Source organism: Phaseolus vulgaris, chromosome 10 (assembly GCF_000499845.2).
Source record: "Phaseolus vulgaris cultivar G19833 chromosome 10, P. vulgaris v2.0, whole genome shotgun sequence".
Lineage (NCBI taxonomy): Eukaryota > Viridiplantae > Streptophyta > Magnoliopsida > Fabales > Fabaceae > Phaseolus > Phaseolus vulgaris.
In genome coordinates this window covers 8,940,711-9,084,889 of record NC_023750.2, presented here as the reverse complement: position 1 = coordinate 9,084,889, position 144,179 = coordinate 8,940,711, and the positions used below count along the sequence as shown (strand labels likewise).

The window sequence follows — 144,179 nt, the reverse complement described above, 5'->3', positions numbered from 1 at the left end:
ATTCTTGGATTTAGAAAATTCTTCCGCATTCTTATTCCCAAAATAAATATTTGAGTAATGACTTTGAAAAGAAGAGAAAACATAACATTTTGTAAAAAATATATTTCTTGGGATAACCATACACACTTTTATCTTACAAAATATATCGGTCACAAAATTTTCATACAAACATATACAATCCACCAATTGCATTAAGTGGGTGACTGAACATCTACCACTATTGTTCGAGAATACATAACAAAATTGTACACATGTCATTCATAAACTCCATCCTGAATACATTGTCGCATTTGTCAACATTTACTTAGAGCGTTGTTTTTTACTTGCAAAAAAATAACAAAGATGACTTAAAAACATCTTGATATATAACAAATTTAATAAAAAGATTGGAATAAGTTATAGTAGAAATAACAGAATGACCTGAAGTTATGTATAGAAATAAGTTATAGTACAAACAAACAAATTGTGCCCACTTCACACTTCTCTACACTCATGGTTTTTAAAAACCTCAATTAAACAACTTTCTCCCCACCTCATGCCCCAATGCAACCAACAAGAACACTCACTTCCCATTTCCAGAAAATTTTTCCCTGGGTATGTGCAGGAAGTGTAATGTGGGTCATCACATATTCCCTCTACAGTCACCACATAGTGTCACTTTCTAAATTGAGTGAATTTTGTGGTTACTTCATACTACTCTACACTCATGGCCTCTAAAGAATTCATTTAACCCACTTTCTCCCCACCCTTACGATCCTCCCTAACCAACACGAACACTCACTTGACATTTCCATAAAAACTCTCCCTGGGTCTGTGCAGGAAGTGTAATGTGGGTCACCACATATTCCTATGAGGGTCACCACATACTGTCACCCTCTAAGTTCAGTGAATTTTATGCTCACTTCACGTGGGTCTATCTCTCATGGCCTCTAAAGAACTCATTTAACCCACTTTCTCCCCACCCTCATGATCCTCCTCAACCAACACGAACACTCACTTGACATTTCCATAAAAACTTTTCCTGAGTCTGTGCAGGAAGTGTAATGTGGGTCACCACAAAGTCCTACTAGAGTTACCACATACTGTCACCCTCTAAGTTTAGTGAATTTTTGTGCTCACTTCACATTGCTCTACACTCATGGCCTTTAAAGACCTCATTTAACCTACTTTCTCCCCACCACATGACCACCCCAACCAACCAGAAAATTTTATTAGTCTATTTCACCCTTTTCACATCTAAATTCAATAATTTAACTTAATATAATCTTCATTCTGCATAGATAGTCACGATATCTTATTAAAATTTCAAAATTATTTGGCATTTTTCTACTAATGGAATACTTTTGTAATGTGATTCATGGATCAAGGGTTACATAGAATAGTGACGCAATTTACCACAAAACAGTTTGTTGAGGAAAACATGAATTGGGTAGTTTTTGTCTCTTGATTATTTCGCAGTAATAACAAACTCTTGGCTACCCTTGTGTTTGATTATAATATGTTCGAGTATTTTTAATCTGCATAGAGAACAAAAATAAGGTTTTCTTACCATAACTTTCAACTACTAGACTTGCTTATGTGCTTACTATAATGGAAGTGAGTTCTTCTCATATTAAAATATGCAGAGATAACTTCACATAATCATTTTCATTTCTAAAGTAATAGTTGTGAATAAATTAGGAACATACAATTTCAACCATCTAGATTAAACAATTGCCTTAAAAATTTTGGCTCCTCAACAACCTAACATTCCAAAGAAAGACTCTGCATTATTTACATACCAAAACACACATATGCAATAATCACTCACAGGATTAAAAAATTCCAAAGCATCATTCTGCATTTTTTATATATTAAGGCACATATATACAATAATCACTCACATGATTATCTATCCAAACCAAGACTCTGCATTATTTATACACCAAGACACATATATGTAATAAATACTCAAACAAGGATTAATTATATACAATATCAGTATGTAGTGACCTCTCTCTCATTGTCTATATACTCAATGGTGACTGAATTCACAATAGAGTCTCGATATTTGGAAAACTCATACCAACATCATTTTTCTTTACAATATCATAGCTTCAAAAGAGGCCTTTTTTGGAGAATTTTTTTTTTTTTGAAAAACCATGCATATTTACAGAAACTAAGTACACCAAAATATATACTGTTTAACAGTATATTCCATAAAAAATCATCATACTCCAAAAAAATTAGCAACAGACAAAATGTATTACCTTTGGTCACAAATACCACCACCCAACCACTGTCAAAACAGTCGCACCCACAACGACGACCAATCACTGTGGAAAGACGCGCATCCACCACCACGACCAACCACCGTCAAAACAGCCACACCCACGACGACAACCAACCATCGTGAAAAGAGGCGCACCCACCACGACCACCACCAACATTGAAGATAAAGCTTGAGGAGAAGGTGAAAGAGGATGTGGAGGAGAAGAGGGGAAACGGCAAGGAACTCAAAAGAAAAGTGAAAGAAGTGCAACCCCAATTTTTAACCTAATTTCACAATGTGACAAAGGGCACTCAAATATTATCTTTTCAGAAATTTTTACTGGACCCCACAATAGAAATAAAATATTATTATCCTTACCATGTAAGGGTTGTATGCTGGAACAAGCATTTACAACAGTTATTCAACCATCATTTTTCTATTGTATATTAGGAGATACTAGGATGATGGCGTATATCGGTTAAGGTCATTTGGCTGCCTTGGAAAGAATGTTACTTGCGAAAAGGAAAGAAGAAAAAACAAAGAAAATTGATAAAGACAGTTTTCATGAACATTGATATTGCAACAGATTGGTCTACAATTATGTGATTAATGAAAACCAACTTCGTTTAATAAGAACAAGTGTGTGGTTGGTTGGTGCTATTACTAAGGATTTTTTTATCTCTGTTTGAACCATATGACTTTAAACATCGACGCAGACTAATGCATGAATGAGTTGCTAAGTCTTCTTTGCAGGTTCCTCTCGTTTTCCCATTTTCAATTAAAGTAAGACAATTGTGCTGTTTAATCATTCATAATTCCATCATGTTCAGCCTAAACAACTATTCACCTACTCACCTCGTGTTGGAATGCTTCTTCCTTTTTCACTTTAAATACTCACAAATTACGTACACCCATAATAGACCATACCATAGCATGAGAAAATCCACTAATGGCATCTTCAACAACATTGTGTTTGGGTGTTCTGATTTCTCTGATATTGTTCCATAAGTTGCATGCTTCATCTTCCTTCTCTCTCTCCGTAGAGAAGTTGAATGAAGACGTGATAGTGTCATCACCCAAACCAACATTCACAGCAGGCTTTTACGCCGTCGGACACAACGCTTTCTGCTTCGCAATATGGTACACCAACTCACCCAACACCCTCGTTTGGATCGCCAACCGGGACCACCCCGTTAACGGAAAACGCTCCACCCTCTCCCTTCTCAAATCCGGCAACCTCGTTCTCACCGACGCCGCCCAGTTCCAAGTCTGGTCCACCGCCACCGCCACCACATCCAAACAAGTCCACTTACGTTTGCACGACTCCGGCAACCTCGTACTCCTCGAAGATTCCTCCAACAACACTGTTTTGTGGCAGAGCTTCGATTTCCCAACCGACACGCTTCTTCCAAATCAGCCTCTGAGAGGGAGCACCAACCTGGTTTCCTCCAGAAGCGGGAGCAACCACTCCTCCGGTTTCTACAAGCTCTTCTTCGACTTCGAGAATGTTCTACGCCTCATCTACCAGGGCCCTCGAGTTTCCAGCGTTTTCTGGCCTTACGCTTGGCTTCAGAGCAACAACTTCGGTAATGGCAACGGCAGATCTACTTTCAATGATAGCAGGGTTGCTTTGCTTGATGATTTGGGTGCCGTGCTTTCTTCCGACAACTTCACTTTCAGAACGATAGATTACGGGACGGTGCTTCAGCGGAGATTGACCCTGGATCATGACGGTAATGTGAGGGTGTACACCATGATAGATGGAGAAGAGAAGTGGGTGGTGTCAGGGCTGTTTCGCCCCCAACCTTGTTTCATTCATGGCATTTGTGGACCCAACAGCTATTGCACCAATGACCCCACCATTGGAAGAACGTGTTCCTGTGTTCCAGGTATTTAAAGCACAAATATTGTACCTGTTACTAGTTTTAGTACGATGTCAAGCATAAATATTAAAACATGTTTGGTACCGTATGCTGGAATATTGCATAGAGAAAGACTTACCAAGTGCTTGTATATATGGATTTTCATTGCAGCACTTGTCTGCTTCTGTTTTGGTGAGGTTCGCGTGTTCATTCATGATTTTTGTTTATGCGATCAGGTCACAGTTGGAATAATGCTCAAGACTGGTCTCAAGGTTGCGAACCAAATTTCCAGTCTTGGTGCGGCAACACACCGCAAGAGTCTAACTTCTTGACCTTGCCTCAAACGGACTTTTACGGATACGACTATGGTCTCTATTCGAATCACACGTACCAACAATGTGTGGATGAGTGTTTAAGGTTGTGTGAATGCAAAGGGTTTCAGTTCAACTTTCCGAAGCAAGATGGGCAAGGTAGTCAGTGCTACCTCAAGAGGCAGTTACTAAATGGGCATCGTTCAGCGGGTTTCGACGGAGCATTCTTCCTGCGACTGCCCCGTGACTTTGATGACATAGGAATTGTACATAATGGCAATGGCATGGTATGTGGGGGGAGTAGTGCAGTAGAGGAAGTTCTAGCGAGACCATATACCAAAGAAAAAGGAAATGAGTTGGTGAAGTTCATGTTGTGGTTTGCGGTTGCCTTAGGTGGAATTGAGGTTGTGTGCATCTTTGTGGTGTGGTGTTTCTTGTTCAGGAAAAATACTGATAACGAAGGCTATGTTGTTGCCGTGGAAACGGGGTTCAGGAAATTCAGTTACTCTGAACTGAAACAAGCCACCAAAGGTTTCAGCGAAGAGATTGGAAGGGGTGGTGGTGGAACAGTGTATAAGGGTGTCTTGACAGATAATCAAGTGGTGGCAATAAAGCGTCTGCATGAAGTAGCAAACCAAGGAGAAAGCGAGTTTCTGGCTGAGGTAAGTATCATTGGAAGGCTTAACCACATGAATTTGATTGGCATGTTGGGGTATTGTGCAGAGGGAAAGCATAGGTTGTTGGTTTATGAGTACATGAAGAATGGTTCTTTGGCTCACAACCTTTCATCAGCTTCAAATGCACTTGACTGGAGCAAAAGGTATAACATTGCTGTGGGAACAGCAAGGGGTCTGGCCTACTTGCATGAAGAATGCTTGGAGTGGGTTTTGCATTGTGACATCAAGCCTCAAAACATACTTCTTGACTCTGATTATAAACCAAAAGTAGGGGATTTTGGGTTGTCTAAGCTACTTAACCGGAACAATGTCAACAATTCAAGCTTCTCAAGGATAAGAGGAACAAGAGGTTACATGGCACCTGAATGGGTTTTCAACTTGCCAATCACTTCCAAGGTTGATGTGTACAGCTATGGCATTGTTCTCTTGGAGATAATCACTGGAAGGAGCCCAACAACAGGTGTCCAATTCACAGAGTCAGAATCAGAGTCAGGTCATAATGAGAGATTGGTGACATGGGTGAGGGAGAAAAAGAGGAAAGGATCAGAAGTGGGAGCATCTTGGGTGGATGAGATCGTTGACCCTGCTTTGGGATCGAACTATGACATGAATGAAATGGAGATATTGGCAACGGTGGCTCTGGAATGTGTAGAGGAAGAGAAAAACGCGAGACCCAACATGAGCCAAGTTGCTGAGAGGCTCCAAAATCATGACCATGATTCAAGATAGTTTGAACAAAGAGGGGTCTTACGGTTGTCACTTCCTTTGTTTTTGTTTTGTTTGTTTTGTCTGTCATAATTTGCATGTGCTTGTGGTTCTTCTTCAATCTGTTCTGCAGTTCAATGCAGTTGTTATATATTTCTGTTGGTTATATAAAATATATACAATTGGCTGAAAAAAATAGAGGATATATTTTTTAGAAGACATTTCTTTTATTCAATTGTGAAATGTAAATTTATACTTTAAACATTGATGAGGTGAAAAAAAGTACACAAAATCAAAAGCTAATTAAAATAACAAATTCTTAAAAATCAAATCAAATAATATGAATTCTTTATAGCCTAAAAAGTTTCTTAAAAAATATTATTTAACTCTTTAGCACCTAAAAATCAAGAGAAACATAATGGATATTTTTATACATGGATCAATTGTCTGATACAAACCAAGACAACAAGAATATGACCAAAGATGCAAACTATGAAAGGTCATCTCAACATTGAAGTGAAGACCTCACCAGAGGGAGAAATGGACAAAGACCAGAGCATCTCAAGTTCTTCCTGCTGGTCTTCTTAAGAATAAAATAAGTTGTAAATAATTTGGACTTACTTTTGGGGTCTAAATAGCAAATATAGGCTAGAATAAGGTACCTTTAGCATAATAAGCTAAAATGCTTGTTCCTAGCCCTTTTGGAAGACATTTTGACCTAGTTTCTAGAAGGACAAGCCTAGGATGCGGTCAAACCCTAAGGTTGTCCATTTTTTCCCTTTTCCCATCCTACCATTTTATCTTGTTCTCCAAGGCTCCTTCACCTATAAATAGGAGACCTACCTAATGTATTTGACTAGTTGAAATTAATAAAAGAAGAGTTACTCTGCACAAATTGTGTGATGTGTTAGTGAGGTTGGAATTCCTCTTAGCATTTAGGTCTTATCTTGTGAGTTTTGAGAGCTCTCAAGTGGCGGCTATCTTCACTTATCTTGGAGGCCAATCACACTCCAAGTGGCGTCTTCCACTTCTCAAATCCATCACATAAGCTTTCTCCTTCCTTCATCTATTCTTCCTTTGTCATTCTATTTTTACTCTTTGTATCATGTTCTTGTTTGGTTTTCCTTGTTTCCATTCGACAATTCTATTTTTGGTTTCTTTTCCTTGTTCTTTAATTCCGCACCTTCTAGCATCATTTTCACCTTATAATTGTCTTTTCCTTTTGCCTTTGTGAAATGAACCTTCACATCTACTTAACCACTTGGTTAAGTTAATGTCCAATGGGGATTTTCCTAAGGTCTTCACTCTTAAATTCCTAAAATCTCAATCTAAGTAAAGTGTCACACCAAAAATATGAACAATCCTAAAATCAACTCACATCACTAACACTCATTCTTAACATTTAAGCTGCATGTGCCATATCTTTTTCTAGGAAACTCCCTTCTAATTTTGGGTAGATTCATTGTTAGGATGTGTGTTTTTTATGTTATGTTTCATAATAGACAAGTTGTACTTCTCCATCTTTCTAAATTTCTTTTAAAATAGAACTTGATTTTGCTTTATTATGAATTTTTTTGGTTATTTGCTAAATATCAACATCATTGTCATCTAATGTATGTGTGCTCCTTGTTAGTTCCATGTTCATATTTGTAATAAGTTTTCTAAACCAAAAAGCTATTCGCATAAACAATAACACCAATGGCTTAATCTAGCATGTTAGAAGCTTGCATTGCTAAATGGTAAATCCTAAACAATGATTGAACCACTAAAGGATGATAAAAAAAGACAAAGATATGGAATACATATTCAAGTATGAGATTGTGATCGATGTCGTTTCATAATCAAATTAAAAACAAATTGAGTATAAATCGTCTCACGTTGTGATCAACTGTTTAACGCTAAAGAGATGATAGTATAGATAGGATCAATTAATATTAAGTTATTTTCCAACGACTCCAATATAAATCCAGTCAAACGGTGTTCACAATTCATTTACAAGTAATAAAAGTTAGTAATAACTATAAAGATTAAAGAAAGTTTAAGGATGTTTAGCCGAAAAAGTAAAGTAGATGATGAAAAACTATAAAAAAAAGTAGGTTGACTCTCAAGTGCTATTGTGGTTTAGATATTGTTCACAAATTCTCAGTTTTCAACAATCTAGAATTTTCGGATTTTGTACCCTGTTCTGTCACAATTCTCTTTATTATTTTTTTTCAGTCGATTTGCTTCCTAACTTGTTTTAGAGATATTATAGATTTTAGTCTCCAATTCTTTCACTCAGATTTCATTTTCAGTTTTTGAGTCAGAGAAGGAACTTGAACTTTGTTTGATCAAGTCCACTCGCATGAGTAGAGACTCCTATCAAACTCGTGCACCAGTGTAGTAGATGATTCTATTAGACAGTCTAGTCTAAAACATTCACATCAGAGTCTTTCTACACCATTGTCTTCATTAAGTTTGATGTTGCTAAAGTGCTTCTTTTAGTTAAGTCTTTGCAAAGGATTCGTTGGACCATCTACTCCATGTAACTATTAAACTATCTAGATAGACCATCTATTATGAGAAATATTAGACCGTCTACTGTGACTAAACTAAAATTACAAGATTATCAGTAAAAATAGTTAAGGCTCAAATAAACCCTATTAGATTATTACTATTTAAAACAATAGATTTATTCATAATTAAAATCACTAGTGCAAAAAGCTCAAAACAAGGGCGCCTTATAAAGTGCGACTTTACGAACAGACGCACTCGTAAAAAATACGATGACACTTTTGAAATTATGTTCATTTACAAATGCAACTCTTTGTAATAGCCGCACTTGTAAATCAAAGCGCTTGATTTACGAGTGCGGCTATTACAAATAGTCGAACTCGTAAATCATTTTTACCCTAACTTTTCACTTCAGAAGCGCGCCATTCACTACTCTTTCTTTCTTTCTTCAGAAGCGTTTCGTGTTTGCACTATGCTCTCATTTGCGCTTCGTGTTCCTCTCTTCTTGTAGCGTTCGTGCCTTCGTGGTAAGTTTGTGAGCTCTCTTTCTTCTTCACCAATGTATTTTTCGTTCATACAGCGTTATTAATACTTTTCATATGTTGCATTGCCTTCATTGATACGGTTGCATTGCCTTCGTAGGTTCCTCTGTGGTTTCTTGTGTGCTCCGTTGCTGCTTCCGCGTCCACCGCCTCATCCGTTGCCGCCGCCGTGCCACTCTTAGTAACGTTGCCTTCACACACAAGGTTAGTGATGTTTTGTATTTTTTGATTTTTTTTAATGTTATGATTTTTTTTATGTATTAAATTTGTATTTTTTAAAATTTATATTATTTAGTGTTTATTTTAATTTTAATTTATATTATGTTATTTTAGAATAAAATTATCGTGTTTGTATTGAGTCCGAGGGTGTGTTCCACCCTCGGCAATTGATACGTGCTGGTATTGAGTCCGGAGGTGTTCGACCCTCGATAGACGTGTTGGATAGAACACTGATTAAAAATCACCTGAATGACTATTTCAAAATAGAATGGATCGAAATTGGATTAATTCTCTTTGCATAAGTGATAAGTACGAAAGAGGAGTAGAAGAATTTATACAATTTGCATAACGTAACGCGATTAATAGTGGTCATGATGGAGCAAAGATCAGGTGTCCATGCGTTAACTGTTTAAATGGAAGGATATTGGATGTTAAGATAATGAGGGAGCACCTTCTATGTGATGGGTTTCTTCGATCTTATAAAACTTGGACATGGCATGGTGAATTGTTAAATTTACCACATGTTTTCGTAACTAAAGAATATGTGGGCTCCACCATGGATGATGCAGTACATGATGATGTAGATGATGATTGATTGGAAGACATGATTCGTGATGTGGGAGTTGAGTCTTTTGCAGAAGTGCATGGATAAGGAAGTATGTCAAGCGGTGCAGAGATTCCATTGTATCCTGAATAAACTAACTTCACATGGTGGTCGGCGATGTTAAGATTGATGAATTTGAAGACAATAAATGGATGGACTGATAAAAGCTTCACGGAATTGCTTCAGTTGTTGAAGGATATGCTTCTAGAGGGAAATACTCTACCTAATCGTAATTATGAGGCCAAAAAGATTCTTTGTCCAATGGGTATGGAGTATAAAAAGAGACATGCATGTCTTAATGATTGTATATTATACCAAAAAGATTTTGAATTGTTGAAAAGTTGTCCGAGGTGTGGGTTATCACGTTATAAGTTGAAACAAAAAGATGATGATACTATTGAAGATATAGAAAAGCATGGACCCCCAATGAAGGTTATGTGGTATATTTCCATCATTCCAAGGATGAAGCGTTTGTTTGCAAACCCAAATAATGCTAAGAATCTTATATGGCATGCAAATGAGAGGAAATGTGATGACATGTACCGACATCCAACTGATTCTATTCAGTGGAAGAAATTTGATGATGAGTTTCCAGAGTTTGGTAAAGAATAAAAAAATATTCGACTTGGTTTAGCTATAAATAGAATGAATCTGTTTGGTAATATGAGTACAAATCTCTATTCATGGCCTGTTTTACTAGTTATTTACAACTTACCTCCTGGATTGTGCATGAAGCGAAAATACTTGATGTTGTCTATGATGATATCCGGTCCGAAACAACTAGGGAATGACATAAATGTTTATCTTATTAGAATGGATGACTTTAAACTAGAGGGGGGGTGAATTGTTTAAAGAGGGTTTTCGCAAACTTTTAAGCCAAGAATGAAATTACTTCGAGAAACAAATGATAAGAAATTCAGTTTTCCAAAACACAAAGCAAAAACAACAGCACCAGAAAAACAATCAGTTGTTTCGCAGAAACAATCGGTTGTTTATACTAGTTTGCAAATATTAAAACTGAATTTAAAGAGATTAAGGATAGAGAGAATGCACACAGATGTTTATACTAGTTCACTCTAAACCCAGAGCTACATCCAGTCTTCTCAGAAACCACTGAGGAATTCCACTAAGCAATCAAACCTAGATCACTTACACCACAACCAAATAAGTGACCTTGATCCCCTCAAGACACACACTCCTCTTAGTCAACACACCAACACTAAGAATCTTGATCCCCTCAAGACACAACACTTCTCAGCAAACACACAAGGTTTCTTTCAACAGATACAAGGATTACACTTGTTACAGAACGAATCTGAAATCAATACAAGAGAAAATCCTAGCTCACACACTTTGATCAATCTCAATCTCTAAGCAATCTTAACTTTTCAAAAACTCAAAATCTAATCAAATCTGTTTTTCTGTATATATCAAAGTTGTTGTTTGTTATCAAATCTTAACAAACTATTAATTGCATTTAACGATTGGTCAAAGCATATAAAACTGGAGCGTAAAGAGTTAGAAAATCATTTAATGCTCAGTCAAAGCACAAAACAGTTTTCTGTTATGGCACCAAAAAAAACAATCGGTTGTTTCCACGAATCAATCGGTTGTTTTGGTTTTGACAGCAAGTCAACCATAAAAATAGTTTTCAACCTTTTCTAAAAACACCTAAGTACAAAACAATCTGTTGTTTCTACAAAACAACAAGTTGTTTTTCACTTAGCTTGAAAAACACTTTTCTTTTAAAAAGGATTGAGAGTGAAGTACTCAATGGCTACCACCAGGTACTTCATCTGGCAAACTGCTAAGGGAAACGGACCCAAGATGTCAATCCCCCATGTGTGGAAAGGCCACGGGCTATGGATCAATTGCAACTCCTTCGGGGGCGTATGATGCGAGTCGGCATGCTATTGGCATTGTTTACACCACTGTACGTACCTTGAATAGTCCTCCCTCATGGTCGGCCAGTAGTACCCTGCTCGAACAACCTTTGATGAGAGAGCTCATCCACCGATGTGACTCCCACTAATACCTTCATGGAGCTCAGCCATGACACGTGTGCACTGCTCACCACTCACACAGGACAGGATAGGGTGAATGTAGCCATGCCTGAACAACTTTCCATCTACCAGGGTATACCTTCCTGCTTTCTACTTAATGATTTTGGCCTCCGTTGGCTCCAGTGGGAGTAAACCATCAGCCAGGTATCGCCTATAGGGTGTCATCCAGGTTTCACCCATGTCGACTAGTCAAACGTCCAACGATTCTCCCACTGAAAAGTTGTATGAACTTATCTTGGGTACCCTCAACGTTTCCTGGGTCAAATACCGGTGACCTCTCCTTCCGTCGTCGAACTTGTTGGACCTCTTGTGGGCAGCCTGTGGTGGTCATGGGTGCTTTTAAGGTTTCCTGGATAACTGTCCTTTGTTGGCCCCCCTACTTAAGCTGGCGAGCTTCGCCAGCAAATCAGCTCGGACATTCTGTTCCCTGGGGACGTGCACCAACTCAAACGCAGCGAAAGCCTCTTTCAAGAGCATAACATACTTTAAATACGCGACCATCTAGGGGTCCTTGGCTTGGTACTCGCTCGTAACTTGCCCAATTACTAGTAGCGAGTCACTCTTTACTAATAAGCTCGAGCACCCATCTCTTTTGCTAGCAGCATCCCTGCCACCAAGGCCTCATATTAAGCTTGGTAGTTGCTAGCTTTGAAAGTGAAACGTAGAGCCTGCTCGATCAGTAACCCGTCTGGTCCTTCGAAGATGATACCAAGCCCACTGCCTTGATGGTTAGAGGACCCGTCCACAGAGAGGACACACTAGAAATCTCCACTGTCTTGGTGTGTGGCTGTCGAGAAGAGTTCTACCACGAATTCAGAATAAACGTGACCCTTGATAAGTCCTCTCGACTCATACTACACATCAAACTCGGAAAGCTCAACCTCCCAATGCACCATCCGACCCGCCACATCAAGTTTCTGCAATACCTTGCGGATGGGAAGCTCAGTTATCACAATCACCGTGAAACTCTGGAAATAGTAGTGGAGCCTTTGTGCTACAAATACTACTGCTAGAGCCGCCTTCTCAATGGCCTGGTAGCGCACCTCGGGCTCCTGCAACACTTTGCTAACAAAATATATAGGCCTCTGAACGCGATCTTGCTCCTGGACTATGACTGAGTTGATCGCCTGATGGCATTGAGGTCTTCTCTTTTGTGTTTTTAGGGTGGTTTGCGGAAGCTTAGTGGTTTATTGAAGGATCAAGGCCCTCCTAGGAGGTTTGGTTGCCTTGGAGGTGCATGAAGAGTAGGGAATTTAGGGAGGTTCGGCCAGCCCCTTTGGAAGGTGAAAGTATTGAAGATTAAGACCTAAATTCTAGGCAAGGTAGTAAAGTATGGCTCAAGTTTGGCAGCATAACAATACTCAATTTAATCTTGCAAAAATGAGAGCCAAGCACCTCCTTATATAGGATTGGAGGGCTGGAATTTGAAGAGCCAAATACAAATGAAATGTAATCTAAATGACATGCAAATGAAGGAGCACATGGAGACACATGGAGCACATGGCACATAGGAGCACATGGCCTCCTAACCTTCACATGGTTACACTAGATTAGTGGTAGGTTCTAGAAAACCGTAACGAATCCTAATTTGCAGAATTTAAACAAAGGTTCACAAGGCTATGCTATTTGCACCACAATTAAAACTAAGCTACACTTATTTGGCCTTCTTGAACATCAACTCTCTTGGTCCTAGACGCTTCTTGTGGGTCCTAGACGCTTCTTGTGGGTGCCCTCCATGCAAGGTTGGTCCTAGACGCTCTCTTGGTTGCCTTTCATGCAAGGTTGGTCCTAGACGCTCTTTTGGGTGCAGGGGCCTCTTCCATCATCCCCTCCCTCTTGAAAAGGATTTTTCCTCAAATCCATTGCTTTTTCTTCAACTAGGGGGATGAATGTGGCTGGATGGTGTCCATCATCTCCTTTTTCTTGAGAAGATCTATCCTCAGACCTACAGATTTGATCTCGAATAACAGCCTCTTTCTTCGTCAAGGTTTGTCCTCCCGGATCAAATGTCCATCTATGGGAATCTTGAAACAAAGCAAAGGATTAATGTGAGCAATTGGAGAAAACGCAATTGTATGAAGTTGCCATTTTTGTTTTTCTTTTGTCTTTGGCAACTTTTCACAATATTTCTCTTTTGATGGTTGTATGTGTTCTCTAATCCTCTTATGCTTTGTAAAATTTTCAATAGTGGTTACTTTTTCCTTAGGCATAATTCCTTTAGGAAGTTGTAACAACTCAAAAAGAGAAAGAGGACTATGTTCACATACAACTTCAAATGTAGAAATATTAGTAGTCTTGTGTACTACTCTATTGTATGTATGCTCAATAGAAAAAGGATACTCATCCCAAGAGTTGTGGTTGTCTCTTATGATTACTCTAGGCATAGTAGAAAGAGCTAGGTTTTCAATTGTATTTTGACCATTCTTTTGAGGATGATAAGAATTTAAAGTGTACAACTTAGTTGCATGTTTTCACAAGAGAATCCTCAAATCATGGTTTGCGAAATTTGGAGCTCTATCCAACACTATGCTTGAGGATAAACCATGAAGATGTATGACTTCTCTAGAGAAGAGTTTATCCATATCCATGAAAATGGAATCAAAACCTTTTGTTGTCCTAGGAAGCTCTAATATGAAATTTAGGCTTATGTCTTCCCATGGATCATTTGCAAAAGGTGAAGGAGTATAGAGTTCATGAGACATTGCCTTAGGTGTAGTTTTAAAACAAGAGATGTATCTAGGGTAATGTCTTTGAATATTTTTTCTCATGGGTGACAAAAGTTTTCCTTTTAAAAGCCCTAGAGTTTTATCAACTCTAATTTGGCCCGTGAGTTCTCCTTCATGAAGAATTTTTCTCTTATGTGTAAAGGTAGTCTCGTTGTTACAACCATTGTTTATGAGAATTTGTGCACTTTGCAATGGTTATCTCAACAAGACATGACAAGTTTCTTTAGGTACTACCTCGCATAAAAAAATTTCTTTGTAGATGCCTATAGATAACTTGACCTTCACTTGGTGATATCTTAGCACATATGAGAAATAATCTACTACATTTCTATCTATGCAAGCCTCTTTTAAGAATTCTTCATTTTTTACTAGGCTTGCAAGTGTTCCTTTACAAAAGGTAAGGCTAGGTTGTTCAACAAGAAGCATATTTTCAAAGGTATTTTCAACTTTTCCTTCTTGTTGAATGACCTTGTGGGAAGGAACACTATTCTCTCACGCCTTTTGCTTTCCAAGGGTTTTCTCTTGCTTTTCTATTTTTACATTTTCATCACTCTCACTAGCTTCTTTTTCTTGGCTACTATTCTCATCTTTGTCCCTTAAGATCATAGATCTTTCATTGGAACATTGAGATGCTAAATGGCCCTTACCAAGACATTCTAAACATTGAATTTCTCTAGCTTGAGTGTGTGAAATATGCTCGGCTAGGTTTTGGGAAAGTTCTAGAGATGTTTCTTTTATATGTTCTTCCCCTCTATGGAACTCATCCTTGTCATAAGATACATAGTATGAACTTTGTTTTCGACTTGATTGTTTTCTCAAAATTTGTTTTTCAACTTTAATGCTAAGTTGAATCAAGTCATTTAAATCTCTATAAGGTAAAAGTTCAACTTTGTTTCTTATCTCAAGTTTGAGACCACTTAAAAACCTAGCTATGGTGGTATGGTTGTCTTCGTTAATCCTTGCCCTCTTAATATATGACATCATCTTTTGCCAATATTCTTCTACACTCATATCTCTTTGATGAAGTCTTTGGAGCTTGTCCATCAACCTCTTATTGTAAAGTGAGGGAATATGGCGACATCTCAAGGCTCCCCTAAGGTCATTCCAATATGTAATGGGAGGGTCCTTGTGGAGATGTCTCTCTCTTTTTAGGGCATTCCACCAATACATAGCATCACCTTGAAAACTTAAGGTAGCTAAGGGTACTTTCTTTTCTTCACTCACATGGTTGTAAGCAAACAATTGCTCTACACTCATCTCCCAATATAGATATGTTTCTACATCTTCTTTTCCATAGAAATGAGGTAGATCTACCTTAACTTCCTTTAGGTTTTCTTGTCTCTCTTTTCTAGCTCTCCTAGGGGATGGTTGATGATATTCTTTTATCCTAAGACTTTCTTCCCCAAAAGAATCATAAACTTGAGAGCTATATGCATGAGAATGTAATTTTTTTGAAATTTGAGACTTCTCATCCTTTGCTTTATTCAATTCATTAGTTTTGTCCTCATTCTCCAATTGTTTAGATGAAATTGATTGAATATCCTTGGAAAGTTGTTTTAAAAGAGATTTCAAGGATTTCACATCACTTTTAAGAGATTTAGAGGAGTGAGAAGACATGACTAAAACTTTGTGTTTAAAAGTGCTTTACTTTAAGAAGGAAGAGGAAAGTTAATGAAGTTAGTTTTCCAGGTAAGAGAGGTGAGTCACTAAGGACTACTTAAATACCAAGTCTTGCCTTAGCCAAAAACTATCCCTCAAAATCTTCACACAATTCTTTCTTTAGGTAAATCACTTAGAACACAATGAGGATGGAGAAATCAAATTTTATGCAAGAAAACAATGCAAGCTATCTAACAACTAAAGCAATTTATCAAAGCTTTAAACAAAGATAAGTATAAGCAAATTAAGAAAAACTAAGCAAAAGCAATTAACAAAGGCTAAACTAGAAAGCTTAAACTAGTCGTTCCTAGGTGAGGTTTCTTAGACACTTTGAGCCTTTGAAGACACACTCACCGTCTAATTGCGTGATTAAGCTACTAATTAACAAGAGTGAAATGTAATTACAATTCAAGAAATGCAAAGAAATTAAATTGCACAAATTAAATTTCAGCAAGGCACTCTTTTGACTTGTTGTTACTCTTCTTGGTTGTGCCCTTCACGGTGTATGGTGTATTTTGGTTTTGTGTTTGTTGCTGCCCCTTGCCTTGATCCTCTTTGATTTAAGGAATTAAATTCTTCAATACAGTACCTATTAAGTAAAGCTAGACTCTCCTCAAGTCAAATCCCACTCAACAAGCACCAATTGATATTTATCCACCAACAAATTTAGAGGTCAAGAAAAGAAAGCAAGAAACAATTAAAATTTTAAAACAGCACCACTGCAATTGGATTTAATAATGTGACACAACTAGAAGGAGTTCAGAATGAATTGGACAAGCAAATAAAAAATAGGCACTCAAATAATGGATGGCACACAAAAGGAACCTAAAGATTGACACTAGAATTGATTTGAAAAACCAAAACAGCACCACTGAAAATATTGTGGTCCAGAAAGCGTGACTTAAATGATTTATGTTGAGTTGGCTATTTTTCTGAAAATTTAAACACAATTAATTCAGTTTCTTAACAAACTATTGGCGTTGGTTTCACTCCAATCACATGCCCCAATTAATTATGATATTTTATCCAAAAACAGTGTCCAATTACCGTCAGGTATAGTGCCAGAATGCACACTTCTTTTGTATATTTTATCTTTTTTTTCTATTTTTTTTTTCAACTGATTCTTTTTTTATTTTTGTGCTAACACCTCAAACTATTGAAATCCAGAGGCTCATAATTTTCTTATGACGTATTTAATTTTCATAAAGCAAAACAGTCAAAACAGATTTGTGAAAACAGAGGATTCTGAAATCTAGAATCAAAACAGAAAGATATACTTCAAAAACATAATGGAATTAATGTGATGGAATTTGTGTGGATCTAGCACACAAATATGAACTCAAACTAAAATGAAAAATGCACCAAAGGATCAAATCAAAACAGAATTCAGATTAAGCACTCAAATCAAAACAAGAAACAAATAATTCAAGAAAAGTACTACTAAGATTTGTTGACAAATTTTGGAAACACATGACTTGACAAAACTTATAGATTCAGAAAATAAAATGACTCAAACACATTAATATGAACCGAATAGAATTTCAATCAAGACTCAAGCAACCTAAAAATCAAAAACAACAACACAGTGTACCAAGAATCCTACACAAAAATTGCAAATAAGATGCTCAAGCACAATTTGAACAATTCTACCGATTGAAATGCTAAGAAGAGCATCCAACTCAAATTAAAATATAAAAAACAGCAAGACAAGATGAACAAAGATGAACAATATGAATATAAGAAGAACTCAAGCAGAAAAATACAAAGAGATACTTATCTCTTGAAGACCATAGCTCTGATACCAAATGATGGCATTGAGGTCTTCTCTTTTGTGTTTTTAGGGTGGTTTGCGGAAGCTTAGTGGTTTGTTGATGGATCAAGGCCCTCCTAAGAGGTGTGGATGCCTTGGAGGTGCATGAAGAGTAGGGAATTTAGGGAGGTTCGGCCAGCCCCTTTGGAAGGTGAAAGTATTGAAGATTTAGACTTAAATTCTAGGAAAGGGAGTAAAGTATGGCTCAATTTTGGCAGCATAACAATACTCAATTTAATCTTACAAAAATGAGAGCCAAGCACCTCCTTATATAGGATTGGAGGGCTGGAATTTGAAGAGCCAAATACAAATGAAATGTAATCTAAATGACATGCAAATGAAGGAGCACATGGAGACACATGGAGCACATGGCACATGGGAGCACATGGCCTCCTAACCTTCACATGGTTACACTAGATTAGTGGTAGGTTCTAGAAAACCGTAACGAATCCTAATTTGCAGAATTTAAACAAAGGTTCACAGGGCTATGCTATTTGCACCACAATTAAAACTAAGCTACACTTATTTGGCCTTCTTGAACATCAACTCTCTTGGTCCTAGACGCTTCTTGTGGGTGCCCTCCATGCAAGGTTGGTCCTAGACGCTCTTTTGGGTGCTGGGGCCTCTTCCATCATCGCCTGCTCTGTAATAGCGAAGTATAGGCGAAGGGGAGTACCTGGTAGCGGCTTGCACAAAACCGGCATGCTGGCCAAGTACTACTTTAGGTTGAGGAACGCTTCCTCACACTCGCCTGTCCATACAAACCGGTTATTCCTCTTTAAGCATTGGAAATAGGGATGTCCCCGATCCCCTCCAGCTGATACAAATCGCGACAGGGCGGCCATGCATCCTGTTACCTGTTGTACCTCCTTCACCGAGGTCGGGCTTCTCATGGCTATAATCATCGCACACTTCTCGGGGTTCACCTCTATTTCCCGCTCGGTGAGGAAAAACCCTAAAAACTTTCCTGCTTCCATCCTAAATACGCATTTTTCGAGATTTAACATCAATTTATACCTGGCTCTTGTGGTGAATAGCTCCTCTAGATTGGTGATGTGTTGGTCCTTCTCCTTGGAGGTGATGACCATATCATCCACATATGCCTGCACGTTTCACTCTATCATAGGGATGAGAATGGTGTCCATTAGCCTCTGGTAGGTTGCGCCCGCGTTTTTAAGCTCAAAGGGCATCACCTTATAGCAATAGCTAGAGATCTCCGTCATGAATGTTGTCTTGCACTCGTCTCGGGGATGCATCCGAATTTGGTTATATCCTGAGAAGTCATCCAGAAAATTGAGAAGTCTGCAACCTGACGCGCTATCTACCAGGGCGTCGATACTGGGTAGCGGATATGAATCCTTCGAACATGCCTTGTTCAAATCCGTAAAATCCACGCACATCCTTCACTTTCCGTTGGCCTTCTTGACCAACACCACATTTGCCAACCACTTAGGGTATTGGATCTCCCTTATGTGGCCAACACTCAACAACTTTTGAGTTTCTTTCTGGATGACCAGGTGTCTCTCCTCGTTAAATTTCCTCCGCCTCTGTAGGACAGGCCTGACCTTTGGATCCATCGTGAAACGATGGCATAGGAAATCAGGGTTGATGTTGGGCATGTCCGAGGCAGAGCACACAAAGGCTTCCAAATGTCGTGTTATCACCTCGGCAATCTGGTCCTGTACTTCTTGGCTCAAAGATTTGCCAAGCTTAAACTTATTTCCCCCGATCTCCCTTTCCAGCACCTCTCTTGCAGGCTCAAGTCGCCTCTCCCAGGCCATCTCTATACGGGCGACCCCTTCTCCCTCTTGAGGCTGGCTGGTGATTGAGCATATTTCTCATACCACTTCTTTGTCGCCTTCTGGTCGAACTTGATAGTAATTATCACTCTCTCGAGGGAAGGCAATTTCATCTTCATATGCTTCGTCGAGGCCACTGCTCTTATCCTATTCAGGGAAGGCCTGCCCAAAAGGATGTTATAAGCTGAGGGAGCGTTGACGACGAGGTACCTTGTTATTAACGGTGCGGGATGTGGTGTCGTCCTTAGCTCCACGTGCCCCCTTACTTCTACCTGGTCTCCAGCAAAACCGTACATACAACCGTCGTAAGGTCTCAGTTGGTCGGGCGACAACTGCAATCTGTTGAAGGTCGACCAAAACATTACATCTGTCGAGCTCCCTTGGTCGATGAGGACTCAGTGTACCCTTCTCCCTACTGTCACCACTGGATCATTATCATGTGGGACCACATCTTGTAAATCAACCTTCGTGACATAGAGGTCAGGCTCAGGTGATTGGTCAGGTATCCGTGCTTCTACTGCCATCACCTCTCTAACATATTTCTTTCGCTGGGAGGTGGTGCATCCTCCCCTGAGAAACCCCCAGAGATCGTGTTGACCTCGCCATGGACTGGTACTTTATGTCCCTGATCCCCTGCTGGGGTCACCACCGTTGAGGCTTCATGACCTTCCTCTAGGTATTCCTTCAGGATGCCATCCTTCACCAAATAAGCTAATTGGTGTCCAAGTGCCAAACAAATGTGCAAGTCGTGCCCAAAGGCCTTGTGGAACTCCTACCAGGTGCCCCTGCTTGGCCCCAACCTCTTGTCACTCTTTGGGGGTGGCTTTAACTTGTCGGCCACTTTTGGGATAGCGATCAGCTCCTTGAGGTTTACTCTGAACTTGTGTCGACAGGACATGTCTCCCTTCGCCCGCGCCCTAGTCTGATGTTTTTTCAGCTTGTAGGACACATGTCTGGCTGGTGATCTCTTCTCCGTCGCATTTTCATGTTCCCTCATGCGTTGGGCTCAACTGCTTTCTCGGGGTCTTGTCGGTTCAACGCTTCCACGTTTTTCCGTTACCTCTTCCTCTGCACTGATGTGGGCAACAGCTCGGCGGCAGACCTCGTTAAACGTTTTTGGCGACACCTTATTACAGAATTGTTGAAGGGCCTTGACAGAATTCCCCGCCTGAAGGCATATACCATCATAGCTTCATCCTTGGTTTGCAACTTTACCACCAGCGCCCCAAACCGATTCTGGAAGTCCTTCAGCGGCTCCCCCTGGTACTGCTTCACGTCGAAGAGGTCGAAAGAGACAGGGGGTGGAACACGGTTGACTATGAACTGTTCCATGAACAATGTGGAGAATTGATCCAACGAAGTGATGTGTTCATCGGGGAGACCGATGAAGCAACCAATGTTGTGCATGTGAACGTCCCCATGAATAACGTGCAATGCATGGCATCTGTTCCCCCCGAGATCATCATCTGAGTGTGAAAAGATATGATGTGGGCCTTCGAGTCTTCAGTACCTGCGAAAGTGATTTTTGGAGTCATGAAATTGGTGGGTATCACGACATTCATGATCGCTTGGGAGAATGGCATGGGGCGAGCCCTAACTGGAATGGGCGAGATTTGCTCCCCTGCAGCACGTTCCCCCATGCGCTGTAGATCTTTGCGCAATTCCTCATTGGCCTACCATAGCTCTTCGTTGCTTGTGCATGACGCATCCAAATCTACCTGGAACTGGTCTTGTCTAAGTGCCTGCTCGGCTCAAACCTCAGCCAAAACCTTCTCCTGATCAGCCTTGGATGCCGCCACCGTCTGCTAAAGAGTGCAGATGGTCTCCATGAGTTGTTGCATGGTGATGTTGTCGCCTTCTTTCTGTACAGATGTACCTTGTCTTGTATTTCTCATGTCGTCTAATAGCTCTAATCACAATTGTGGATGGGACCTAGTTTTATCGTGCCCCACGGTGGGTGCCAAAATGTTCTTGCCGATTGACCTAGTCGTCGGTTGAGTCTAGGAACAGGTTGTGACTCTGTTTGCCTCTGCTGGATTTTCTCTTTGCCTGGGATGTTGGAACGCGACTCCGTTTTGAAACTAAGGGGGTCCTACCTGTTGATTGCACTCCGAAGATCAAGTCAATACTGGGCTAAGAAACAATGAGTAAGTAAATAGTTTCAGTCTTAGAAACGATGTATCTTTACCAAGGATCTTGAATCCATTTTACAGACTACTGATGAAAATCAAATAAATGAGGCTTTTATTAATGGAGGAAGAGGACATCCACCTTCACATTTGAAGTTCTTCCTTCTAGTCTTCTCAAAATTAAAAGAAGACATAAAATAAAGATGAGGCCCAAGCCAAAAGCCCAAGCCCAAGAAGGCCAAAGCCCAAAGAGCCCAAGTCCATCCCATGAGGGGCAAGGCCAAGCTTTGAAATACTCTTGTATAGTTTTAGGAGGTGTGGTTATTAAATAAAGGAGTGTGAAAATGTAAAATAAAGTCACATTACCCATGTGACTTAGGAGGGTGGTGTAGGTGTAGTTTTTTGGGAGGTGTCATAGTAGAAAAAGGTCACACCTCCCATGTGACTTGTTTTTGGTGGGAATTTCAAATGAGTTTATTTGAAATTTCCCACCTATTTTTCAGCACCTTAGGCTATAAATAGAGGTGCTTCCTTTGTAAAATTCAGATTGGAATTAATCTAAGAAAACTCTACTCAAATTTTGAGTGACCTTTGGAGAGCTTTTGGAGCCTTCTTCTCTAGTCTTATCTTGATGGATCAATGGAGTCCTCAAGTGGCGGCATCACTCTCATCTAGGAGCATTCCACACTTCTAGTGGCGAGATCATCCATCCTCCTTCCATCTTCATGAGCATTCTCTTCTCCTTCCTTTCTTCTTCTTCAATTGTTCATGTTGCTTTGTGTTCTTGAGTTTTTCAGTTTCGGTTTTTCTATTTTCCAGCACTATGCTCTGTTTTGATTCTTAATTCTGTTCGGTTCATATGAATTGTTGTTTAATTCTGTTCGGTCATTCCAGCTTTCATTCCCTTTGTTGATTCAATTTGACAATATTTGGTTCATCCAAATGAGTTTGGGATTTGGTACTAGTTTTTTGGTGAGTTCTTGTCTTAGAACAATGATCCAACTCTAAGAAAAGTGCCTCTATATTTTCCAGCTCAAAGTGATTCCTAAGAATGTCAAGAATCTTGTTCTATATGTGGCTATTGGAATCACATCAACTATTAGGTTACTTCATTGTAACAACCTTATCTCGAGTGAAAGTAGGTTTGATGGGAGGGCAGTCTGTTACGTTGTCATATAATCTTAGTGTAACAACCGCACAAAATCTTCCTCCTTAGAGTGCATAATCTTAAGCATGGCCGCCAGGGTACCAACTCATGTACCAGCATTATGGGGCCCATCTTTCATCACTGTAGGCACTCTAGCCTTTACGTATCATGCATGCAGCTTACCCCTGAAAACCCTAGCGCTCTTGGGCCTAGGCGTCTTTAGGGGATATTTACTTGTGTTAGATCCAAATGTATTATACACACCACATGCACTTTTTCGCTGATTAGGCCTGGCATATATATGGGTTTCAACACACGCATTCTTGGGGTCCACTTACGTGGCCTATTAGCTCTACCAGACCACCGAGCTGACCTGCTCCATACAGGTGCCGATGTCCGATCACCTGAGCACCGAGCCCAACACTCTGGTTCAGTACAGTATTCAACTTGTTTGATGATCCTTTTAATGATGATTTGTAAAGAAGATTGGATTTTAATTGTGAGTTCTGCAGATTAGCAAATTATTTTATAGTACCTAAAATGCATTTCTTAGCCTTAGTTAAAGGCCCCTCCCTGAATACTTAAGCATACTTTTGTTCAAAATACTTGAATCAGTGATCCCTGAACATGGTAGTTTTAGCTTTTCACCAGGCATATTTAACACCATTTATTCATTAACTGTTCTTCTTGAATCTGATCTTTAAGTTTAACAACAAATTGGAAAGATTCTTGTAATTGTAATTGGTCTAAAAATCTCAAAGAGCTTGGACTTGTAAAAATTTCAACCCTGAACCAGAAGTTGGATGACTTATTTGCAAGGTTGATGAAAATAAATACTTAAAATATTATATCTAAATTTGAGGCTTCAACTATCAATAGAAAACTTGACCCTAGCAAAATTGGAAAATAGAAGAGTTGGTGCAGCATTATCTTGTGAAAATCCATACTCAATCTCCTCAGTCTTTTGGTTTTCTTAATAAGGAAATAAGTTTCTGCAGGTGAGTATATCCTCGAGGAAACCATATTCACTACAAAAAAACTGATTTATCTACGAACCAAATCCGTATGTAACAGCTTGCCTTTGTCTTTGTCTTTGCCGCATGATGAGATGTATGCTCTTCTACCTTTGCCTTTGTCACTCTTCTTGCTTGCTGATTTTTCTTTATGTTGATTGTTTGGACAATCAGCTTTTATATGACCTGGTTTACCACATCCAAAGCACGTGTAATTGGAAGAATTTGAATCATTAGGTTGTTTAGAGTACCTCTTTCTTTGTTGAGTTCTGTCACGGTTTTTCTTTCTAAGAAACCTGCTGAATTTTCTGGTGAGCAGACTCACGGTCTCATCATGTTCAGGATCAACTTCTTCCTCACTTGTATCATGTTCCATGGTAGTTTTCAGAGCAATTCCTTTGGCCTTCTTCTCCACAGTTTCTTGTTCTTTCAATCTTTTCAGCTCTATTTCATGCTCTATCAGCTTTCCAAAAAGTGCAGCAGTGGACATCTTGGATAAATCTCTGGATTCTGAGATTGTTGTTACCTTAGGCTGCCAGCTCCTATCAAGGCATTTTAGTACCTTTATGTTAAGCTCTTCCTTGTCAAAGACTTTACCAAGGCTAGTGAGGTGATTTACAATGTGTGTAAATCGTTTCTGCACATCTGCAATACTTTCTTCTGATTGCATTCTGAACAGCTCGTACTTCTGAATTAGTGAATGCTTCCTTGCCCGTTTCACATCATCAGTTCCTTCATGAGTCACCTCTAGTACATCCCACATCTCCTTTGCTGAGTTACATTGAGAGACTCTAAAGAACTCATCCATATTCAGTGCAGAGGTGATGATATTCTTGGCTAAGGAGTCATATTGGGCCTTCTTCTTCTCGGTTTCACTCCATTCAGACCAAGGCTTCTTTATTGTTTCATCTTTGACAACCTGCATAGGTATAAAAGGTCCACTGACCACTGCATCCCAGATTCCCATGTCAATAGACTCCATAAAGATCTTCATCCTGATTTTCCAGAAAGCATAGTTAACACCACCAAACATAGGAGGTCTATTAATAGACGCACCTTCAGCAAAAGGCATTTTAAACTCAGACATCATGCACACACTTGAGCAAAATACAAGCCCTAGCTCTTGATACCAATTGTTGGGTCTATTAGTGTCTAAGTTCAAGAGGGGAGGGGTGAATTGAGCTTATAAAATTTTTGCAAGAACACACAATTTTCAGTATACCAGAGGCAAAAAGAACAGATTGTTTTTACATGAAACAGATTGATTCTTCAGAGCAATCTAGCACAATTTGAATTTGTTCAATATAAAATTGTGATCAACAGAGAATTATACCAGAATCAGATTAGCTAAATATTATGAGGATGAAGGATACAGCTATGCTTAGGAATCAAACAAATTTACTCAACACAAGGTTTTAAGGAGAATGATTCTTTCTCATATTTTAATGATTAGACTGTTTGTTCACAGATCACTTAAACCATCATATGCAACTGTCTTGTTTGTGATTAGAGAACTTTAACAAATCAGGAAGAACAGTTTTTACTTAAACCCAGAATTAACAGATTCAATTTCAAAAGAACAGATTTAGTTCTTGACAGAATCAAGCAAAACCAGAAATGAGTGCAGGGATGAAAAGAAAAGGCACACAAGCTTTTATACTGGTTCACTCATACAGAGCTACGTCCAGTCTCACCTTACCCCAAGGTGGAATCCACTAAAAAACAGTACCAATTACTTACAAACACAGCAGTTCTTGAACACTACAAGAACAACACAATCAATGCTGAAAAAAACCTATTTCAGCACACCTTGCACTCCAAGAAACCCTATCAAGGAGTGACTAACACTTACACCTTCACAAACCAGAATAAAGGAAAGATTACACCTGAAAAGAAGATGCAAGAACTCAAAAGCAGTAGTTCAATTTGCTGCAGAACTGCACCAGCACCTTCACCAAGATCAAAGGTTTCCTAGAACAAGCACACTTGAAAATCTCTTTGGAAAACCTTTCAAAAATCTTTTGATCCTTCTTCTCACATGGAAATTGTTTGATCTCTGTCAAAAACGTAATTGCTCAGCACTCTTCATGTGAGAGAGACTTTTCTTTATATAGAAAACAGTTTCTAACTTCTTTTCAAAAAACAGTTGAAAAGCAGTTATGAAAACAACAGATTCATTTTTTAACTTAACAGATTTATTTTGTGAAAACCGCCAACTCAGCTAACTGAAATAACTGTCTGAGTTGTACCTTTGGTGCCCTAACTAACTTGTGAAAAACCTTTCAGCTGACCAAAGAATAAAGATGTTCTTTCACAGTGAAACAGATTAAAATATAGCAAACAGGCCAGCTCAGCTTTAACTGAAATAACTAACTAAGCTTTACCGGTGGTGCCCTAACAGAATTTTAGAAAAGCCTTTTAACAGAGAAGAAATAAACCGATTCTTTCTCCATAAAACAGATTTATTTTTTGTACTGATTTAAAACTTTTAAGAGCACTTTTAAAAGCTTTTCAAAAACCCTTTAACCACATCATGTGCTTGATCTAAACTTGGTTAGGCATCTAGGATGGGTCATACGGCAAAAGGCAACCTTACACAATTACAAGCCTACATACAAGCTCATCTAAACCTATTACAAACTTCATAAGCAAACTAGCTATTTTTCTACATCAAACACACACAACACTAGGTAGAGAAGAGACTTCATCCATCTTCAACAGATATAACTAGTCTAATATGTTTAATAAAGGGAGTGAAGCAATACATCACCACATTTAGATGAAAGGGGAAGGTTAGGGGGTGGGCATGGGTTGGAGAGAATAAAAATGCCTCAAAGCAATTATACAAAGGGTCCCTAAACGTAAGGAATGTCTAGGTCCAACAAATGAAAATGATGGCCTTTAAAAAGCTTTTAACATGACAAAACAGAAACTTGGATGAGGTTTACCACTTTCTGCTCATACTTGCGATAACTTTGGATGAGGATTATCCTTCACCATTTTTTGCTCATACTTAAGCTACCTGTAAACATCATTCAAAATATTATCTTCAACTTTTTGTTTGCACCATAATCAATATGACAACTTTGTGAGGCAAAGGGACTTTAGAAACCCCAATATCAGTATTCTTAGAACACAATCTTATGTTATAAAAAACAATGACAACTATAATAAGAAGTACTAGTATAAGAAGACAATCAATTTAATATTTATAGCAAAACATTATTGCATTGAAACTGTACTGGTATGGGCGAGACCAAAGATCCGGTCACCCTGACCGAGACTCGGGCTTGCTGACCGAGACCGAGGAAACTTGGCCGAGACCACGAAAACATGGCCGAGACCACAGAAGCTTGGCTGAGACGAGGGAAATCGCCACGGTCGGCCTAGCCGGCCGACCCATACATCAATTAAAGTTCAAACTAAGGTCAGTGAAGTTAATCCATCATTAAGGATTAGGTAATACACCCATAAGTGAAATCCATTCCACTAATCATGCCCAATAAGGTAAGTTCATTAAAATAATATAAATAGCACACATCCCAAGGAGAAAGTTATGTCATTTATTACCGTGCACCTACTCGAATACTGATCACCCGCTTTACTAACTTGAGCATCGGAGTGCCTTTCGCAGGTACCCCCAATTCGGTGTTCACTCGAGACGAAGAGCCGAAGGAGAAGCACGAAGACGAGAAGGACCCCAGTCAAGCACCCAGCAACTTGCCCGAACGAAGGGGGAAGACAAAGACTTCAATAGTTCTCATGTCCCTAACAGGAACAATTGGCGCCCACCGTGGGGCCGAGAGAAACTAGCTGAAAAAAGAAAGTAGATGGTCTCAACTAGAAGTATGGAGAGAATGACTGAAGCCGACCAGACGGTGTTGTTGTTGTCTCTCCAAAGAGAGATGGCCGAGATGAAGAGAAAGACCGAGGAGACTGCTCAGAAGAACAAGCAGGAGCTGCAAGTTCTCTGCAGGGAGAACGAAGACATGAAAAAGAAGCTGGGGGAGGGAGGACCCTCTGTTGTACCAACCAATGTTGTCAGTAGGTCCTACACCTCTCCCCCCAACCCAAGGTGGACCGAAGGGACGAGGGACAGACTCCCTCCCCAGGAGATCGAGATGGACAACGAGTCATGCCTGGTCAGGTTCGCCCAGACGACCGTGACGGTCGACTCGACCCGACGACATCCTTTTACCAACACCATTATTGAAGTTCCACTACCTGACAAGTGGAAGGGTTTCAACCGAGACTGATATGACGGATCGACCGATCCCGATGAGCATATGGACGCTTACACCACCCATATGAGTCTCTACACCTCGGACGATGCAGTTTTGTGTCGAGTGTTTCCCACATCGTTGAAGGGAGCAACCCTCAGCTGGTTTACCAAGCTCTCACCCAACTCCATTGATAGCTTTGCCACCCACGTGACGAAGTTTGAGACCCAGTTCGCTACCAGCCGACCGCACCACCTGACTTCCATCGCCCTGGTGGGAATCCGCCAGGAGAAGGGAGAGTCCCTGAGAACCTTTGTTGATAGGTTCAGTAAGGTGGCAATGAGCATCCGGAATCTGAGCCCGGACATTGCCATGCATTACATGCTGACAACCCTATGTGCAGGGCCCTTTGCTGACAAGTTGTGCATGCAGCCGGCCGACAGCCTAGACGAGCTGAGGAAGAGAGTTGCTAAGTACATGCAGCAGGAAGAACTTAGAGAGTTCCGTAACCAGGCCCGTGCCGAGGCTAGTGGAGAAAAGAACAAGGAGGAGAAAGAACGCCAGTGTCGGCCGAGTCAAAGGAACGACCGACGCAGAGACAACTGGGACTGACCAATCCGGTTCTCGAGATACACACCTTGACGGTTGAGAGGGGAAGGATTCTGGACGAGGCTCTCAATGCCGAGTTGATCCCTCCTCCAAGGAAAGTGGCCAACCCAAACAATGCCGACCCAAGGAAGCAGTGTAGGTACCATCAAAACAGCGGGCACTCGACCGAGGAGTGTCAGGCTCTGAAGGATAAGATCGAGGAACTTATCCAGGCAGTGCACCTCTGTCGATTCGTCAGGAACGGCCGAGACCCATCCTGCCGGGCGGAACCCCCTAGGCGAACGAGGTCACCCCAACGTGGTCGAAATGACCGAGATCACAGAGACGACCGACAGCCTAGGAGGGACGATCCTCCCAAGGAGGTCGAAAGAAGAGGTAACCGAGAGGTTATCAAGACCATAGCCGACGGCTTCGCCGGGGGAGGGAGCACCTACAGCGCTCGGAAGAAACACCTGCAAGCGGTGCACCAGGTGAATGCGGTGGCATTCCGACCAAGGATGCCACCCATCACCTTCACGGGCGAGGACTTCAAGGGCGTGGATTATCGCCAACAGGACGACCCGATGGCAATATCGGTCGATATAGACCAATTCACCATCCAGAAGACCCTCGTGGACCAAGGAAGTTCAATAGACATCCTCTATTAGAAAACGTTCAAGGCCATGAGGATGGCCGAGACCGAGATGATGCCTTACGACGACCATGTAGTCGGGTTCTCGGGTGAGAGGGTGGGTAACAAGGGCTACATTGAGCTCTACACCACCTTTGGCGAGGGGAAGAACACCAAGACTATAAAGATTCGGTATATGGTTATCAATGCCAATACCTTCTACAACATCCTCCTCGACCGACCGTTCATCAACCGGATGATGGCCATCGTACCGACCCCTCACCTGGCAATGAAGTTCCCTTCAAAAACGGGAGACATCCTTACGGTCCACGTAGACCAGAAGGAGGCACGAGAGTGCTATGTCGAGAGCCTCCGTGGGGAGCCCTTAAGGAACGACACTCTCCTAAGAGAAAGTCCTCCCGAAAGGACCGCTCACCCAGGGAGGCATGTTAGTCGAGCCAACCCTTGTGTTGGTAGACCTCGATCCCCGGGCGACCGAGGATAGACTGGAGGCAAGAGAAGAGCTGAGGAGGGTACCCCTCCTAGACGAAGAACACAGCACAACTATAGGGACGATCATGGCTACGGCCGAGGCCGAGATCATGCATGTCGCGTTAAAGAAAAATATGGACATGTTCTTATGGACACCAGCCAACATGCTGGGGGTGAGCCCGGACGTCATCACCTATCGACTGTCGATATTTAAAGAAGCCTGACCGATCTCCTAGAAGAAGAGGGACCTGGGCGATGAAAAACGCCTAGCAGCAAAGGCAGAGGCCGAGAAGCTTCTGTCGGTCGGATTCATACGAGAGCCCGATACACGACTTGGCTGGCCAATGTCATCATGGTCACCAAGCCGAACGACAATTGGAGGATGTAAGTCGATTACAAAAACCTCAACATCGCATGTCCGAAGGATACCTATCCACTCCCAAAAATCGACCGCCTGGTGGATGGGGCGGCCGACCATAAAATTCTGAGCTTCCTGGACGCTTACTCTAGCTATAACCAGATAAGCATGCACCCCAGGGACAAGGAGAAGACGGTCGATGCCAACTACTACTAGGAGGTCATGCCGTTCAGCCTCAAGAACGCGGGGGCGACCTACCAGCGCCTCATGGACAAAATCTTCAAATGCCTAATTGGCCGAGCGGTAGAGGTATATGTGGACGACATAGTCGTAAAGTCCGACTCTTTCGAACAACATGAAGCTCAACCCCGAGAAGTGTACATTCGGGGTTGAGAGAGGGAAGTTTCTAGGCTTCATGCTCACCTACCAGGGGATAGAGGCCAACCCGGACAAATGTCAAGCCATACCTGGCATGAGAAGTTTGAAGAACATCAAGGAGGTATAACAACTCCTAGGGCGCTTGATCACCCTCTCCAGGTTCGTCCCCCGTCTGGCCGAGAAGACGATGGTCCAGCTGCTTCGGAAGGCCACCAAATTCAGCTATGACGACCGATGTGAAGAAATCTTCAAACAATTCAAGGAGTTCCTGACATCCCCAGCTGTCATTCTGAAGTCGAGACCCGACCACCCAATCCTGGTGTATCTGGCGGTCTCGGAAGAAGCAGTCAGTGCTGCTTTGGGTGCAGGAGGCCGAGGGCGAGGAACGACCGGTATATTTCGTTAGCCGAACCCTCCACACGGCCGAGATGAGATACCAGATGATCGAGAAGGTGGCTCTCGCCCTAGTCCTCACAGCAAGACGAATGCGCCCCTACTTCCAAAACCACTCAATAATTGTAAGGATCGATTATCCCATTTTCAAAATTTTATCTAAACCTGACCTTGCAGGGAGAACGATAGGTTGGTCGGTTGAATTGTCCGAGTTCGACATACGCTATGAACCGAGGGGCGCCATCAAATCTCAGTGCCTGACCGACTTCTCGGCCAAACTGACACCACTGCCAACCCTCTTGGGCGGATGGACGCTCTACGTGGACGGCTCATCAAACAAAACGGCCTGTGGTGCAGGAGTAGTCCTGGAAGGGTCGGGCGACCTCCTCCTAGAGCAAGCACTCTAGTTCAGGTTTCGAGCGACCAACAACCAGGCCGAGTACGAGGCCTTGCTCACTGGGCTGAACCTAGCCTACGACATGGAAGCACGCGAGGTTACCTGCAAAATCGACTCCCAGGTAATGGTCGGCCAGGTCAATGGAGAATTCGAGGTGAAGGAGCCTCTACTGCAACGGTACTACCACGCGGCCAAAAACAGTCTCGCCTGTTTCAACAAAGCACCCTTGGAACACATACTGAGGGAGAACAACAAAAGGGCTGACATCTTGTCTAAGCTATCAGTCACCGAGAAGAAGAGCCACCAGAGATAGGTCATACAAATATGGTTAAGGTACCCCAGTGTGTCCAAAACCGAATGTCTTGCAATAGACGAGGCCGAGGCCGAGACAAAAAACTGGATGACATCCATCATCCAGTACCTGAAGAACGACACATGCAAGCCAAAGCAAGAAAAAGCGATGAAACAACAGTGTGTCCGGTACACCATGATCAACGAACACTTGTACCAAAGAGGATACTCGACCCCCCTGCTGAAGTGCATCACCAGAAAACAGGTCGAGTACATTCTGGCCGAGATCCACGAGGGAGTCTGTGAAAATCATTCTGGGGCGAGGACGATGGCCGCTAAGGTCCTGAGGGCCGGCTACTACTGGCCGACCGTCCAAGGTGATTGTGCCGAGTTCGTGAAGAAATGTGCCAAGTGCCAGGAGTTCGGCCCTCTCCATCACACAAGGCCGGAAGAGCTGTATAGTATTATCTCCCTATGACCGTTCGCCATTTAGGGGATGGACATTATCGGCCCCTTTACACCAGGAAAAGGGCAGACCAAGTTCCTCCTCGTGGGAGTCCACTACTTCACCAAATGGATTGAGGTCGAACCCCTTGTATCTATCTCGGCCAAAAACGTGCAAAACTTCGTATGGAGGAGCATTGTTTGCCGATTCGGCGTCCCACACACAATAATAACTGATAATGGCCGATAGTTTATTGACCGAGGCCTGCAGTCCTTTTATGACAACCTGAGCATCAAGTCTGTTACAGCCTCAGTAGAACACCAGCAAACCAACGGGCAGGTCGAGGCCGCCAACAAGGTCATACTCAATGAACTGAAAAAGCGTCTGGGCAAGGCAAAAGGCCGATGGACAGAGGAGCTGATAGAAGTACTCTGGGCGTACAGATGCACCCCCCAGACTACCACGCAGGAGACACCCTACAGCATGACATATGGGGTCGAAGCCATGATCCCGGTCGAGGTGGTTGAGCCCACCATACGAAGGCAGATGTTCGACCGCACCCTAAACGAGGAAAGCCTAGCGGTCAACCTCGATTTGGTAAGTGAATTTCGTGACAAGAGCAGGATTCGGGAGGCCGCCTGCAAGATTCGGGTGTCAAGGCGATACAACACAAAAGTCCGGTCGAGGAGCTTCCAGAAGGGCGACCTTGTCTGGAGGATGCACAACAATGCGAGAAAAAATGAAGGGAAGTTTTCGTCCAACTAGGAGGGACCTTTCCGAGTCCGAGAAGTCGCAAAGGGGGGAGTTTATCACTTAGAGTGGCTTTCGGGCAAAATTGTACCGAGGACGTGGAATGCCACGCACCTCAAGTTTTATTACAGCTGAATTTAATAAAGTCACGCACTCTTTCCCCACCTTACCAGGGAGGTTTTGACGAGGCATTTTCATCAAAGTACTAGCACTGCTCTCCTGCAACCCATCGGCTCGGTCTAGATGAAGCCTTAACCGGCATACCCTGCCGAGACTGATGAACTAGGTTTGGTCCGGACGAATCCTTAAACGGCATACCCTGCCAACACCTCTCACTCGGCTCGGTCTGGATGAAGCCTTAATCGGCATACCCTGCCGAGACCGACCGACACACCCAAGTCAAACTTATAACTTGGCACAAGTAAACTCACATAGTAATTGGCCGACCGACCATTCAACTTATTCGATCAACGCAATCACAATTAATGACCAACCGACCATTCAATTTGTTCGATTAAAAGCAATCACAGTAAATGGTCGACCGACCATTCAACTTGTTCGATTGAAAGCAATCACAATTAATGGCCGATCGCCCATTTAACTTGTTCGATTAAGCTTTCACAATGAATGGTCGACTGACCATTCAACTTGTTCGATCAACGCAATCACAATTAATGGCTGATCGACCATTCAATTTGTTTGATTAAAAGCAATCACTGTAAATGGTCGACCGACCATCCAACTTGTTCGATTTAAAGCAATCACAGTAAATGGCCGACTGACCATTCAACCTGTTTGATTGAAAGCAATCACAATTAATGGCCGACCGCCCATTTAACTTGTTCGATTAATCATTCACAATTCATGGCCGACTGCTCATTTAACTTGTTCAATTAAGCATTCACAACTAATGGTCGACCGCCCATTTAATTTGTTCGATTAAGCATTCACAGTTAACGGTCGACCGCCCATTTTAACTTGTTCGATTAACGCAATCACAATTAATGGCCGACCGCCCATTCAATTTATTCGATTAAGAAATGGCCAACAACCACTTGTAAATAAAGACCGATACTTTTAACTTGTGAAAATTCTTCTTAAATACAAAAGGGAAGGGCGATACATTGATAACTGCAAAAGGAGGAGGCCACACTCCGGCCTTGGAGGAAACAGAATGATAAGAAAGAAAAGAAGAGGGAGTGGGATGAAGGCGCATAACATCGCACAATAGGCGAAAGGCCTGGAGGGATGCCCAGGTATTTGGATGGATATGGGTGAGAGCCATGTTGAGCGCCCGAAGGACGCCCATGGTGAATTTATCAAAAGGAAAGGAGACATGTAGGTCCGAGAAGAGACAAGTGTACATGTCGGGGGTCCATCCATCTAAGGTCCACGAGAGAAATGGTCATCGGGGGAGAGTCCAACCAATCAACAACATTGGTCGGATCGTCACCCTTAACTACCTCTACCAGGGGTGGCACCTCGGCCACCCCGACCGACAAGGAGTCGGTGGTAGATGAAGAAGAAGAAGAAGAAGTTGAAGAAGAGGAAGAAGAAGAAGGTCCAAGGGGAAGAGAGGGGCGACCGAGAGGAGAGGAAGGGTGACCAGAGGAAGAGGACGTAGGCTGAGACAAGGTCGACATAACTAACCTTGTGAAAATTGGACGAGACTAAGTCTAATAAAGGAGGGCGAGAAGTCACTCGGATCGCAAAGCTATGGACGAGAGAACGCTCGACTATCAGACAAACTCACAATTGAAAAGCACAGCGGCTCGGCACTGTTGAGATCACTATTTATAGGAGCTAGCGACCTCGAAATTCGAAACGTCAGATCCATCTCAACCGTTAGATCTTCTTGATCCAACAGTCCACAACGCTTCCCGCCTGAAAACCCCCTCATTAATGTCAGTCACATCACGCCACCTGAGGTCACGTCACACCTCGGGGAACGAGACAACCACACGAGTGAGAGGTGTTGGCAGGGTATGCCGTTTAAGCCTTCGTCCAGACTAAACCTAGTTGATCGGTCTCGGCAGGGTATTCCGGTTAAGGCTTCATCCAGACCAAACCTGGTTGATCAGTATCGGCAAGGTATACCGGTTAAGGCTTCATCCAGACCGAGCCAATGGGTTGCAGGAGAGCAGTGCTAGTACTTTGATGAAAACACCTCGTCTCCCTGGTAGGGTGGGGAAAGAGTGTGTGACTTTATTAAATTCAGTTGTAATAAAACTTGAGGTGCGTGGCATTCCATGTCCTCGGTACAATTTTGCCCGAAAGCCACTCTAAGTGATAAACTCCCCCCTTTGCGACTTCTCGAACTCGAAAAGGTCCCTCCCAATTGGACGAAAACTTCCCTTCATTTTTTCTCGCATCACTACACATCCTCCAGACAAGGTCGCCCTTTTGGAAGCTCCTCTGCCGGACTTTTGTGTTGTATCGCCTTGACGCCCGGATCTTGCAGGTGGCCTCCCGAATCCTGCTCTTGTCACTTAGCCATCAAGGTAGAATCACACCTTTTGAAAACAACTTTCAAAAATACTCATGATGATAGTTTCTACAACTCTTCTAGGAAGGATGCAACCAAAGTTTCTACTCAAAATTCTCCTTCAAATTTTTGCAAAGAAACCACTTCTTCCCAAAAAGTTTCTACCCAAAATCCTTCTACCCCTAAGTCATCCACCAAAACTTTAAAAACCAAATGTTTTAAATGTTTAAGTTTTGAGCATATAGCTGTCAATTGTCCAAATAAACAACCAACAAAGTTAAATGAGGTAAAACAAGACCAACTTACCATAAACAACAAAAGCGAAAATGAAAGAGAAAGAGAAGGACAAGATAAATTAGGCCTCATCCCTTTACCTCCAAGGTGTTTTCCTTCCTTATCTTTTTCATTACCCAAGGTTCCTACTTATACACCATATTGGATAAAGAATGTTAAGGATGATTTTTTCATACATTCTAGTTTTCCAAATAAAATCATTTTTAAACAATCTTTTCCAACATGGTCTGTGTATAGAACATCTTTTTTTTGAACTCCCAACATTTCAAAGTGATAAGTCATATTTGCCTATTTCTTCTTGTATTCTCTTATCTAATAGCAAACTGACTTTGTTTTATGCAGGAGTACTGAATTCGTGGACGAATTCTCTCCAACTTAGGGAGTATGATGAGAATCAAAAAGATGTTATCAATAGAAGAAATGGACAAGGGCCAAAGCATTTAAAGTTCTTCTTATTAGTCTTTGCAAAATATGAGGCCCAAGCCCAAAGCCCAAGCCCAAGAAGGCCCAAGCCCAAGAAGCCCAAGTCCAAACCATGAGGGGCAAGGCCAAGCATTAAATAAAAGAGCATCATTTGAATTACTCTTGTATAGTTGTAGGAGGTGTGGATATTAAATAAAGGAGTGTGAATATGTAAAATAAAGTCACATTGTCCATGTGACTTAGGAGAGTAGGTGTACGTGTAGTTTTTAGTAGGTGTCATAGTAGAAAAAGGTCACACATCCCATGTGACTTGTTTTTGGTGGGAATTTCAAATGAGTTTTATTTGAATTTTCCCACCTATTTTTCAGCACCCTCACACTATAAATAGAGGTGTGGGCTCTTGTAAAATTCAGAATTGGAAATTGGATATAGAGAAACTCTACTCAAATTGAGAGAGAATTGTGAGTTTTGGTTTCTCCTTCTTCCATAGCCTTATCTTGTGTGCCATTGGAGAGCTTCAAGTGGCGGCTTCCTTTCACTTATCTTGGAACAAGGACTCCAAGTGGCGTGATGCAGTTCCAAATTCTCATTCCAGCCGAGCTTCATTCCATAAGTGTCATTCCTTTCATCTTCTTTTGCAATTTCATTCGGTAGTTTATCTTCTCTTTGGTGTTCTTCTCCTTTCCACCGATTGTTCTTGTGTTCCTTGTGCTGTTCTTCATTTTTCTGTTCGGTACCTTCTGTTTTTAATTCATTTGTGTTTAATATTCTTGTTCCATGGATGTTTACAAGGAGATAGCTCTCTTATTGAGTTTGGATCATCATTTTGGAAGGCTATGTCTCCATTGTTGACTCCTTAAGCTTCCTTGATTCCATTTCTGTTTTCAGCTTGTGTTTTGTTGATGTAATTTCGTTTTCATTGTTTAAGCACTCTTTGATCCTTGAATTGTTGTTTTCATTCTCATATAATGTTGTGTTCAAGAGTTTAAAAGTGTCTATGCTCAATCCAACTCATATCACTCATTTAGGGTGAGGTCGAACATCTGCCTTCGTATGGTGGGCTCGACCACCTCGACCGGGATCATGGCCTTGCCTTTTGCCTTGCCCAGACGCTTTTTCAGTTCATTGAGTAAGACCTTGTTGGCGGCCTCGGCCTGCCCGTTGGTTTGCGGGTGTTCTACCGAGGCTGTAACAAACTTGATGCCCAAGTCGTCATAAAAGGACTGTAGGCCTTGGTCAATAAACTGTCAGCCATTATCAGTTATTATTGTGTGCGGGACGCCAAATCGGCAAATAATGCTCCTCCATACGAAGTTTTGCACGTTTTTGGCTGAGATGGATGCAAGGGGTTCGACCTCGATCCATTTGGTGAAGTAGTCGACTCCCACGAGGAGGAACTTGGTCTGCCCTTTTCCTGGTGCGAAGGGGTCGATAATGTCCATCCCCCAAATGGCGAACGACCATGGGGAGATAATACTATACAGTTCTTTCGGCCTTGTGTGATGGAGAGGGTCGAACTCCTGGCACTTGGCACATTTCTTCACGTACTCGGCACAGTCACCCTGGACGGTCGGCCAGTAGTAGCCGACCCACAGGACCTTAGCGTCCATCGTCCTCGCCCCATAATGATTTCCACAAACTCCCTCATGGATCTTGGCCAGAATGTACTCGGCCCGTTTGCTGGTGATGCACTTCAGTAGGGGGTTGAGTATCCTCTTCGATACAAGTCTTCATTGATCATGGTGTACCAGGCACACTATTGTTTCATTGCTTTTTCTTGCTCTGGCTTGCATGTGTTGTCCTTCAAATACTGGATGATGGGTGTCATCCAGTTATTTGTCTCGGCCTCGACCTCGTCTATTGCAAGACATTCGATCTCGGACACACTGGGGTGCGTCAGCCATATCTGTATGACTGATCTCTGGTGGCTCTTCTTCTTGGTGACCGACAACTTAGACAAGATGTCGGCCCTTTTATTGTTCTCCCTCGGTGCGTGTTCCAAGGGTGCTTTGTTGAAACGGGCAATATTCTTTTTGGCCGCATGGTAGTATTGTTGCAGTATAGGCTCCTTCACCTCGAATTCTCCATTGACCTGGTCGACCATTACCTGGGAGTCGCTTTTGCACGTAACCTCACGTGCTCCCATGTCGTAGGCTAGGTTCAGCCCAGCGAGCAAGACCTCGTACTCGGCCTGGTTGTTGGTCGCCCGGAACCCGAACTGGAGTGCTTGTTCCAGGAGGAGGTCGCCCGACCCTTCCAGGACGACTCCTGCTCCATAGGTCGTTTTGTTTGATGAGTCGTCCACGTAGAGCGTCCATCCGCCTGAGAGGGTGGGCATTGGTGTCAGTTCGGCCGAGAAGTCGGCCAGACACTAAGATTTGATGTTGCCACTCGGTTCATAGTGTATGTCGAACTCAGACAGTTCGATAGACCAACCTATCATTCTCCCTGCAAGGTTCGATTTAGATAAAATTTTGAAAATGGGATAGTCGGTCCTTACAATTATTGAGTGGTTTTGGAAGTAAGGGCACATTCGTCTTGCTGTGAGGACTAAGGCGAGAGCCACCTTCTCAATCATCTGGTATCTCGTCTCGGCCGCGTGGAGGGTTCAGCTAACGAAGTATACTGGTCGTTCCTCGCCCTCGGCCTCCTGCATCAAAGCAGCACTGACTGCTTCCTCCGAGACCGCCAGATACACCAAGATTGGGTGGTCGGGTCTTGGCTTTTGGATGACAGCTGGGGATGTCAGGAACTCCTTGAACTGTTTGAAGTTTTCTTCACATCGGTCGTCGCAGCTGAATTTGGTGGCCTTCCGAAGCAGCTGGACCATCGGTCTCGTCTTCTCGGCCAAACGGGGGACAAACCTGGAGAGAGCGGTCAGGCGCCTTAGGAGTTGTTTTACCTCCTTGATGTTCTTCAAACTTCTCATGCCAAGTATGGCTTGACATTTGTCCGGGTTGGCCTCTATCCCCCGGTGGGTGAGCATGAAGCCCATAAACTTCCCTCCCTCAACCCCGAATGTACACTTCTCAGGGTTGAGCTTCATTTTAACCCCCCTGGGGGCCTTGTACACCTCGTCGAGGTCCTTCAGATGCTTTTCGAAAGAGTCGGATTTTACGACTATGTCGTCCACATATACCTCTACCGCCCGGCCGACTAGGCCTTTGAAGATTTTGTCCATGAGGCACTGGTAGGTCGCCCCCACATTCTTGAGGCTGAACGACATGACCTCGTAGTAGTAGTTGGCATCAGCCTTCATGAAGGTCGTCTTCTCCTTGTCCCTGGGGTGCATGCTTATCTGGTTATAGCCAAAGTAAGCGTCCAGGAAGCTCAAAATTTTATGGTCGGTCGCCCCATCCACCAGGCGGTCGATATTTGGGAGGTGATAGGTATCCTTCGGACATGCGTTGTTGAGGTTTCTGTAGTCGACGCACATCCTCCAGTTGTCGTTCGGCTTGGTGACCATGACGACATTAGCAAGCCAAGTCGTGTATCAGGCCTTTTGTATGAATTCGGCCGACAAAAGCTTCTTGGCCTCTGCTTTTGCTGCTAGGCATTTTTCATTGCCCAGGTCCCTTTTCTTTTAGGAGATCGGTCGGACTTCTTTAAATATCGACAGTCGATGGGTGATGACGTCTGGGCTCACCCCCGACATGTCGGCCGGTGTCCATGCGAACATGTCCATATTTTTCTTTAGCGTGGCGTGCATGATCTCAGCCTCGGCCGCAGCCATGGTTGTCCCTATGGCGGTGTTGTGTTCTTCGTCTAGGAGGGGTACCCTCCTCATCTCTTCTCTTGCCTTCAGTCTATCCTCGGTCGCCCGGGGGTCGAGGTCTACCAACGCAACGGTTGGCTCGACTGACATCGGTCGGGCCTCCCTGGGTGAGCGGTCCTTTCGGGAGGACTTTCTCTTGGCATAGCACTCTCGTGCCTCCTTCTGGTTTACGTGGACCATAAGGATGTCTTTCGTTTTCGAAGGGAACTACATTGCCAGGTGAGGGATCGATACGATGACCATCAGCCGGTTGATGGACGGTCGACCGAGGAGGATGTTATAGGAGGTATTAGCATCAATGACCAGATGGATCTTTATAGTCTTGGTGTTCTTCCCCTCGCCGAAGGTGGTGTAGAGCTCAATGTAACCCTTGGTACCCACCCTCTCACCCGAGAACGCTACTACATGGTCGTCGTAAGGCATCATCTCGGTCTCGGCCATCCTCATGGCCTTGAATGTTTTCCAGTAGAGGATGACTACTGAACTTCCTTGGTCCACCAGGGTCTTCCGAATGGTGAATTGGTCTATATCGACCGATATTACCATCGGGTCGTCCTGTTGGCGATAATCCATGCCCTTGAAGTCCTCGTCCATGAAGGTGATGGGTGGCATCCTTGGTCGGAATGTCACCATGTTCACCTAGTGCACCGCCCGCAAGTGTTTCTTCTGGGCGTTGTTGGTGCTCCCTCCCTCAGCGAAGCCGCCGGCTATGGTGTTGATAACCTATTGATTACCTCTTTTGTCGGCCTCCCTGAGAGGGTCATCCCTGCGGGGAGGATCGTCCCTCCTAGGTTGTCGATCGTCTTGTGATCTCGTTCGCCTAGGGGGTTCTGCCCGATGGGGTGGGTCTCAGCCGTTCCTGACGAATCGACGGAGGTGCCCAGCCTGGATAAGTTCCTCGATCTTATCCTTCAGAGCCTGACACTCCTCGGTCGAGTGCCCGCTGTTTTGATGGTACCGACACTGCTTCCTTGGGTCGGCATTGTTTAGGCTGGCCACTTTCCTTGGAAGAGGGATCAACTCAGCGTTGAGAGCCTCGTCCAGAATCCTTCCCCTCTCGGCCATCAGGGGTGTGTATCTCGAGAACCGGATTGGTCGGTCCCGGTTGTCTCTGCGTCTGTCATTCCTTTGACTTGGTCGGCCCTGACGGTCTTTCTCCTCCTTGTTCTTCTCTCCACTTGCCTCGGCACAGGCCTGGTTACGAAACTCTCTGAGTTCTTCCAACTGCATTTACTTAGCAGCTCTCTTCCTCAGCTCGTCCAGGTTGTCGACCGACTGCATGCACAGGTTGTCAGCAAAGGGCCCTGGACGTAGGGTTGTCAACATGTGATGCATGGCAACGTCCGGACTCAGATTCTGGATGCTCAATGCCACCTTGCTGAACCTATCAAAAAAGGTTCTCAGGGACTCTCCATTCTCCTGGCGGATGCCCACCAGGGCAATGGAAGTTGGATGGTGCGATCGGCTAGTGGCAAACTGGGTCTCAAACTTCGTCACGAGGGTGGCAAAGCTGTCAATGGAGTTGGGTGAGAGCTTGGTAAACCAGCTGAGGGCTGCTCCCTTCAGTGATGTGGGAAACACTCGGTACAAAACTGCATCGTCTGATGTGTAGAGACTCATATGGGTGGTGTAAGCGTCCATATGCTCATCGGGATCGATCGATCCGTCATATCGGTCTCAGTTGAAACCCTTCCACTTGTCAGGCAGTGGAACTTCAATAATGGTGTTGGTAAAAGGATGTCGGCAGGTCGAGTCGGCCGTCAAGGTCGTCCGGGCGAACCTGACCAGGCATGACTAGTCGTCCATCTTGGTCTCCTGGGGAGGGAGTCTGTCCCTCGTCCCTTCGGCCGGTCTTGGGTTGGGGGGAGAGGTGTAGGACCTGCCGACAACATTGGTCGGTACAGTAGAGGGTCCTCCCTCCCCCAGCTTCTTTTTCATGTTTTCCTTCTCCCTACGGAGAACTTGCAACTCATGCTCTTTCTTCTGAGCAGTCTCCTCGGTCTTTCTCTTCATCTCGGCCATCCCTCTCTGGAGAGACAACAACAACATATTTTGGTCGGCTTCAGTCATTCTCTCCATACTTTTGGTTGAGACCATCTACTTTCTTTTTTCAGCTAGTTTCTCTCGACCCTATGGTGGGTGCCAATTGTTCCTGCTAGGGAGATGAGACCTAGAAAACTATTGAAGTCTTCGTCTTCCTCCTTCGGTCGGGCAGGTTGCTGGGTGCTTGACTGGGGTCCTTCTCGTCTTCGTGCTTCTCCTTCGGCTCTCGGTCTCGGGTGAACACCGAATGGGAGGTACCTGCAGAAGGCACTCCGACGCTCAAGTCAGTAAAGCGGATGATCAGTATTCGGGTAGGTGCACAGTAATAAATGACGTACCTTTCTCCTTGGGATGTGTGCTATTTATATTATTTTAATAGGCTTACCTTATTAGGCCTGATTAGTGGAATGGATCTCATTTATGGGTGTATTACCTAATCCTTAATGACAGATTAGCTTCACTGACCTTGGTTTGAGCGTTAATGGATGTATGGATCGGTCGACCAGACCGACCGTGACGATTTCCCTCATCTCGGCCAAGCTTCCATGATCTCGGCCAAGTTTCCTCGGTCTCAGTCAACAAGCTCGAGACACCAATACAATTTTTGTTTCAAAACTTCAATCACAAAAGAAGCCTACTTGCTCATGATTCTCAATCATCCTTAACTTTCACCTAAACAAACCCAATTTCAAAACGCATGCAACACCATTGGCCATTTTCATCACATCAAATCTTCATACAATATTTCAGACACAACCAACCATGAAATACTGCGATATCCCATCTCAGCCACCCAAAACACAACCTGAGATTTGAGCACTCAGAATTCCCCTTCATTTAAAGTATGTCGTAAAAAAACCCTAAATTTATTGAGCATTATCCAAACACAAATGAAAGAGAAAGAATGTTAATACCTTTCTCAATACTTGATCAATGAAGCCTCCAAATGTCTCCTCTGACTCGCCACTGGTTCAGGCCGCTACCAAGCTCTTGGGATCGACGTTGCACGACCAGCTCCTCATCAAGACCTTTGACTCCTTCTTTGGCTTTCTCCTTGTCGTCATTGGCTTCCTCCTCTACATGGTCTTCTTCTTCAGCGATCAGAACCAAGGGTTGCGCGCTTCTCCACCTCTTCATGACCATGTAGAAGAACTACTTTGAACGTAAGATTGAGGATCTAACTTAGGATTGGCTCTGCAAGACTGTCGACAACGTTCTCTTGGCCCTTTCTTAGATTTCCATTTTTGAAGAAAACCTAGGTTAGAGAATGCTTCGAAGGAGGAAGCAAGAACATGTTTTCTTACAAACAAATAAAAAGTGTTTCACAGAGAAAATTTTCTTTTAACTATTTTTAAATTTTTTGCTTTATCCATGGGTTAAGAATATTAGCCACTGTATATCTTTTTCACCACCTAACATTCGTAGGTAATGTACCACTTCTCTGCTTTCTTGCTTTTTAACAGTAGTAACATTACCTACCAACTGTAGATAAATCCAATTTACATAAAAAAAAAAATCCATAGGTAATAATCCATGGGTAAAACAGTTGTTTCCATGGGTAAGACACTATTGCAGAATATCTTGCTTAATATGTTTTTCCCTTTAATATGTTTCTACCAATATAATATTTTTTCACATTTATCTCAGAAAGCATGATTATATAGTTGTAGTCGACACGAAACCATTGATCAATTATGATGAGGAAATTAATCATTTGATGTTGCTGCATACAGCCTAATTTAGAACTTTTAATGAGGAAATGTGAATTCTTGTTTGTTAGATTAAAATAAAAATTTTAAAATGGATGGCCCAAGTGATGTTGTGGACATGCACTTAGAATAATCGCATACTTTGGGTGTGAGGATTATGGAGTCGAAACCTTAAAATCAAAGTAATTTATTTTCACAAAGCAAGCAAAAATTATTTTTAAATGATTTTTCGCATAAACTTCATAAGTCTATTTTACTTAGTATATTGAACTGATTTGAGTGTTTTTACAGAAGACTTGGGATGGGTGTCTTTACAGACTTAGTAGTCAAAGCAATAGAAAAGTATACAAAATTATATGTCCCACAACAAAGTAACACTATATTGTATATTAGGATGATGTCCCTTAAAACGTGATGACGTATATCGGTTAAGGTTATTTGGCTGCTATAGAAAGAATGTTGTTAAAGACAGTTTTCATGAATATTGATATTTCAAAAAGATAATGTATAATAAATAAGAAGTGTGTGGTTAGTTGGTGCTATTACTAAGGATTTTTTTTCTATAATATCTTCAACACTACTATCATGTACTGTTTAATCATGCAGAATTGGACCTTGATACGTTGACACAATTACATGTTGGAATGCTTCTTCCTTTTTCACTTTAAATACTGATCACAATTACATAATAGACCATACCATAGCATGAGCAGTCCATTAATGGCATGTTCAAGAGTGTGTTTGGGTGTTCTGATTCCTCTCATATTGTTCCATAACTTGCATGCTTTATCTCTCTCCGTATAGAAGTTGAAAGAAAACGTGATAGTGTCATCACCCAAACCAACATTCACAGCAGGCTTTTACGCCGTCGGACACAACGCTTTCTGCTTCGCAATATGGTACACCAACTCACCCAACACTCTCGTTTGGATCGCCAACCCGGACCACCCCGTTAACGGAAAACGCTCCACCCTCTCCCTTCTCAAATCCGGCAACCTCGTTCTCACCGACGCCTCCCAGTTCCAAGTCTGGTCCACCAACACCACCGGTACATCCAAACAAATGCGCTTACATTTGTACGACAACGGCAACCTCGTACTACTCAAAGATTCCTCCGACAACGCTGTTTTGTGGGAGAGCTTCGATTTCCCAACCGACACGCTTCTTCCAAATCAGCCTCTGAGAGGGAGCACCAACCTGGTTTCCTCCAGAAGCGGGAGCAACTACTCCTCCGGTTTCTACAAGCTCTTCTTCGACTTCGAGAATGTTCTACGCCTCATGTACCAGGGCCCTCGAGTTTCCAACGTTTTCTGGCCTACCCGCTTGGCTTCAGAACAACAACTTCGGTAATGTCAACGGCAGATCCACTTTCAACGATAGCAGGGTTGTTGTGCTTGATGATTTGGGCGCCGTGCTTTCTTCCGACAACTTCACTTTCAGAACGAGCGATTACGGTACGGTGCTTCAGCGGAGATTGACCCTGGATCATGACGGCAATGTGAGAGTGTACAGCATGATAGATGGAGAAGAGAAGTGGGTGGTGTCAGGGATGTTTCGGCAACAACCTTGTTTAATTCATGGCATTTGCGGACCCAACAGTTATTGCACCAATGACCCCACAATGGGAAGAACGTGTTCCTGCCTTCCAGGTATTTCAATTACCTGTTGTTACTAGTTTTAGTACGATGTCAAGCATAAATATTAAAACATGTTTGGTACCATATGCTGGTGATCCCGCCTGTTGACCAGAACGTTGGATCTTGCCTCGTCAAACTTGGATCGACGTGTGCACCGCTTCAACCTCCGTCCTTCGTCGCGATCTACCTCAAGAACCTGCAAAAGAACAGAGCGGCGCCGCTGCGGCCGATCGCACTCCAACGCCCAAGTCAGTGACTGAACCACCAAATACTTCAAGAGCAAAACTCTAGAACTCTCAAGGAACCGTGCAATGTTCTCTCTCACAGTATGCTCAAGAACTCGCAAGCGTAAAGAATACAATCTGAACGTGCGTACCTCAGAAGTTCGTTGGGAAACCCTTTTATACCTGGTCACTTTCTCTCTCCTGGCAGTTACACACCTGGACACGTGGCTCGCATCCAGTCGTACACGTGCCATCATCTGGAGCCTCCTTGACTTGGGCGCTGCTTCTGACTCTCCTTTGGCTAAGTTACTTATGCATGGTGCTGCCCAGTGCATAGCTAACTTGGGAGCGCGATCTCTACTGGAATTGGCGAGTTAGGGTGCCTTCGTACACCTTCCCTGTGGTCTCGCCGGCCGCCTTCATAATTTGCACCACCTTCACCTTCGGCGATGTGCTTGCTCCGGCGATCTCTAATCACTTGGTCGCCTGAGTTTACATCTGGCGACTTCATCTTTAACCCGGTGACCGCCGGTTCTGGTGTGCTGGAGATCGGAGCACGCCAACATAATAACTGGCGACTTCACGAGCCCCCCGACCTCCTTCCCTTCTGCCAACCTGGCGTCTCGTCAACACGCCTATACTGTAGCTTGGTGCCACGTCATCACTTCCGACTACCAGGGCGGTACACAAGCCCCACAGTCTTAAGCGAAGACTTGTCCAGCGAAAAGACTAAAGGAGTCACGTCAGTACCGATCCACGTGGCACTGGCGCAGAATTCCAAGCGGTTGTACTTTCTGCTTCTCTGACGCTCCACCAAACATTCCTCCCATCGTTCGACACGTGGCTTCATCAACGGTTACCTTCAGTTAACGTTTGCGCTTCCCAAACCCATTTCGAAAAACCCTTAAACTCATTTCGCTTCACTGTTCCATCACTTTCTTCGTTTTCTCAGACGCTCCAACTCTCTTCTGCAAAAAAGCTCTCAGCGTTCTTCAACCTTCTGAATCACCAACATCCTTCATCGCCTTCCCGATCATAAAAAGGTACTTCCTTTCCTTCTTCTGTTGGTTTCTCCTGCATTTTAACCGATTCGCATCATCCTTTAACTGTCTGGTGCATACGTTGTGGGTTGTTTTTTCCATTTTTCCTTCTTCGTAACTTAGGGCTCCGTCAACGTCACAACGAACCTACGTTCGTTCGTTTTTCACCCTTCTTTCATGATCGAGTCAGCCTCTGCGAACCCTGATCATTTTTCCTTTTCTTTTCCCTCTGCAGCTTCCGCAATGACTCGCTCAAAGATCACCCCAAATCCTCCTCCTTCATCACGAAACCCCTCCTCACAAGCACACGGCCCACCGCGAGCACACGGTGCTTCGTCTTCTCAGGCTGAGAGGCCTGCACCTTCCCGCCCCAACCTGGCCCAGGCTACTCCGCCTGTCACCGGAGGAGCCTCCGTCCCCTCGCCAGATTTCAAAAAACTATACCCCTGGGCCAACTCGACCTTGTTGAGGGAAACATCTTCTGTAAATTCTGCTGGGGCAGTTCTGCGGTTGACGAAGGGGGATGAGCCTCACCAATCATTCCATAAGGAGCACGACGAAAAGATGACGGTGCTACCTTGCCCCCCCGACCTGCCAGTTTGCGCCGACGACAAGGTGAACAACGGTGGACCCTTCTGCTTCGTTTACACAACCTTGTTCAAGAAGGTGAAACTCAGGTTTCCCTTCACTCGCTTTGAGAGGGAGCTTCTTACCGAGCTCAACATCGCCGCCGCCCAGCTCCATCCCAACAGCTGGGCGTTCGTGCGGGCGTTCCAGGTCATGTGCGACCATCTGGGGTTGCCAGCATCAGTGGATGTCTTCTTATTTCTTTTTGAAACCAAGCACCCAGGAGATCGCCTGTGGGTAAGCTTGAACGGGATTGCTGGGAGGTCGATCCTCTCTATCTTCCAGCAATCCTACAAAGACTGGAAGGGCAAGTTTGTCCAGGTGCGCCCCAACGACAAGGACGCTTCCTTGCTCGACGGTTTCCCCTTGTATTGGGTAAACAAGGGGAACAAAGAGTCCAAAAGCAGCTTCAGGAGGCCAAGGAGTCCTGATAGCATGGGTGCCTTGGACAGGGACCTCTGCTTCTTCTGAAAGAGTGTGGCAGACGCCAACATCACCTTCCTCACCACCACACTCATCTGCTTCGAGTTCTTCGAGGACCAACTCGAAATTCGCATAGGTTAGAACGTCTAAGTCTTTGTTCTAACATTACCTCTGTTAACTGTTTCTGGGCGTCTTGTGCGTTGTGCGCAAGACTTTGGTTTTATTTTTCTGCACTATTTATCTGCTTTGCTGCATACTGCCTTATGCATTTATTTTCTTTCTGAGCTAACCCATGCATTTTTGCTCTATGCAGATAATATGTTGGGCCGGGGCAAGCTCGCTGAACTGAGGGCGCTCGCCCGAACCCACGGGTTGGCATCGGGTTCCCAAACCGTGACAAACTCTGTGGTGGAGATCGCCGCTGCTCAAGGCAGATCGCCACCCAGGGACCCAACTTCCTCTGAGGCCCAACCCGCCAACCAACGCAAAAAGCTTGTCCTCAGGAAACCCAAGAGGAAAGCCCCCCAAGTAGTCCATGAGGAGGAAGAGGAAGACGACGAGGTAACTGAAGATGGCCTCGTCACGAAGAGGAAGAGGGTGGCACCTTCTTCACCATCTGCTCCACCCCCTCTTCCAACATCAACACCACCATCTACACCTGCTCCGCCTCCAACATTGCCACCCCCACCAGCTCCTGCCTCACCAGTCCAAGCAATCCCATTGGCGTCTGCGCCACCTGCGGTTGAGGCCCCCGAGCCAAACTTCATGGAGGACCCCCCAAGCGCCTCCACGCCTTTTGTATCAGCTGGAGGGGGTCCTCCTTCAAATGCCTCAACCGCAAACGTTGCTCCAATCGGGGATGAGGTTGCCCACAACTCTCCGATTCTGATTACTGAATCCCCGACGTCGCCACCACGCCACGAAGCACCTGCTGAGCAACCCACTCAAGAGGGTGGCGGCGAAAACCAACAGCAAACCCACCCGGTGCCTCCAACAGCAAACCTCTCTCTTGAGGTCACGAGGATGTGGGAGCCTTTCTCTGCCAAACTGAAGATGATGGCAGAGGACTTCCCCACCATTATCTCTAGAGCTGTGGAGAGCTCCACCAGGAAGCTCCAGGATGACCTCTACGCCCTCCGAACTGAGAATAGCACTATAAGGATTGAGGCGGAGAGGTTATCTTGCAATCTGACACTCGCCGAGATTGAGCACTCCCGAGTAGAAGATGCAATGAGCACCGAGCTCCGGGTGGCGCGCAAGGAGGCCACCGATCTACGCCATAAGGTGCAGCTTCTGGCTCAAGAGAAGATTGAGCTGGAGAGCAAGATTGTACCTTATCGCGTCAAAGTGGCTGACCTGGAGGCCTTAGTAAAGACTGACGCCGCCAAGGTGAAGAAACTGGAACAAAGGTCAGCCGATCGGGAGGTCTTCCTGGGGACGGTGGAAAAAGAAAGGGACGACACCATGGCGAAGCTTGCTGAAGCCAACAAAGAAAAGGGGAAGATCGCTGCTGAATTGGGGCAGGTGCAGGCAGAATCCAAGAAGGTTGCTGAAGACCTTCTCCAAGCTCAGGAAACCATCGAAAAACTCAAGAAGCAAGCTGAAGAGCTGGAGCAGCAGAACAAGGGGCTGAAGGAACAAACTGAAGAACTCAAGAAACAGATTGAAGAACTTAATCTGAGTTCTGCTCAAATTCTGGCTGCTGGATTCGAGGCCGCACGGGAACAGTTCGCCTGCTTGTTCCCCGATCTAAATCTCAGCATGGTGTCCCTCAACAATGAGGTGGTGGATGGGAAGGTTGTTCCCGCTGAAGACTGATCGATTCCCTCCATCCACTACCTTTATGCTTTTCCTTTGCATATAATTGTAATAAAACTTTCTATTTTTCTGTACATGTGCCCTGAACTGATATTTACTTTAATGACAAAGTCTTTGTATTTCCTCTTATAACTTCTTTGGCTGCTTTAACTTTCCTTGCACAAATTGCTTCAAAGAAATAACTTAGTAATTTCGTAAGCGCACTCGTGTACTTAACTGTTTCGAACCACCGATCTTCGGACAATAGCGCTTTAACAACTCGTAATCTTAAGGCAATGAACCTTAGCGTAAAATCACTCTTCAAACAACGAACTTTAACTCAACTAATGGCTTAAGACACTGCTAACCCGACCTGCTTCATCAAAATCGGGTCTTTAACTTTCTTGCCACTGCATGAACCTTTCCTGGTCGCCAAAGACTTTTGGCGATATCAGCTTCTTTCTGCCTTCACAACTTGGCCATTGTTCCTTCATCTGGGGGTAGAGGCGCCTTTCGGATCCTTCTCTACCTTCCTGAACTTCAGAACAAAAGACCGGGTGACTAGGCGTTCTCTTCGAACCTACCTTAGCCACCCTCCAAACTTCTTCCACCCTTTACACCATACCTGAACTCGTTCGAGACGAGAAGGATTTTATCTTGCCTGACTCGCTCATCGGCGAGAAGGTCTTTAACTCGCCTGAACTCGCTCTTAGGCGAGAAGGTCTTTTAACTCGCCTGAACTCGCTCATAGGCGAGAAGGTCTTTAAACTCGCCTGAACTCGCTCATAGGCGAGAAGGTCTTTAAATCGTGCCTCTACATTGCCCCAGGGGTTACATCTTCTCTCCCCCGGAAACACTGAGGACTTTTGCTGGTGCCTCTACATTGCCCCAGGGGTTACATCTTCTCGCCCCCAGAAGCACTGAGGACTTTTCACTTTTCCTTGCCTGCAGTCGCTCGACGGCGAGGAGGTCTTTATCTCGCCTCAGGACGCGCGAGGGCGTTGAGGTCTTTTAACTGGTGCCCCCGATCGCCGAAAGACGATGAGGACTTTAACTTCAACTGATGCCTCCGATAGCCGAAAGACGATGAGGACTTAAAACCTTAACTGATGCCTCCGATCGCCGAAAGACGATGAGGACTTAAAACTTTAACTGATGCCTCCGATCGCCGAAAGACGATGAGGACTTAAAACTTTAACTGATGCCTCCGATCGCCGAAAGACGATGAGGACTTAAAACTTTAACTGATGCCTCCGATCGCCGAAAGACGATGAGGACTTAAAACTTTTTAGAAAGCATGCAATATATCTTTACTTGCCTTAAATCACATATAAGTGACAAGGTCTTTCTTCAAAACTTTCTGAAAACAACAAGCATGCAATCTAAAACAACTTTGAACTTCGAAAACTCTTCTTTTATTGGGTGGCCTCATTAAAAACCCTCCTTAGGAAAAAAAGAGTGCCCCCTTCAAACTGTTTTAACAGAGACATTGTAATATAACTTCGTGTTTGTCTTTACTTACAAAGCTCTTAACTGTAATATAACTTGAGGTGCGTGGCGTTCCAAGTGCGAGGAATCACCCCTCCTTCCAATGTCTCTAAACGGTAGGCGCCGTTCCCGAGCGCCTCGGTTATTCTGAACGGTCCCGTCCACTTAGGCGACAGCTTATTCTCCATCTCGTACTGGTGGGCCTTCCTCATCACCAGGTCGCCTTCTCTGAACTGTCTCGGCGTCACCTTCGAGTTATATCTTCGTTCAATCCTTCTCTTCACCGCCTCAGCTTTCAATCTCGCCTCTTCTCTGACCTCATCCAGTAGATCCAGGTTCAGCCTTCTCTCTTCATTCGAGTCTTTCTCTACGAAGTTCTGGAATCTCGGCGAGCTCTCCTGGATCTCCACTGGAATCATTGCATCACACCCATAGACCAAGCTGAACGGGGTCTCATGGGTTCCCGACTGTTCGGTGGTGTGGTACGCCCAGACTATACGGGGTACCTCCTCAGCCCAGCTTCCTTTAGCTTTCTCTAGCCTTCTCTTCAAACCTCTCAGCAACACCCGATTAGCTGACTCTACTTGACCATTTGTCTGAGGGTGCTCGACGGATGCAAACACTTGTTGAATTCCCACCCCTTCGCACAGCTTCTTCAACAGGTGACTTGCAAACTGAGTCCCGTTGTCCGACACCAGGCGCTTTGGCACACCAAACCGGCACACAATGTTCTTCCACACGAAACTTTCGATCTTGTGTGCGGTGATCTGGGCCACTGGTTCTGCTTCGATCCACTTGGTGAAATACTAAATCGCCACCACCAAGTACTTCATCTGCCTGATCGCCAGCGGGAATGGTCCCAGGATGTCGATTCCCCAAGTATGAAACAGCCAAGGACTGTAAATCGACTTCAACTCCTCGGGAGGCGCCTTGTGCCAATCGGCGTGCTGTTGGCATTGTTTGCAACATTGTGCATACTTCTTGCAGTCTTTTCTCATCGTTGGCCAGTAGTAACCTGCACGGAGGGTCCTTGCGGCCAGAGCTCGACCCCCGACGTGACTTCCGCATATACCTTCATGGAGCTCTGCCATAATCCTCGTGCATTTCTCACCATACACACATTCCAGGAGTGGGTGAGTGAACCCAAACCTGTACAACTCGCCATCGATCATTGTGTACTTGCTAGAATTTTTCTTTATCTTCCTAGCCTCTGTCGAATCCAGCAGGAGAAGGCCATCTGCCAGGCACCGCTTGTACTGTGTTATCCAGGTGTCTGGCTCATGGGTAGCGCAAACCTGCGTCATGTTCACCTTCTCTCCTCGACATGCTCTAATTCTCGGCGATCTCAAGGTCTCTTGAGTCAAGGATTTGTGACTCCTCGCCGCTTTCTCCGTCGACTTGCTTATCTGAAGAACCAGGTGATCTGCTACAAATGCTCTCGGCGTCTTCAGAGTTTCTTGAATCACCGTCCTCTGCCTACCCCCCTTGCCTGAACTGGCGAGCTTAGCTAGCAAGTCAGCTCGGGCATTCTGCTCTCTGGGCACATGCACTACTTCAAAGGAGGCAAAAGAACTCTTCAATTCCTGCACATACTCCAGGTAAGCCGCCATTTGTGGATCTTTAGCCTGGAACTCGCCTGTTACTTGCCATGTGACTAGCAGCGAGTCACTCTTAGCCATCAACACCCTCGCTCCCATCTCTTTTGCCAGCAAGATCCCGGCGATCAGCGCCTCGTATTCTGCTTGATTGTTGCTGGCTTTGAAGGCAAACCTCAAAGATTGTTCGATCAGCACGCCGTTGGGTCCTTCCAAAATGACTCCAGCACCGCTACCCTGCTGGTTCGACGATCCATCCACCGAGAGTACCCAACGAAAGTCGTCCCCTTCCACTCGTGTCGCCTCAGATGAGAGCTCGACCACGAAATCTGCGAAGATTTGCCCCTTAATCGGGCCTCGGGGCTCATACTTAATGTCAAACTCTGACAGCTCCACTGCCCACTTCACCATCCTTCCCGCAACGTCAGGCTTCTTCAAGACCTTCTGGATGGGCAGGTCAGTCATCACCAGTATGGTGAAGCTATGGAAATAGTGGCGCAACCTCCTCGCTGAAAATACCACAGCCAGCGCAGCCTTCTCCAGGGCCTGATATCTCGTTTCGGGGCCCTGCAGCACCTTACTGACAAAATAAATAGGCTTTTGAACCTGATCTTGGTCCTGGGCGAGCACCGCACTTACCGCCCTCTCAGTTACAGGAAAATACAACCGGAGAGGGGTCCCCACCAGCGGTTTACACAAAACCGGCGGGCTTGCCAGATACTCCTTCAGCTTGACGAAGGCTTCCTCACACTCCTTCGTCCAAGCAAACTTGTTATTGCGCCTTAAGCACTGGAAGTAGGGATGGCCCTTCTCTCCGCTAGCTGACACGAAGCGAGACAGGGCGGCCATCCGACCTGTTAGTTGTTGTACTTCCTTCACGGTGGCTGGGCTCCTCATCGCCAAGATGGCGGCACACTTATCCGGGTTGGCCTCTATTCCTCTTTCGGTTAAGAGGAAACCCAAAAAATTTCCAGCCTCCACGCCAAAGATGCATTTCTCTGGATTCAGCTTCAACTTGAACTTGGCGATCGTCATGAACAATTCCTCAAAGTCTGCAACGTGCTTGCTTTTTTCTGGCGAGGTCACGACCATGTCATCGACGTACGCTTGCACATTCCTTCCCAGCATCGGTGCAAGTACTCGATCCATCAACCTCTGGTACGTGGCTCCCGCGTTCTTCAGCCCAAACGGCATCACCTTGTAGCAGTAGCACGATCTCTCGGTCATGAAGGCAGTCTTCTCTTCATCCATGGGATGCATCTTGATCTGATTATACCCCGAGAAGGCATCCAGGAAGCTCAACAACTTACACCCTGCAGCACTGTCCACCAGGGCGTCTATGCTTGGTAAAGGATATGAATCCTTTGGGCAGGCCTTATTCAGATCAGTGAAGTCGACGCACATGCGCCATTTCCCATTACTCTTCTTCACCAGCACGACATTTGCCAGCCATTCAGGGTACTGAACTTCCCTAATGTGGCCTGCAGCGAGGAGTTTCTGTGTTTCGTCCCTGATCGCCTGCCTCCTCTCCTCGTTGAACTTTCTTCTTCTTTGTCGCACTGGTCTCACCAAGTTGTCCATCGCCAGATGATGGCACAAGAAGTCGGGATCGATCCCGGGCATGTCCGAAGCGGAACATGCAAAGGCATCCAGATGCCGTTCTATCACCTTAGCAATCTGGTCCTGGAGCCCGACCTCCAGGGATCTTCCCAGCTTGAAGATCTTTCCCCCGATCTCTCTCTCGAGCCACTGCTCGACGGGTTTTGGCCTGGTCTCTCTGGCGATCACCGCCCTGGCGATTCCCAGTTCCCTCGCTTCCTCAGGGCGATTCCTTGCCTCTTCCTCCTCCAGACCGGCGTTCCCCTCCCCCAGCTCAGCATCCACCATCTCCACGTCTCTTCCGGCGGTCTCTTTTATTACCGTCGATCTGGGCTTCACACCCGGAGGCGGGGTGGTTGTCACGTAACTCACCGATCTCTTGTTTTTCAGGCTATTCTCATAGCACTTCTTCGCTTCTTTCTGATCGGATTTGATGGTGATCACTACCCCCTCCATAGACGGCAACTTCACCTTCATGTGCCGGGTTGACGGTATAGCGCCTATCCTGTTGAGCGTGGGTCTTCCCAACAGAATGTTGTATGCTGAAGGAGCGTTTACGACAAGGTATTTGATTTTCTCTGTTCTTGAACCCGCCTCATCTGTAAACGTAGTCCTCAATTCTATGTACCCCCTGACCTCCACCTGGTCGCCAGCGAAACCATACAAACACCCTCCATAGGGCCTCAGCTGGTCAAGGGGTAGCTCCAATTGCGTGAAAGTCGGCCAGAACATCATGTCTTCCGAGCTTCCTTGGTCCACCAGAACCCTATGGACCTTTCTCCCTGCTGTGATCAACGAGATGACTATGAGATCGTTGTCATGAGGCACAACGTCCCGAAGATCTTGCTTGGTGAACGTAATGTCCACATCCGGCGAGTGGTCTTCAAACATATCCACCATCATCACAGACCTCGCGTACCTCTTCCTCTGTGATGCGGTGCATCCACCCCCTGAGAAACCCCCTGCAATGGTATGGATTTCCCCGTGCGTAGGCATCTCGTGCTGCTGAGCCTCTCCACCTGCTGGTTGGGAGCTCGACGCGCCCCCCGTCCTTCTATCCAGCAAATAGTCATTTAGGAACCCGCTCTTAACCAGATCGTCGAGCTGGTATCCTAAAGCCAAGCACAAATCCACGGTATGGCCAAAGCCCTGGTGAAACTCACACCAGGCGTCTGGCTTTGGTCCCAGCACCTTGTCGCCCACCTTCTCTGGCGCTTTCAACCTAGCAGATATATTGGGAATGGCGATCAGGTCCGCCAATCCCATGACAAACTTGTGCTTAGGCGGGCGATTGTATTCCCGGCGTGCTGGTTGCGGGCGACCTTGGCCCCTACCCTTGTTCTTCCTTGGATCATAGGGATGGCGAGTCCTCTGATCCCTTCTGGCCGCCGCTGTCTCCAGCACCCTTTGTGGTTGGATCCTCGTCTGGGCGCGTGGCCTAGCGGGAGCCACGCTTCCTCTTTTCTCGGCGACTTCACTCTCGTCGGCGATGTGGGCCACCGCAAGTCACCTAACCTCAGCAAACGTGGCGGGGTGAGCCCTAATCAATGCCTCGCAGAATGGTCCCGGCAGCACGCCCTTCTTAAATGCGTAAACCAGCATTTCTTCATCTTTGGCCGGCGATCTGACCATCTGCGCCCCAAAACGATTCAGGTAGTCCCTGAGGGACTCTCCCTGATACTGCCTTATATCAAACAAATCATAAGACACCCTCGGCGGTGCCTTATTCACGATGTACTGCTCGACGAAAATCTTTGAAAACTGTTGGAAGTTGGTAATGTGATTGGTAGGCAGGCTCACAAACCATTCCAGCGCCGTTCCCTGGAGTGTGCTCACGAACATCTTGCAGTAGACGGCGTCTGATCCTCCTGACAGCATCATCTGCGTATGGAACGTGGTGAGATGAGCCTCAGGATCCTCCACGCCGGTAAAAACAGCCTTAACAGGTACCACACTCGTAGGAATAGGCGTGTCGGTAATCGCCTGAGCGAAAGGCATGGGGAAAACACGAGGCGGCGTTGACGGCGCGACCTCTTCAGCAATAGGACGCCCTTGCTGCTCCTGAAGAGTTTGACGCAGCTCTTCAGTCACTTTGCTAAGCTCATCATTCCTGGCCCGAGAGGCGGCCAGGTCCTCATGCATTCTCGCCTGCTCTATGTGCGAGGCTTCCACAGTTGCCTGCAATGAGCGCATGATCTCTACCATCTGCACCATGGTCATGGCGGCGGCGCCTTCAGCAGCAACGGGCGCAACTGGACTTGAACGGTTGCTTCTCATTTTTCTCATGAAAACTCAGCAAATCACAGAGAATAATGAACAACACTTCCTTCAGCGACGATCGATTCAGCGATCAATCGGTCAGAACTGCGCGAAACTCCGCAAGAAACTCAAGAACACATAAAACCTCCACAGAAACCTGCAACTCCACCAGAAACCACTGCTTCCTCCACGAAAAACCAAACGGGACAAAGCACTCAAATCTTCACCGAACAAATTTCGCGCAAGGAGCATAAAACTTCACCTCACCGAACAAAAATCCAAACGAACGGTGGAAAACGCGAAATCACCGAACAAATCTCAAACGAACAGCGAACAACGGTTGCACCAGCACACAACCACGCAGAAAACCACAAAACCTCCAAGAACTCACGCTGCGGATGGGAACAAGTTTTACACGGCCCCACGGTGGGCGCCTGATGATCCCGCCTGTTGACCAGAACGTTGGATCTTGCCTCGTCAAACTTGGATCGACGTGTGCACCGCTTCAACCTCCGTCCTTCGTCGCGATCCACCTCAAGAACCTGCAAAAGAACAGAGCGGCACCGCTGCGGCCGATCGCACTCCAACGCCCAAGTCAGTGACTGAACCACCAAATACTTCAAGAGCAAAACTCTAGAACTCTCAAGGAACCGTGCAATGTTCTCTCTCACAGTATGCTCAAGAACTCGCAAGCGTAAAGAATACAATCTGAACGTGCGTACCTCAGAAGTTCGTTGGGAAACCCTTTTATACCTGGTCACTTTCTCTCTCCTGGCAGTTACACACCTGGACACGTGGCTCGCATCCAGTCGTACACGTGCCATCATCTGGAGCCTCCTTGACTTGGGCGCTGCTTCTGACTCTCCTTTGGCTAAGTTACTTATGCATGGTGCTGCCCAGTGCATAGCTAACTTGGGAGCGCGATCTCTACTGGAATTGGCGAGTTAGGGTGCCTTCGTACACCTTCCCTGTGGTCTCGCCGGCCGCCTTCATAATTTGCACCACCTTCACCTTCGGCGATGTGCTTGCTCCGGCGATCTCTAATCACTTGGTCGCCTGAGTTTACATCTGGCGACTTCATCTTTAACCCGGTGACCGCCGGTTCTGGTGTGCTGGAGATCGGAGCACGCCAACATAATAACTGGCGACTTCACGAGCCCCCCGACCTCCTTCCCTTCTGCCAACCTGGCGTCTCGTCAACACGCCTATACTGTAGCTTGGTGCCACGTCATCACTTCCGACTACCAGGGCGGTACAGCTGGAATATTGCATAGAGAAAGACTTACCAAGTGCTTGTATATATGGATTTCCAATGCAGCACTTGTCTGCTTCTGTTTTGGTCAGGTTCGCGTGTTCATTGATGATTTTCGTTTATGCGATCAGGTCACAGATGGAAAAATACTCAAGACTGGTCTCAAGGTTGCGAACCAAATTTCCAGTCTTGGTGCGGCAACACTCCGCCAGAGTCTAACTTCTTGACCTTGCCTCAAATGGAGTTTTACGGATACGACTATGGTCTCTATTCGAATCACACGTACCAACAATGTGTGGATCAGTGTTTAAGGTTGTGCGGATGCAAAGGGTTTCAATTCAACTTTCCGGAGAAAGATGCGGTTAGTAGTAACTGCTACCTCAAGACGCAGTTACGAAATGGGCATCGTTCAGCGGGTTTCGACGCAGCATTCATCCTGCGACTGCCCCGTAACTTTGATGACATACTAATTGTACATAATGGCAATGCCATGGTATGTGGGGGGAGTAGTGCAGTAGAGGAAGTTCTAGCGAGACCATATACCAAAGAAAAAGGAAATGAGTTGGTGAAGTTCATGTTGTGGTTTGCGGTTGCCTTAGGTGGAATTGAGGTTGTATGCATCTTTATGGTGGTGTTTCTTGTTCAGGAAAAATACTGATAAAGAAGGCTTTGTTGTTGCAGCTGCAACGGGGTTTAGGAAATTCACTTACTCTGAACTGAAACACGCAACTAAAGGTTTCAGTAAAGAGATTGGAAGGGGGGGTGGAGGTACCGTGTATAAAGGTTTCTTGTCTGATGATCGAGTTGTGGCAATAAAAAGACTACATGAAGTAGCAAACCAAGGAGAGAGTGAGTTTCTGGCTGAAGTAAGCACCATTGGAAGGCTTAACCACATGAATTTAATTGCCATGTTGGGGTATTGTGCAGAGGGAAAACATAGGTTGTTGGTTTATGAGTACATGGAGAATGGTTCTTTAGCTCAAAACCTTTCGTCAGATTCAAATGCACTTGATTGGAGCAGAAGGTACAACATTGCTGTGGGGACAGCAAGGGGTCTGGCCTACTTGCATGAAGAATGCTTGGAGTGGAATTTGCATTGTGACATCAAGCCTCAAAACATACTTCTTGACTCCGATTATAAACCAAAAGTAGGGGATTTTGGGTTCTCTAAGCTACTCAACCGGAACAATCTTAACAATTCAAGCTTCTCAAGGATAAGAGGAACAAGAGGTTACATGGCACCTGAATGGGTTTTCAACTTGCCAATCACTTCCAAGGTTGATGTGTACAGCTATGGCATTGTTCTCTTGGAGATGATCTCTGGAAGGAGCCCAACAACAGGTGTCCAATTCACAGAGTCAGAATCAGAGTCAGGTCATCATGAGAGAGTGGTGACATGGGTGAGGGAGAAAAAGAGGAAAGGATCAGAAGTGGGAGCATCTTGGGTGGATGAGATCTTGACCCTGCTTTGGGATCAAACTATGACATAAATGAAATGGAGATATTGGCAACGGTGGCTCTGGAATGTGTAAAGGAAGAGAAAAACGTGAGACCCAACATGAGCCAAGTTACTCAGAGGCTCCAAAATCATGAACATGATTCTTAATGGCTTGAACAAAGATTAGCCATCTCTTCCACGGTTGTCACTTCTTGATGATTTCTTCTATCATAATAAATTGTCTGTCTGTGTTAAATCTTCAATTTATTGTGCAGTTTAATCTGCTGTTGTATATCAGATTGTAGTGCTTGGCCACGGCATCATGTTAGAGTGAATTGATACATTTTATTTTACAAAGTACGAAAAAAATAATAATAATAATAAACAATATGGAAAATGAATTTGTATGGTAGAAAATGTGGATCAATGATTTTTACATGGTTGACTTTAAAAGGAAAAGTAGAATTGGTGTGATTTCTTTTGTTATTTTATATAACAATTATATAATTATGTATATTACTAAAAAATGTTAAGATCAGTAACTTACACTTAAAAAAATACTTGTATAGTCACATCAATTGCTCTAATGGTAAATTTGCAAGAGAATAATTCTTAATTATAAAAAAAAGCATTTAGGCTGTCAAAAAAGCACTTAAAGAAGCATTTATATACAAAGTTATCATTTTTAACCTTTCCACAATCTTCTAGAAAGCAAAGGAGTACGGTTCTATTTCAACATATTTTTCATGATAATTCTCACATTTCAAGAGAAAAATAATTAAACACTAAAAATATTTAAAAGGACATGAGTGATGTAATAAAAAAGTTAAGAAAAAACTTAAAATATATTATGAAATTTTGCTTCAGGTGTGACTTTGTTAAAGAAACAAAAGAAATCAATCATGCAAATTTGGATACAAGTTTAATATGTTAACTTGTTTGTGTTCTTGCCGGTGACTTGGCCGCCGGTTGACTCTGGCGACTGGTTCAAGCTCCGCCTGTCCCTTCTGGAATCTGCACTTCTCTTGGTTGTTGAATGCTTTTACCTGTAGAGACAGAGGGCGCCCTTACAATCGTTTGCACTCCGATGCTCAAGTCAGTAAGGGCTCACAAAGCAACAATAATTCTCAGTGTAGTGTGTAAAAACAACGTCTAAAAACGGCAAACCTTCACCTAGGGTTTTAGTCCCTTTTTATAACCGCACATGCAACAATTGCCCTTGAGATAAGCAAATATTAACTGAAAATAAGCCCATTATCTTATATCTCTAACAGAAAACCACCTGCCACATGCACCAATGACCTTTAGGTGCTAAACTGTAAGCCACATTCTGTTATACATACACCTCCCTATCTTTTTAGGGTTAGCAACATCTATCAACAGGTATTTTACGTGCAGCAAACATGTACGCGCAACAGATAAAATATCTCTTTATATTTTATCTTATATCTTTATAAAATATTTATTTATATTTAATCTTTAAGCACATGCAACTTGAATTTAAATCATAGCACATCGTTAGAAATTAGACCCATTAACCAAACAGACCCAACACCGCTACCTTGACTCCAGGTCCATGGCCGAGCTGACTTCTACCCTACCCGAGAATCGAGTAGTAGCTGGTCCAAGACCGAGGACCGAGCTCCTGCCCAATACAGTTTGTTTACTTAAAATGTTATAATTTGTTTTTTCAAATTAAACTCTTGAATAATAGTTTAAATATATTACTTTTAATACATTTAAAATATGATTAAAATGTATTTTAATTATTCCATTTTTTTAGTTTTACTTGTAAATTTTAATACTTATATATATATATATATATATATATACCCATGTCACATTGTCAATAAATTATGATATAAAGAATTCTTTTCTATAAGAATTAAACAAAATATAGAAAGGTTGAAAAGAAATAAAGAGGAGTAAAAACTTTACATTCGCAAAGACTACAATGCTCAAATGATCATCTCAGGAGGAACAAATGCCATTCGATGCAAGATTTTCATGAGCACTTTTATAGGTACAACCCTCCAACGGTTCAATGGGATCCCCGACGACCTCATTACCTCTTTCTCCCAGTTCGCCAGGTTGTTTAGAGAATAGTTCTTTGCCAACAAGGTCAAACCTCCAAGGTCATATGTCTTCTTTGGCGTGAGGCAAAGGGAGGGAGATATGTTGAACGAGTATCTGAAGAGGTTCATCGTGCTAACAATAAGATTTCAGACACACAATGAAGAGATGATGATCACCACTTTCGAGCAGGGAATGGCAGCAGGGCCATTCAGTGATTCGTTGATCAGGAATCTAGCAAAGACGTTTTTTGAGGTGCGTGAGCGGGTTGTCACACATATTGAGGTGGAAAAAGCCATGCTCCAAAAGAACGACACCTCGTGCTCTAGGTAGCCTAACCCTAAGGAGAGCAGCTGAGACCGACCTCCGCGGGTCTATGAAACCTCAGTTGAGAAGAAAACGAACTCGAGGTATGTGCCTTATGTGGCCAAGAAAGACAAGTCGAGGAAGGCAAGGGAAGAGTATAAGCTCTTCCTAAGTTCTGGGTATCCTACAAAAAGCTCATGAGCATTCTGAGAGTAAGAGATAAGTTGAAGTTTCCCCAGAAGATGAATCGGAACTTAGGATCACTAAAAGATGTTTGGTGTGAGTTCCACAAAGCATTTGGGCATAACGTGGAGCGATGCATAGCCTTGGGTCACCAACTAGCCGACCTAGTCAAGGAGGGGTTCTTGAAGGAGTATCTCGAGGACAAACAGGAAAGACCACAGGGGGAGATTGCCCTCCAGGACCCGATACATGAGATACCGGTCCACAGGGAGTTAAACACCATCTTTGGAGGATTTTCTAGAGGAGGAAGCTCGGCTACCAAACGTAACAATATGCCCGGGAAGTGATGTCTTTAGAGAAGAGGAGACTTGATCGTGCTTAGGAGCCTGCCCTATGCTTCACAGGGGCTGATCTAGAGGACGTGGTTTCTCATGAGAATGATTCGGCTGACGTGATGTTTTGGGAGACCTTCGTCAATTTACAGTTATCTCATGACCAATTGAGGCCATACGATGGGGTGTTTGGTCGGCTTCGCGGGAGATCAGGTAGAGGTACGAGGGTATGTTGAGTTGAGGACAACCTTCGCTGAAGAAAACGCGATCAGGACCATCACCATCAGGTATATTGTTGTTAACGTGCCTTCTACTTATAACTTGCTTCTAGATCGGCCCTCCCTGAACAGGTTGGGAGTAGTAGCCTCGAAGGCTCACATGAGGATGAGGCTGCCTTCAGAGGAGGGAGGAGTAATCACCATAAAGGACGATCAAAAGGCGGTTAGGAAGTGCTACGAGAGTAGTGTGAAGAACAAAGACTTACAGAATCGCGTAGTCGAGGTGCTCGGGAATGGAGCATATAGACTAGAGACCCTGAAGGGGGAAGCCATTCCTCGAGCATGGAACATGGCAAACCTCAAGTTGTATTTCAATTAAGATATTCATGCTTAATGCTTTCTTTTTTAACAATGTGATGGTTAAGGTGATGCTCTTTTTCTCTTTAAGGGAATTTTTAATGGGGTCACCTAATGATAAATTTGTTCTTGGAAGATGTTGCATTTAATTTTATTGATCTACTTGAATTAGCACACAATAAGTCGACCTAGCTCGACATAATTATGTATGCTCGAGCGTAGGCGCCCTATGGGATTAATTTGTTGTTGAGTTGTTTGTTTTAGCACATGGTAAGACGACCTAGATCGGAATGAATAGAGTCATCCGAGTATAGGTTCCCTGTGAAGATGAATTTGTTGTTGAATTGTTTGTTTTTTTAGCACATGGTAAGACGACCTAGATCGGAATGAATAGAGTCATCCGAGTATAGGTGCCCTGTGAAGATGAATTTGTTGTTGAATTATTTGTTTTAGCACATGGTAAGACGGCCTAGATCGAAATGAATAGAGCCATCCGAATATAAACGCCCAGTGAAGATGAGTTATTCAATTTGGTACGGGCTAAGACGATCTAGCTCGGTGTAAGTCTGTGCAAGTGTGTTTGTCTGTAATTCAATTGTTTGTTTGTTGATTTACTTAAGCCTGTGTAAGTCAACCTAGCTCGGAATAAGTGTGTATACCCGAGTATAGGTGCCATGGGGAATTGATTTGTTTTTCTTAAGCACAAATAAGTCAACCTACCTTGGTATAAGTACGTATACCCGAGTATAGGCGCTTTGTGGGAGTAATTTGCTTGTTGAGTTAATCAAGTATGGGCAGGTAAGACGACCTAATTCGATGTCAATATGACCACCTAAGTATGGGGCCTTGTGTATAAAATGATTACCTAGTGGCAGGTAAGACGACCTAGCTCGATGTCAGTACGACCACTCGAGTATAGGTGCCCTGTGGGTAAAGCTGTTGTAGATAAGGTACTTGGCATGGTAAAACGACCTAACTCGATGTCATTACGACTACCTCAGTATGGGCCTCTGTAGTTTAATTTGTTATGGTTAAGTTGTTTGATTTGAGGCAAGGTAAGACGACTTAACTCAGCGTAAGGACAAGTTATAGGTGCTTTGCACGCAGATGTCATGGTTAAGTTGTTTCAGTGCATGGTAGGTCAGGCTATCTCGGTGAGTGAATGATCAGATGATCAGCCGAGTAGGCGCTTTGCGAAAAAAAGCTTGGTGAGATCAAGATATATGGCCTCGAGCCAAGTTTGCAGGATACACCTATGCAAGTCTATAGTGAGCATAGGATTGTTGTAGCTATGGGTGTATAGTTCATTAAAAGGTTAGTTCTTTGTTAGTTAAGGACTCCACGATTTTCATGCTTAGGTTTTGCCTAAGTTGCATTCTTATTATCTTTATTACTTTATGCTTAAGAGGTAGAGATGGGTTAGTGTAAGTAATAGAGTGTTCACATGTGTGTGATAATAGTTGTTATACTTGAGCTAGTTTGTTGTATGTTAAGTAGCGAGCACCCATGAATAAAGGTACACAAGATTCTCTTCTATTGTTAGCATCGTGAGTAAAGGTGCCCGTAGGCAGAATAATTTTCTGTTATATATTTTTTAGTTGAGATTATATTCTCGTAAGCCTCTTCGCCTAGTCAAGCTCAGCTCAAGCCCGGGGGACTTGTGTACTTGACAGGAATGCTCGGGACCTCGGTCCAAGTATTTGGGGGAGGTCCGCTTGGCGTTTGGACTCTAGAGGTGGGTCAAGAGCTCAACCCAGGTAGGGGTCGGTCCAAGAAAGGTAATTAAGATAAAAGATAAAGAGATATTTTATCTGTTGTGATATTATTCTGAAGATGAAAGATATAATTGTTATTGTTTAAATCTGTTATCATATTATTCTGAAGATAAAGAGATATTTTATCTATTGTGATAATATGCAAGTTAGTTATATATTAATTAATACATGTTAATTACATATTAATTAATAATTGTTGAGAATAAAATAGGAACACCCGAGAATAAAGGTGCACATGTTAAACAAAATGTGTTCCTGCTGTCAGCATCTAAAGATAAAAGTGGTGCCCATGAGCATGTGGTTTTCTGTTATTATTTTATGCTTTCAGTAGAGATTATATAAGGGAGACTGTTTCTGATTACTAGAGACTGAAACTGATTATTATTTAGTATGTTCTCACTAACTTGATCGTCGAAGTGTGATCAACAAGTAGAGTCCCCTTTGTCTTAACAGAGCGTTGTTCCAGTGCGTCAAGAGGAGACAAACTAGAAGTGAAGCTTGCCCATCCGGTCAACCTGAGGTCAACCAACAAGAACAAATTTGTTTCTTATTTTTATAATTATAATTAAAATTTATACAATAAGTTTCAGTTTTTTAGAAAATTAATTTATTTCTCCTTTTTAAAATTGTATTAGAATCGTGCTAGAATTTTCATAAATCCTACAAACATTTTTTGAATTGGACACTTTATCGATATGTGTCTTATGAGTGTCAGTATCTGATACGTGTGTCAAATACGGACACACCATTTAAAAAAAGTGTTTGAACTATAGATGGTTGGATCAATAAAAGAAACAGACTCATGAAGCTGGTAGGATAAATTAGCCCTAAAATGATAAACATTCATTCCCATATTATACAGGTCTAACACTGAAATTTACCAATAGAAGGCGTGCACTTCTTTTTAGAAAACTGGCACATAATGAAATGAAAGTCCTTCCAGAATGGCATTAACACATTCTTCACGATGCACAAAACGCCAGCATTAGCAAGTTCATTGACAAAGCTTTTAATTTTATGAAGATAGTCCTCCATTGATTGTTGAACCTTCTCCTAGACTTTATAAGACTGATCCAATCCAAGAAAACAAGACAAAGCAAACTTTGTCAAACAATTCTATTAACTATTTGGGACTCAAATTTCACACTAATCAACACAAATTATATTACATCTCTGAAGGAGAATTTTACACTAGTGTACATCAATTCTTCTGAATTCTCCATCATCACTTGTCTCTGAAAGAATTGCTAATAATTGATTAATATTGTTGATTACCGATTAATTGAGTAATTGAACGGAGCTAATGAGTTTATTTTTATTGTATTGTACTGTACCAAGCTCTAATTTTAATTAAATCAAACACCTATTCATGGTTGTTATCCTCACTTTTTAATATACATAAACACCTTTTCTGTTACCACAGTCACCAAAACCAGAAAAACAACCTTTACATAGATTTCTTAATTTTCATGAAGGCCCAAAACTATGTTGAATAAAATGGCATTTGGAGATGTTGAAAAAAATGGCATTTGGAGTTCAAAGGCACCAAGTTTGATCCCATTTTCTTATAGCATAGACTTCATACCATGTAGTTATGAAAGACGATAACTTGCATGAAAACATTAGATTCATCCTCCAAACAGAATAGCAGGCAAAGTAGTCTTGGTCAAGAACAACAATGTTTGTCCTCGGGCCATTAACTGTGTTTTGTGTCAAGTCAAACACCGCCGTCCACGCAAAAGCACAGTTCAAGAATATTCAATCAAAAAAAAATCTTACCTATTTTCCATGAAATATTTTGTCATTATGCATATATTCAAACCTAGGAAATGACTAATGAGTATGTAATGAACGAAGGTAACAGTCACTGTCATGAGCAAGGATCATCTATATATATATATAGACGCACACACACATAAAACAAGACCATGAGGTAGAGCATATTACAACATAGCATGAGAAAATCCACTAATGGCATGTTCAAGAGTGTGTTTGGGTGTTCTGATTTCTCTGATATTGTTCCATAAGTTGCATGCTTCATCTTCCTTGTCTCTCTCCGTAGAGAAGTTGAAAGAAGACGTGATAGTGTCATCACCCAAACCAACATTCACAGCAGGCTTTTACGCCGTCGGACACAACGCTTTCTGCTTCGCAATATGGTACACCAACTCACCCAACACCCTCGTTTGGATCGCCAACCGGGACCACCCCGTTAACGGAAAACGCTCCACCCTCTCTCTTCTCAAATCCGGCAACCTCGTTCTCACCGACGCCGCCCAGTTCCAAGTCTGGTCCACCGCCACTGCCACCACATCCAAACAAGCCCACTTACGTTTGCACGACAACGGCAACCTCGTACTCCTCGAAGATTCCTCCGACAACGCTGTTTTGTGGCAGAGCTTTGATTTCCCAACCGACACGCTTCTTCCAAATCAGCCTTTGAGAGGGAGCACCTACCTGGTTTCCTCCAGAAGCGGGAGCAACTACTCTTCCGGTTTCTACAAGCTCTTCTTCGACTTTGAGAATGTTCTACGCCTCATGTACCAGGGCCCTCGAGTTTCCAGCGTTTTCTGGCCTTACGCTTGGCTTCAGAGCAATAACTTCGGGAATGGAAACGGCAATGGTAGATCCATTTTCAACGATAGCAGGGTTGTTGTGGTGGATGATTTGGGCTATTTGGTTTCTTCTGATAACTTCACTTTCAAAACAAGTGATTACGGAATGATACTCCTACGCAGATTGACCCTGGATCACGACGGCAATGTTCGTTTGTATAGCATGAAAGACGGAGAAAACAAGTGGTCTGTGTCAGGACTATTTCGGCGACAACCTTGTTTTATTCATGGAATTTGTGGACCCAACAGTATTTGCAGCTATGAGCCAAGAATAGGAAGAAAGTGTTCCTGTAGTCCAGGTATTTGAAAAAACAATAGAAAATAATTATAACATTAAATAATTAGTGTTTCGTTTTCATTATTAAAATTAACGTATTCACTTCAATTTTGAAGCTTTTTCGAAATAGCATAGTTGAAACATTATTACTAGCAGTAGTGTTGGTCCTTAGTTTGAGATTTCTTGAGGTTAAAAAAGAAAAAAGTTGCACGAGAGAATCAAGGCATGTATTATTATCCTTAGCTTCTTCTTTTTGGTATAAATGCTTATTATTTCTTCATTCATGGAAACAGGATATAGATGGTTTGATAGTGAAGACTGGTCTCAAGGTTGCATACCCAGTTTCCAACTTTGGTGCAACAATAACACTGAGCAAAAGTCTCGCTTTCTAAGCTTACCTGGAGTTGATTTTTACGGATATGACTATGGTCTCTTTGAGAATCACACGTACCAACAATGCGTGAGTCTGTGCTCGCGGTTGTGCGAATGCAAAGGGTTTCAGCACAGCACTTCGAGGAGTGTTAATGGTCAGTGCTATGTCAAGACACAGTTGTTAAATGGTCATCGTTCACCGAGTTTCACCAACTCATTTTTCCTGAGACTGCCTTATCACCTCCATGACTATGATGACAGCCCTAACAATAATGGTTTGGTTTGTGGAAGAAATGGTGTAGTAGTTAAAGTACTTGAGAGACCTTACGTAGAAGAAAAAGAAAACGAGTTGGTGAAGTTCATCTTATGGTTTGCGATTGCCTTCGGAGGTATTGAGGTCGTGTGCATCTTTATGGTGTGGTGTTTATTGTTTAGGAAAAACGGGATGTTACCTAGAGAAGGTTATGTTCTTGCAGCTGCAACGGGGTTTAGGAAATTCAATTACTCTGAACTGAAACATGCAAGTAAAGGTTTCAGTGAAGAGATTGGAAGGGGGGGTGGAGGTACCGTGTATAAAGGTTTCTTGTCTGATGCTCGAGTTGTGGCAATAAAAAGACTACATGAAGTAGCAAACCAAGGAGAGAGTGAGTTTCTGGCTGAAGTAAGCATCATTGGAAGGCTTAACCACATGAATTTGATTGGCATGTTGGGGTATTGTGCAGAGGGAAAGCATAGGTTGTTGGTTTATGAGTACATGGAAACTGGTTCTTTGGCTCAGAATCTCTCGTCAAATTCAAATGAGCTTGACTGGAGTAAAAGGTATAACATTGCTGCGGGAACAGCAAGGGGTCTAGCCTACTTACATGAAGAATGCTTGGAGTGGATTTTGCATTGTGACATCAAGCCTCAAAACATACTTCTTGACTCTGATTATAAACCAAAAGTAGGGGATTTTGGGTTGTCTAAGCTACTTAACCGGAACAATCTTAACAATTCAAGCTTCTCAAGGATAAGAGGAACAAGAGGTTACATGGCACCTGAATGGGTTTTCAACTTGCCAATCACTTCCAAGGTTGATGTGTACAGCTATGGCATTGTTCTCTTGGAGATGATCACTGGAAGGAGCCCAACAACAGGTGTCCAATTCACAGAGTTAGAAGCAGAGTCAGGTCATCATGAGAGATTGGTGACATGGGTGAGGGAGAAAAAGAAGAAAGGATCAGAAGTGGAACCATCTTGGGTGGATGAGATCGTTGACCCTGCTTTAGGATCAAACTATGTCATGGATGAGATGGAGATATTGGCAACGTTGGCTTTGGAATGTGTAAAGGAAGACAGAGAGGGGAGACCTAACATGAGTCATGTTGCTGAGAGGCTCCAAATTCATGAACATGATCTTAATGGCCTGAACAAAGATTAGCCATCTCATCCACGGTTGTCACTTCTTGATGATTTCTTCTATCATAATAAATTGTCTGTCTGTGTTAAATCTTCAATTTATTGTGCAGTTTAATCTGCTATTGTATATCAGATTGTAGTGCTTGGCAACGGCATCATGTTACAGTTGCAGAATAGTATATCAGTAGTAGTACACCTGTGTTTTACAATAGTTCCATCAATTGCAGCCAACTTTTTTGCTTCTTTAACCTCTTTTCTCATTTTCTGCTGTATGATTATAGCACCTTGTGATTGAATGTTTCTTGGTAAGCAAACCTTATATTATTAACAATCCAATATGACCACAATTTATGCAAGGAGTAGAAAAAGTAAACCCCCATTGAAGCACCAATGAAGTAGCCTGCATATCACATTACATTTGCCATTTACGTCTCTGACACTGGTTGTCTTGATCAATCAAGAAGTTTTAGTCTGAATTATTACAATAATGTCACTCTCAATATCTAATAAACATTACACAGAAATACAATATTAAATTGAAAGTCTTTAAAAAGTATTGTCATATAGATGCAATTTTATGATTATTGCAACCTTGGATCATGCTCTCAGTTATTAGTCTACTGTCCACCTTGCACAACAGGTGCTGTATTTTGTATCAGTTCTCTTCCCTCATCAAAGTTATGTCTTTGACAAAATGTGCAAAGTTTAGGAATTAAAAGAAATGTGTAACATGACACAGAAAAACAACAGAAATGAGTGTGTAAAACAATTGACAGCTTGACTCAGATTGATATTTCCAAAGTAGAACATGGCTGTGATTTCACATGCTTCCTCCAAAGAGATTTTAGAATAAATAAATAAGATCAAATAATTTTGTTATAAATTAAAATTAAAATTAACTTATATCTTATTAAAAAAATTGTATATTTTTAATTTTATATTTTCTCATTTATAAGTTCTCACTAAGAAATTTATTTAAATATATTCTCTGATGAGATTGAATTAACTTTTTAACTTTTCTTTTAATGGATACATTTTATTTTTACAATGTACGAGAATACAAAGAAAACAATAATAAACAATGTGGAAAATAAATTTGTATGGTAGAAAATGTGGATTAATGATTTTAACATGGTTGACTTTAAAAAGAAAAGTAGAATTGGTTTGATTTCTTTGTTATTTTATATAACAATTGTATAATTATAAATATTATTAGAAAATGTTAAGATCAGTAACTTATACATAACTAAATACTTTTATAGTCACATCAATTGCTCTATGGTAAATTTGCAAGAGAATAATTCTTAACTATAAAAAAACCATTTAGGCTGCAAAAGAGCACTTAAATAAGCATTTATATACAAAACTATCATTTTTAACCCATGCATAATCTAGAAAGCAAAGGAATATTATTCTATTTCAACATTATACTTTCATGATAAACCTTACAATTCAAGAGAGTAATAAGAAAAAAAAAACTAAAAGTATTTAAAAGGACACGAGTGATGTAATAAAAAAGTTAAGAAAACACTTAAAAAATCATATTATGAAATTTTGCTTCAGATGTTACTTTGTTAAAGAAACAAAAGAAATCAGTCATGAAAACTTGGATACAAGTTTAATATTTTAACTTCTTGTTTGTTTACTTAAAATGTTATAAACTTTTTTCAAATTAAACTCTAGAATAATAGTTCAAATATATTACTTTTAATACATTTAAAATATGATTAAAATTTATTTTAATTATTTCATTTTGTTAGTTTTACTTGTAAATTTTAAAAATTATATATATATATATATATATATATATATGTGTGTGTGGGGGGGGGGGGTGTGTGTCTATATATATATAGACCCATGTCACATTGTCGATAAATTTTGATATAAAGCATTCTTTTTTATAAGAATTAAACAAAATATAGAAAGGTTGAAAAGAAATAAAGAGGAGTAAAAATTTTACATTCACAAAGAACATAGAAGAATTATATTAAAAAACATGTTGAACGACATTTGGTCCATTTGTAATCGTATGATGTTATATTGCAATGAGTGCAATTACCGTTGAATGTAACTAACCCGTCCACCCCATTGTCCATTTCTTTCGCATATTGGTTCTAGATTTGGATGATTTTCTACACTCCCACGTAACAACCACTAAGCCATTGTTTGTGGTCTTCAATTCCTTTTCCTCATCTGGGTTTCCTTCTCAGCATAGCATGCATTGCACTTAGCTAAGCTTTCCATTTGATCCAGACACTGCTTCAAACATGTTATTTCAATTTCAGTGGTGTTGTTAACTTAAACAAGATTTCTTTTTTCTTTTTCTCTTTGTTGATAGAGATCTTTCTCTATTGAAGGGGAAGAGTTCAACATATGATGACAATGAGGACAAAGCAAAGTTTTTTGTGGTGTGTATGGATTTTGCTTTGTGGGTCTTGTGTTGGAACGTTTGTGGTGGAGAAGAACAATTTGAAAATCACTTCTCCAAATTCATTGAAAGGTATATATGAATGTGCAATTGGGAATTTTGGGGTCCCTAAGTATGGAGGAACCATGATTGGCTCAGTGGTGTACCCCAAGACCGATCAGAATGGATGTAAACCCTTTGATTCCTCGTTGAGTTCCAAGCCCGGAACCTTCCCCAGCTTTGTTCTTATTGATCGAGGAGGTTAGCTACCATTTACTCCTTTCAATGCTCTTCAGTTTTCAAATATAACAAAGGAAAGAAGTATAAGACTTGGATGGGTTCATTAAGTACTTTAAGATGGAGTTCATAATTAAGTGCTTTTAGCATGCTTGTTCAATTAGAATTACAGTTTCTCACAGTGATCTTTGCTGAAAATCCTTATTATTCATATTAATGTGAAACGAAACTTTAATTCTAATTGGAAAATTTTATCAGAAGAACACGTGGATTTGCATCTAAGTTTTGTTGTATTGTAAAATGTCTGTGTTTATTTAGAGTTGTTTTGTTTTTTATACATGGACTTTTATCGAGTGAGTAACTGTCAGGATCATTGGTGTGAGTGTGTTTTACACTTTCATAAAAAGTTCCATGGTGTGTTTTTGGTGTGGAAAATTTGAATCTTCTGTGCATTGCAATGCATTTTTCTTTCTTTTATGCAATTAATTTATGGCATCACTCGGACAGTTGGGGGTAACTTTCTCAATCGAATATGTATCTTGACATTAGTTTTCAGTTGCTATTACAGACTTACAAGGTGTTCTCAATGATAAAATCTGTATAACTTCTTTTTGAAATTTTTGTTAGAGTGCTTCTTCACTTTGAAGGCGTGGAATGCACAGAAAGGTGGAGCAGCGGCCATTCTTGTCGCAGATGATAGGACAGAACCATTGATCACCATGGACACACCTGAAGAAGGAAATGGTGCCAGCAATGACGATTATATTGAGAAGATCAGCATTCCTTCTGCCCTTATCAGCAAATCACTAGGTGATAAAATCAAGAGTGCTCTCTCTAGTGGGGAAATGGTTAATGTAAATCTTGATTGGAGAGAGGCTCTTCCTCACCCTGATGAGAGAGTTGAGTATGAGTTTTGGACAAGTAGCAATGATGAGTGTGGACCAAAGTGTGAAAGTGAAATCAACTTTGTCAGGGGTTTTAAAGGGGCAGCTCAATTACTAGAGCAGAAAGGGTTTGCAAAGTTTACCCCTCACTATATAACTTGGTATTGTCCAGAAGCATTTATACTGAGCCAACAGTGCAAGTCCCAGTGCATAAATAATGGGAGATACTGTGCACCAGATCCTGAGCTAGATTACAAGAGAGGGTACAGTGGTAGAGATGTTGTTATCCAAAACTTACGTCAAGTATGCTTCTTTAAAGTGGCAAATGAAAGTGGAAAGCCTTGGCAATGGTGGGACTACGTCACTGACTTTTCAATCCGCTGCCCAATGAGAGAGAATAAGTATACTGAAGAATGCTCAGATCAAGTTATCAAATCTCTTGGTATGTTGGATACACTTTGCAGTGGACTTGTGCTTCTCTTTGCTGTTTGATTTTTAGTGTACGCCACAACTTTTCCAATCTTGTAAAAATCATATATGGCTTTTTCTTTTCTTCGCATAAAATTTAACAGTCAACTCATCAACAACTACCTTTGAGATGATTTCTAAAGTAGCTATTGTGAAAGAAAACAAACTTATCATGCATGCATGATCTGTGATTAGATTACGGCATAAAATTATTTTGCATTACTAGTATATAGCATAATTTCTTACATAATAATGCAATTGTCATCTTTTGCCAAATTTTCCTGTCATTGTTTTTAGAAGTTTCACTGTTATGTAAAATGCTAGCTTAAGCATAAAAAAAAGGGTCCGGCTTTTATGTATATGTGGAACAAAACCAAATTTGTATCTTCGTTATACAAATATCACAGTCATTATGCTCAAAATCAACATAAAAATAAAGTCATGGCTTGATTGATTCTCTTTATCTATTGGAAAAAATTTAAGTAAACTTCTCATTCGTCATCTCAAATTTTCTGGGGGAATGTTTTGTTACATTATTCTAATTTCGGATATGTTGCATGCTTGTTCACTCTTCCCTCACATACTTTACAGGAGTTGATTTGAAGAAAGTTAAAGATTGTGTTGGAGATCCTACTTCGAATCTGGATAACCCTGTTCTCAATAATGAACAGGACTCACAGGTTTGTCTTGTAGCAGAATATGGCCTTCTTCTAGGATTGTTTCTGTTCTCTAATTAGACCCTTCTGTTGGTTAATGTTTTTTTGTTTCAGATTGGTAACGGCGATCGTGGAGATGTTACTATACTACCTACTCTTATTATAAACAACAGACAATATAGAGGTCTGACAACCTTTCTGAATATCTTCGTGGCTGTTTAACCTTGTTCTGCTGTATAATTTTTATTCTTAACCATTTCTAGGTAAGCTGTCAAAAGCAGCAGTACTGAAGGCAATCTGTTCAGGTTTCCAAGAGACTACCGAGCCATCAATTTGTTTAACTCCAGGTCCTTTTTTGCATTTCTTCTTTTCTCCCCGTTCCAATCATCCTTGGAGAAGAACCAATAAATTAAATCTTATCAACTCATCTTTCAACTGGCAATTTGGATAGAAGAACTGATATCAGGTACCTTTGATTATCCTTTGCAGACATGGAAACTAATGAGTGTTTGCAAAACAATGGTGGTTGTTGGCAGGACAATGCTGCTAACATTACTGCGTGCAGGGTATTTGGTTAACTCAATCTTGTCTGCCATGTTTTTGTGAATGTTTATATTACTGCACTTCAATACATGTGGAGTAAGGCTTGGTTCTATCACTTTCAAAATTATAGGACACTTTCAGAGGAAGAATATGTGAATGCCCAGTTGTACAAAATGTCCAGTTTGTTGGTGATGGATATACCCATTGTGAAGGTAAATTAGTTTCTTTAAAATAGATAAATTGCTTCATGTCATCATCTCCAAGCTATAAAAATCAAAATATAAATATCACCTTCACACATTTTTATTTCGAAGCAGCTACAGGCGCCTTGAGGTGTGCAATCAACAATGGAGGTTGTTGGAAAGAAACCCAAGGTCGCACAACTTTCTCTGCTTGTATTGTAAGTAATCCTCTCCATCCTCTTTTACATTATCATGCATGCATGCTTTTTTTCTTTGAATGTTGATATATGCCTTCTTTCTTAAATGATTATGCAGGACGACCACACCAAAGGTTGCAAGTGTCCACCTGGATTCAGGGGAGATGGAGTCAACTCCTGTAAAGGTACTTTGACATTCAAAATTTGTTTGAACTGTTCTAATATAAATAGTTATAAATCTTCTTACAACATCTTCCAATAAAATTTAAAACTTACTGAATGAAAAGAGTATTGAATGTTTTTATGTTTTCATGATAAAAGTATATTTACTTTTTTTCTTAATTCATTATTAGATTTTAGGAGAATTAGCAGGAGGTTAGAGTAGGAAGATATAGCATTACTCTTCTAGTACCTAACCTTTGAATGGCAAATACATCAATCATGAACTAATCTTGGTGAGAATGTTTGAATATGATTCTACAGTTGTAAATAGTCATGCCATTCATTATTAGCTTGCAAATCTGACATTTGTTTCTTAATATTTCTTGTGTTGATTTTGTAGATGTGGACGAATGCTCGGAGAAATTGGCCTGCCAGTGCCCAGAGTGTCATTGCAGAAATACTTGGGGAAGTTATGAATGCTCATGTAGTGATGGTTTGTTCTACACGCGAGAAAATGATATGTGCATTGGTGAGTTTTTATTTTTAACATTTTCTGACTTAGTTTGTATGACATTTTTTATGCCTGTCTTACTGGATCAGCAGATTTTGTTCACTCGTTAAAATTTGATAGATGAGATTCTTCATGGAAAACATGACTTTGCACTGGTTGCCACTTTGGCATTTTATTTCTATTTATACTGTATGTAGTTTAGTTTCTGAAGGTTCTAAATTTTATTCTGGGCTTTCTAATTATCTATGTTGATAACCTTTCCATGGTAGTGGAGACTTAAAAAATAATAATTTATTCATTTTCACACTAGCGGTATCTTACAAATATGCAGGAAAATATGCTGCTTCAGTGGCCGGTGGGGGCATTGTTTGGATGGTTCTTCTGATCTTGGTTGTTGCTGGTGCTGGAGGGTATGCATTTTACAAATACAGAATCCGGGTATAATTCTAACTCATTTGATTGTCCTTTAAACAGTGTGACTTTGACAAATATTCCTCAAGGCAGATGTAGATTAAAGCTGGTATATTAATTTCAATTGTTTCAATATTTATAGTCTTCAAAATATAAAAAATCCATTTTCCCAGTGTTGAGGTAACATGCTGCATTGGTGAAAGACTCTTATGATTAAAGTCAGGAAGGATGAGAGTTTCCTTCGTACACCTAGTTTCAGACAATACAGTTACACTACAATGCTCGATGTGTATGAGGTGAACATTGGTTAAAACCAAAACATTCAACATAATAGTTAAAATAGAGACTGAACAGTCCCAAGATGATGCAGCACTCAGTAAGTGGTACATGAGAATGTTTCCGACAAGGATGTACAATGTTGGAGGAACAAGATGCAGGTCACCTTAGACAAGGCTGTAAGTCAGGCGGCACCAAGATTAAGTGTCTGTCTGAACGAATACTAAAAAGAAGATAAAGTGAAGCACATACGAAATACTGTCTCAAAATAACTATCTGAAGTTTAATAAAAGAATTAATGAAGTCATACAATACCTTTAGCTCTTTTCTATTATTTTCTCTTGTATACATGATTTTGAGGGATGTTGCAAATGATAGATACTAATTGAGGTACTAATCTAGTTAGGATTGCAGTCAATGTGGTAATGAAATAATATTATTGTTTTTTATTAAAAAATAATACAATACCTGTAGCTCTAAGAAAATATAACTACATTTCGTTAAATCATCTTTTCATTTCATTAATACTTTCTCATTCATTCCAGTTAGTGAGCATGTTATGTTGTCCTGATTTGCTGGTTCAAATGACAATCAGTTTTTATAATTTAAGCATTGACATCCTAAACTCGTTTAACTTACAAGAGGAAACATTTTTCTGCAGAGATACATGGACTCTGAGATAAGGGCAATTATGGCCCAATATATGCCCTTGGATAATCAACCGGAGACTTCTACTCAAACTCATGAAGATGTCTAGAAAGTCTGGGAAAACCATTTCTATGCAAAGATGAATTTGATATGTGGGACATTCTCTACAGTTGGTTAGTTATTAACAAGAGACAAACTGTTTCACCCGAGGCTCCTAGCATCAGGCTTAGTTAGTATCATCCTTACCCCTCAAATATCTTTCTTTCCATTTCTTTTCCTTATTTTTTCTCTTTTTCTTCCATCAAAGTGGATGGTTTGATTTCTGAGGAAGTACTGATATGGAGTGGAGTCATGTCCTTTTACTAATTTAGGCCACTAGAATTTGGCACCATATTTCTATTCAACTGGGGATGTTAGATATGGCATGGAAAGAGACATTATTTGGTAGAAAATATCAATTTTGCAATCATTTATCAATTTAGCAATCTTCTATCATTTGTTTTATAGCAGTCTGTAAATTTTATGAATAATATCTGTAGTTTGTCGCTGCCAATGGACCTACTAAATTAACTGCAAAGCTCTCAAGAGTCAGAGGACCGAACATAAACTTTTTGCCTGTTAATTGGAATGTCCTGATCGCTCAAATATCCAGGGAAATCATTCATTTTGCATCTTATAACCCTAGCTTAAGGTTACTACCGCATTGGCACAGCCAATGGGGTTATAAGAAAGAATGTGTAATCCAGAAAGAATATGTAATTCAGAGCTTAATACAAAAATGGGTATCATAGTAAAACTATATCTTCAAAATTGTTGCCATAATTTTAAGGTTGAATATGTACGAAGTAACTAATTTTATGATAGAGTTGGAATCATACAACAGATAATGTTAAAGGAACAAAAGTGCATGTTGCAATTAATGGAAATATTCTGCAACTGTAACAACATACGGTTTACAAGCACTAGAATCTGATATACAACAGCAACACTAAACTTCACAACAAAAGAAGATTTACCACAAGGCACGAACAGACAACTTTTGATAGACTGAATCTACCAAAAAACGAGAGGAACTGGAACTGTGGATGACAAACAAGGTAGGTGAAACCATGGGATGTCTGGCTATTCTTTGTTCAAAACCATCATCAAGAATTGTGCTCGTGACTTTGGATTCTCTCAACAACATGACTCATGCTGGGTCTCACATCTTTCTCTTCCTCTACACATTCCAAAGCCACCGTTGCTAATATCTCCATTTCATTCCTGTCATAGTTTGAACCCAAAGCAGGGTCAACAATTTGATCCACCCAAGATGATCCTTTCCTCCTTTGCTCCCTCACCCATGTCACTAACCTCCCATGATTATGTGATTCTGCATCTAATGCAGTGATTTGGATACCTGCTGTTGGGCTCCTTCCCGTTATCATCTCCAAGACGACAATGCCATAGCTGTAGACATCCACCTTGGAAGTGATTGGCAAGTTGAAAAGCCACTCTGGTGCCATGTAGCCTCTTGTTCCTCTTATCCTCGAGAATGTTGAATTGTCGAGGTTGTTCCGGTTAAGTAGCTTAGACAAGCCAAAATCTGCTACCTTAGGTTGGTAATCAGAGTCGAGAAGTATATTTTGGGGCTTAATATCACAATGCAAAATCCACTCCAAGCATTCTTCATGCAAGTAAGCAAGACCCCTTGCAGTTCCGAGAGCAATGTTATACCTCTTAGTCCAATCAAGAACAGTTGAACTCGATGAAAGGTTCTGAGCTAAAGAACCATTCTCCATGTACTCATAAACCAACAACCTATACTTTCCCTCCGCACAAAACCCCAACATGCCAATTAAGTTCATGTGGTTAAGCCTTCCAATGATGCTTACTTCAGCCAGGAAATCACTTTCTCCTTGGTTTGCTACTTCATGTAGTCTTTTTATCGCCACAACCCGATCATCAGACAAGACACCTTTATACACTGTACCTCCACCACCCCTTCCAATCTCTTCACTGAAACCTTTGGAGGCTTGTTTCAATTCAGAATAACTGAATTTCCTAAACCCCGTCTCCGCAGCAAGAACATAGGCTTGTTTGTCTGCATTATTCCTAAACAAAAAACACCACACCATCAAGAAGCACAAAACCTCAATTCCTCCCAAGGCACTCGCAAACCACAGCATGAACCTCACCGATTCATTTTCTTTTTCTTCCACATACGGTCTTTCTAGTTCTTTCACTCCTCCGCTATTTCCCCCACAAACCAAACCATTATTGATGGGGTTCTCATAATCAAGAGACAAAGGTAGTCTCAGGAAGAATGATCCCGTGAAACCTGCTGAACGATGCCCATTCAGCAACTGTGTCTTCAGGTAGCACTGACTACCCAAACCACCTTGGTCTGAAAGACTATGCTGAAACCCTTTGCATTGGCACAATCGCAAGCACTGATTCACACATTCTTCGTAAGTGTGATTCGGATAGAAGCCATAGTCATATCCATAAAAATCAAATTCAGGTAAACCCACGAAACGAGACTCTTGCATAGTGTTGTTGCACCAAGGTTCAAAATTCGGTATGCAACCTAGAGTCCAGTCTTGACCATCAACCCATCTGTGACCTGATAGCATAAATTTCTCAATGAACACTACAGGAGAAGACAACCATATGTATAAACAATTATAAAGGGGGAAAATACGAAGTAAAATGAAGTAAATAAACTTATCTTGTAACTTCAAATCAACATATTCACTCCAACTTCTAAAGCAAAATTTGGTTTTAGAATATCCATGGGAAAAACTTACTTTATTTTAACATTAGTTGACGAAGAAGCTCAATGCGTTTTAACTTCTTATTTACCACTTTTAGTAAGAACTTTATTCAAAAAGACCCCAATTCACTGTTTCCTCTGCTACTTTCCTGAAATACCTGGAAGGCAGGAACACTTTCTTCCAATTGTGGGGACATTGGTGCAATAGCTGTTGGGTCCACAAATGCCATGAATAAAACAAGGTTGGGGGCGAAACAGCCCTGACACCACCCACTTCTCTTCTCCATCTATCATGGTGTACACCCTCACATTACCGTCATGATCCAGGGTCAATCTCCGCTGAAGCACCGTCCCGTAATCGATCGTTCTGAAAGTGAAGTTGTCGGAAGAAAGCACGGCACCCAAATCATCAAGCAAAGCAACCCTGCTATCATTGAAAGTAGATCTGCCGTTGCCATTACCGAAGTTGTTGCTCTGAAGCCAAGCGTAAGGCCAGAAAACGCTGGAAACTCGAGGGCCCTGGTACATAAGGCGTAGAACATTCTCGAAGTCGAAGAAGAGCTTGTAGAAACCGGAGGAGTGGTTGCTCCCGCTTCTCGAGGAAACCAGGTTGGTGCTCCCTCTCAGAGGCTGATTTGGAAGAAGCGTGTCGGTTGGGAAATCGAAGCTCTGCCACAAAACAGCGTTGTCGGAGGAATCTTCGAGGAGTACAAGGTTGCCGTTGTCGTGCAAACGTAAGTGGACTTGTTTGGATGTGGTGGCGGTGGCGGTGGACCAGACTTGGAACTGGGCGGCGTCGGTGAGTACGAGGTTGCCGGATTTGTGAAGGGAGAGGGTGGAGCGTCTTCCGTTAACGGGGTGGTCCCGGTTGGCGATCCAAACGAGGGTGTTGGGTGAGTTGGTGTACCATATTGCGAAGCAGAAAGCGTTGTGTCCGACGGCGTAAAAGCCTGCTGTGAATGTTGGTTTGGGTGATGACACTATCACGTCTTCTTTCAACTTCTCTACGGAGAGAGACAAGGAAGATGAAGCATGCAAGTTATGGAACAATATCAGAGGAATTAGAACACCCAAACACAATGTTGTTGAAGATGCCATTACTGGATTTTCTCATGCTATGCTTTGCTGTTTTATGATGGTGGGGTTAAAGTGGTTGAAACGAATCAATAAATAAATAAACAGAAAGAAAGAGCAATGAAGTTGAAAAGGAGGAGATATGCAACTTGGGCTATGAATTGATGGGTTTGAAGATGAGCCTTGGCTGGACTGAGTATAATGAATATAATATCTTAATTTAAATATCAAAGACTACGTATAATTAATTAAGCACATATAATATTATTTTACAAAAAGTTTTATAATATATAATATATGAAATAATTCTATAAAAATTTATAATAATCATTCATTGATGTACCGACCAGTCCTCGATCATCGACTTTAGCGACGAACCTCAAACATCGCATGCCGGATAGTAGAAGTGAGCCACGTCAGGTAGACTCCAGACGCACATATCAGGGTATTGGTCAGTCTTCGGACATCGGTGCCATAGACATCGACATCAAAGAGAGACATCAGACATCGGACATCGGTGTCTGATAGTAATAGTGGGTCATGCAAGGTGGGCCCTAGAATTATACTAAGTTACCAGTTAAAACATCATATATGAGGAAAGCCTAAGTCACGAGAGATCCATGTAGGTGGTGTGTATAGCGCATTCAAGCACGACACGGGTAAATAGTCCTTGGAGGCTGATATGAATCCAAATAGAAATGACAATAAAATTGAGAATTTAGGGTTACGGAACGGAATAAATTCAAAACAGTAACAATAGAAACCTGGATAAAGGAAGGCGCCACAAACAAAGTTTGATAAGCCTAAGGATGATCGCCACAAGAATTGGTGGATTCTTGATAAGATCGCAAGATACAGGGAAAAACCCTAGCAAAGAAACACTCTCTAAAATTGTCAAAATATCCGTCCCTATTCTGAGTTTCAACAGTGTATAAATTACAAAGGTCTTTTCTTGTTTGTAAGAAAATAAGACGATACTACAATCCTTATATTTCAAGAATGATCATTTGTCCCAGTGGTTAGGTTGATACTCTGTACTTGGCCCTGAGTTCAAATCCTAACTCCTAACTCCAAACAAAATAATAATTGTTATTTTATTTTAATATTTCAATCTTGTTGTGCGTGGCCCTTGGGCTTGGATGTTCGCATCAAAGCATTTCTTTCCTCATGTGTTTAAGGAATATATTGGAGTTAAAGGATTTAAGCAAACTCAACATGATGTAAACATAATTAGTTCAGCACACAAATGTTCCTCATGTAATTCCAAACTAGTGCTTTAGATCAAGATGTCATCAAAATACACCACAAAAAATTTGCCCAAAAATTCTCTCAAAACATAGTTCATTAATCTCATAAAAGTGTTTGAGGCATTTGTTAGCCCAAATAGCAACACACGCCAGTCATACAATCCATATTTTGTTGTAAAGACAGTTTTCCATTCATTCTCATTCCTAATCCTAATTTGATGGCAACCACTTCTTAAGTCAATTTTTGAAAATATACAACCACCATACAATTCATCCATTAAATCATCTAACCTGGGAATATGGTGTTTATACTTAATGGTAATGTTATTGAGTGCTCTGCAATCTGTGCACATCCTCCAATAACCATCATTTTTAGGCACCAAAATTACTGGAACAACACATGGGCTCATGGTCTCTTGTACCCATCCTTTGTTCATCAATTCTTCAACTTGAGTTTGGATTTCCTGCAAAACACAATCAACACTAGGAAGAAAATCAATTTGGTTAAAATGGTCAGCAACCAAAGTGTTGTTTTTGCAATAAGGTAAATAAAGAGGTTTTCTAGAAAGTAGCAACTTCTTCACTTCATTCACTTTCAGTAATCCACTCATTTTTCTCTCATGTGTTTCTATCTTTTTAAGTGTTTCACTCTTGCTCTGTTTAGGTGTTTCACTCATCTATCTTTTCTCTCAATTTGATTTGATCCTCACACACCTCTCTAGGAGATAATGGTTTGAGAATGATCTTCTTATTATTCCGCATGAAAGAAATTTTATTGGTGAAACCATCATGAATAGCCTTGGTGTCAAACTGCCACGACCTCCCTAACAAAATGTGAGTTGCCTCCATTGGAACCACATCACACAAGACATTATCATTATATTGTCCTATGGATAGGTGCACCTCCACTTGCTTACTCACTTTCATCTCTCCATCTTCACTAAGCCATTGAAGCTTGTATGGCCTTGGGTGCGATTTTGTCTCCAAATTCAATTTGGTAACTAGTCTTGAGCTAGCTACATTGGTGCAACTTCCTCCATCAACTATGAGTGAACATATTTTCCCTTGAATGGAACATATAGTATGGAAAATATTTTCCCTTTGGGTTTGGTCCAAAGCTTGCATTTTGCTTCCCATAAGCTTCCGAATCATCAACAAATCACCCTCCAATGTATCAAACTCCACCTCTACCTCTTCTTTCTCTTCTTCACTTGAAGGTTCCCTGACTATTTGTGTCTTTGATAAACTGATCATATTCTTTTTTGTTGGACATTCTGAAGCATAATGTCCTCTTCCCAAGCATTTGAAACATTTTACCTCACTTGTTTTCCTTTTAGGTGGTGATTTATTATATCTATGAGGTGACTTCCCACTTGAAGATGTGACTGAACTTGAGGGAACTCCTTTATCCTTCATCGCCTTATCCTTCCAATTGAAATTTTTATTATTGTTAGAACTCCTCATGATTCCCTTCCTCTTGAGTTGTTGTTCTACTTGGTTAGCCTTGTGCAACAACTCTTTCATGTCAACATACTCTTGCAGCTCCACAAGATCCTTAATATCATGATTCAATCCATTCAAAAATCTTGCCATGATTGCTTCATTTTCTTCATTCTTTCCAGATCTAATCATGGTCACCTCCATCTCTTTAAAATACTCTTCCACACTTTTATTTCCTTGAGTCATTCTTTGAAGTTTGAGTTGCAAATCCCTATTGTAGCTTGTTGGAATATATCTCTTCCTCATAATCCTTTTCATTTCTGTCCAAGTTTCTACCATGGGTTCTTCATATCTAGTTCTGTCCCTTTGGTATTTATTCCACCAAGTTAAAGCATAAGCTGGAAATTCAGCTGCTGCCAACTTCATCTTCTGCTCCTCATTGTACTCATTGCAAGCAAACACATGCTCTACTTTAATTTCCCACTCCAAGTAAGCATCAGGATCACTTTTCCCATTGAATGTGGGAATATTTAATTTTATTCCATCAATTCTCAGAGTTCTTTGTTCTCCATCATTTTCTCTTCTCCTCCTCCTATATCCCCCTCTATTTTCTGGATTTACTTGTTGTGCTTGCTCCATTTGATCCAACCTCTCATGGAGTCCATCACTTTGTTATTTCATTATCCTTTCCAAGTGTTGTGTTAAGGCTTGCATCTGTAGTTGAGACAGTCCTCTATCTGACGGTTCCCCTGCCATGCTCAAGTAAACAGATTACAAATAACAATAAGTTTGGGCCTCACACCACTTTCTCACGTGTTTACACTCAACACTCGTGTTTCACACAATAAGTTTTTTTTCTAATGATCACACTTCCTTTTACCACTCTTTCTCTACTTAAGGTTCTTACAAGAATCAAGCAATCAATAATCCAGAATCACTTTCAAAAGTAGCAATTAGAATCAATTAAAAATAATAGTAAAGAACAAAATAGTGAAGAACAATTTCACTATCAACAAACAAGCAAAACAATTAAAAAAACAGCAAGTAAAAACAATATATAGAGAAAATAAAATATGTAGACAAGACACTTTTAGAACTTTTAACAAACACCAAGTATGCACTGAATAAGAACTATTTTTTTTTCTGTTTTTCTCTTGTTCTTTTTTTTTTCTGTTTATGCTTTTTTTTTAAAAAATAAAAAAAATTAACAGTACCGTGAACAGTGTCGTGAACAGTACCCCCCGTGAACAGTACGTGAACAAACAGTGTCGTGAACAGTACCGTGAACAGTAATGAGGGAAAAAAAATACAGGATGCATAATTATATTATGACTCAAACCTTTGTCCTGAATACCAACTGATATGAATCCAAATAGAAATGACAATAAAATTGGGAATTTAGGGTTACGGAACGGAATAAATTCAAAACAGTAACAATAGAAACCTGGATAAAGGAAGGCGCCACAAACAAAGTTTGATAAGCCTAAGGATGATCGCCACAAGAATTGGTGGATTCTTGATAAGATCGCAAGATACAGGGAAAAACCTAGCAGAGAAACACTCTCTAAAATTGTCAAAATATTCGTCCCTATTCTGAGTTTCAACAGTGTATAAATTACAAAGGTCTTTTCTTGTTTGTAAGAAAATAAGACGATACTACAATCCTTATATTTCAAGAATGATCATTTGTCCTAGTGGTTAGGTTGATACTCTGTACTTGGTCATGAGTTCAAATCCTAACTCCAAATAAAATAATAATATTATTTTATTTTAATATTCCAATCTTGTTGTGCGTGGCCCTTGGGCTTGGATGTCCGCATCAGAGGCGCTAAGGCCCGCTAGGGTTAGGGTTTCCAAGGGAAGTTGCATGCATGACATGTGAATACTTAGGGCACCCGCATAACAGATGGCGCCAGATTACGCTAAGATTGTGTAATAGCGGCGCAAGGACATTCTCCAAGGAACCCTAGACATGGGTAACAGAACAGACATTCTCCAAGGAACCCTAGACATGGGTAACAGAACAGAGGTAAACCCTAGTTTCAACCTATATAAAGGGCAGGGCGCTAAAAACCTTAGCAAGGTACACGATTTCTAAGACTGAAACTACTTTATACACTTAGTGTTTCTTTGCCCTAATATTGACTTGAGCGTCGGAGTGTAAACGGCCGTCAAGGCGCCCTTTGTCTTTGCAGGTGAGAGATTCTTCAACCAAGGAAGTTCGATTCTCAGGCGGAGATAGGAGGGACAGAGACTGTCGTTTGAGTCAACCAGTGAGAACAATTGACCATGTTGTCTTGACATATCCCAATATTTTTGAATCTAGCAGTTGTGGATCATTGAAAAATTGTGATATTTGAATTTTTTTTTAAATTAGTGTATAAATAGTAAACCCCAAATTTTAAAGTGTTTGTGTATTGAGATATAACATGATCCCAACTTCTATCAATTCCAGCTCACATAATAGTATCCACTACATCACATAATAACCACACTCATAATTTTCAGATTGTTTATTGCACTGCAAGTCAAAATAAAAAAATATAATTTAAATACCTTAAGGTGCATCCAAGTAAGTTTTTTCGCGTTTGCACTTCCCCTCCCACTCAACATGTTATATCCAGAATAAGCACTAAAATAATAAGATTTTATGTTATAACACATTATGTAATGTATAAGTAATAATAGATGTTAAATGAAATTGTTGTACCTATCTATAATGTGTTTAAAATAGTTAGGAGGTTTCTTATACAAGGAGCAAAACCATGCAACGATATGATCTTGAACATATATGATCAGTAGTTGCTAATGATGCATAATATATAACAAATTAGTTAGTTTCTCTTATTTCAATAATTTAGTATAACTTATTTAATGAATATGAACTTACTCATGGATATATGGAGAAATATAAATTTATTTTCCTCCATTCTTTAAGGCAGTGGTGATGTATGTTTGTGTTTTTAACTTTTTGTTACCCATTGATTGAATGTGTTGATGGTCTAAAAACCCATATGTATCTTGTTTCCACTCATGAAAACATAATCCACAAATATACCTAAACTTCAATAAGTTATTAGTAATATATATAATAAATAAAGAGTATAAATATTTTAATAATTGAACTTACATGATCCATAATTGCATAACTATTATGTTAACTCCCGATTTTTGAATACAAGGTCCAACAAATCAAACATGTGAAAGTACAATAATACATCACTATGCCTTCCAAAAATATTGGCATCCCATGGAACCTCTACGACGGTTGTATCTAAAGCTGTAGCAACTTCCACCAACATCAATGGAGAATGTTTTCTACTTTTACAAAGACAGTTTTTTCTTATGTTCCTACTACTCATCAACAAAAAACAAATAATATTGTAAAAGGGTTGGAACACCCCTCTGTGTTCCCTTTTTGTTCAATTTATTGATTGCCGATTAAAAAAAAGTTAGTATATTGTAGATCAAGGATGATCTTGAAGCTTTGATGTCTCCAAATCCATGGTGTTTGATGCAAGGCTGAAGTTGTTGCTTGTGTGGATAGGATCTAGGTAGATTAATGTGTAATCCACTCTTTGTTTCAATCTAAAACTGTTTGGAATCAAATCCTTTTTTAAAAAAGATTGTTTTATAAAGAAGTGGAAAAACAACCTGTTGTTTTATCGACTCAATCGGTTGTTTGACACTTAGTGGTTTTTGAAAAGGGTTTGAAGCTGTTTGACTTGGTTAACTTTGCTGTCAAACCAATTCAATCGGTTGTTTCGAAAATTCAACCGATTGTTTTTTGAAAATCCATTACAGAATTTCTGTTAAGTTTTCAAATCAGCTTTAAATGTTTTCTAATTGAAATAGGTTCCTGCTTTAAATGTTTTTAACAAACTTTTGGAGTATTTAAAAAGGTTGTTATGCGTTCCTCAAAAGTAAAACAGTTTTTAGAGATTTGTGAAAGTGTGAAAACAAATTTGAGTTTTCAAAATTTGCATTCAAGCTTTTGGATTTTCTCAAAGAAGTGGAATAGGATTGCTGTAATCTTTTGATTTGATCTTTCATCAGTTATAATCCTTTCTGTATCTCTTATATTTCTAAATATTGTTGTGTAAGTTCAGAATCAGAGGGTGTTCTGATTTTTGTGGTGATTATGTGCCAAAGGAAGTGTGTGACTTGAGGTGTTCAAAGTCACTTTTTTGGTGGTGTGTTTGTAATTTGGATTTTGATTGCATAGTAGATACCCAGTGATTTTTGGGGACTGAATGTAGCTCTTGGGATAAGAGTGAACCGGTATAAATTGCTTGTGTGCTTTTCTCTTGCCCTAAACTCATTTAAATTATGCTTTTAAGTTGTTTTTAACTCTGTTGATAAAAACAACCAGTTCAATCGCAAAAACTACCGGTTGATTTTATAATAATTAACTTAAACAGTTTTGTTTGATTGCTTTCTAAATTTCTGTATCTGTGATTCTGCATTGAATTTCATTATATCTTCAAAGTTTGCGAAAATCTTTCATAAACAATTCACTTTCTCTCTTGTTTAAGGCCATATATTTTAACAATTGGCATCAAGAGCTTGGTTCTTAAAAAATATTCAAGTTTGATCCTAAAAATCTTTTTCTTATGGCTGAAAAATTATCCTTTGGGGAGGGTGCATCAATAAACAGACAACATTTGTATTGTGGTTTGAATTACCAATTTTGGAAGATACGTATGAAGATCTTTGTTGAATCTCTTTATAAAGAGAGGAATATGGGATGCAATTGAAAATGACCCTTTTATTTCTAAGCTTGAAAATGATGGAGTTTTTATTGAAAAGCCTTGGTCCCAATGGATTGATGTAGAAAACAAAAGAGCAAAGTTTAATTGCATTGCAAAAAATATTATCACCTCTGCCTTAAATTCTGATGAGTTTTTCAAGGTCTTTCAATGCAGATCTGCTAAGGAGATGTGGGATACCCTAGAAGTAACTCATGAAGGAACTAACGATGTAAAGAGGGCAAGGAAACATACTATAATCCAAGAGTATGAGATGTTCAAAATGGTTAAAGTAGAATCGATTGCGGATGTGCAAAAGCGATTCACTCATATTGTCAATCAGCTCATGAGTCTTGGAAAGGTCTTTGACAAAGAAGAGTTGAATATCAAGATTCTCAAATGTCTTGATAGATCTAGGCAACCTAAAGTCACGGTTATCTCAGAATCAAAGGATTTGACATCTTTGACTACAACTTCCTTGTTTGGAAAGCTTAAGGAGCATGAGTGGAGATGAATAGACTAAACATTCAAGAGAGTGAAGATAAGCATGTGAGAAACATTGCTTTAAAAGCTGTCAAGCACAAGAATAATCAAGTTTCAAGTGATGAGAGTGAGGGAGAAACTCTTAGTTTGCTATCCAAAAAGTTCAACAAATTCTTGAAAAAGAACCGCAACAAATACTCCAACCAAGAGAGGTATGGCAACAAAAAATCTAGTGATTTTAATGCTAACAAATATACTTGTTATGGTTGTGGAGAACAGGGGCACATAAAGGCAGAATGCCCAAATAAAGAGAACAAAGAGAATAAGTCAAACAAGAAGGAAAAGAAGGAAAAAAAAAAAGCCTACATTGCTTGGGACGAAAATGATGTCTCTTCATCAAGCTCCTCATCAAGTGAAGATGAAGAAGCTAATTTGTGTTTGATGGCCAAGGAAGAGGATGATGCAAGTAGTGTAAGTTATTGTACTTCTTTAAATGCTGAAAATTATAGTCAACTTCTTCAAGCTTTTAAAGAAACACATGAGGAAGCTAACTGATTGACTCTCTTGAACAACTGATTGAAAGGTATGAATAACTGGCTTGAAAACAGAGTCAAGGCACTGGAAGAATAGTTGGAGAATTCAAAAACTGATTTTGAAAATCTAGAAATGCTTTACAAGAACTCTTCTTGCAAGTGTGACTCACTTGTTTGTGAAAATTGTGAATCTCTTGAAAAGAAGGTTCACTACCTTGAGAAAATTGTGGATAGGCTTTCAAAGGGTAAATCCAACTTTGAGATTGTCTTGGCATCTCAAAATTGTGTTTTTGGAAAAGCAGTTTTAGGTTTTAATCCACAGAGCAAGAAAAATGAGTTTTCAAAGCCTTTTTCAAAACTGTCATAAAAACAACCGATTGAAAAATCGAAACAACTGGTTTTTACATGTTTGTATTGCATGAAGAGAGGTCACTCAGTTAGATTCTGCAATATTAGGAAGTTTTATGTTCCTAAAGGAGTAATGAGATGGATTCCCAAGAATTCTTAGGTTCCTCATGATAAAGTTAATGCCAAAGGACCCACATTTGTAAGGGAACCAAATCTTGTTTCTTGAATTTCTCTTTTGTAGGTAAACTTGATGGAAAACATGGAGATGTGGTTGTTCCAAACACATGACTGTAGATAAATCTAAGTTTGTGAACATCAATTTCAAGCAAGAAGAACATGTGACTTATGGAGACAACAATAAAGGAAAGATTCTTGGAAGAGGCACCATTGGAGACAAGAACAACTTCTTGGTTCATGATGTCTTATATGTGGAAGGTCTCAAGCACAGTCTTCTTAGCATTAGCCAACTATGTGATAAGGGTTATCAAGTAACCTTCAAGTCCAACTCTTGTGAGATATGCCTACCCAATTCAAAGGAAGTAGTGTTGATTGGTAAAAGGATCAACAATGTTTATCTTTTAGATATCTCTTCTCCTACATCTATTGGTAGTCTTCTTTCAAAACATGATGAATCTTGGTTATGGCATAGAAGAATAGCTCATATTCACATGCATCATTTGAATAAATTGATATCTAAAGATCTTGTAATAGGGTTACCCAAACTCAAGTTTGAGAAAGACCATTTTTGTGAAGCATGCCAAAAAGGGAAACAAATTAAGCATTCTTTCAAATTGAAAAATATTGTTTCTACTTCAAAACCCCTTGAGCTGCTGCACATGGATTTATTTGGTCCTTCAAGAACCATGAGTCTTGGTGGAAACTACTATGCACTTGTTGTTGATTATGACTTTTCTATGTATACATGGACGTTGTTCTTGGAGTCAAAGAGTGAGGCATTCTCTGCATTCAAGAAGCTTGCCAAAAGATTGGCAAAATCTTGTTGCAGCAACATCATTACAATTAGGTGATCATGGAGGGGAGTTCCAAAATGAAAAATTCAGCACTTTTTGGGAAAAGCTGGGAATTTTTCATAATTTTTTTGCACCAAGAACTCCTCAACAGAATGGAGTAGTGGAGAGGAAGAACATGTCTCTTAGAGAACTAGAAAGAACCATGCTAAGTGAATATTCCTTACCCAAGTATTTTTAGGCTGATGCAATGAGCACTTCTTGTTATGTGATGAATAGAGTGCTTATAAGGCCAATCTTGAAGAAAACTTCATATGAGCTTTTCAATGGAAGGAAGCCAAATATTAGTCACCTAAAGGTGTTTGGATGCAGATGTTTCATTCTGAATAATAGGAAAGAAAATCTGGGCAAGTTTGATGAAAAAGCCGAAAATGGCATCTTCATTGGCTATTCTTCAACTAGCCATGCATATAGAGTCTACAATAAGAGACTTATGACTTTGGAGGAGTCTGTTCATGTGGTGTTCGATGAAATCAATCATACAAATCAGGGTTCTACAAAGAATTATGCAGAAGAAGATGAGAAGAACATCATTATGCAGAAATTGGAATCCTGTCCAGAAAAACAATCGATTGATTCTGCGAAACAACCGGTTGAAATTTTGCAACAGGAAGAGCTGCCAAAGGAATGGAGAATTCCAAGGGATCTTTCAGTAGAGAACATCATTGGCCAAATCCAGAAGGATGTTTCTACATGTAGTGTTGTCTTTAACTACTGCAAGCATATGACCTTTGTCTCCCAAAATGAACCAAAATCAATTGGAGAAGCTCTCAAGGATGATAAATGGGTAGCTGCCATACATGAAGAACTGCATCAATTCACAAGAAATGATGTTTGGTTTCTTGTTCCAAAGGATGACTAGATGAACATCATTGGAAGCAAATGGGTTTTCAGAAACAAGCTGGATGAATCTGGAGTGATAACAAGAAAAAAGGAAAGACTTGTGGCTAAAGGTTATAATCAAGAAAAAGGCATAGATTATGGTGAAACCTTTGCTCCAGTTGCAAGATTAGAAGTTGTAAGGTTGTTGTTGTCCTTTGCTTGTATGAGTGGATTCAAATTGTTTCAAATGGATGTTAAGAGTGCTTTCGTTAATGGAATCATCAATGAGGAAGTCTATGTTGAACAACCACCGGACTTTGAAGATCATCAACATCCTAACCATGTATACAAGCTGAAAAAAGGTCATGTATGGGCTTAAACAAGCTCCAAGGCAGTGGTATGAAAGGCTTAGTAACTTTCTTTTATCCAATGGCTATGAGAAAGGGATGATAGACAAAACTCTCTTTATCAAGAAGTCAAATTCTGAAATTATCTTGGTCCAAATCTATGTTGATGACATCATTTTTGGTGCTACCAAAGATAGTTTATGTGAAGAGTTTGTGGCTGCCATGCAAGGAGAATTTGAAATGTCAATGATGGGGGAGCTTTCATTCTTTCTTGGACTGCAGGTAAGCAATCCAAAGATGGAATTTTCCTAAGTCAATCAAAGTACTGCAAAGAAATTCTCAAGAAGTTTGAAATGGAAAGTTGCAAAGAAGCCAGCACACCTATGCCATCAAGTTGCTATATGGATGCTGATGTGGCTAGAAAAGAGGTAGATCAAACCAAATATAGAGGGTTGATTAGTTCCTTACTTTATCTCACAACAAGTAGGCCGGATATCATGTTTTTCGTGTGTCTATGTGCAAGATTCCAAGCAAATCCAAAGGAATCTCATCTCAAGGCTGCAAAACGAATTCTCAAATATCTCAAGGGGACAACCAATGTTAGATTATGGTATCCTTCTCACTCTCCTATACACTTAATTGGATATTCTGATTCTGCTTTTGCAGGGTGTAAGCTAGACCGGAAATGCACAAGTGGGACTTGTCACCTTCTTGGATCAAGTCTTATTTCTTGGCATAGCAAGAAACAAGCTTGTGTGGCTCTTTCCACTGCAGAGGCAAAACACATAGTTGTTGGAAATTGTTGTTCACAAATTCTTTGGCTCAAACAACAACTAGAAGATTTTGGTTTAAAGATTAGCAAGGTGCCTTTGCTTTGTGACAACACAAGTGTTATAAACCTCACTAAGAATCAGATTCATCACTCAAGAACAAAGAACATTGAAATCCGTCATCACTTCATAAGGGATCATGTGAACAATGGAGATTGTGAGATGAAATTCTTTGAGACAAGGTTGCAACTTGTTGATATATTCACAAAGCCTCTGCCAAAGGACAAATCTTTCTTTTTAAGAAATGAGTTAGGTATTTTTGATTCAAAAACTTTTTCTTAATTCTGTTTTTATCCCTTTCTTCATTCTATTTGTGAAGACAAATAGGGGAAGAATGTGTTGGTTTCTGTGTGGTGTATGCTGCTACTGCAAACTCTTATTTAAAGTTTTAATTTTTCTTAAAATTGTTTATGTTGCTGCTACACTCACTGGTTTGGCACTGTTTTTGGCTGGTTTTTCTACTCTTTTGGAAATGCAGAAAACTGGTTTGTGTGCCTTGGTAACCTGCTGTTTTATCTGCTTTATGTTTGCATAGTTTCTGTTTTGCAGGTGCTAATTCAGACTCAAACAGATCAACACAAGCAACCAAGGATTTGTCTTCATCAAATAGGAGGAGATTGTTTATCAAAGATGATCTTGAAGCTTTGATGTCTCCAAATCCATGGTGTTTGATGGAAGGTTGAAGTTGTTGCTTGTGTGGGTGGGATCTGGGTAGATTAATGTGTAATCCACTCTTTGTTTGAATTTAAAATTGTTTTAAATCCTTTTTTTGAAAAACATTGCTTTATAAAGAAGTGGAAAAATCAACCTGTTGTTTTATCGATTCAATCGGTTGTTCGACACTTAGTGGTTTTTTAAAAGGGTTCGAAGCTGTTTGACTTTGTTGACTTTGCTATCAAACCAATTCAATCGGTTGTTTCGAATATTCAACCGATTGTTTTTTAAAATCCATAACAGAATTTCTATTAAGTTTTCAAATCAGCTTTAACTATTTTCTAAACGAATATGCTCCTGTTTTAAATGTTTTTAACAAACTTTTGGGGTATTTAAAAAGGTTGTTATGCGCTCCTCAAAAGTGATAACTATTTTTAGACATTTGTGAAAGTGTGAAAACAGATTTGAGTTTTCAAGATTTGCATTCAAGCTTTTGGGTTTTCTCAAAGAAGTGGAATAGGATTGCTGTAATCTTTTGATTTGATCTTTCATCAGTTATAATCCTTTCTGTATCTCTTGTATTTCTGAATACTGTTGTGTAAGTGCAGAATCAAAGGGTGTTCTGATTTCTGTGGTGATTGTGTGCCAAAGGAAGTGTGTGACTTGAGGTGTTCAATGTCACTTCTTTGGTGGTGTGTTTGTAATCTGAATTTTGATTGCATAGTAGATACCCAATGATTTTTGGGGATAGGATGTAGCTTTTGGGATAAGGGTGAACCGGTATAAATTGCTTGTGTGCATTTCTTTTGCCCTGAACTCATTTAAATTTTGCTTTTAAGTTGTTTTTAACTCTGTTTATAAAAACATTCGGTTGAATCGCAAAAACAACTGGTTGATTTTCTGATAATCAACTTAAACTGTTTTGTTTGATTGCTTTCTAGATTTCTGTATCTGTGATTCTACATTGAACTTCATTATATCTTCAAAGTTTGCGAAGATCTTTCATAAAAAATTCACCCCCCCTCTTGTTTAAGGTCATATATTCTAACATATATAACATATTTTATATATAATCCTATTAGTGCAAAGATATACCATAGATTCTGATATAGGTCTGACGAGATGCCTAGATCAGGCAATGAAAGTATGTAATGCCTCTGCTACAATTGTCACCTCTGATGTTGGCACAGGAATTGCAACATCGTCATAAAGGACCTTCTCCATCGTGACCTTTATCAAATTAGAAGAAAGAGTCACATTGTGACCCCTTCGTAACACTTGCCCAGGGTCACAAATCAGGTGGAAGACTCATAATCAACATACAACTCACATTGGCTAGTTGAATCAAAGTCATCCCCTGGTGGATCAACCGTCGAACAACTCCCTTTTGTGATGACTCTCTTAATAGGAGGCGGGTCATTTTGTATCATAGCAGGTGGTTGTTGGGAGAGTCTTAAACCTTCCAACTGCTTTACAAACTCCCTATCCATCCACTTATTAAACCCTTCCATTAAGCTTTCTTTAATCTCTTGAGTAACCTTAACCTTTATCTGTTTCTATATTGTAGCAAATACTCCTGGCTAGATTCATTGAACGAATGTTCCTTGCATTGTGATGAGGGCCCAAAGTATGAGCGATCCCCACCCCATATCTAGCAACACGAACACGTCTAGGGTGCTCAGGTCGTCCGATAGCAATAATAAGAATATCCTCGCAACCATAAAGATTAAAATCCGCTTTGTTGTTTGCTCAACAAGAGAATCCTACAACAAATGAAAACAAATTGTCAAACTTCAACACACGTATTAAATTTAAAATAACACATACAAAACATCTTTCTTATAATTCATTCAGTTGTTCGTTGTGATTCCTTAGAAGTCCATGTCCCTGATTGCTTTAGACGGGCATTCTTCCATTTCTCATGTTGGGATGGTGGGGATGGAGGGTTCAAAGAATCTAAATTCCCTTCCTTAGTAGAAGCAGAACGTGCTTTAATCTTTTGTTGAATTAACTTCTGCTCTAACTTCTTAAAACTACCATGGGACAATAAGTGTGGGGTCTCATTACGCGCTTGATAGGATTGTGCTTTCTTCTGAACATCCTATCATCAACATTCAAAATTTAATAAAACGTTAATATAAAAACTACATCTAAATAAAACAGGTGATATTAACCTACCATTTCTCAGTTTGTTTAATCTGTACAAATTGCTACCAAGTTTCTTCATCAAGGAATATGTATTTTGTACAAGGATTTTATCCTTTCCTTGCACCATATATATAAGTTGTTCTCAATTTTGATTTAAACTGACAAAACTTAACACCCACTGAAGATAGAACCTTCGTTCTCAACTTTTACACATGGGATATCATAATGCGTCTACATTCCATACTTGGGATGATTAGTTCATAAAAAACATAAACAAACTTCAGATTGAACAAAGTGAAACAAACTTCAGATTGAAAAAAGTAAAAATAGTTACATACCAGAATATCCTACCAAATCATGTTTCTCTCGTGCTCGGTGACGTTATCCCAAGAAGGAATTAAGATAGAGATCCTTTCGCTAGCAACCACTCCGAGATAACTGCTAAAATTATGTGAATTTGGCCCACTGGCGACACCAATGTTGACATCAATAGTCAATGGTACTTTTTTACCTTTATTTATCTTAATACACATAGTTTTTAATCTAGTACGTCCTCTACAAGTTCTTGAACGAGGAACTTCATCATCAGTCATGTTCTTATTGTCAAACAAATATGATAAGCATTAAGAATTTGAAACATAATAAAAATTATATAATTTAAAACTAAACTTGAAACACGTGTACATACAAATATATATTTCTTCGTCATGATCATTTTGAGTTGCATGTACAACATCAGCAACATCCTTGTACTCTCTATTAATCGTCGTTCCTTTAAGTGATTCAATCTCATAAAATGTCATTATTTAGTTCTTCATCTTTTAGGTCAGTATGTTATTTTTTCCATGTAGCACAACAAACTAGTTTTCAGACATAAGGTCTTGGATATAAAAAACTTGGGAAGCTTGATATGTCATTATGAATGGTTTGTCATGATAACCTATCTTTCGAAAGTCAACCAAAGTCATTTCTGATTCATCAACTTTGACATCAGTCTTATTTTCAACCCACTTGCATTTGAAAACAGGTATCACAAACTTGGTATGATTAACTTCCCAAATTTCTACTATGACACCATAATAAAGGATTGATCCCACAACGGAATTTTGATCTTTTGAAGTTGAAAATTGCATGGACTCTACCTCCAAAGTGATTCCACTATTTTGCATTGTACTCTTATCATCTCGAGACTTTGTGTAAGAAAAACAACCATTTACTTCATAGCCAGAACAACATAAAACATCAAACTTTAGACCATTTGCAAGCCATATCAATGTTTCAGATGTTGATGGATCATTCATGATTTGTTGCTTAACTCATGACATGAAATTTTTGTTATGCTCGACTAACACCCATTTTTATAATTACCTTGGATTCTTATATTTCACAATGTCTTTGTGTGTATCTAAGTATGGTAATACCTCATCAGTATTATTCAGGATATACAAATGTGCTTGTACAACCTGTACTGGACCAAAGCGTTAGGCTCAGCGCCCACGTGATTGGACATCAACACCTGTGTGAAGCAGGTCAGCTCGATGGTCTGGTCAAGTTAATGGGCCACGTAAGTGGGCCCCAAGAATGCTTTTGTTGAAATTCATATATATGTAAGGCCTGATCATTGAAAAAGTGCATGTGGTGTGTATAGTACATTCGGGTCTAGCACAAGTAAATATTCCCCAAAGACGCCTAGGCCCAAGTGCGCTAGGGCTTTTAGAAATAAGCCGCATGCATGATACGTGAAGGCTAGTACGCCTACATTAAACAGATGGGCTCCATGATGTTGGTACATGAGTTGGTACCCTAGGGCCATGCTGTTAAGATTATGCACTCCAAGGAGGGAGATTTTGGGTGGTTGTTTTACTAAGATTGTGCACATTGTAACAGACTCAACAGACTCTCCTCCCATGAAACCTACTTTCACTTGAGATAAGGTTCTCGTGAGAGAAGGGTTGTTACAAGAAGTAGCCTAAAAGTAGTCTATAAAAGGGACTTGAGATCCCTAGTAAAGGTACATCGTTTCTAAGACTGAAACTACTTGCTTACTTTCTCATTACTTCTTAGCCCAGTACTGACTTGATCGTCGAAGTGCAATCAACAGGTAGGGCCCCGTCTTTTTCAAACGAAGTCGCGTTCCAACATTCCAAGGAAAAAGCAAATTCCAGCAGAGGAAAACGGAGTCACAACCTGTTCCCAGAGTCAACTGGCGACCAGGTCAACCGGCAAGAACATTTGGCGCCCACGTGGGGTCCGATAAAACTAGGTCCCATCCACAGTTGTGATCAAAGCTACCAGGCGATATGAGGAATATGAGACAAGGTCCATCTGGACAGGAAGGAGGTCACAACATCACCATGCAGCAACTCATGGAGACTGTCCACACTCTCCAGCAGACAGTGGCGGCATCCAAGGCTGATCGTTCAACTAGATACATCCATCTGATTTTTCTTAGAAGATGAACAACTAAATGTACCATGATATTAAAAAATGATGGAGGAAAAAACATCTCGAGTTGACACAAGATAATTATTTTTCTTCAAGTTCATCCAACTTTTGAGGGTCAATCTCCTTACTACATATCGAATTGAAAAATGAACATAGTCGAGTGATTGTATGCCTAACATTTTTTGCAAGATTCCACGAATAGCCACCGATAATAATTGTTGCATTAGAACGTGAAAATCATGAGACTTTAAGCCAATTAGTTTCAAATCATTCATAGATACAAGACTCTTAACATTTGAAGAGTAGCCTTGTGGTACCTTAACACCTTTAAGACATTCACAAAAACTTGTTTTCTCTTTCTTCAACAAAGTGTAACACGTTGCATGCAAGTATGTACGTTTACCAACTTCTCGCAGTGCCAATTCCTCTCGTATATTCATTTCAATCAAATCCAAACGTTCATTCACACCATCCTTCATTTTTCCTTTAATGTTCATAAGTGTTCTGATTAAGCTGTCACACATATTATTTTCTATGTGCATTACATCTATACAATGTCTCACATCTAACTTACACCAATACGAAAGATAAAAAAAGATTGATCTCTTCTTCCATATTTCAGTCACAATTTTCTTCTTCTTCATTTTTCCAAAAGTCACATTAACATTTTTTACCTTTTCATAAATTTGAAGGCCACTTAATGGAGTGGGACAAATGTCATGTTCTTGGTATCCGTTGAAAGCTTTTTTCAATCTATGATACGGGTGGTATTTCGTTAGAAATCTACAATGCCGAAGATACACAATTTTCCTTCCATGTTTTAACTACTCATATGATGTCTTCTCTTCAGATATTGGATATGCTTTATGACCTTTCACAGTATAAGATTGCATGTAATTAGAAAGATTCATTCTTAAATGCATCAAACACATCAACCCCTTCATCCCACAATAATTTCAAATCTTGAATCAATGGATTAAGATAAACATCTATGTCATTGCCAGGTTGTTTTGGACTAGAGATCATCATAGATAACATCATGTATTTGCACTTCATACACAAAGTAGGAGGTAAGTTGTAAATCACTAACAAAATAGGCCATGAACTATGATTACTACTTAAATTTCTAAAAAGGATTCATTCCATCAATTGCCAATCCAAGTCTTAAGTTTCTTGATTCTTTTCCAAATTCAGGAAATTCTTTATTAATATTTTTCCACTATAAAGAATCAGTTGGATGATGAAGTAGTTCATCACATTTCTATTATCTACATGCCACCTAAGGTTTTTAGCATCATCTGTATTTGTAAACAAATGCTTAAGCCTTGGAATTATTAGAAGATACCAAACGACCTTAGCAGGAGGACCTTCCTTTGTGACTTCATCAATTTCATCATTTTGACCAACTTTAACCTTATAATGTGACAAACCACACTTGGGACATCTTCTTAAATCTTCATACTCATTTCTATATAAAACCTTTCGGAAAAAGTATATTCTTTTTGCCTCGTAATTTCGATTGGGTAATGCATTTTTTTTTGGAAGCATGTCCTTCAGCAATTAAAGCAATTCTGTAAAGCTTTTATCGGTCCATCCATTCATTGCTTTCAAATTCATCAATCTTAACACTGTTGATAATCGTGTGAAGTTAGTTGAACCAAGATACAAAGGAGTCTCTACATCATTAGACATATTTTTGAAAACTGCTTCAACAAAAGATTCTGCTCCTACATCACGAATCATGTTCTCTAATCTATCATCCATTGAGAAATCAACACACTCTGAAGCTCTACGGACACTTGGCAAGTCTAACAATTCACCATGCCACGTCCATGCTGTATAATTTTTCAAAAATCCATAACACAAAAGATGTTCTCTAATTTCGAAAATACTCAAAATCCTGTCGTAAAAACAATTCACACAAAGACACCTTATTCTTACTCCATTATGATTACTAAAGACATTATGTTGTGCAAACTGTATGAATTTTTCCTCCCCTCTTTCGTAAACATCAGTTATATGTGGTGTATTAATCCAACTTTGATTTATAGAACTGGTAAACTAAGAAAATATAAATCAAAATTGTCGAAGGTCGGACACCCGTAGACTCAGCATTAACACGTTTAATACATATAAATACTATCTAATTCATTATATAAAATTAAATAAAAAATTTCGAAGGTCGAAGACTCCCAGATTCAGCATGAACGCGTTATATATATATATATAAATATTATCTAATTCATTATAAAACTAAATCAAAATTGTCGAAGGTCGGACACCTCCAGACTTAGAATAAACGTGTTCAATATATAAATACTATCTAATTCATTAAAAACTAAATCAACATTGTCAAAGGTTGGATACCTCCAAACTAAAAATCAACACGTACAATAAATACATAAACACATTTAATAAAATATTAAATTCTAAATAACACACTAACTTGAAAAGTGGTAATGTGAGAGGGAGGAGGATGCAAGGTCATTGACATTGTCCGGGGATGCTGCAAAGGTGCTGGGGCGCAGTGTAGGGAAGATAACGGTGCAGGTGCGATGTAGTTGCGGACAAGGCGCAGAGGTGGTGCGATGTGATTTATTCTAGCGCAAGAAGGGAGTGGCGATGAAGTTGCAAGAGTAAAATGAGAGAGCGTGAGAGTGAAAGAGAAAGAGATACTAGAATGAGAGAGGGCGTGAGAGTGAAGTGTGAGGTGAGGGCGCGGGGGGAAATAAACAAGGATTTTAACGAAAGTTGGGGAGTGAACCTTCATTATTATCGATTGTTAGCACATTTAACGACAGTTCTTGGACAGAACCATCAATGTTTTCCACCTAGAGTCACTTTTAATGACAGTTGGTCCTAGAATCATCGTTAAAAAGGTTGAATAATTATGAAAATGTAACTGATCTTTTTTTAACGATTGTTTTGTGTTAACTGTCTTTGTATAGGGTCGTGGTAATGATATTTTGTACTGGTGTATCTACTGCTTTCGCGAAAAGAAGTGCACAGATTTATCATGTTTTTTAAGTGAGTTAGGAGGAAAATGTGAAGACGAGTGTGTGAGGGGTGCTTAATTTCCATCTTCTCTCATGAGCAGAAAAAGAAGGGGTAGCCACGTAGATTTTCGGTATTTTACCTAACTACCCCCTTAACATTGTGCAAGCATGTGAACTGAATCATTGAACACTGACCACATTCCGGAATCTTTGACAACTTTTAAAAAAATTTCTTCAAAAAATCATGAATGTGTGGTGCACCATTTGAAATCATTTGTCATTGTGTCGTTGTTGTGTGAACTTCTTCCTTGCCCAGCAGAGAGCTTCTTTCATAGCTTTGTTCCTTGTCCAGCGAGGGTCATGTTAGAGCTTTGTTCCTTGTCCAATGAGTGTGTACAGTGGTTTCGCTGAGAGATTTCTATGCTTAAGCATCAAAGAAAACAAGGATTTGTGGTTGGAGGTGAGTTACATTCTTCAAAATCAATTTGCATGCCTATACTACACTTAAAAAAATCAATTTCATGCATTTTTTCAGTTGACAATCAATTTTGTTGCACTATATTGGATGGAAAGCCCACATGTTTTTTATGCAAAATCGATTCTTTTGTGACTTATATTTCATGCAGAATCGATTTGACTCCATTCTAAATTTTTTTAAGGTTGAGTGTTGTCTCCTGTTAGTTTTCTTCGGTTTTGGGCTCCTTTTCTTCACTCCTATAGTTTTTGTTCGTTTCCATTTGTGGAATTTCTCAATATCTAGGATTGAATTGAATTTTTTAATATTGAATTTTGTTAAATGTTGTTGTTTGTTGTTTATTGTTTTAAATTCAGAAATTAATGAGATGCAAGAAGAAATTTGATGGGGTGTAGTAAGAAACATCATAATAAAAAAATATAAATTTTTCTTATGCAGGTCAACACTTATGCAGGGCTGGCCAACAAATTCAGCTCGTGTCACTTTTGTGGAGCAGGCCAAATGCGGGACATGCCAATATGAGATGAGTCAATCCATTAGGGGAAGATGGAGAAGGTGTATGGAACTATGTGTTGGCATAAACTTCAAAGTTTCTCATACTTTTAGGGAAGACAATAATTGTGTTGATAAATTGGCTAATTTGGGTGTTGATAATAAGTTAGAGTTTTTCTTATACTTTGTTATGCTTCCTTGTCTTAGTTTGAATTTTCTCCATAACAGATACCAATTTCTTTTATTTCATGTTTAGGTTTTCTTACTCGGGTTTTGTTTTGGTCCTCCCTCTTTATTTTCTTATTTATGTTATGTTTCATATGTTCACTAGAATGAGTTTTTTTAAAATAAAAAACTTAAATTATTTACAAAAAATAGTAGTTTTAAAAAAATAATAAAATGAATTACTTGTATTTAGAAATACAATTCATTATAATAATATTGTTTTAAAGGAAATCAACTAGTTATATTTATCAATATGATTAAATTATTTAAGTTTATTTTTATTAAAAAAAATGTAACAAAGATTTCAATTTAAGTATAATTTTGAGCAACATGTTTGTATTTTCTTTTAATTCCAATCAAATTAATTTTTAATTATTAAATTGTGACTAGTTTTTATTTATTTATTTAGTTTTTAACATATATATGTTTTAAAATTAAAAGAAATAAATGAACTTTGGTAAACTTAAAATATAGTACACCATGTTTTCTAATAATTTTAAAAAAAATTATGGAAACTTAACAAGTTAGTTTTTAAGTATATTGTTATGTTTTTCATAATGATTAAGTAGGTTATGATTGTCTTTACCTTAATTTTCTGATCACAACATATTAAACACATTTTCTTTCCATAATATTGATGGTGGTTATACTTGTTGTCATGTTATAGTAATTATTATCACTAGTTTTATTAATGTAATATTTATTGTATTATAGTACTTGTGTAAAAAACATTAAAGGATAACAATTCTTGATGTTTTAGAATTGTATCGAGATGGTGGTTGTTGAAAAATTTGTTGATAATGGTTCATATTCAATCTAATTCATGAAATTCAATGGTTAAAAAACAAAACTTATGAAGACACTATATTACAAACACCAAAAGAAACATCAATATTTATTAGGAAAAATTTATTATTAATCTCCTAATAATTAGTCACATGGAAAAAAATTGTTCATGAGCGAGTTTTATATCAAAGGAAGATAATTCACTAACACTGAAACTATAACTCACAATAATCACTAGAAAGATTTAACCTAGACACATCAAAATTTATTCTTTCTAAAACTTGAAAGGAACCACTACTGTACCGATCAGGTCATCGGGTGTGATGACGTGGACAGTAAGTGACTACGTGGGGCGTGCTTGGCGGGACACGTGGACAAGAGAAAGATGAGTGGTCAAGAAGTTAATACAGTCGCCGTTTGTGGAAGTGGCGTTCTTCAGTGTACATAGTCGGTTGTCGCCAGGTTTTCGTATCATCGCCGTGTTAGATAATGGAAGATCAGGTGGTCAGGAATCGCCGCAAGAGGCACATCGCCGGATTTCCCAGTAAACTTAGTTGAAGTTGTTGGAGGTTCAGGCAAGTAAGTTCAGGCGTGTAAGTTCAGTAAAGATGATTATTACGTCAGCATGAAGCATGGAGGTTAAGTGAGTTGGAGGAAACAACTTGCTCATCGATGACGGGATTCCCAGAGTGGACATTCGTCGATGGCGAGGTTTCCTTAGCTAGAACATGCATGGCGTGGCAGCGAGGAAGGTGGCACCTGCGACAAGCGATATCACAGAGATGATGTACTTTGTTGCATCCGATACTCGCTTTGTCGGGTGGCGTTCCAGAGTGTGTTATGTGCTAGGTTACACCTTGAATAAAAGACTTGGCCGCGTGACGGGATGCTACATAGAAATGACGCTTAAGTTACCCCAGCCCAGATGATGACACGTGTAGAGTTGGATGCTACATAGAAATGACACTTAAGTTACCCCAGCCCAGATGATGACACGTGTAGAGTTGGATGCTACATAGAAACGACGCTTAAGTTACCCCAGCCCAGATGATGACGCGTGTAGAGTTGGATGCGGTCCACGCGTCCAAAGTGTAACTATCTGGAGAGAGAAAATACCTAGGTATAAAAGGTAAACTTAACAGAATTTGGAGGTACGTTCAATACAACTCTTTTTTATTATTGAGAACACTTGAGCACGGTTCCACAGCACCTAGTTTTTTCTCAGTTTTTGGGGTGTTCCTGTTACTGACTTGAGCGTCGGAGCGCCACCGGCTGCAGAGGCGCCATACTATGTTTTCAGGTTTTCAGAGAGACAATTTGTAGTGTGGACTTGAAGCGCACGTGGTGTTAAAGCTGGTGAGGAAAGTTCGTGACGAGGCATCGTTCTTGCGCTTGGTCAACCGGCAGGATCAACTACCTTTGTAAGGAATTTAGCTTATTAGGAAAAAAAATCATAACACTTTTTTTCTTCTCTTTTTTTGACAGACTTTGCATATTAAGTTATCTTCCTCTCTTTATGTATTTCTTTACTTGGATGTGTAAGTCTTTAACAATTTTCATTTTGTAAGTTCCATCACTACATGCCATTGCTTCATTAGTAGGAAGAGGTAACAAATCAAATGAGTTAAAGGGTTAAAGAAATCCTAAAAAGTGAGTAAGAAATTGTAGGATTTATCATTGTGTATCACAAATTCTTTAAGAAGGTAATCTTGCATAGTTTGCAAAGACAAACAAGGACATAAAGTCACTTATCTTAAGTGAAAAAACTATTTTGATTTCTCTTTAACTTTTTACTAAAGTTAACAATGGAATGTCCCTTTTAAAGTAACATTGGCTTTTCACATTTGAAACATCAAACTCTATTTCAAAGGATTTTGAAAAATTTAAACAACAAGAATAGGTGCATTAATAAAATGTTCCTTTAATTAATGTTCTTAAAAACAATTTCTTAGATTTCACCTTATTGAAAAATAATATTTTATTTAATTATTTCATTCAAAGGTGAGGTTATCGTGCTAAAATCTTAGACAAATATTTTATATAAACTAATTAACCCATAAAATTTTTTACCTCGCTTACATTGTTGGGATTAATCAATCTATAATAATCTTTAAACATATTTTTCATCTAATTGAGCTCCTTTGGAGTTGTTTGTTATTTTCTAAATCCTAACTAATATTATATAATTTTTAAAGTTTATATCTTTTTAAATGATTTCAAGTATCTGAAGCATATTTCTATTTATTTTTGGCTAAAATTTTGGATGATTTTATTAAATCTTTCTATTAATGATTAATAAGGATAAGTTAAATTCCTTACTAATAGGAGATTAGACTAACTACCAGTACACAACCTCCAACCTCAAGTTAAGATTACTTCCTCGTCAAATTTCAACCATAGAATCGCCCTTGTTCCGAATAAGGTACTCACTGAAGAGGTTAGCCCACATTCTCTTCATTAGGCTGATGTGTGCGAATCAAGATGTTGCAAAAGCGATTAAGGTAACTCTTTAGAGGTTTGCCATCTTCATTGGGTTGATGTATGCGAACCGAGATCTCGTCAAAGCGATTAAGGTAACTCTTTAAAGGTTGCCTTCCTGCTGCTTAGTGTCAAAGAGATCGATAATTCATGGAGGTTTGACTTTATTGGTCATGAACCTCTCCACAAACATTCGGGAAAAAGTCTAGAAAGAGTTTATGACTCCATCAGGAATTCCACTAAACCATTGGAGTGTGGTGCCCGTACAACATTTGCATCGTACAACATTTGAGCCACCTGATATTAGCATTTGCACTTGGAAAGCAGCTTTTAAGTGCCTCTCTAAATCTCCTGATCCTGGAAATAGTGTGATCTTGGGCACCATGTAGTGAGGGGGTACATGTTCTTCCATGATCGCCCTGGAGAAGGGTTGTGGATCTGCTTGAGCATGTACCTGCCATCCTTACCCCACTACCTTCAATTGACAGCTGTCTGGCTGACCTTTGTCAACTCATGGTATGTTGCAGTTCTTCTTTTCCCTTTTGTAACTACTCATGTGCTCGCATGACTTTCTCTATTAAATGGCATGACATCTTCTCTTATTCATGCAACTGCTCATGCTCGACGCGATCCTCTTCTCTTTACCACTCTTGCTCAAGATGGACTTCTTCCTACGGTCATTCTTGTCCTGGGCTTCTTCCTACTTTGTGTTTGGCCTCTACATTTTAGTGTATAGTGTCCAAAATTTGATAGCAACATTGCCATTGTCTCCAGGTTGAACTTGTTGTCTCTAATTGCTTATGATGTTGCAATTATTTCTCAAAAAATGTATATATTATTATATAGGGCACTAGTACAAAAGTTTAAAACAATTCATTATTTAATGTGTTTTTACGATCAGATGTTGTCTTTCAAAATGCGGTGGCATTTTTTAAATTAACTTGATTTAAGAATGCGGCTATTACAACTAACCGCCTTCTTAAAATCTTTTTTATCCTAATTCAAAAGTGCGTCACTTACGTTTTCATACTCTCCTTTCTCACACGCTTCGTTTCTCTTATGTGCTTCCTCCCATTAATTGTGCTTCCTCTTTTCTTCTTCCCTTCTTTGCATTGTCGTTGTGCCATTGGTAAGCATTGTCTTCCTCTTTTCTTCTTCACCATTGATTTTTGTATGTTTTCCATTTCTCTTATGTTTTGTCTTATGTCATTGCTAACGTCACTATTTCATTGGGAAGGTTTTTGTTTGTTTTCTATTGTGTCTTCCTCGTCGTTGTTTCCTTGCAACATTGTATATTTGCGTTTCATTGGGAAATTTTTGTTTGCGTTTTCTGGACTTTCAATGGGATGAAATAGTAAGAATGTGAAGAGATATGATATGAATGCACCAAGAGATCAAAATAAATGCTAAAATAATGACCATGTTCTTCAGAAAAGATCAAAGTTGAGAATTTTTGATTAGAAACCCAAACAACTGCGAAAAAGAAAAGAAACCTTAAACGCCACTCGTTAATGCGATTTATAAATGCGGCTATGTAAATAGTTGCATTTATAAATCGAATTTACGAATTTCTTATCTCTTCGATTTAAGACTACATGTACATCAAATGCGAATAGTCGTCGTTGTTTTACCTTTCTGCACCCGTGGGAGTAGGAAAAGTTTTACCTACTCTCATGGTGGGTGTCAATATTCTAGTTCAAAGTTTAAATGTCCCCATAGTGAAATATGTATTTTATAGTTCTTAGTTAAATTTTTATTGTATTCTTAATCTTTAAGTAATATTATCCCGTTTTTAAAGTTTAGATCTTTCTTTTAGAAGTAGCACAAGTAGACATTCATTTATTATTATTAATAGAGGATTAGACTACGAATAGCTGACAAATTCAATAACAGACAATATCATTCATACAAATATGTTTTTTTTCTTTATTATATGTGATAATGTATGATGTACGTAATCATTCATATTCACGCTATATACGAAGATACCATCCAAGTATACTAAAAGAGACTATAAATAGCCTAAGTACATGATGCAAGAGTATACCAAAACTCCAAAAGACATGACTAAGACTAATCCACTCCAAATTTAATATTGAAAGTTGTTTTCCTTTTATCTACTTCTTTGACCAGAACTTGATTGAATCCACTTTTTCAATTTATTTTCTATAAAAATATATACAATATACAATAATTATGAACAAGCAGATCATAAATTCTGCTAATACAATGTCCATGTGTTGGAGATCCCACATCGACTAGAGATTAGAGCATTTCATTGTATATAAGTGGGTGCAAACCTCAACCCTATGAGCCGGTTTTATGGGGTTGAGTTAGGCTTAAAATCCACTTCGTAACATGGTATCAGAGCTATTTCGAGCCTATCCTAGCGAGTATTTGTTGGGCCTATCGTGCCACCCGCTATCGGGCCGCTATCGGACCACCCACAATATATAGTCCCACGCACGAGTTGGTAGTCTCGGCATGAGGGGGTGTGTTGGAGATCTCACATCGACTAGAGATTAGAGCCTTTCATTGTATATAAGTGGGTGCAAACCTCAACCCTATGAGCCGGTTTTATGGGGTTGAGTTAGGCTCAAAGTCCACTTCGTAACATGTTCCATCTTTCTTTTCTCAGAAATAAGATCACATGAACATGAACTTATATTTTTTTGAATCCATCTTTTTTCATAAAGAAACCATATCATTGTTACTCAAACCAATAACATCTTTTTTTAAACACCGTCATTTTTTCTGGGTAATTAATAAATTTATAATCATTACTCAAACCAGTAACATCTTTCTCCACACAATTTTGCCTAATTAATTTTAAAATATTAATAATTAGAATATAATTAACTTAAAATAATAATAATAAATAGTAAGAAAATTTTAAAGTGCTAAAAATAATAAAAAACGGGAGTTTAAAAAATAAGATATTATATTTTAGCGATAAAATATATTTATTATGTAATTTAACAAAAGTATAAAACTTTAAGAAATATTTAAGTTTCTTTTATTTTTTATTATTCTAAAAATTTAAAAATGTACATAGTACCTGAAAATAAAAAATAGTAATAACAAAATGTTTGTTTGTTTGCTTACATATATATATACACAATGTTTTTCCTCACCTCAGAAACAGGATCCGTGTGCACACACACTTGTACATTTTGTTTGTTGTTGTTTCTTCCCTTCTCTCCCAAACAATCAACCAGAGCTACATGAGAGAATACGATTCATGTTGAAGGAACAATAAATCTTGTGCATGAGAAGGTTGAAGACAAAATAAAGTTCCTGATGAATGATTGATTATTGGTTCTTTACCAACATGTTTTAATAATACTTTAAGAATTATTGGTTCTTTAATTCTGATAACAGTATTAGTTTATGTTATTTAATAAAACAGTTTTTGTTTAATTTTTGTTATAACAGTTTTTTTTTTTTATAGGCCCATTAGGTTTTGTTTATTGTACTCCTTAGACCCAACTCTATTAGCAAGAGCTTTTCTTTAAATCTTCTTTACCTTGTAATCAAAGACACACGTAATACAATTTTCTTAGTTTTTTACTTTCTTCTCCAAAGTTGTGTCTATGTCAATTATGTGTCTTTGTCGGTTCACGCTTCTCTATCACAGATCATTTTGCGTTCATCTAGGGGCACCGCTTCTGCTTTGTTAGATAGCTTAAAAGTGGCTACTGTGTTATGGTATCAGAGCTCTTCTCTTGAAGAGCTCTGCTGCGCACTCTGCATCTTGATCCTTTTCGTTTAAATCTCTTGAAACTAATCTTGGGTTTCTCCCTTTCTTTTTTCAGTAATGGCCGAAGAATTCGCAATGCAACAGGTTCCATCTAGCCAATCAAATCAACCAGCTAGCTACCTCTATCTGCACCCCAACGAAAACCCAGCTGCGTCGTTGGTCTCGCCGATGCTGGACTCCACCAACTATCACTCTTGGAGTAGGTCAGTGATGACGGCCATGAGTGCGAAGAACAAGGCGAAATTCATCCAAGCTTCGCATCCCTGTCCAGATGAAAATCACCCAACATACTCGGCTTGGAAGAGATGCAATAATATGGTGGTATCATGGTTAGTCCATTCTGTCTCCACTCCTATTAGACAGAGCATTATTTGGATGGACTTCACTTTGGATATTTGGAATGATTTGAAAATTAGGTTTTCACAAGGGGACTTGTTTAGAATTTCTGACCTCCAATTGGAAGTTGCTGTTAGAATATATGACCTTAAACGAGAGAGGGGTGAATTGTTTAAAAGAGGTTTATGAAATATTTTTAAAGTTTAACAAAATTCTTTGTATCCAGAATAGAAATCAGGTTAGCCAAGAACAAAAGCAATAAAACAGCAAAGCAATAGAAAAACAATCGATTGTTTCTGGGAAACAATCAGTTGTTTATACCAGTAAAACTTAAAACAAAATTTAAATGAGTTTGAGGGTAAGAGAGAGATACACCAACAGTTTATACGGGTTCACTCTTAATCTAAGAGCTACATCCAGTCCCCAGAAAACCACTGGGTAATCCACTAAGTAATCAAACCAGATTACAACACACAAACCACCAAAGTAGTGACCTTGAACCCTTCAAGAAACACACTCCCTTTGGAAAAACACACACCAAGAGTATTGATCTTGACCACCTCAAGAGCACACAACACTCCTTGGCAACACAATACCCGAAATACAGTATATTGAGAAGGGATTACACTTGTTTACAGAATAATCTGAAATCAATACAATTGCAATCCTATTCCACTCTCTTAGAAAACCCAAACCATGATGTGAATGTTCAAATCTTGAAATCAACTTTTTCACAACTGAAAAACTCAAATTTATTTCTCTCGTTTGTTTGAAAAGATAAACAAACAATTTATACTTTCCAAAGATTGGTCAAAGCAATTAATGAAGGAGCGTATTCAGTTGGAAATCATTTAAAGCACATTCAACCACCAAAACAAAATTCTGTTAGGATTTTCAAAGAAACAATCGGTTGAAACCACGAAACAACCGATTGTTTGGTTTGGCAGTTAAGTCAACCAAACTTAAACAGTTTTCAACCTTTTCAGAAACTCCTAAGAGTAAAACAATCGATTGATTCGACAAAACAATAGGTTGTTTTTCACTTAGTTGTAAAAACACTTTATTTCAAAAAGGATTTAAAACACATTAGCTTTAGATTCAACAAAGGAGTGGATTACAAATTAAACTACCCAGATCCCACCCAAACACAGCAGCAACACCAACCTTTTATCAAACACATAGGATTTGGATTCTTCAAAGCACTTGATCACTCTTGATCAACAATCTTCCTCTATGTCATGAAGACAAATCCCTGGTTGCTTGTATTGGTCTTTGTTTGAATCTGAAGTAGCACCTGCAAAACAAAACTTATGCAAACCAGAGCATCTTTAAGAGCAGGTTAGATTGGCACATTAACTAGTTTTCTGCATAAACCTTAGAGCAGAAAAACCAGCCAAAAACAAACACTGTATCAAACAAACAACCGGTTGTTTCCTCGATTCAATCGGTTGTTTCTATCAGCAGAAGCAAAAATCAACTTTAAAAACATAAATTAAAGAGATTTAACAGTTTGAAACAGTTTGTAGAGAAACACAAAAACCAAATCTCCCCCTATTTGTCTTCTCAAATAGACTTTATGCATAGAGAGCAGTTTAAGAGAGATTTTGAGAGTCAATAATGCCTAACTCATTTCTTAAAAAGAAAAACCTGTTTTTTGGCAAAGGTTTTGTAAATATATCAGCAAACTGTAGTTTTGTTTCAATGAACTTCATCTCACAATCTCCATTGTTCACATGATCTCTTATGAAGTGATGACGAATCTCAATGTGCTTTGTTCTTGAGTGCTGAATATGATTTTTGGTGAGATTTATAGCACTTGTGTTGTCACAAAGCAAAGGAACCTTGCTGATCTTTAATAAAAAATCTGCAAGCTGCTGTTTAAGCCAAAGAATTTGTGCACAACAGCTCCCAACAGCAATGTATTCAGCTTCTGCAGTGGAAAGAGCTACACAAGTTTGTTTCTTACTATGCCAAGAAATGAGACTTGATCCAAGAAGATGGCAAGTGCCAATTGTGCTTTTTCTGTCTAGCTTACACCCTGCAAAGTCAGAATCTGGATATCCAATTAAATGTATAGGTGAGTAAGAAGGATACCATAGACCAACATTGGTAGTTCCTTTGAGATATTTCATAATCCTTTTTGCAGCCTTGAAGTGATATTTCTTTGGATTTGCTTGATATCTTACACAAAGACATACGACAAACATGATATCCGATCTACTTATTGTGAGATAGAGTAAAGAACCAATTAAACCTCTATATTTTGTTCGATCTACCCCTTTTTCAGCAGCATCTGCATCCATATAACAGCTTGAAGGCATAGGTGTGCTAGTTTACTTGCAACTCTCCATCTCAAATTTCTTGAGGATTTCTTTGCAATACTTTGATTGACATAGGAAAATTCCATTCTTTGATTGTTTAACCACTGCCTTGGAGCTTGCTTAAGCCCATACAAAGCATTTTTCAACTTAAAAACATGATTGGGATGTTGATGATCCTCAAAACCCAGTGGTTGCTCAACATACACTTCTTCATTGATAAAACCATTGAGAAAAGCACTCTTTGTTAGAATGTATGGCTTTAAACTAGAGGGGTGATGAGAATCAAATAAAGGAGGCTTTTATTAATGAAGGAAGAGGACATCCACCCTCACATTTGAAGTTCTTCCTTCTAGTCTTCTCAAAATTAAAAGAAGACATAAAATAAAGATGAGGCCCAAGCCCAAAGCCCAAGCCCAAGAAGGCCAAAGCCCAACAAGCCCAAGTCCATCCCATGAGGGGCAAGGCCAAACATTAAATAAAAGAGCATCATTTGAATTACTCTTAGGAGGTGTGGATATTAAATAAAGAAGTGTGAAAATGTAAAATAAAGTCACATTATCCATGTGACTTAGGAGAGTAGGTGTAGGTGTAGTTTTTAGGAGGTGTCATAGTAGAAAAATGTCACACCTCCCATGTGACTTGTTTTTGGTGGGAATTTCAAATGAGTTTTATTTGAATTTTCCCACCTATTTTTCAGCACTTCGTAGGCTATAAATAAAGGTGCTTGCCTTTGTAAAAATCAGATTGGAAATTTGTATTAATGAAACTCTACTCAATTTGAGAGAGAATTGGAGAGCTTTGTGCCTTCCTCACTTAGTCTTATCTTGAGAGTTCTTGGTTACCTCAAGTGGCGGCATAACACACTCATCTTGGAGTCTCCATCCTCTAAGTGGCGTGATCATCCAACCAATTCCTCCATCTTCTTGAGCTTCCTCTTCTCCTTCCTTCCTTCTCCTTTTATGTTCATGTCTTAGCTTGTGTTCTTGCATTTTCAGTTCGGTATTTTAGTTCCTTTGCTGTTTTGCTTCGGTTCCTTTTGCTTTTGTCGATCCTCTTTGCTTCTTCTTCATTTCTAGTTGTTGTTTTTTATTCAATTTGACAATACATGGATCTTCCATGTGAGTTTGGGTTTTGGTACTAGTCTTGGTGAGTTCTTGAACATAGAACCTTGATCCAATTCTATAAAAAAGTGCCTACATCATATCCAACTCAAGTTGATTCCTAAGAATGTCGAGAATCATTCATATTGTGCTATTGGAATCACATCAAGGGGGTGAATGGTTTAAAGTTTTCGCAAACTTATAAGTCTAGAATGAAATTACTTTGAGAAACAGTTGATAAGGAAATCAATTTGCCAAAACACAAAGCAAAAAGCACAGCACCAGAAAAACAATCGGTTGTTTCGCATAAATAATCGGTTGTTTATACCAGTTTGCAAATATCAAAACTGAATTTAAAGAGATTAAGGATAGAGAGAATGCACACAGAGGTTTATATTGGTTCACTCTAAACCCAAAGCTACATCCAATCTTCTCAGAAACCACTGAGGAAATCCACTAAGCAATCAACCTTAGATCACTTACAACACAACCAAAGAAGTGACCTTGATCCCCTTAAGATGCACACTTCCTTTGGCCCAGCACAACAACACTAAGATTGTTGATCTTGATCCCCTCAAGAACACACCACACTTCTCAGCAACACACAGAAAGTTTCTTTCAAAAAGTATACAGGATTACACTTGTTATAGAACTAATCTGAAATCAATACAAGATGAAAAATCCTATCTCACACTCTTTGATCAAACTCAATCTCTAAGCAATCTTAACTTTTCAAAATCTCAATCTCTTGAAAAACTCAAATCTGTTTTTCTGTATTTAATCAAAGTTGTTGTTTGTTATCAAATCTTAACAAACTATTCATTGCATTTAAAGATTGGTCAAAGCATTAAAAATTGGAGCGTAAACAGTTAGAAAATCATTTAATGCTCAGTCAAAGCACAAAACATTTTTCTATTATGGTACCAAAACAAACAATCGGTTGTTTTGGATTTGACAGCAAGTCAACCATAAAAACAGTTTTCAACCTTTCGGAAAACACCTAAGTATAAAACAATCGGTTTTTTCGACAAAACAACAGGTTGTTTTTCACTTAGTTTGAAAAACACTTTTCTTTTAAAAGGATTGAGAGTGTTTATGCTTTGGATTCAATCAAGAGTGGATTATACATAAAATCTACCCCAGATCCTATCTAAAAGACAACTCAACAACAACAAGCACAACCAGCCTTTCATCATCCTTCAAAGGGTTTAGATTCTTCAAAGCTTGAACACACTTGGTTCAACAATCTCCCCCTATTTGATGAAGACAAATCCCTGGTGCTTGTGTTGGATTTGATTGAATCTGAAGCAGTTCCTGCAACATACAGTTTAAGCAAAGCACTTCTGATATAGGGTTTGAACAGAAACAGTATATCAGAGCATAGAAAAACTTACAAGGCTTTCTTTAAACAACCATAAACTGTTTTGCATAAATTTAAAACTGAGACAACACACAGCATAAATCTCCCCCTATTTGTCTTCACAAATAGACAAAAAGAAGAGATATAAAGAAAAAAGTTCTTGATAAAACAGAATTAAAGAGCAGAAGCAGAAAAAAAAATTGATACAAGCCCTAAAAACAATCGGTTGTTCTGAGATATCAACCCGTTGTTTTTCCTTCTTCATTCATCATCAGCATATTGTAGATAAAAATATGATTTTGGACAGCTTCAATTTATTCATCTAACGTCATGAAGCGAGAATCCATGTTGTTAAACCTGTTATCAATGCTCTGGAAGTTGCTTACACACAGATCATGGAGATTTCTTTGATTCTTCGCAAATCCATCAAGCCTATTGACCATGTATCTCTCAAAAGAAGACATGGTTGGCATTCCATCTTCCTGATTTCCAGCACCAGCACTGGGTCCAGCATCTTGATTTGTTTCAGGATGATCTTCATGTTGAAAATCCATATCAGCAGCATGTTCTTCTTCTTCAAGATTAGCAACAACACTTGATGAAGCACCATGGTCACCATCTTTGCCTATCCATTTGCCACCTATTTTGGTGAATCCCATTTTGCTGAGAGATCCATTGTTCATCTCTTGAGTTGATTTCACCAACTCAGATGTTTTATCTTCCAGATTCACTTCAAAATACAACAAAAATTTAGAAATCAAAACAGCATATGGATAGTGATAGTCACTTAACCTCATTGCCTTTTGCATGTACTCTTTGATGATGTGGATCCAATTTATTCTGATTTTCTTCATTATGCAGTAGATATACACAAGGTCCTCCTCTGTAAGAACAGAATGATTGCTCCCCCTTGGAGTTAGAATCCAAGTCACAATAAGGGCCAGCAAGCTTTCATCAAGTCTCAAGCCACCAACCGAACAAGTCCTAACTTGAGCATTTTGATTCTTCAAACAGCTTTTGTAGTATTGGACTTTGTTGAAATCCTCCACTACACCAAGGTTCCCCTTGTTCATTATGAGGCCAGAATACTTTAGACCCGCCACTGCATTCCACACATCATAGGTGATCTCCATATCTACACCTTTCACATGAGAGACAACGTTGTTACCCTCAAATTTAAGATTTGTGTAGAACACTCTAATCAAATCTGGGTAGATGTTCCCCTTCATCTCCAAGAACTTTCTGAGAGATTGATCTTTGAGCAGCCTTCTTACATTATCTAGCTTTTAGCTTTTCAGCCAATCAAAGCAAACAACTTTGGGGTTGTTTATCACTTTGGTGCTAGTCTAAAACCTATACCTTTCAATAAGATCATTATCACCAGAAAACCATCCTTCTAGCCTTCCTCCAGACCTTACTGCTTTGGTTTTAACTCTCTTTGAGGTGGGAGGAGTTGATTCCATGATGGCAGAGAAGAAGCAGAGAAAAGCTCACACAAGAATTGCAAGAGATGTTGCAATTGTTTGTTCTTGTGAAAGAGATCAACTGCAACAAATTTTATAGCAAAAACATAATCATAAAGCATTCAATGACATGAGTGGGTACCAGATTTTCAGAGAGAAAGGACTTGAAAGCCCTGCACAGAAAACGTCAGAAAAAGCAGAAAATCACATGGTCATCACATGTGATCTTTGACTAGTCATAAAAGCTCTCAAATTTTCAAGATTTTGGAATATATTCTTTTATCACTATTGTAACTTCTTTTTTAGCGTGATTAGCTTTCAACACAGGTTCATTGACCAAGGATTCTTTCTTTAATTTGATATGCAATGGATAGAAATTAAATTGATTTCTTCACAGTGCGGTCAGACACAAAACAATCGGTTGTTTCGAGGAAACAATCGGTTGTTTTTCTACAGTAGTAAAACTGATTTTAAATTTTTAAACATGAGCAGAAAGACTTCAAAGCAGATGAAATTGACCATTTTAAAAGAGATGTTTAAGCATGAATCTGAACTTTAAACAGAAATTAAAGATATAGATAAGGAAGGTCTTATCCTTTATGATGTTTGTCCAATGAGTCATGTGCTTTGTGATCAAGAAGTCTCATTTAACTGTTGAGAGCCTTTGGACAGGTGCAGAACATTGATTCAGCTTCAAAGTTAGTCCTTTTCTTCCAAGAACTTGATCAGATGACACAGTTCCTCACACTTCTTTAGATTTCCTGCATAAACATGAGTTCAAGCCACAAGATTTGGTCCCTTCACAAATGTGGGTCCATTTGATTTCTTTTTATCATTTGGAACCTCACATCCTTTAGGAATCCACTTCATGAAGCCCCTGGGAACAGAAAATTTCCTTATTTTGCAGAATCTAACCGAATGGCCCTTTTTCATGCAGTAAAAGCATGTAACAACCGGTTGTTTCGACTTAACAATCGGTTGTTTTTCTGGCTTTCTTGAAAAAGTTTTTGAAAACTTATCTTGTTTGTTTTGTGGATTAAAGCCTAAACCAGCCCTTCCAAAAACACAGTTTTGAGATGCCAAGACATTCTCAAAGTTAGATTTTCCTTTTGAAAGCTTATCCACAGTACTTACAAGATAATGCACTTTCTTCTCAAGGTTTTCACAATTTTCACAAATGAGAGTGTCACACTTGCAAGAAGAATTTTTGAAATGTGTTTCAAGGTTTTTAAAATCCTTTTTAGATTTTTCAAGCTCTTCTTCAAGTGGCTTCACTCTCTTTTCCAGCTAGTTGTTAAGTTCTTTCAATCGGTTGTTTGAAAAAACCAATCGATTAGCTTCATCGTGAGTTTCTTGAAAAGCTTCAAGCAATTCACTATAATTTTGTTCTTTTAAAAAGGCACAAGAACTTACTTCACTTGAGCTGCAAGATTCATCATCTTCTTCAGCAATCAAACAGATGTTTGCTCTTTCTTCTTCACTTGATGATGAACTTGATGATGATACCTCATTTTCATCCCAAGCTATGTAGGCTCTTTTTGTTTTGCCCTTCTTTTCCTTGTAGCTAGGCTTTTTCTCCTTGCTTTTGTTTGGGCAATCTGCCTTTATGTGCCCTTATTTGGGCAATCCTTGTTGTGATTCCTTTTCAACAATTTGCTAAATTTTATGGATAGCAAGCTAAGGTTTTCTTCATCACTATCATCACTGGATTCTTGTTTGCCTTTGTGCTTGACAGCTTTTAAGGTTATACTCCTTACGTGTTTGTCTTTGCTTTCTTGAACATTGAGTCGATTCATCTCTAACTCATGTTTCCTAAGCTTTCCAAACAAAGAAGCCATACTCAAGGATGTTAGATCTTTAGATTCGGATATAGCAGTTACCTTAGGTTGTCATGCTCTATCAAGACATTTTAAGATCTTGATGTTTAGCTCTTCCTTTTCAAAGGTCTTGTCAAGGCTCATGAGATGATTGATGATGTGCGTGAATCTTTTCTGCACTTCAGCAATTGTTTCACCTTTGAGCATTCTGAACATCTCATACTCTTGGATTAGAGTATGCTTCTTAGCTCTCTTCACCTCATTTGTACCTTCATGAGTTACCTCCAAGGTGTCCCACATTTACTTTGCTGATTTGCATTGAGAGACCCTAAAAAACTCATCTGAATTCAAAGCAGAGGTTATTATGTTTTTAGCAATGCAATCAAATTTGGCCTTCTTGCTTTCAGAATCAGTCCATTGAGACCAAGGTTTTTCAATGGAAGATCCATCTTTTTCAAATTTTGGGACAAAAGGACCATTTTCAATTGCATCCCAAATACCTTTATCAAGTGATTCCACAAAGATTTTCACAAAGCACCAGAAAAACAATCGGTTGTTTCGCAGAAACAATCGGTTGTTTATACCAATTTGCAAATATCAAAACTGAATTTAAAGAGATTAAGGATAGAGAGAATGCACACAGAGGTTTATACTGGTTCACTCTAAACCCAGAGCTACATCCAGTCTTCTCATAAACCACTGAGGAAATCCATTAAGCAATCAACCCTAGATCATTTACAACCAAAGAAGTGACCTTGATTCCCTCAAGACACACACTTCCTTTGGTCCAGCACAACAACACTAAGAATGTTGATCTTAATCCCCCCAAGAACACACAACACTTCTCAGCAACACACAGAAAGTTTCTTTCAAAAGTATACAGGATTACACTTGTTATAGAACTAATCTGAAATCAATACAAGATGAAAAATTCTATCTCACACTCTTTGATCAAACTCAATCTCTAAGCAATCTCAACTTTTCAAAATCTCAATCTCTTGAAAAACACAAATCTTTTTTTCTGTATTTAATCAAAAGTTGTTGTTTGTTATCAAATCTTAACAAACTATTCATTGCATTTAAAGATTGGTCAAAGCATTAAAAACTGGAGCGTAATCAGTTAGAAAATCATTTAATGCTCAATCAAAGCACAAAACAGTTTTCTGTTATGGTACCAAAACAAACAATCGATTGTTTCCACGAATCAATCGGTTGCTTTGGTTTTGACAGCAAGTCAACCATAAAAACAGTTTTCAACCTTTCTAAAAACACCTTAGTATAAAACAATCGGTTGTTTCGACAAAACAACAGGTTGTTTTTCACTTAGTTTGAAAAACACTTTTCTTTTAAAAGGATTGAGAGTGCTTATGCTTTGGATTCAATCAAGAGTGGATTATACATAAAATCTACCCCAGATCCTATCTAAAAGACAGCTCAGCAACAGCAAGCACAACCAGCCTTATATCATCCTTGAAAGGGTTTGCATTCTTCAAAGCTTGAACACACTTGGTTCAACACTCTTCACATCCATTTTAAAGAGTTTGAATCCACTCATACAAGCAAAGGCCAACAGCAGCCTCACCACTTCCAATCTTGCAACAGGAGCAAAGGTTTCACCATAGTCAATGCCTTCTTCTTGATTGTAGCCTTTGGCAACTAGCCATGCCTTGTTTCTAGTAATCACTCCAACCTCATCTAGCTTGTTTCTGAATACCCATTTAGATCCAATGATGTTCATCTCATCTGTCTTGGAGACAAGAAACCACACATCATTCCTAGCAAACTGATTCAGCTCTTCATGCATTGCATCCATCTATTTTTCATCTTTAAGAGCTTCTTCAATAGACTTTGGTTCAACTTGAAAGACAAAAGCAGTGTGCCTGCAGAAGTTTGAGATAGAGCTACGTGTAGAAACACCCTCCTTTATTTGCCCAATGATGTTCTCCACTGACAGATCCCTTGGTATTCTCCATTCTTTAGGCAACTCATTCAGCTGCAGAATTTCAACCGGTTGTTTCGATGAATCAATCAGTTGTTTTCTGGACAACAATCCAGTTTCTGTATAATGATGTTTTGTTCATCCCCTTCAGTGTTGATCTATGAGGGATTTAAGACTTTTTGATCAACTTCATCAAATACCACATGAACAGATTCTTCTACAATCATGAGCCTCTTGTTGTAGACTCTATAAGCATGACTGTTTGATGGATATCCAATGAAAATGCCATTGTCTGCTTTTTCATCAAACTTTCCCAAATTTTCTTTCCCCTTATTCATAACAAAACAGCTACATCCAAAACTCTTAGGTGACTAATGTTTGGCTTCCTTCCATTGAAGAGTTCATATGGTGTTTTCTTCAAGATTGACCTTATCAGCATTATATTCATCACATAGCAAAAGGTGCTAACAACATCAGCCCAAAAGTACTTGGGTAGGGAGGATTCACTTAGCATGGTTTTTGCTAATTCCTCTAGAGATCTGTTCTTTCTTTCTACTACGCCATTATGTTGACGGGTTCTTGGTGCAGAAAAATTGTGCAAAATCCCTGTCTTCTCACAAAATTTGCTGAATTTCTCATTTTGGAATTCCCCTCCATGATCACTTCTTATTGAGCCAATATTGTTGTCCCTTGTGTTTTGCAAGGTTCTTGCAAGCTTCTTGAAAGCCGAGAAAGCATCACTCTTTGATTCCAAGAAGAGTGTCCATGTGTACCTAGAAAAATCATCCACAATAACAAAAGCATAATAGTTGCGACCAAGACTCATGGTTCTTGAAGGGCCAAAAAAATCCATGTGAAGCAACTCAAGGGGTCTTGAAGATGAAACAACATTTTTAAGTTTGAAGGAATTTTTAACTTGTTTCCCATTTTGACATGCTTCACATATGTGGTCCTTCTCAAACTTAAGCTTGGGCAAACTAATCACAAGATCTTTTGAGATTAATTTGTTTAAATGATTCATGTGAATGTGAGCTATTCTTCTATGTCATAACCAAGATTCAGCATGCTTAGAAAGAAGACAACCAATAGAACAAGGAGAAGAAATATCTAAGAGATAGACATTGTTGATTCTCTTACCAATCAACATTACCTCTTTTGATTTGGGCAGACAGATTTCACAAGAGTTTGTCTTGAAAATGACTTGATAGCCTTTGTCACACAGTTGGCTAATGCTAAGCAAGTTGTGTTTTAGTCCCTCCACATACAAGACATCATGAATTCGCAAGATACTCTTGTCTCCTATAGAGCCTCTTCCAAGAATTCTTCCTTTGTTGTTGTCTCCATATGTTACATGGCCTTCTTGTTTGAAGATGATGTTCACAAACTTGATTTATCTCCTGTCATGTGTTTTGAGCAGCCACTGTCCAGATACCACTGTTGCATGCTTTCCATCAATTTTCCCTACAAAATTCAAGTTCAAGTGTAAAGATTTGGTCCCCTTACAAATGTGGGTCCTCTTGAATTACTTTCATCACTGGGAACTTCAGAATTTTTGGGAATCCATCTCATAAAGCCTTTAGGAACATAATATTTCGTAATTTTACAAAATCTAACTAAGTGGTATCTCTTCATGCAGTAAAAACATATAACAACCGGTTTTTTCGATTTAACAATCGGTTGTTTTTCTGGCACTTTTGAAAAGGAGTTTGAAAACTTGTTTTCTGGATTAAAACTCAATCCAGCTTTTCCAAAAACACAATTTTGAGATGCTAAGACACTCTCAAAGTTGGATTTGCTTTTTGAAAGCTTATCCATAGTTTTCACAAGGTAGTGAACCTTCTTTTCAAGAGATTCACAATTTTCACAAACAAGAGAGTCACACTTGCAAGAAGAATTTTTGTAGAGCATTTCAAGGTTTCCAAAATCTGTTTTTGAATTTTGCAATTCTTCTTCCAGTGCTTTGACTCTGTTTTCAAGCCATTTGTTCATACCTTTCAAACAATTGTTCAAGAGAGCCAATCGGTTAACTTCTTCATGAGTTTCTTTAAAAGCTTGAAGCAATTGACTATAGTTTTCAGCATTTAAGGAGGCACTAGAACTTATGATGAGAATCAAATAAAGGAGGCTTTTATTAATGAAGGGAGAGGTCATTCACCTACACATTTGAAGTTCTTCCTTCTAGTCTTTTCAAAATTAAAAAGAAGACATAAAATAAAGAGAGGATCAAGCCATAAAGCCAAAGAAGTCTACAAGCTTTCAAGAATAGGCTTCATTTAAATATCTCTCTTTATAGTTTCTTTTATAAATTTGTAAATAATATAGAATGTTTAAATACATAGTTTTTAGGAAAGGTGCTTAGAGGGAAACCTTAGATACCTCTTCTGTAAAAGCATCTTTAGGCATTAGTTTAGAATTTTCTAGAAGGTGACTCTTCATGCTTCACTTTAGGTGCTAGAAGTGAGTAGCATGCAAGGGACTTTTGGTTAGCTTGTTTTGTAAGCTTCATGACCAGCCCTTGCTCCTATAAAAGGAGGGCTTAGGTCCTTCATAATGCAGATTTGGAATTTGTAGTAAAGAAACTCTCCCAATTTGGTGATTGAGTGAGTGAGATTTGATTTCTCCTCTTCCTAGTCTCATCTTGAGTGCCTTGGTTCTCTCAAGTGGCGGCATTGCACACTTATCTTGGAGCATTCACACTTCAAGTGGCGTGTTCATCAACCAAGAACTACAACCACATAAGTCCTCTTTCTTCTCCATCTTCTCATTCCATTTCCGTGCCTATTTGAATTCCTAAACATGTCTTAGGTTCCTTTCTTGCTTTCTATTCGGTGTTATTGCTTATTTTCATGTTTCAATCGGTTCATCTTCTTTCTCCTTGGATTTGTTCGGTGCATTTCAGTTTTGAAGCATTTTAATCGGTTCATTTCATTTGTTAAGCAATTTAATCGGTTCATTTGCATTTTTACATCTTTTAATCGGTTCAATTGGCAAGAAATGGGTCTTCCATGTGAGTTTGGTGTTTGGTGCAAGTTTTGGTGAGTTCTTGAAACTTAGAACATTGATCCAATTCTATTAAAAGTGCCTAAGCTATCTCCAACTCAAGTTGATTCCATAAAATATCAAAGAATCATCTATATCTTGCTATTGGAATCACATCAACTTACACTGCTTTCACTACTTGAATCATCCTCCTTTTTAGCCATTAGATAGAGATTAGCTTTTTCAACTTTGAAGATATGCTTGATGAGTCATCATTGCAAGCTTTTCTTGATTTTCCTTTCTTCTCTTCTTTGTCTAGCCTTTTGGATGAGTTTCTTTTGCTGATCCTTTTCTTCAAGAATTTTCTGAGTTTCTTAAACAGCATGCTAAGCACTTTCTCTTCATTTTCATTTGTCCCTTCATGAATGACTTCTAAAGTGTCCTACATTTCTTTAGCTGATTCACAATGCGAAATACTGAAAAATCATTGGAGTTTACAGCAGATGTTATGATATTCTTGGCAATGCAATCAAAAATTTGGCCTTTTCACTTTCTTCATTAGTCCAGTGGGACCAAGGTTTTCTAGTAAAAGATCCAGCCTTTTCAATTCTAGGAATGAAATGACCATTTTCAATTGCATCCTAAATTCCTTGATCAATAGATTCAACAAAGATTTTCATTCTAGCTTTCCAATACTTGTAATTCAAACCACAAAACAAAGGTGGTTTGTTAATTGAAGCACCCTCCTCAAAAGGTAGTTTTTCAGCCATAGAAAAAGGTTTTAGGGTCAAACTTGAATATTTTTCAAGTACCAAGCTTTTGATGCCAATTGTTAGAATATATGGCCTTAAACGAGAGGGGCGTGAATTGTTTAAGAGAGGTTTTTGAAATCTTTTTAAAGTTTAACAAAATTCTTTGTATGAATCCAGAACAGGAATCAGGTTAGCCAAGAACAAAAGCAATAAAACAGCAAAGCAACAGAAAAACAATCGGTTGTTTATATCAGTAAAACTTAAAACAGAATTTAAATGAGTTTGAGGGTAAGAGAGAGATACACCAACAGTTTATATGGGTTCACTCTTAATCTAAGAGCTACATCCAGTCCCCAGAAAACCACTGGGTAATCCACTAAGTAATCAAACCAGATTACAACACACAAACCACCAAAGTAGTGACCTTGAACCCTTCAAGAAACACACTCCCTTTGGAAAAACACACACCAAGAGTATTGATCTTGACCACCTCAAGAGCACACAACACTCATTGGCAACACAATACCAGAAATATAGTATATTGAGAAGGGATTACACTTGTTTACAGAATAATCTGAAATCAATACAATTGCAATCCTATTCCACTCTCTTAGAAAACCCAAACCATGATGTGAATGTTCAAATCTTGAAATCAACTTTTTCACAATTGAAAAACTCAAATTTATTTCTCTCGTTTGTTTGAAAACATAAACAAACCATTTATACTTTCCAAAGATTGGTCAAAGCAATTAATGAAGGAGTGTATTCAGTTGGAAATCATTTAAAGCACATTCAACCACCAAAACAAAATTCTGTTAGGATTTTCAAAGAAACAATCGGTTGAAACCACGAAACAACCGATTGTTTGGTTTAGCAGTTAAGTCAACCAAACTTAAACAGTTTTCAACCTTTTCAAAAAACTTCTAAGAGTAAAACAACCAATTGATTCGATAAAACAACAGGTTGTTTTTCACTTAGTTGTAAAAACACTTTATTTCAAAAAGGATTTAAAACACATTAGCTTTAGATTCAACAAAGGTGATGAGAATCAAATAAAGGAGGCTTTTATTAATGGAGGAAGAGGACATCCACCCTCACATTTGAAGTTCTTCCTTCTAGTCTTCTCAAAATTAAAAGAAGACATAAAATAAAGATGAGGCCCAAGCCCAAAGCCCAAGCCCAAGCCCAAGAAGGCCAAAGCCCAAAGAGCCCAAGTCCATCCCATGAGGGGCAAGGCCAAGCTTTGAAATACTCTTGTATAGTTTTAGGAGGTGTGGTTATTAAATAAAGGTGTGTGAAAATGTAAAATAAAGTCACATTGTCCATGTGACTTAGGAGAGTGGTGTAGGTGTAGTTTTTGGGAGGTGTCATAGTAGAAAAAGGTCACACCTCCCATGTGACTTGTTTTTTGTGGGAATTTCAAATGAGTTTATTTGAAATTTCCCACCTATTTTTCAGCACCTTAGGCTATAAATAGAGGTGCTTCCTTTGTAAAATTCAGATTGGAATTAATCTAAGAAAACTCTACTCAAATTTTGAGTGAACTTTGGAGAGCTTTTGGAGCCTTCTTCTCTAGTCTTATCTTGATGGATCATTGGAGTCCTCAAGTGGCGGCATCACTCTCATCTAGGAGCATTCCACACTTCTAATGGCGAGATCATCCAACATTCTTCCATCTTCATGAGCATTCTCTTCTCCTTCCTTTCTTCTCTTTCAATTGTTCATGTTGTCTTGTGTTCTTGAGTTGTTTGGTTCGGTTTTTCTGTTTTTCCAGCACCTATATTCTGTTCTTGTCTTTTAATTTCACTTTTGTTCGGTTCATATGTTTGCTTATTCAATTCTGTTCGGTCCTTTCAATTTTACCTCTCTTTGTTGATTCAATTTGACAATATGTGGAGCATCCAAATGAGTTTGGGATTTGGTACTAGTTTTTGGTGAGTTCTTGTCTTAGAACAATGATCCAACTCTAAGAAAAGTGCCTCTATAATGTCCAGCTCAAGGTGATTCCTAAGAATGTCAAGAATCATTCTCTATATGGCTAGTGGAATCACATCTTGTGGTATCATGAGTCTTAGGTTCTTCTTGTTTAATTGTTGAGTTGTGTGCACTTTAATTTCAAGAGCTCTTTAATTTTCTTACAATTTAAGTTTCTGTTTTAGAATTTTAATTGAGTATTCTTACTGTTTTTCTTTTACACCAAGTGCTTGTGAAAAGGTTTATGGCACTCATAATTCTTACGAGTATGGTTGCTCTTTTGGAATGGCATTATCCTTCCTAGAGTTTACCTTAAGCTTCCTTTCACTTGTAATTAAAATTTGTGATGTGTCTTTTAATTTTGTAATCATGTCAAGTTTTGTCTTAGTCATGTTATTCCATATTTGTCATTACTTTTAGTAGTACTTTTATTGTTTTGATTGTTTCTTGCTTTGGTGTCATATAATTTTCTGAATTGATGTTGATCCTTTGTGCATTTTCTTTTTAGAATTGAGTTCATACTTGTATTCTAGACCTATACAAGTTCCAATACATCATTTTCTATTATGTCTTTGCTAGTTCATCATCCTGTTTTTTTATTCCTATTAGGATTCCTCTGTTTCTGAAAAAAAAATGCTTACTGTTTTTCCTTATTGCAATTGATTTACTTACTGTAAAATTCTGAAATTCTGGATTTGAAATATTCAAAGTGTTAGAAAAGAATATAAAAAAGAATCATTCAAAAATACGAAGTACACAAAAAATGATAAATAAAATAAAAAAGTGTACAATTCTGCCGAAAAAAATACGGTAATCTGGCAGCGATTTTGAAAAATTTATTTCTCTCAATTGGCTTACTGTTTTTAATTGACTCCAGTGCCATTATTGAGTTAACATCTTGAAGTTTCTGTGGTTTAAATTTCATAATCCAGTTCGCTCTACATCATTCCAGTTAAATCAGTGAATATCAAGCACAGTTTGCATTTAAAAAAAAAATTCCAGTAGCTAATTTTTTGTTTTCTTCATCTACTCTAGTGCTTTTCCTTAAGTATTCTTTTGTGTGCCTACTTTTCTCATTGAGTTCTTTATTTTCTTGATTGTCTTTCATTCTTACTCTTTGAGTTTGTCTTACATATAGTATTCCTTTTGCAATTACCTTTCCTTGCTTATACATTTTCTTGTTTGTCTTTATTGTTTCATTGGTTTTGTGGTGGTTGCTTTTGAGATTGGTGTGCTTGCTTTGACATATTTCATTTGAGGATTCCAAGGCCTCAAGATCAGATTGGTGCAAGAACATTATTTCTTTGAGAGTGATCTCTTTTTTCTACCTCATTTCACTTTGGCAGTTTCATTGCCAAGCTCACTGTTTTTGCTAATTTTGTTTCTTAACTTGTTTGCTGTTTTTGTGCGTTTGCTGTTTTTTATTTGCAAAATGGCTGGCTATTCAAGTGGTGCATCTTACAAACAGCATTCTCCTTCCAAAGCTTCAGTCCTTGGTGAAGAAGAACATAGAAGAAGGAGGCATCACTATCATTCTCATGAAGAGAGCTATAACCGTGACCAAAGATATCACCAAGTGTTCAACATTGCTTGTAAAAAAGTCCCTAGTTTTAATGGTGATAGTGATCCTAATGTGTATTTAGAATGGGAGACTAAGGTTGACCATTATTTTCATGTGTATAAGGTCCAAGATGACCAAAAACTTAGATTAGTTTCTTTATCCTTTTTGGGCTATGCCAAAGAATGGTGGCATAAAATTGTAATGGACATTATATATCGCAAGAAACCTCCCGTGGTTTCTTGGAATGCTTTGAAAGAGTGTATGCGCGCGAGGTTTGTTCCTCCTTCTAGGAAGGAACACTTGTTGAAGTTCCAAAGGCTTCCTCAAGGACATAGGATGGTAGATGAATACTTTAAAGATTTTGAAACAACTTTGACTAAAATGAATATGCATGCTAATGAAGAGTCAAAGATTAAATGGTTTGTACGTGGTTTGAAAAGAGATATTAGAGATTTTGTAGAATTAAAAGAATATTCTTCTTTAAAGAGCGTGTTTCGCAAAGCCATCAAGGTAGAATCATATCTTTTGAACAAAACTTTCAAAAATACTCATGATGATGATTTCTACAACTCTTCTAGGAAGGATGCAAACAAAATTTCTCCTTCCAATTTTTCCAAACAAACCATGTTTCCAAACAAAGTTTCTACTACAAATCTTTCTACTCCTAAGTCACCTACCAAAACTTCAAATATCAAATGTTTTAAATGTTTAGGTTTTGGGCACATAGCTCTTCATTGTCCACAAAAGCAAATCTTAAAGATCAACAAGGTAAAACAAGACCTAACTCACCCACCTACCACAAGTAAACAAGAAAAAGACAAAGAAGGCCAAGTTGACATGGGTCTTATCCTTTCACCTCCAAGGTGTTTTCCTTCCTTATCTTTTTCATTACCCAAGGTTCCTATTTCACCACCATCTTGGTTAAAAAATGTTAGGGATGATTTGTTCATACCTCCTAATGGTTGTCACCATTTAAGAGGTCTTTTTCCAAAACATCACATCATTCCCAAACAAATTTTTCCAACTTGGTCGATTTATAGAACCTCCTTTTCTGAAATCCCATTATTTACAAATGCTAAGTCATGTTTACATTTTTCTTCCACTTTTAATTGTAAAACTAAACTGACTTTGTTATATGCAGGGATTCAGAATTCGTGGACGAATTCTCTCCAACTCGAGGAGTATGATGAGAATCAAATAAAGGAGGCTTTTATTAATGGAGGAAGAGGACATCCACCCTCACATTTGAAGTTCTTCCTTCTAGTCTTCTCAAAATTAAAAGAAGACATAAAATAAAGATGAGGCCCAAGCCCAAAGCCCAAGCCCAAGCCCAAGAAGGCCAAAGCCCAAAGAGCCCAAGTCCATCCCATGAGGGGCAAGGCCAAGCTTTGAAATACTCTTGTATAGTTTTAGGAGGTGTGGTTATTAAATAAAGGTGTGTGAAAATGAAAAATAAAGTCACATTGTCCATGTGACTTAGGAAAGTGGTGTAGGTGTAGTTTTTGGGAGGTGTCATAGTAGAAAAAGGTCACACCTCCCATGTGACTTGTTTTTGGTGGGAATTTCAAATGAGTTTATTTGAAATTTCCCACCTATTTTTCAGCACCTTAGGCTATAAATAGAGGTGCTTCCTTTGTAAAATTCAGATTGGAATTAATCTAAGAAAACTCTACTCAAATTTTGAGTGAACTTTGGAGAGCTTTTGGAGCCTTCTTCTCTAGTCTTATCTTGATGGATCATTGGAGTCCTCAAGTGGCGGCATCACTCTCATCTAAGAGCATTCCACACTTCTAGTGGCGAGATCATCCAACATTCTTCCATCTTCATGAGCATTCTCTTCTCCTTCCTTTCTTCTCTTTCAATTGTTCATGTTGTCTTGTGTTCTTGAGTTGTTTGGTTCGGTTTTTCTGTTTTTCCAGCACCTATATTTTGTTCTTGTCTTTTAATTTCACTTTTGTTCGGTTCATATGTTTGCTTATTCAATTCTGTTCGGTCCTTTCAATTTTACCTCTCTTTGTTGATTCAATTTGACAATATGTGGAGCATCCAAATGAGTTTGGGATTTGGTACTAGTTTTTGGTGAGTTCTTGTCTTAGAACAATGATCCAACTCTAAGAAAAGTGCCTCTATAATGTCCAGCTCAAGGTGATTCCTAAGAATGTCAAGAATCATTCTCTATATGGCTAGTGGAATCACATCTTGAGTGGATTACAAATTAAACTACCCAGATCCCACCCAAACACAGCAGCAACACCAACCTTTCATCAAACACATAGGATTTGGATTCTTCAAAGCACTTGATCACTCTTGATCAACAGTTGCTTCTTTAAAACAAGGGGATTTATCTATTACTGAATTTTTCACTAAACTCAGAATTGTTTGGGATGAATTGGAAAATTTTAGGCCTAATCCTATATGTGTCTGTGCAACCAAATGTTCATGTTCCGTTTTATCTGTTATTAATCAAAGAAGGTGTGAAGATCAGGCTATGCAGTTCGTGCATGGACTGAATGATCAATATCAAAATATAAGATCCCATGTTCTTCTTATGGAACCCATGCCTCCCATAACCAATTTTTTTTCTCTTGTGGCTCAACAAGAGTGCCAATTAGCCAGCAATTTTCTGACCACTAGTGTTAATAGTGTTAATTCCAATTGGAGTATCCCTGCTATTTTCTCTTTTTGTGGTAAGAATGGTTATACCGAAAATGCTTGCTTCCGCAAAATTGGTTTTCCTAATCAAGAAAAAAAAGTTTAAAAATATGGCAGTAACAACAACAAGAAACTGTGTACCCACTGTAATAGGGCAGGTCATACCCCCCCCCCCCCCCCCCGCCCCCGAGTATAAGCTTCATAAAACTAGTGTTGCTAATGTTGTAATATCTAATGATGTTTTTCCTGAGCATGCCAAGAAAGAACAGGAAAATTGTGTTTTTCACCTCTCTATGCAGTAGTATCAGGCCTTGGTTGACATTCTCAAGCAACATGCTAATGGAGCCACTACCAGCCAAGCGCTAGTGAATCAAGTGGGATCCTTCATTGTGAATTCCTCACACAAAGTTGTTGAACAGACTCCAACTAGTAATATGTACGCTTTAAATGATTACAAAATGCTAAAAACTATTGGCTTATATACTCAGGGGCCACTGACCATGTATGCATATCTCTATCTGAATATTCTTCTCATAAGAGCATTAAACCCATTCAAATCAGCATACCTAATGGTCATCATGTTTTTTCCTAATTTTTTGGAACCATTATTTTCAATGACAAACTGCATCTTACTGATGTTTTATATGTTCCTCAATTTGCTTTTAACCTCATATTTGCTTCAAAACTCAGTCTCACCCTAAACTGCAGTTTAATCTTTTCTTCTACCTATTATTTGATATAAGACAATCAAACCAAATAGAGGATTGGTTTAGTTGATGCTAAAGCTTCTTATGTTGTTTCTTCTTTCAATTGTGTTGTTGAAAACATTAAATTGTGGCATTACAGACTGGGCCACCTATCTGATGAGAGATTGAATGTTTTGAAAAATAAATACCCATGCATTTATGCTGAAAAAATGCATGTATGTGACGCTTGCCACCGTGCAAAACAAAAGAAACTTTCTTTTGCTTTAAGTAAATCTGTCATTGTTAAAAGTTTTGAATTACTTCACATGGACATTTGGGGACCATGTTCTATTGTTTCTATGCGTGGTTTTAGATATTTTCTAACTATTGTTGATGACTTCTCTCGCTATACTTGGGTCATTCTCTTGCATAATAAATTTGAAGTTCATAATCACATTCTTAAATTCATTGCCTATGCTGAAAATCAATTTCAAACTACTGTTCAAATTATTAGAACTGATAATGGTGCTGAATTTGCTATGAAAGATTTTTTCTCATCTAAAGGCATTATTCATCAAACTACTTGTGTTGAAACTCCTAAACAAAATGGCATAGTTGAAAGAAAACACCAACACCTCTTTAATGTAACCTGTGCCTTGCTTTTTCAAGCTAACTTGCCCCCCTCTTTTTTGGGATTTTGTTGTACAACACGTTGCCCTCCTTATTAATTGCATTCCCACTCCCTTTTTACGCAACACTTCAGCCTATGAAAAAATTAATGGAAAGCTTTTTTATCTCTCTTGCTTACGTGTTTTTGGATGCTTGTGTTACTCCAATAATCTTATTGCCCATAGAAAGAAACTTGATGCACATTTTGTTCATGGTATTTTTCTTGGCTTTCAACCCAACACTAAGGGTTATCTTTTTCTAAATCTCATTAACCATAATATTGAAGTATTGAAACACATTGTCTTTCATGAAGATCATTTTCCATATAAAATGAACACTGCACCTAGAAAAATCCCAATGATTTATCTCTATTCGTTCCCTCTAACTATGATTCCAACTCTGATTTTTCTTTTGATCCCGCTCCTCTTGAGACTCTGACACCTCATCCTCCTGAAGTTGTTCTGGATGCACCTCATCCTCCTGAAGTTGTTCTGGATGCACATCCAAGACGCTCCACATGTCCACGATGACCTTCTACATACCTAGAAGATTTTCACACTGAGTTACCGCTCACAAACAATGTAAGTACTAAATATCCTCTTTGTAATTTCATTTCATATCACTCCTTATCACCCAACTTTAAACACACTATTTCTTTTATTTCATATCACATGGAACCACGTAATTACACTGAGGCCTCTAAGCACAGTTGTTGGCAGCAAGCCATGAAAGATGAACTAGATGCTCTAGCCACTAACAACACATGGATCATGACATCTCTACCCCCTAGCAAAACCGTCATTGGTTGTCGCTGGATTTATAAGATCAAACATAGGTATGATGGAACCATAGATAGATATAAAGCTCGCCTAGTAGCAAAAGGTTATACCCAATTAGAAGGCCTTAACTTTCTAGATACCTATGCCCATGTTGCCAAATTAACCACTCTTCGGCTGTTCGTAGCAATTGTTGCCGCCAATAACTGGACCCTCACTCAACTTGACGTCAACAATTCTTTCTTACATGGTGAATTGATTAAAGAAGTTTGTATGAAACCACCTCCTAGTCTTGTTATTCCCCACTCCAACAGTGTTTTAAAACTTCAAAGGTCTCTCTATAGGCTTCGTCAGATTGGGAGACAATGGTATGCAAAGCTATCATCCTTCTTAATTTCAAATAAATACATTGTATCTAATGCAGACCACTCCTTATTTTTAAAACATTCTGGTTCTAATACAACTACATTACTTGTCTATGTGGATGATATTGTGTTGACTGGCAATGACAAAGCTGAAATTCTTCATATTACCAACATGTTGGACCAACATTTTAAGATCAATAATCTAGGCGCTCTCACTTATTTCTTAAGTCTTAAAGTAGCCCGCAACAGCTCTGGCATACACCTCAGTCAAATAAAATACACCATTGATCTCCTACATGAAACAGGCATGCAGGATTGTGCCCATATGCCCACTCCCATGGCACATTCATCTCAGCTTTCCATCACTGAAGGAACTTCACTGATTGATGAAGAAGCCTCGGCTTATCGCAGACTTATTGAACGTTTGATTTATCTAACCAACACCAGGCCTGACATTGCTTTCAGTGTTCACAATCTAAGCCAATTTGTTTCTGCATCCACTAGCAACCATAATCAAGCTGCCTTTTGTATTCTACGATACCTTAAAGGTATCCTGGATCTGGTATTTTTTTATTCAGCAATAGCTCCATGCATTTAAAGGCTTATAGTGATTCAGATTGGGCTACATGTCTTGATTCAAGAAAACCAGTCATTGGCTTTTCTGTTTTTTTGGGTGAATCCCTCATATCATGGAAATCCAAAAAGCAACAAACCATATCAAAAATCTCTTTTGAAGCAGAATATAGAGCCCTTGTTGCCACTACCTGTGAACTCAAGTGGCTAACCTTTCTTCTTCAAGACCTGCACGTCCCTTTCATCACTCCTACAACCTTATATTGTGATAGCCAATCTGCTATACAGATTGCATCTAACCAAGTCTTTCACGAACACACCAAACATATTGAAATCGATTGTCACATTGTCAGAGAAAAGCTCAATGCAGGGCTTCTCAAATTACTTCTGATATCCTCTGCCATGCAAACAGCTGACATCCTCACCAAACCTCTCCATCCTTCTGCCTTCAAAGAGCTTGTATGCAAGCTGGGAATGAAAAACATCTATTCCCAACTTGATGGGGGGTGATAACAGTATTAGTTTTTGTTATTTAATATTAACAGTTTTTGTTTAATTTTTGTTATAACAGATTTTTTGGTATGGGCCCATTACGTTCTCTTTATTGTACTCCTTAGGCCCAACTCTATTAGCAAGATTTTTCCTTTAAATCTTCTTTACCTTGTAATCAAAGAAACATGTAATACAATTTTCTCAGTTTTTTACTTTCTTCTCCAAAGTTGTGCCTATCTCAATTACGTGTCTTTGTCGGTTCACGCTTCTCTATCACAAATCATTTTGCGTTCATCTAGTGGCAACACATCTGCTCTGTTAGATAGCTTAAAAGTGGCTACTGTGTTAAATTGAGCAATCATATGTAGTTTCCTGTAGCAATCACCACTGTTATGCAGACTTGTTCTATTCCTAAAAGTTTTTCTCTGGCAATGCAGTTATGTTCCATTTAATTCCAAACTACATACCATCTTTATAGCTTTTGGTAACCTTCCTTGTCCATTCTTCACTAATATTATTTTTTGTTGTATCATGTGCATTGTGTCTATGCTCATTACAACCCTTGTAGGAGCCTTCCCTTATGTTCTTGAACACCTGCACACACTATCTATCTTAGCCCTAGAGTCATAACCATTAGTAGAGAATTAATATTTGTGTACCACATGTACTTTGTGTACCAGTTGGTATCCTAAGACCTCTTCTCCTAAGTTAATGTTTTAAAAAAATTATGGGATTTAAGTATCAAAATGAGTAAGTGAACTATGATAAGGGAAATTTGTTTCTTATCCAAACACATACCTTCAACTGTGCCACACACAATACCTGTTTAGCATCTATTTTTCGATTTTGAGAAACAATTAAATTCCTTTGCTTCCAAATAGTCCACACTAACACAACCCACGCCCCTTTTCAAATCAGGTTTTGTTTAGAGGTAAGAAAATGACATTTTGAAGTGATTAAAATTGTCCTTTGACCTTTTGTGTGTGACATTACGGATAGCCAGCCATTTTTGACACTAGTTTCATGTATTGATGTGTGATAATTTTCGTTTAGCATTAAAATTAAAATGATTTAAATAGAGAGTGTCTAACACCAAAGAGATCATATAGTATATATAAATAAGGTCATATAACCCAAAATCGTCTCCCATCGAATTCTATAGTCAATTCAGTAAATGAGTGGTAAGAATCTATCTGCATGCAATAAAAGTTTAACAATAAAGTAAAAGGAATAGAGATTGTTGTGCAGAAAAATAAAGTAGAGATTATAAAATAATTACTTTTAGGCTTTTCCATCAATGAATTCTTCATTAGTTAATAAATATATCATTCATTCAATCGTCTAAAAGGAATTGAATTGACCAACATACGTCAGCCAAAGACATTTGAATCTCATTAATGAAACATGTGTCCACTAATTTATTTGGTACCGTACTTGTCTCCTCCATGCGTATACTAAAAATATTTGTTATCTTTTACCTCTTGAATCATGCGCTCAAGATATTTTTCAGGAAACTAAACATGAGTCTAATTAAAGATAGAATTGAATTATCAACATGTGTTTAAAAACAATTTCCAAAATAGCAATTAAACTCAAAAAAATACTAAACATTTTACCGCAGTCAGATATTGAAGAACAAAACTTTAACTGCACAAAATCTCATAATTCATTATGAAATTACAAGAGAATCAACTCAAAGGAGTTTATCCTTACATGCGAAGGCAAAACAAAAGTATTAGAAAGAAGAAAACTAGAAAACTAAGAAAACCTTCATGATCTCTTTTTCAAACGTTATTGTGAAGTTTGATGATTTCTCATTGAAGCTTGTATGTTTCAATAGGTTTTGCTGCTCTAAGGGTCTCAGAAAAATATTCTGGTTCAGATTTTGTTAACAGTTTTCCGTTTCCAACTTTCTAGAATTCTCGAATTTTGTTTCCTTTTTATCACAATTCTATTTCCAGATTTATCATGATTTTGTTTCTTTGTGTTTTGCATGAAATTTGTTTCCAATTCTGTTTTTTTTTAATATTGTAGATTTTATTCTCTTATTCTTCTCCTCAAATTTCTTTTTATGTTTTGATTCAAAGAATCAACTTGGACATTTGCATGGCTCACTCACAAAGGTAGAAACTTCATTCAGACTGTCTAGCCGACCATTTACTCTAACAACACATAATTAATAGAAATGATAGTTAAGACCCAAATAAATCTAATTAAATTAATCTCATTTAAAATAGTGAATTCATTCATAATTACAATCCAAGAAAATATGATTAAATTTTTAAAATGTGAATAAAATTATACTCATAATGTTATAATCAACTGAGCAATAAACACACAAATTGTCACTGAAATGGACACCCCTACGAGGACATGCCAAGAAAAATGTTTTAACTTTCCATAGACCTAAAAACATTTCATCTCACCCTCGTACCATGATGTTGTAATACATCTAAGTTGATTTGCTAGAGAACTCATGATTTTCACCTATTCTCCAAATTCTCTTATCAAGTCGAACCCTACTTAGCTGAACATTGCAAGTTCATCCATATCCTTAATATCCTTTCGTTATCTTCACTCTTTACACCTATTACACTTATTTCTCATACTACTATATTTATATTTATATTTAAATTGAACAATGTTTTTTCATAACCACTTGCCTCATATTTCAACCTCCACTTCCACTTACCTAGTAAGCTAACATAAAAATATTTGTTTATATGATGTGATATAAAAGAACATTTTTACATAAATCTATATTAAAGTTTTGTTTGGGTGAAAAAAAGTTACTACATAATAATCATCACGAGAACTTCTCAATTGCACGACAACAATTGAATAATAAAAAGAACTTCTCAACACATGATAACATTTGGGTTTATAAATGCTCTTTGAATTGAAATGAAAGTTATCATTATAATATTATTAATATAAATGATTAGATGTATGCATAGCTAGTTTCTAAATAAATAACTTATTTTTCATGCGTTGCTTTACTATGAATACGTTATCTTTTCTCATATTTTTTATACATAAATTCCATTTTAAAATAAACATAAATTCAAAGTTAGGACATGTGTATTTGCAAAAAATATTATATTTAATTAATATTTGAAAAAACAAAAAACTTTAAAACTTAAACTAGAATCATTTAAAACATATGGCTACACTTTGAGAATTAAAAAAGATACTTCCACCATAAACTGGTGTTAGTACTACTACTACTTCCAATTGAACTAATTTGGATTTTTTTTAGAACTTACCCATTTAGGTAATTATAAAAACAAATTACACTAAATCAATAAATTATTTCAGTAATGGTAATCACACCATTAGAGTAAACCTATAAGAATAATTCTTCTTTGGACGAAAGGATAGACACTTTTTCTAATTCTCTTTTCTTTCTCTCTCTTTTTTTAGCAATACTCTCTTTCTACTATTGCTTGAAAACTATTGCAAGTATGACTTTTTTTGTGGTTTTACTTTTTATTTAATAATTCTTTCTCTTTATTTAAAAATAAAATCTATCAAAAATTGTAATTTGAAATATTTTTTAAAAAATTTACATACTTAGAAATATTTCATTTTCATCCTTATCTATACCACTTTAAATCTTTATAGTCTCTATGAAATTATTAAAATATTCTCTTAATTTTGAAAGATTACACAGGTTTTCTTTACTTTTTTTTATAATATATATAAAAAAATATAAGAAGAAAATAATAGTATAATAAACTTTTCTCTTCCTAATGTGAATAGATAACAGAAGAACATAAAGAATGCATCTCTAAGTCTTCTTTTCTGACTTCTCATTACTGTATTCAAATTGAGCTACTCAATCACTTCTTTGGTCTTCATTGCAATTCCCTGAACTTTCCCATTTCCAACATTTTCGAAGTGATTAATTGACAAAAAAGGTTAAAAGTGACTTACTTTTAAATAATTATGTACAAGTAGAAATTAATATATATATATATATATATATATTATGATAAAAAAAAAGAGTTTTTAAATTGAAAGTGAATTTCTCTATCTTCTACCGTCTTTTTTTTATATATATAATGAAAAAACAAAGCTTTTTTTTATCATATCCTCCTTTCAAAGCCATAAAAATGTAAACATATTGACTATGATTAATATTGGTAGGAAAATCTCTTATTATAATTTTTTTTTATCATTGAGAGCAAAAACATGCCTTTAATTTCTATTTTATTTTCGATATAACTTTTTCTTATCATTGTTGAAATTAGATATTTTGACCGAAGGGACACGCGGCACATGTTTTTGATTTGTCCATCTTAAATAATTTCATCTACCACTTCACATCGCAGCGTTTACTTCTTATTTTACTTTTCCATACATAAACCATCAATTTCTTCTTTTTTATTAAGTAATTATTAAAATAGATGAAATTTTTAAAAATTATCAAAATAGATACAAGATTATGATATCACAAAAATTTCGTTAAAAAAAATATAAATATTAAAATCAGGTCAAGTAAGACGACTTCAATGTATTAATTTAAACGTAATCAAATTTCAACCATATTCACACTAGTTATACATTTTTTATAATTTTTTAAAATCTTATCCTTTTATCTTCTAAAATTTTATACCCTCAAATCTTTCTAAAATCAATATTTTTTCTTATTGATGATACCTAATTAGTCTTATTCATTGATATCTTATTGCTTTAGTAAAAGGGTCTCTTTCAACAATCACAAATTTAAAAAATATATTCACTTCAACCACATAAATGGAAGAGAATTAAGAATCAAAAACACTTAAAAAATTTCAATCAATTTACAGTTGATAAAACTAGAAGGTAGTTGCTAAATACATGTATTAAATTTTATAACCACATTACACCCAGTGAAATAAACATGTATCATTCTTAACAAGTATTTCATAATAAACATACTTAAGTATTAAACACCTCATGTACGATTCCTTTTAATTATGACTAAGAAATTCATTTTGCCCTTGCATAGCTAGTCCATGATGTTTTCATGACAACTTCACACATTTTCTTGCTCTATGCTTGACTCATGTGGAATTGTTACTTTTTTCTTTTCTTCCATCTTGTTCTTCGGGTACGTCTTTATCATCAACATAAGACCTCTACAGATGTTCGTTATCCTCTACAGAAGAACTATCATGCACATCAGATTTTGCCTATGCAGTTAAAAATCCTTGTAACTCTTTCAACTCCTTCTCCAAATTGCTAATGACAACCTATTATTTCTTCGCTTGGCGAAGCATATCAACTACTCTCAGCTTCATTTTACCATAATCTTTTTTTTTACATGGTTGTAAATCCACGTCGAACTACCTCAAATGCTTATAGAACGAATTCATTTGCAGCTCTTCATTGGATACAAATAAGTCCACAATAATTTGTTCATGCACACAATAAATACCAACATAAATGAAAAAAAAATTTAAGTATTCTACATTTAATAAAAATTTCATGTATTCTACAAACCACATTTTGTTGCGACCCACATGCAATTTCAATGTCACCCAGCCTAACATTAATCCAGTATGTGATACAAGGATATCTATTTCCAATATCGGCACTTGGCGCTTATAAGAGAACAAATGTTCAAGAACCCATATCTACACAATTCATGTCATAAATTAATGTTAGTAACCACAAAATGGATGGGAAGTCATTACACATACGAACTAAACATTTTAAATTACCTACATTAAGTAGACACAACCACCAACATGGATATATGTAGCATTAGTTTTTCTCATAAATCATTTTCTCATATACATCACTATGTTTGAAAAAACTCCTACTCTTACAATTGTTTTCTATTTTTGCTTAGTCAAATTTGTCTCCCACAACTTTAAGACCTATACCTAAAAAAACATCTAACACAGTAAATGAGACAACTGTAGAGTTCACTACAAAACTGTGACTCCTCTCCACCCATCTAGTACATAACTCCCTTAAAAGGCAGTGAACACTCACTTTCCATTCTATAAAAAGTTTCCCTGGATTTGTGCAGGAAGTTTAATGTCGGTCACCACATATTCCTACTAGGGTAACCATATACTGTCACCCTCTAAGTTGAGTGAATTTTTGTGGTCACTTCACACTGTCATACTCTCATGGTCTCTAAGAAACTTATTTAACCCACTTTCTCCCCACCTCATGCCCCTCCCCAACCAAGACGAACACTCACTTCTCATTTCCATAAAAAATTTTCTTGGGTTTGTGCAGGAAGTGTAATGTGGGTCACCACATATTCCTACTAGGGTCACCACATATTGTCACTCTATAAGTTGAGTGAATTTTTGTGTTCACTTCACACTGTCCTATTCTCATGACCTTGCACTTGCAACAATGAAGGACAATGTGCACTGCAACAATGAAGGACAATGTGCACTGCAACAATGAAGGACAATGTGCACAACATTTGCCCGAGAATGAAGGATGTGCACAACACTTGCAGCAATAAAGAACAATGCGCACGACACTTACACGAGAATGAAGGAACGTGAACAAGAATACACTTACACGAGAATGAAGGAACGTGAACAAGAATGAAAAAGACAATGGCTACGGAAGAAGAAGACACCCCAATATCTTAAACCCTAATTTTTATCCTTTCTGACCTTTAAAGAAATTTTTAATCTATTAAACGTATTAAACTGCTCCACAACTTCAATAAAATAATATTAACTTTCACACTACTTTGACACGTAGATAGTTGTATGATTGAGCAACTGCGGTGCCAGTGGTTTAACCATCATTTTCCTTATAAAAACCAACGAACTTTATTTATCATTTGACAATTGACTTTTCAGTTCTTTGAGAAACAAGAAAACGATGGAAAGTACTGAGAAAAGAGTGAACAAAGCAGAGGAAAATGGTGGCTTCTTTTGTTCTCTTTCATTTTAAATAATGACATGAACTTCAACATTAGCACGCAGTATCATGCAAATGGCATGTTCAAGAGTGTGTTTGGGTGTTCTGATTCCTCTGATATTGTTCCATAAGTTGCATGCTTCATCTTCCTTGTCTCTCTCCGTAGAGAAGTTGAAAGAAGACGTGATAGTGTCATCACCCAAACCAACATTCACAGCAGGCTTTTACGCCGTCGGACAAAACGCTTTCTGCTTCGCAATATGGTACACCAACTCACCCAACACCCTCGTTTGGATCGCCAACCGGGACCACCCCGTTAACGGAAAACGCTCCACCCTCTCCCTTCTCAAATCCGGCAACCTCGTTCTCACCGACGCCGCCCAGTTCCAAGTCTGGTCCACCAACACTGCCGCCACATCTAAACAAGTCCAGTTACGTTTGCAAGACAACGGCAACCTCGTACTCCTCGAAAGCCAGAACATTTCCTCCGACGTTGTGATATGGCAGAGCTTCGATTTCCCAACCGACACGCTTCTTCCTGGTCAAGCTCTCACGAAGAGCACCAGCCTGGTTTCTTCGAGAAGCGGGAGCAACCACTCCTCCGGTTTCTACAAGCTCTTCTTCGACTCCGAGAATGTTCTTCGCATCATGTACGAGGGTCCTCAAGTTTCCAGCGTTTATTGGCCTGACCCTTGGCTTCAGAACAACAACTTCGGAAACGGTGGCACGGGAAATGGTAGATCCACTTACAACGATAGCAGGGTCGCGGTGCTTGATGATTTCGGCTACTTGGTTTCTTCCGATAACTTCACTTTCAGAAGCATTGACTACGGGGCGGTGCTGAAACGGAGGTTGACCCTCGATCACGACGGTGGTGCGAGGTTGTACAGCAAGAACGATGGGGAAGAGAATTGGACAATGTCAGGGGAATTTCGTTCACATCCTTGCTACGTTCATGGGATTTGTGGGGCTAACAGCTATTGCAGATACGACCCTCCCAGTGGTCGAAAGTGTTCGTGCCTTCCAGGTATGAGAACGAAACATGTTAAACTTTTCCAAAACTAGATTTCAGTTTTTTGTGTTAACAACTTTTCTGAAGATTAACTTTTTGGAAAGTATATATATAATGGACCATTTTAAGGGGAGGTTCTGTTTCTAATTGCGTTTCTTCTTCAACAAGTTTTTCTTTAAATTAGTTTTAACTTACATGAAAAATATTGTGATTTTACCGTGTCAACATGTTCATGAGCTGATTAACGTACAAAACTCTTGTGTTCTTTTACTTTCTTGATTCCTTTTTCTATAACAACATATTATGTTCTTTTGTTGTGAGTGTTTAATGAGAGGAATTATGTAAATAGGTCATTCGTGGGTTGATAGTGAAGACTGGTCACAAGGTTGCAAACCAACTTTCCAACATTTGTGCAGCAAAAAGAACAGCACCGACGAGTATGAGGCTCGCTTCCTGCACATACCTGATGTTGATTTCTACGGATACGACCTTGGCTACTTTGGAAATTACAGCTACCAACAGTGTGAGAGTCTCTGCAAGCAGTTGTGCGAATGCAAAGGGTTTCAACACAGCTTTTCAGACGAAAATGCTTTCTTTCAGTGCTACCCAAAGACGCATTTGCGTAATGGGAATAGTCAACCAGGTTTCAAGGGATCATTCTTCCTCAGACTTCCTTTATCGTCTCGTGATGAGTACGAGAACACCATCCAAAATAATGGCTTGGTTTGTGGGGGAGATACTGAGGGCTCAGAGCTGCTTAAAAGATCGTATGTTCAAGGGGGAGAAAATGGATCGGTTAAGTTCATGCTGTGGTTTGCAAGCGTTTTGGGGGGAGTTGAGCTGGTGTGCATCTTTCTGGTGTGGTGTTTCTTGTTTAGGAATAATAGAACGTTACCCTCAGGGGCTGAAGGACAAGGGTATGTTCTTGCAGCAGCTGCGGGGTTCAGGAAATTCAGTTACTCTGAACTGAAACAAGCCACCAAAGGTTTCAGCGAAGAGATTGGAAGGGGTGGTGGTGGTACAGTGTATAAGGGTGTCTTGACAGATAATCAAGTGGTGGCAATAAAGCGTCTTCATGAAGTAGCAAACCAAGGAGAAAGCGAGTTTCTGGCTGAGATAAGCATCATTGGTAGGCTTAACCACATGAACTTAATATCCATGTTGGGGTATTGTGCGGAAGGAAAGCATAGGTTGTTGGTTTATGAGTACATGGAGAATGGTTCTTTAGCTCACAACCTTTCATCAGCTTCAAATGCACTTGACTGGAGCAAAAGGTATAACATTGCTGTGGGAACAGCAAGGGGTCTGGCCTACTTGCATGAAGAATGCTTGGAGTGGGTTTTGCATTGTGACATCAAGCCTCAAAACATACTTCTTGACTCTGATTATAAACCAAAAGTAGGGGATTTTGGGTTGTCTAAGCTACTTAACCGGAACAATCTTAACAATTCAAGCTTCTCAAGGATAAGAGGAACAAGAGGTTACATGGCACCTGAATGGGTTTTCAACTTGCCAATCACTTCCAAGGTTGATGTGTACAGCTATGGCATTGTTCTCTTGGAGATGATCACTGGAAGGAGCCCAACAACAGGTGTCCAACTCACAGAGTTAGAAGCAGAGTCACCTCATCATGAGAGGTTGGTGACATGGGTGAGGGAGAAAAGGATGAAAGGATCAGAAGTTGGATCATCTTGGGTGGATCAAATCGTTGACCCTGCTTTGGGATCAAACTATGACATGAATGAAATGGAGATATTGGCAACAGTGGCTTTGGAATGTGTAGAGGAAGAGAAAAATGCTAGGCCCAGCATGAGTCGAGTAGCAGAGAAGCTGCAGGGTCATCACACGATTGTTGATGCTTTGAACAAAGAATAGCCATGCATCTCTTCTATGACAGCAAAGTCACTTCCAGTGATCCTATTCTTGATAATAATGCAATTAATATTTTTAATTCAGTTATGGACTGTGTGCATCTTTATTTTCATTTGTTTGTTACCATGTTGTTCTCTTGAAACAGTGGCTTAGTGTGTATTGTAAAACTAGTTTGAATACTTCTTTTTTCTGTTCTAGAAGGTAGGAATAGATTAGTTGACTTTTTCTTTTCCAAAATAAATTATGTCCAACACTCATAAACTGGTTGCTAATAAGTACAAGCCTTCTGATGAGAATGAAGCAAAGTGTTTGTGTGAGAGTGGAAGTACCAACAGAATCCAGGGCACAACATTCTTACAAACCTGTGCAACTAAATAAAATTGACTATTTTTTACATTAATTTATATATATTGTTACATGTGAAAAAATACAAACAGTTAGATATAATTTTATTCCATGTAAAAAAAAAGGAATGTTAGTTTATATTTCTATAACTTCTATTTTTTATCCTTCTAAAATTGATTATTTTTTATCTTTTATATCTAAAATATGTGTTCTAAATAGTCTTGATTAGTATTTGTGCTATAATGTTAGCATGCAACACTCCTAACAAATATTAAACTTCATAAAATAAATTAAATTTATTTATCTTGTGTACTATTCATCCCTTTCCAAATAATAAATCTTTAGTTTGATTCAAAAGTTGTTTTTGATATGAAGTAATGTAAAGTAGCTAAACTGGTTAAAGAAAGAGAGTATTTGGCATTGGCAATGTAGGAAACAAAACACACATTTCCATCATCTTTACACAAGGAAGCCAACATGTCCATTTTTTGCTCCAACAAATCTGATTCATCTTCTCGTTTAGCAAGAAGCTTCAAAAACTCTGCATGGAGCATGAGCTCCCTAATGACTGCATTGCCAGAATCTCCCTCCACCATCTGCAGCCACGCCTCAACCATACTTCCTCCCAACACACGCCACTCCCTTCATTCAAACACAACACACCATGCCACTGAGTTCTCCACTCCAAGAGACCACGTTCGTACAATTACCACCCCTTCAAGAAACTCCTTCTTTGCCTCATCTTCCAATGAATCTTTCTACCATAATAATCACTTTCTCCTTTACTTTGTTATCACCCACCTAAGTTTTCTTGCTGCATTCCATTTGATTCTTTCTAGCTATTTCTTTTCCGGGTTCTTGAAAATGTTTCCCATTTTTCATGTGTCACTGATACAAATTTTCTTGATTCACCATCATGCATGTTGTTGACTGGTTTGCTTTACGTCATCATTGAACAAACATAATGGACTCACTCTAATCTACCCTGTTGGTTTTTTTTGGATTCCCAGAGCTTTGGCATGGCCTGCAATATTGACAATGACGACAACAACATCAAGTTCTCCACTTGCCTCTCAGATATTGATGAATGGTTGGAACATGCCAATAAGTTCTGCAGATCCTCTAACCATCTTACAGGTTTGTCACGTGATCTCATGTCTATCTGGTTGCTGCTTTCTAGTAGTGTGTTTAGATTCATGTTACATGATTTAGAATTGATTTTGAGTTGAACTAGTTTAGCATTAGTTTGAAGAAAAAAAATACCACTGAGTTTGACTACTAACTTGTTTGTAGAATAAAAACTATTTGGACACAAGTCACTTCAAAATCAATTTTACAAAATCCAATTAGTAAACAGATTAACTAAACACACTAAAAGCTATTATTCATTACACCTATTCTAATGTTTTGATCAGAATCTATTGATTCGGGGCAAAATGGAAGCCAAGAAGAAGAAGACTCGAGACTCTCAGCAATGTGCAACAGCTACCTTGTGGCTCCAGAACATCGTGAACTTCACAACATAACATTACCCTGTGTAAGAGAAGATAGTCCTGTTTTCAAAGGCCAGACCTGCCTTACCTGCAC

At 39.3% G+C, this 144,179-nt stretch overlaps 9 protein-coding genes, 1 long non-coding RNA gene and 1 pseudogene across 10 annotated transcripts; 9 read left to right on the top strand and 2 right to left on the bottom strand.

The window, feature by feature from the left end:
- Positions 1-3,165: 3,165 nt before the first annotated feature.
- Positions 3,166-5,964, top strand: LOC137819581 (putative receptor protein kinase ZmPK1). Its single transcript, XM_068623476.1, has 2 exons — positions 3,166-4,140; positions 4,350-5,964. The coding sequence occupies exons 1-2, from the start codon at positions 3,201-3,203 to the stop codon at positions 5,828-5,830; spliced, it is 2,421 nt and encodes an 806-aa protein (XP_068479577.1). The 5' UTR covers positions 3,166-3,200; the 3' UTR covers positions 5,831-5,964.
- Positions 5,965-44,313: 38,349 nt separating this feature from the next.
- On the top strand, positions 44,314-59,430 carry LOC137819677 (putative receptor protein kinase ZmPK1; annotated as a pseudogene).
- Positions 59,431-66,243: 6,813 nt separating this feature from the next.
- On the top strand, positions 66,244-69,212 carry LOC137818536 (putative receptor protein kinase ZmPK1). Its single transcript, XM_068622024.1, has 2 exons — positions 66,244-67,219; positions 67,491-69,212. Exons 1-2 carry the CDS (start codon positions 66,277-66,279, stop codon positions 68,987-68,989), a joined length of 2,442 nt encoding a protein of 813 aa, XP_068478125.1. The 5' UTR covers positions 66,244-66,276; the 3' UTR covers positions 68,990-69,212.
- A 1,905-nt stretch (positions 69,213-71,117) lies between these two features.
- On the top strand, positions 71,118-77,007 carry LOC137818538 (vacuolar-sorting receptor 1-like). The gene is made up of 12 exons (XM_068622026.1): positions 71,118-71,635; positions 72,239-72,937; positions 73,555-73,643; positions 73,734-73,803; positions 73,883-73,966; positions 74,109-74,185; positions 74,293-74,374; positions 74,480-74,562; positions 74,660-74,726; positions 75,104-75,232; positions 75,546-75,652; positions 76,563-77,007. Exons 1-12 carry the CDS (start codon positions 71,341-71,343, stop codon positions 76,656-76,658), a joined length of 1,878 nt encoding a protein of 625 aa, XP_068478127.1. The 5' UTR covers positions 71,118-71,340; the 3' UTR covers positions 76,659-77,007.
- Positions 77,008-77,438: 431 nt separating this feature from the next.
- LOC137818537 (putative receptor protein kinase ZmPK1) lies at positions 77,439-80,572 on the bottom strand. The gene is made up of 2 exons (XM_068622025.1): positions 79,463-80,572; positions 77,439-79,154 (listed from the first exon to the last, which is right to left on the bottom strand). The coding sequence occupies exons 1-2, from the start codon at positions 80,400-80,402 to the stop codon at positions 77,695-77,697; spliced, it is 2,400 nt and encodes a 799-aa protein (XP_068478126.1). The 5' UTR covers positions 80,403-80,572; the 3' UTR covers positions 77,439-77,694.
- Positions 80,573-82,294: 1,722 nt separating this feature from the next.
- On the bottom strand, positions 82,295-83,704 carry LOC137814004 (uncharacterized). Its single transcript, XM_068616522.1, has one exon. It carries the CDS (start codon positions 83,702-83,704, stop codon positions 82,295-82,297), a length of 1,410 nt encoding a protein of 469 aa, XP_068472623.1.
- A 1,333-nt stretch (positions 83,705-85,037) lies between these two features.
- LOC137813996 (uncharacterized) lies at positions 85,038-88,327 on the top strand. Its single transcript, XM_068616511.1, has 2 exons — positions 85,038-85,094; positions 87,800-88,327. The coding sequence occupies exons 1-2, from the start codon at positions 85,038-85,040 to the stop codon at positions 88,325-88,327; spliced, it is 585 nt and encodes a 194-aa protein (XP_068472612.1).
- Positions 88,324-88,851, top strand: LOC137813985 (protein gar2-like). The gene has a single exon (XM_068616502.1). It carries the CDS (start codon positions 88,324-88,326, stop codon positions 88,849-88,851), a length of 528 nt encoding a protein of 175 aa, XP_068472603.1.
- An 11,897-nt stretch (positions 88,852-100,748) lies between these two features.
- LOC137819692 (uncharacterized) lies at positions 100,749-101,679 on the top strand. Its single transcript, XR_011082375.1, has 2 exons — positions 100,749-100,907; positions 101,361-101,679. It is a non-coding gene; the product is annotated as an uncharacterized lncRNA (long non-coding RNA).
- A 7,041-nt stretch (positions 101,680-108,720) lies between these two features.
- On the top strand, positions 108,721-109,188 carry LOC137813968 (uncharacterized). Its single transcript, XM_068616472.1, has one exon. The coding sequence runs from the start codon at positions 108,721-108,723 to the stop codon at positions 109,186-109,188; it is 468 nt and encodes a 155-aa protein (XP_068472573.1).
- A 30,097-nt stretch (positions 109,189-139,285) lies between these two features.
- Positions 139,286-142,564, top strand: LOC137819342 (putative receptor protein kinase ZmPK1). Its single transcript, XM_068623152.1, has 2 exons — positions 139,286-140,390; positions 140,725-142,564. The coding sequence occupies exons 1-2, from the start codon at positions 139,433-139,435 to the stop codon at positions 142,248-142,250; spliced, it is 2,484 nt and encodes an 827-aa protein (XP_068479253.1). The 5' UTR covers positions 139,286-139,432; the 3' UTR covers positions 142,251-142,564.
- Positions 142,565-144,179: the final 1,615 nt, after the last annotated feature.

Excerpts from the sequence above, each read along its gene's own strand:
- LOC137819581 (XM_068623476.1), top strand. The coding sequence starts at position 3,201 with ATGGCATCTTCAACAACATTGTGTTTGGGTGTTCTGATTTCTCTGATA. Across the intron at positions 4,141-4,349 it reads AACGTGTTCCTGTGTTCCAG|GTCACAGTTGGAATAATGCT; the intron begins GTATTTAAAGCA and ends TTATGCGATCAG.
- LOC137818536 (XM_068622024.1), top strand. The coding sequence starts at position 66,277 with ATGGCATGTTCAAGAGTGTGTTTGGGTGTTCTGATTTCTCTGATATTG. Across the intron at positions 67,220-67,490 it reads AAAGTGTTCCTGTAGTCCAG|GATATAGATGGTTTGATAGT; the intron begins GTATTTGAAAAA and ends TCATGGAAACAG.
- LOC137818538 (XM_068622026.1), top strand. The coding sequence starts at position 71,341 with ATGATGACAATGAGGACAAAGCAAAGTTTTTTGTGGTGTGTATGGATT. Across the intron at positions 72,938-73,554 it reads TCAAGTTATCAAATCTCTTG|GAGTTGATTTGAAGAAAGTT; the intron begins GTATGTTGGATA and ends CATACTTTACAG. Across the intron at positions 73,644-73,733 it reads ATAATGAACAGGACTCACAG|ATTGGTAACGGCGATCGTGG; the intron begins GTTTGTCTTGTA and ends TTTTTGTTTCAG.
- LOC137818537 (XM_068622025.1), bottom strand. The coding sequence starts at position 80,402 with ATGGCATCTTCAACAACATTGTGTTTGGGTGTTCTAATTCCTCTGATA. Across the intron at positions 79,155-79,462 it reads AAAGTGTTCCTGCCTTCCAG|GTCACAGATGGGTTGATGGT; the intron begins GTATTTCAGGAA and ends TTATGCTATCAG.
- LOC137814004 (XM_068616522.1), bottom strand. The coding sequence starts at position 83,704 with ATGGAGCAAGCACAACAAGTAAATCCAGAAAATAGAGGGGGATATAGG.
- LOC137813996 (XM_068616511.1), top strand. The coding sequence starts at position 85,038 with ATGGGTAACAGAACAGACATTCTCCAAGGAACCCTAGACATGGGTAAC. Across the intron at positions 85,095-87,799 it reads ACATGGGTAACAGAACAGAG|AGAGGAATATGGGATGCAAT; the intron begins GTAAACCCTAGT and ends CTCTTTATAAAG.
- LOC137813985 (XM_068616502.1), top strand. The coding sequence starts at position 88,324 with ATGAATAGACTAAACATTCAAGAGAGTGAAGATAAGCATGTGAGAAAC.
- LOC137813968 (XM_068616472.1), top strand. The coding sequence starts at position 108,721 with ATGGCCGAAGAATTCGCAATGCAACAGGTTCCATCTAGCCAATCAAAT.
- LOC137819342 (XM_068623152.1), top strand. The coding sequence starts at position 139,433 with ATGCAAATGGCATGTTCAAGAGTGTGTTTGGGTGTTCTGATTCCTCTG. Across the intron at positions 140,391-140,724 it reads AAAGTGTTCGTGCCTTCCAG|GTCATTCGTGGGTTGATAGT; the intron begins GTATGAGAACGA and ends TTATGTAAATAG.